General features: G+C 46.8%; 4 protein-coding genes across 4 annotated transcripts in view; 2 read left to right on the forward strand and 2 right to left on the reverse strand.

Annotated features, from left to right (window-relative positions):
* LOC130380530 (protein FAM222A) overlaps positions 1-6,656 on the reverse strand; it is an 8,089-nt gene extending 1,433 nt beyond the window's left edge. Inside the window, exons 1-3 of the mRNA XM_056587766.1 lie at positions 6,582-6,656; positions 5,135-5,147; positions 1-126 (exon numbers count right to left, since the gene is read on the reverse strand). The exon at positions 1-126 is cut by the window's left edge and continues 1,433 nt beyond it. Coding sequence (XP_056443741.1) covers positions 1-126; positions 5,135-5,147; positions 6,582-6,656 — 214 coding nt within the window. The remainder of the gene's footprint in view (positions 127-5,134; positions 5,148-6,581) is intronic.
* Positions 6,657-19,809: 13,153 nt separating this feature from the next.
* cplane1 (ciliogenesis and planar polarity effector 1) lies at positions 19,810-44,289 on the forward strand. Its single transcript, XM_056587773.1, is given in 50 exon segments — positions 19,810-20,063; positions 20,257-20,388; positions 20,498-20,633; positions 20,721-20,840; positions 21,006-21,238; positions 21,487-21,593; positions 21,699-21,855; positions 22,304-22,407; positions 22,580-22,762; positions 23,194-23,443; positions 23,929-24,123; positions 24,428-25,248; positions 25,542-25,732; positions 25,868-25,948; positions 26,244-26,408; positions 26,778-26,945; positions 27,359-27,584; positions 27,704-27,816; positions 28,020-28,249; positions 28,824-28,988; positions 29,323-29,470; positions 29,937-30,046; positions 30,386-30,535; positions 30,669-30,780; positions 30,986-31,343; positions 31,642-32,529; positions 32,927-33,235; positions 33,326-33,499; positions 34,346-34,631; positions 34,816-35,160; positions 35,272-35,967; positions 36,421-36,599; positions 36,685-36,763; positions 36,860-36,920; positions 37,320-37,448; positions 37,645-37,701; positions 37,964-38,016; positions 38,281-38,491; positions 38,841-39,106; positions 39,537-39,636; positions 39,970-40,140; positions 41,363-41,399; positions 41,555-41,681; positions 42,232-42,291; positions 42,293-42,355; positions 42,605-42,660; positions 42,758-42,928; positions 43,073-43,191; positions 43,291-43,610; positions 43,825-44,289. Coding segments are annotated over 49 exon segments (9,726 nt in total). The 5' UTR covers positions 19,810-20,063; positions 20,257-20,307; the 3' UTR covers positions 43,990-44,289.
* Positions 44,290-44,617: 328 nt separating this feature from the next.
* Positions 44,618-88,928, forward strand: LOC130381283 (WD repeat-containing protein 70). The gene is made up of 18 exons (XM_056588783.1): positions 44,618-44,693; positions 45,226-45,279; positions 45,382-45,465; positions 45,583-45,673; positions 45,838-46,048; positions 46,448-46,507; positions 46,613-46,746; positions 48,669-48,822; positions 51,352-51,428; positions 61,482-61,656; positions 70,472-70,571; positions 71,739-71,823; positions 72,408-72,546; positions 80,342-80,442; positions 80,943-81,022; positions 83,366-83,482; positions 85,629-85,791; positions 88,400-88,928. The coding sequence occupies exons 1-18, from the start codon at positions 44,669-44,671 to the stop codon at positions 88,485-88,487; spliced, it is 1,938 nt and encodes a 645-aa protein (XP_056444758.1). The 5' UTR covers positions 44,618-44,668; the 3' UTR covers positions 88,488-88,928.
* A 5,571-nt stretch (positions 88,929-94,499) lies between these two features.
* Positions 94,500-99,616, reverse strand: gdnfa (glial cell derived neurotrophic factor a). Its single transcript, XM_056589207.1, has 3 exons — positions 98,820-99,616; positions 97,641-97,886; positions 94,500-95,092 (listed from the first exon to the last, which is right to left on the reverse strand). The coding sequence occupies exons 2-3, from the start codon at positions 97,858-97,860 to the stop codon at positions 94,500-94,502; spliced, it is 813 nt and encodes a 270-aa protein (XP_056445182.1). The 5' UTR covers positions 97,861-97,886; positions 98,820-99,616.
* Between the last annotated feature and the right edge of the window lie 5,384 nt (positions 99,617-105,000).

Genomic DNA, 105,000 nt, shown 5'->3' on the forward strand with positions numbered 1-105,000 from the left:
TGTGCTGAGGCACCCGCACGTTGTTGGGGAAGATGGTGATGGACAGCGGGCTGCTGGCCGTCCTCTGGGCGAAGGCGTCAAGCTCGGCCGGGGTGGGGTAACGGGTCGCCGTGGAGACGGAGACCCCTGAAAGGGAAAGCGACAAAGAGGGGGGACGGAATAAGTGGTGAACAAAGATGAACAGAAGTATCAGCTATTGTGGTAATGCGACCCAAACGGAGGCCAACTTTTGGATACTGTCTACTTTGTGTTTCTCATCGTTTCTTTTCCAAATGCGTTAAAGGGAACAAGGGATGACAACTGCCCCTCTTTTAACTCATTTTGGAGGAGAAAGACACCGCGGGCTCGGTTTGATCAGTACTTGATTGAATTAATTCAGACTTATTTCGGTGCACAATCAGATTATCCAGGGAAATCACGGAGAGGAACAGAGGCAAGAGTAAGCGAGAGAGAGGGAGCGAGAGAGAGAGAGAGAGAAAAAAAAGAGGAGCTAATTTTACCACGGCTGATAAAATGGAAAGCGCTTGGTTACGAAACCTTTCGCAGGTAGATGTGACAACATGCGGTGCAAAATGTCAAAATAAAGTGCTAGCGATGGCAAGGGCGCAGCGTTACATATTAGCGTCTAAAAAAAGGATCCTAGGAGATCTTAATGTGGCACATCACCGGATTAAACACTTCAATTCGCCCTGTCTGTCCTACTGGAGTCCCATTCAATTCACCCCAGCTTCAACCCTTTTAAACCCAATATTACTTAATCACTTTATGAACCTAATTTGACACTAATTTAAAAGACCTAAAGCCCAAGTTGGGAAGGGAGAAAAAAAACAAGTTGAGGGAGGGAAGCAATCACCCAGAATACTGCGATTGAACGGTGTTAGGAAAGGTTGGAGAGACAAAGCCGGATTGGATTGAAGCGCCATTATTCATGCAATTTCATGGCTGCTTAGCTCTCGGTGACAAAGGAGAGGTGGTAGAGGTTCTCCATTTTAAACCCTATACATCACACCTGGTGGAGCTAACCACTACTGTTTAGAGAAACACCAGCCTGGTAGGGAATCTCCCCCCGAAAAAATTACTGAAAATAAACTAGATTACACTGTTATACTTGCAACTCCGGACCCAACCAGGGAAACAGGGCATTAATCGTTTGGTTTAGTGATAGAAAGGGAAGGAAACACGGCCGACAACAACACATTTAATTCCGCGTCCCCAATAGGGAAAACCCTATTCCAGCCGCGCAGGAAAGAGACCCCTCGCATGTTGTCCCCTTATTTGAAATTGATTTGGGAGTTTCATTTCATTCTAAGCTTCCCTCGACGACGAGCCACCAACTGTGAAGATGATTCAATCTAAAGCATCCATCTCATGAAGGAAATAAATTGGGTGTTTAAAATGGAACGGAAAGTGGCGGTGAGGTGAGAGTGCTTCCAATTTATCCAGAGATCCCCCCCCCCCCCCCCCCCCCTCCTCTTCCCCTGTGGAGAGTCAGTAGCGGGGGTGGTGGTGGAGGAGGGAGTGGGGAAGCACCGACCACTGGTCGAGTTACGAGCGGGGCTGGATGAGCTTTGTTAAGCATCACAACACCGGTCCAAAAGAAAAAGCCCACGTGAACGTCTATCACATGTCTCCCTGACCCTGTGAGGTAACCCCCCCCCCCCACACACACACACACACACACACACTGTTGTACAACACCAGATAGACCCACTGAAGGAGATGGAGGTCGTAGGTAGGAGAAAACATTGAGTAGCGATTTGTTGGAGATGTCTTATGCGAAAAACTGTTGGTGGATTTTAGACTGTATTTCCGTGCCCTGCCCCCATATTGGTACTTATCCTACTATTTATAGTATGATGTATAGTACTTATACTGGTACAAAAGTGAGGAGAATATATACCAAGAGGAAAAGTAAAGCCTGGTCACCTTATTTGACAAAAACAAGCACGGCAGTTTGCATACATCTTCAAATGGATGAGAGAATTTGTATTACATAATGCAATTTTATTGATTGAATAGGTACTTAACGGTGAATTAAGGGTCAAACATCTAAAGATGGCTCAAAGACATAGGCAGAAAAAAAAGGCATTTCTGGCCATAAAAACATTCATTGATCACAAAATAGAAGATGCACTAAAATAGGAGAAAATAGAGAATAGAGTCAATTTAGAGTTAAATTCTCAACCAGCTGTTACTAAACTACATGGTCTTATATGAAGAGGAGAAGTGGATGTTTGTGTGTCTACCCAATTATCACGTTAATAATAACACTGGAGCTCGAATTGACCTCTCTTTTTTTCCCCCTCGCCTTTAAATAGAGGCAGCTAAGTAGCGGCTGATGTGAAAGAGGCTGCAGACAAGACACCCTGCTGAGCGGCACCATGCAGGGATGAGAAACAGGTGTGCTTTCACACAAAACACCCTAATCCCTTTGCTCTGAGGAGAGACGACAGCCACGGATAGAGAGAGGAGAGACTGAGAGACTGAGAGACTGAGAGAGAGAGAGAGAGACAGAGAGAGAGAGAGAGACAGAGAGAGAGACAGACAGAGAGAGAGAGAGAGAGTGAGACAGAGGAGCAAGACAGATGGTGAAAGAGAGACAGAGAGAGGAGAGACAGAGAAAGGAGAGACAGATAGAGGAAGAGAGACAGAGAGGAGAGACAGACAGAGAGGAGAGACAGATAGACAGAGGAGCGAGACAGATGGTGAAAGAGAGACAGAGAGAGGAGAGACAGAGAAAGGAGAGACAGATAGAGGAAGAGAGACAGAGAGGAGAGACAGACAGAGAGGAGAGACAGACAGACAGAGGAGCGAGACAGAGAGAGGAGAGACAGATGGTGAAAGAGAGACAGAGAGAGGAGAGACAGATAGAGAGAGACAGAAAGAGAAGAGAAGGATAGAGATAGACAGACAGAGTGAGATAGGGAGAGAGAGAGACAGCGAAGGGAGAATGGCGGGTTATCTTACATTCTCAATTAAACGCTGTGGCTAATTAACCGCAAACGTGAAGGTGGCCTGATTAATCATATTCTGGAGTGTAGGCGGATCAAGTCATATCAGTTGATTTATGCGTGGTTGTGGGTCTTCGCCGGAATAAAGTAAAGTAAATCTGGGATGGAAACGCACAGCAGGAATAAGAACAAAAAACCCATCTCAGGTGTTAACCTTGTCACGATTTGAACGGGCTAAACCCTCGTTTGGCTCACATACACAGAACAACCCTACTCTCAAAAAAACACTTTAAAACTGGTTCATCTCGGTTTCGTTCCTGGGTCACGCTCAAAAGCATTTCAGTCTTGAACCAAGAGCCCGAGACCTCGTTGTTCGTGAGACGTTTGAGTTAATCACTGATTTACGGTTGGAGAACCAGGGCCCCAAGGCTCGGCTGGAGAGCAGGGTGCCGGCCTCGCACACTTGTTCTTTCTCTCTCTCGCTCTCTCTCCCTCTCTCTCCTTTTTCCTCTCCCTCTCTCCCTCCTCTTTCCTCTCCCTATCTTTATCCTTGCCTTCTAGTTCAACACATAAACACAGAGGCAGGAAAACCTGTCAAATAGACAAGATTAGATTAGAAACGTAAAAGTCGTTCTACAATTGACAGAAACCTGCCCTTGACAACATTCATTAACAAGGTTTTAATCATCCATATAGTATTCTGATATTATTGTATATTTAGGTTACACCAACGTTAATATGTAATAATGTGCTTCATTACAATGGAATGTATAAGACGAAACATTACTTGTCCGGCATGTAACATAAACACGGTACCACAATTAAATCGATATCTTCGAAATGTATTTCACCTTGAACATGAAACTTTACACAATTGTTTTTTAACACACCAAATTCCAAGTGCTTCAGCCGACCTTCACACACACACAGTGCAAATTAACCGCACATTAAAGAGCTTATTCTTCGTTGCCATGACAACACTCTCTACACACACACACACACACACACACACAGTTTGGCTTAATAGGCCCACTCATTACAAGCATGTAATTAATTGACCGCACCTCTATTCAGCTGGTGGAGCAGCTTTCTCTAAATGACTATTGTGCTGGTCAAGACCTGAGAGGGCAACAGACCGCACGTTGACGTATCTCCCCGATTTTAAGACAAGACCATCCTCACTACAACATAAAAATGTACTTTTAAATAATGTATCTCAATTAGGTCAATGTTCCTGCTCTGACAAAATTGTGGCACTATTCTACGACTAGTATTTAGTATATTACACAGTAGTAGTCTGCATTGTAGTATATCTACTACTGTGCCATAATGTGACTGTAATATATCAATATTAATGCACTATAGGAGCAAGCCTTTTTTATAAAACAAAGACTATACGAATCACACACATGCACACGGACAGGCACATGCGCGTGCACACACACACACACGCACGCACACGCGCGTGCACACACACACACACACACACACACACACACACACAACCCCCCCCCCATCTATAACCCACTCACAGTCAGCACTTCCTTTTTTTTTAGCTCAATCTCCTTCCGCAAACACGCACATACACAAACACAACAAGTCATTCACTCCAGTTTGTCGTCCTCTCCTCCATCTCCTCAACCTCCTCCTCCCTCCTCTCCTCCCCCTCCTCCTCCTCCTCTCCTCCCCCTCCTCCTCCTCCTCCTCCCTCCTCCTCCTCCTCCTCCCTCCTCCTCCTCCTCCTCCTCCTCCTCCTCCTCCTCCTCCTCCTCCTCTCCATTCCGGTAAAGTCTTGTCGAGGGCCCATTCAGTGAGCCACCGCGGGGTTGAGCACTTAGCGGTGTTTGCTGGGGAAGACTCTGAACACCAGTGTCACTCCACATTTGTTTCTGAGACGTTTGGCCCCGGCTTGCGGGCTATTGGGGGGGCTCGGGGGGGGGTGGTGGGTACGGGGTCGGAAAGTGCTCCGCTGAAAAAAAAGCCTCCTCTATACAACCACAGGCCAGCAGCGTGGGAAAAACAACGTTTCCAGACCCTTTATCCCCCGTCGAAGGGGACTCGCGGAGGGGCAAGGCATTAGCTCAATAAATCGTCTGCGCTCGCTTCGGCGCCGAAGACGTTTGACGAGAATTCAAATGTTCTGCGACGCGGTCACGTTCAGATGGCCTAAAATGAAGGCTGACGCTCTGAAATAGGCTCGCAACGACGTCAACAAACCAAGGCGGTTTGCCCTGGAACGTTTGAGTTGCATTGAACAGGATTCCCAAAATACTTTATTAGATGAAGCCGCATGCATGGCCATAGGCACACGGCTCGGATTGGACGAGAAGTTTGCTTCATCTGGTTGTGTTCTAAATGTCAGGCTAGCGCTCCGGGCTAACACAGGGAGGGGTGTGTGGGGTTGGGAGGGGGAGTTGGGGTTATTCAGTGAGAGTGTTAGCTGCTAGCAAAACAAGGGGGGGGGCGAGGAGGGGCAGGAGGGGGGGGGGGGGGGGGGGGGGTATGTCCTGCAGGTAAACAGTAGGAGGATGGCTGTGATGAGTTCTTGCCTGGGGCGATCCAGGCCCTTCTGTTCTGGCGTTTAGCAGACAGGTGCTCCACTGATTCGCAATTAATAGTTAATAACAGAGAGACAAAAGGGGCGTTTTTGACCCGAGGAGGTGGTGCGTTAGAGATGAGGAGACACGGGCAATGTGGGTCATGCAATACGTTGAGTTGAAAAGGTCTTTGCGTAACCATGTTTTTGACAAAAACTGCAATTAAAAAACGTTTCAGGACTATATCTATTAACACAATGGGCTCACAGGCAAGCCAGGCAGAATGGATTTACCTTTTGATGATTACCTATTATAATGAGCGCTGATCAGAGGCCAACATGGTCACTACATTTTCGATTTCCTTGTTTTTGAATTGCTTCATCTCGCAATCGCATAACTGTGTGTTTTACAATCTCATGAATGTTTTAGAAGCACTAGATGAGGATTTGTCAGTCCTGTTCGCTTCAGGAATATTGCCAGATAATTAACACAGGAAAGATCTACATGTTTATTTTTTCAAATCAATATTGTTCTTGTTCGGGGTTCGCGTCTCGCAAGAACCACACAAGATAATCGTAGTTAGATCATTTTGAAATCACTTTAAAAACGTGTTTCGAAAATATAACAACGGTTGTATATCTGCACTGAGTCATATCAACACACTGAGATTATTATATTCTGTATAATGTATGCACTGTCTGCACTGTTGTCTTTTTGCACTATTATGTTATTATGTTATATTGTATATGTTGTGGGGTAAATATTTTAATAGCACATTTGGAGTATGGGGAAAGGCAATTTCGGTCCACTTTGAAACTTCTTGCAGGGTCGGTCTGACAATAAAGTTCACTTTGACTTTGACATCAACACAGTCAATAGACATCCATAAGGAAATCCTTGTGACACAAGAGACCCACCAATTCTTTATTTGCTCTTCTATTTGTGGTGAAGATGTCATATAAACACAGGTGGTCCCGCTCAAAGCTCCCCTGATGTAGGTCAGGATGAGGCAGTGGCAGCAGAAGACTCGGTGGGACTCACCTTTGTGAGTGTAGGGCTGTGACGTTGGCATGGCGAGGGCCAGCGGGGGCACCACCTCCAGGACCCTGGTGGTGCATACCAGGTGCTGGGAGGAGAAGTTCTGGTGGCGGGGGATGCAGGCCAACATGGTGTCTCGCTGCGTCGGAGAACCTGCTGTGGATGGAGACGGAGATACATGACACATGAGTTGATACACGCTTGCAAGAAGGAAAAGGCGATTCAGCTTATTTCTGTGTTTATTTATACTTAGGTCGTATCGTGTTTTATGCGAATGTCAACAGAGCGATGTCTTTATGATGGTATAAATTCTACATCTGAACATTAGATTTAAAAATAAATAAAATAAACTGCAAGCTGGCGGAAAAGTGTTAGACCCCACAGGGCCCTCTCTATTCGCACATCAAAAGACGACATCCGCTCCCACTTGCACTTCAATAGCCTTCTTCAAACCGCGCTCACGCATGGGCACTGTGAACACGGTTACATCCACCCACCTACACCCCCACGACACGACCCGAGCAGAAACACACATCAACCACCGCCAAAATACTACAGATGTAAACCAGTACTTAGCGGTGGTGACTACACAGCCCTCCAACCCCTCACGCCTCCCCCCCCCCCCCCCCCCCCACGCACGCACACACCCACCCACACTCCGCCCCCCACCTCTCTCTCCACGTGCTCGTTATGATGTCTCTTTCCCCGTCGTCAACCTTGATCTGTCAGTCGCCAGCGCCAGATCATTTACAAAGGCAACTCTTAGCCCCCCTGCGGCGAGCCGCCTCTAATCTGTAACTGGCGTGTAGAACAGTGTTTCCTTTTTTTATTCCCTCTTCTTTTAAAATATAATTGCTGTATGAATTGAAGCCGATATTGATTTGCACGGGGAAGGTGGGGGGGGGACTCCGAAAGCGGCTATTTTCCTTTAGAACGCGTGTGCTATTTGCAGAGATAAGTATTGTCAGACGTAATGAGTGGCTGAGTGTTGGAGTAACTGCCTCTTCCCCCCCCCCCCCCCCGGCGCCGCTGATTGCAGCCATTTTTCCTGCACTGAAAACGAGGTATTATCTACACACACCCGAGCGCATAGATAAACGCGTCGGAAAATACTCCCTTTCTCTTTTATTTTTTCCCCATGCAGTCAGCAACTCTAAAGGCTGGAAGAGCCCACCGAAAGACGCACCTCGCCCCCCCTCCCCGAGGCCATCAGATATACGCTGAAACGAACATCCCTGGAGATAAACCAGTAGCCAAGCGTACACATTCTGCCATTTCCATTCGCACTATTTCAAACTGCTATCTCCTCTTGAAAAAAAAGAGGTGCTCGTAATGAGAACGCAATTAAATCTGAATACTTTTTTTTAAAGGCAAAACTACAACTAACTGGCAGGCGACTAGGAGCTCGCAACAAACACATCCTCCTCCACCCCCCCCCCCTACCCCCCGTCAGGCATCCTTGATCCTGACTGGCTCATTTCTCTTCTGCCGTTTCTTCTGGGCTGATTGTTTTCATTTCTCCCTGCAGCTCCAGAGGGCGGCTCAAGTGATCCAAACATAGGATGGAGTGTTCGCTGACTAGCTGCAGAAACATGATTACCTCCACCTTCCCCATAGGCAAGGGGGAACAGAGCGGCTTTCATTGTAGTCCCGGGGAGGCCTGAGGAGACCACGTCTACTCCACCTTCTTGATTCCCATCAGTGACAGGCCAACCCCCCACTGCTCAGAAAACAGTGGTTTGAATCGTCTCGGCACACACACGCGTATCTGAAGAGCTAAAAGCCTGGTTGCCCCGTGGTCAGGCTCCATTTTGAAAAACAATGGCAATTTTAAAAACAGCCTGGCCTTACCACACATTTCGAGATGGAGGGTTGTGGGGGGGTGGGGGTGGAAAGGAAGCGGCAAAGAAAAGAAAGATAGAGAGGTTTGCTGTTAACTACTTTACGACCACAAGAGAATGCAAGAACAAGAATTGATTCCATTACTAGGAGAACATGAAAAAGAACAAAGAATCGCAATCCTTTGAAATAACATTACAGTTCAAAGAGAGAGAGCGAGATGGAGAGAGAGAGAGGGGGGGGGGGGAGCGAGAGAGAGAGACAGAGAGAGGGCTTGATTATACTTAAGATAGTTCCCCAGACATCAGTAAGAGAGTGAAAGCATAATTGATGACTTTTTCTCTAATCTCAGTCACACAAAATGTGAAATCTGACATTTCTGTGAAAATTCAAAGCTCCAACCCGACATGGGATCCATTATTTAAGAGCCCGTGTGCTCCACGGACCAAACATCGGCGCCGCTGAGAGCGCCGCTATAATTCTTTCCCTTAAAAGTTGCCGACAAACCTTGACTCAATTCTGCGGTACATGATAGGCAATCCTGATAACAACAACAACCCATTTCTCCTACATAAACACGGATCGCCTCACGCTATGGAACGTATCGTAACCAAACCTATCTCCTATTCGCAACCATGTTGTCCTTCGAGCCCTTCCCTATCAAAGGTCTCCCTCGGACACATTGACGAGAAGGAGGGAGGACAAAGTTTGGGACAGTCAAGGACGTCGCCTCCTTGCGGGCTGTGGGCGTGACACCAGCCCGGTTGATAAGCGGCGTTATCGGAGGGGCCCCCCCCGATGCGGCCCCGCCGCCGAGGGCCTGCCAGAGAGATAAGCTCCCCCACGCTCAGCAGTCCATCTTTTGTCTTCCCAGGTTTTTTTTTGATAAGGGGCATTTTGGCAGACAAATTGGCCTGTTCCAGAGCTGCTGCTGCTGCTTCACTGCATTAGGAGGTGGTGGGGACGGAGGTGAAGGGAGGTGGTGGGGGGACGGAGGTGAAGGGAGGTGGTGGGGGGACGGAGGTGAAGGGAGGTGGTGGGGGGACGGAGGTGAAGGGAGGTGGTGGGGGGACGGAGGTGAAGGGAGGTGGTGCCGGCAGAGGCTACAGGCTAAGTCCAAAAAAACGGGCTGGCACATAAAATATCATATAAAAATGTCTCTCTTTTTTGTTGCGCTGTGTGTTCTTTTCCCTGGGATCCGGGAAGTAGATCTGACAAGACAATGAGGTCACCGCCACAGAGATGAGCCATCTCCCGCACCGTCACCACTTCATCATAAATGATGGCTCCGGTGTTCATCATCTGAAGGAGAAGTCGGCAGTGGCCGGATACCGTTTCGAACGCCAGCGTTTTGAAGATGGTGTTTTGAGTTGCGAGGAGGAGGAGGTAGGTGGGCGGGTGTGTGTGTGTGTGTGTGTGTGTGTGTGTGTGTGTGTGTGTGTGTGTGTGTGTGTGTGTGTGTGTGTGTGTGTGTGTGTGTGTGTGTGTGTGTGTGTGTGTGTGTGTGTGTGTGTGTGTGTGTGTGTGTGGGGGGGGGGGGGGGTTACAACAAGCATACTGTATAAGGTTACCCGACATCTTCTCTCGGCCCGGTAACCTTATACAGTAATCACACTGGACTACAAATCACATTTCACAGAGAGAACCACCACTGGCTGCCGACCAGAAACGGATCAAAAATTCATATAAAAAGGGGGGTTGGGGGACGGTGGGGTTGTGGGGCAAGCTGCCCGAAAAAATCGCAGCTAATGGATATTCTGATTGATGACGGAGAAGTGCTGCACATCAATATCTATCTGGGAGGGGGGGCGGGGGGGGGGGGGGGGGGTGGGGGGGGGTGGAGAGGAAGGTTGAGCGCCGAGTGAGTGACACCATCTGAAAGCCATAAATTACAGCAGTCAGCCTCGACAAGAGGGTCCTGTCTGACCTTCTGGGGGCTCACGGCTGAGGCTGAAGCACCTGCAGCCCGGGGGAGGAAAAGGCAAAGAGTGCCAAGACTCTGCCTTTCAGCCCGCAGATAAAGACCACTACAGATGCATACCAATTCACACACAAACACGCACACACACACACGCACATATACACACACACACAAACACACACGTGTATTAACATACACACACACTTTTTGTGCTTTGCACGCACATGCTCCGAAATATGTACACATGTACACACATCCGAACACACACACACACACACACACACACACACACACACACACACACATGCATGCCACACACTTAGACACACACACACACAACCTAAATTTGGATTAGCATATGAGTGCTATGCTAATAGTCTTCTTTTTTCTCTTTCCGCAGAGGAAATGGAAGAGCAGTTTTGATGATGGAGCAGAACGGGGAAAAGGGGGCACTAGCATGGAACAGTGGAGTACAAAACGGATGGCGGGGTTAATTTAAATATAAATAAATGATTAGCATGGAAGGCGGGCTAGACCGGCTCCAATATAGATGGAAAAAGCGTGGGAGAAGGCGTCGTGGACGTCATTTGAGCCACAACCTACAATAAAGTAATAGAAGTAATGTACCAATACATCACGTTGCATATATACATAATATCCATCCATCCATGCATCGATATATCTATTTATAGATACACGTGTGTTTGTATATATCAGTGTTAATATACAGTCTTGGCAATAGACCCGGCAGAAGTCAGCCTGACTGATGGCGACAGGACGAGCGATTTGACATCCGACACAGACAGACCTAGACAGCGAGCGGTTCTGCTGCAGCTGCCGAGCACACCGCGGTGCACTCCCCCGCACGAGTCCCCCCCCGCTTTACCCTCATACATTTTTAATAGAATCTATTACTCGCGGATTAGCCTATAAGAGGCTGGCCTGGTTAAATTCTCTCTTAATAGTTTGCATAATGGCCATGAGAGCAGCAAACACAGGAGACACACAGATTTCTCTCGTATGTGTTCTTTGCGATTAGAGGGAGATGGACAGAGAGAGAATACCAGGGAGACAGGGACAGAGAGAGAGAGAGAGAGAGAGAGAGAGAGAGAGAGACAAAGAGACAACCAGAGAGACATAGGGACAGACAGACAGAGAACCAGAGAGACATAGGGAGAGAGAGAGAGAGAGAGAGAGAGAGAGAGAGAGAGAGAGAGAGAGAGAGAGAGAGAGAGAGAGAGAGAGAGAGAGAGAGAGAGAGAGAGAGAGAGAGAGAGAGAGAGAGAGAGAGAGAGAGAGAGAGAGAGAGAGAGAGAGAGAGAGAGAGAGAGAGGGACATGGACACAAAAGGTTGAAAAACAGGACATCCAAGCAAGCTGGAGTGACTGGCTCTTCCTCATACAATAAGCACACTCTGGGGCCCCCGGCAGCTAACAATGACACTCATTCCCACTGAGATGAATGCTGGTAAGAAGAAGGAAAAGGTATTACAACGGTGTTAGCGAGAGGATTTCTGTACAATTCATGCACATGCTGAAAATACAATGCAATAAATTACAATATTACATACAATGGCAGTGTAGGTTGTAGCATCTCTAGTGAGGAAACTATGCAGTATTTATATTGGGCTGAAAGGGATGGTGTCTCACAAAAGTCATTGTACATCCAGTCTGGTACAGCTTTGGTGTATTGTTAAGACCTATTTCCTTCTTATTGCATTGGGAATGCAGGGTTTGATATAAGAAACCAGAGATGGGCATTACAATCTGTGATTTAATGGCCTACCATTTCTTCAAAGAAAATAAGTTACAACAAGTGTTAAACTCTACTCAAATCAGTTTGTGATTAGTGATCGTATTGGGGTATTATATAAAATAAATGTTGAATATAGGTCAGGATGGATGACTAAATTAGTTCATTATGAATGTAACCATGCAAATTAGCTTCCATTCCCAAAACATTTGTGACTAAGGTTTCCTTTCATCTTTTCACATCTCAATATTCATTGGTCTAATAATAAATGTGTGGTTGATGTAATAAACGATCTACAATACTTTATAGGCTTCATTTTAATTTGGGTCATCATGCTAACATGAATAAGACCGGTAACATAATATTGTATATAGGTCAATAAATATTCTCGTCGTTCGAGAGACGATTGAGAGCCAAACATGCAGGAGGAGGATGACCATGTAATAGAGAATGCTTTTCAGTAATATGAACAGGAAGGTGTAATATTGACCAACAAGGTCCAATGTGTTTCCACGACGTGAATGCCTTTCCTTATTTGCTCTAACTTAATCATGGCGAGAAGTAAAATTGCACGCTTGAATATATAATGGCCCTTACGGAATTGGAGCTGACATCTATCTCAATGGAATCACTTACATATATGACAGTTGATTCAAAACAATACGCCATCTGGCATGGCGGCACAAACAAACCAGTAAGCATTATTGAGAGGAAATACCGACTCAGCCGAAAGAATGTCATACTCTTCACAATCGGCGATGGAGTGATGGAGGCTTTTGATTGCAGCTTTGAGACTTTGGTAACAGCTAGATAGGTTTTATAGTTGGACAGTGAGGAGTAAATTTGTTCCAACGGAATTTGTGATGGAGATCTCCAAATATGCAGAGAGAGGGCTACTTCTAGCAAGGACACATAGTTAAGCGATCCACTCATATTTAAACAGTCTTTCAGTGCAAAACCACACTTTAGCTTTGGATGTAGGCCTATTCAACCTTGACTTCAAGCAATGAAATACTGACAAACCAATGTGTATCTATATACCTGTTTATAATCATGTACTAGTTCAACAGGCAACAAACATTTGCACACACACAAACACACACGCACGCACGCGCACACACACACACACACACACACACACACACACACACACACACACACACACACACACACACACACACACACACACACACACACACACACACACACACACACACACACACACACACACACACACACACACACAGCTCAAAAGGGGTTGGGTGGGGGGGTAATTAGGTGTTATCTTGGTGGAACAACCTTGGTAGGCAGCAGGAAGCCTTGGACATTCCCAGATCTGCTGTCGCACGCAGACAGTTGCCAAGGCAAGTAAGAGAGAGCCAGAGAGCCGAGAGAGGCTTGACCAATGCTAAGAAAGCATCAAATTATGGGGGAGGGTGAGAGCCTATCTTATCCTTATCTGCATATGTGCCCCACACACACACTACAACTCACTGAAGGACCCGAACACTAGTCGCTTTGAAAGTCACAGTTGTTCTGTTTGAATTGTTCTGTTTGTCTTTGAGTCGTCTTACCGATAGACATCCTCAGTTCATCTTGTTTTTCCAACTCATTATCCTTTGTTTTGTGTTCTACCTTTGTTGATTGTTAATTTTTTATTGTCCTGTCCTTTAGCTTAACCAAGTCCAGTAAGGGTCTTAGTATTGATTACCATTTTTGGTTTTACGTTAGACAGTTTTTCATCTTGCTTACTTTGTTCATCTTTTTGTTTAAACCTTGGTTTGAGTCGCCTTTGCAGTCAGGAACCTGATCAAAAAGAATAAAAATGAATAGTGAGTGAGTGAGCGGGACAGGGATTGTTAATGAAGATGTCCTGAGAATGCCACTGTACATTTTAAGTTAATATATTTCACATTTGCTTTTAAAGTGATATGAGACGACAGACAGCTCTGACAGCAGAAACAGGAAATTTCCACTGCAGGAGGGGGAAAAACCAAACTCTTGTGCCAATACGCAGAATGTATAATGTGACAGATTCCTTTATTAAGCTGTTTTGAAAGTATTATATTTTATGAAGCAGTGTGACTGTTGTGATTCATATAAAAAGTGCTTTGGAAAGCTCCTTTTATAGCAGAGCTTGATCAAAATTGTAGATGATCATATCTACTGTGCCACTGCCTACTATCAGAAACAGCTCAGCTTATTAAAGGGCTTCTGGCTTGAATAACACCTTGCCCCATAAAATCTATAACTAAAGTCAGATGTGGTTGCTTTCATTGGCACTTGCCCCAGTTTCTACAATAATACTTGAATGCATTTAACTATTGTGAGTAATTATCCCAATATAGTGTTTTTTTCTTGGGATGTTTTTATTGTATTCCTTAAAATCCCCATTCCCTGAGCTGATTCAATCCACACAGCAATACTGTAGTACAGCCAGCCCACAGAGCTGTCTCTACCATTCTCTCCATCTCCTCTCCTCTCTCCCGTCTTCCACCGCAGCTCATTACACTGACAACCGGGTCACTGATTCTTTCAAGTAATTAAAAATGAGATAAACCTGAGAACGCTAAAGAAAAAGGATTACATCTATATTTATATAACACACATATATATATTATATATATATGACTATATCTCTATAATATATATACACCCATATATATATATTTATATATATAATATATATAGATACACACACACACACATATATATGTATATAATATATATATACATTCATATATATAACTATATATATATAAATAACTATGTATCTATAATATATAAATATATTTATGCATCAAGAAAAAGATTATATATATATTATATATATTCCCACACATGGGCCATTGGGCCATATGGCCATGGCCTTTGAATTCGCACCACAAAGTGACCAAATTGAAAAATAAATAAAAGCAATATAGCCAAGAGGCTGATGGGATATGGACTGCCTCGGTTCCCTTCCCTCCCCCCACCACTGACCCTGAAGGCCTAGGCCATAACCCCACCACGCTGAACCCTGCCTCCCTCTAACCCTCTCATCCTATTAAAATGAAAAGACCAATTAGGCAGATTTCAAAAGATGGCAGGCTGTCTCTAATTGCACATGACGTCCTTTGGCAGATGGAGAAGAAGACAAAAAAAAGGTTATTTACCATGGACCCTGAAAGATATGCCTATAACATCCAAAGCGTGGAGCAGCACTGCATTATCCCTGATAGAGTAGCTCAGCCCTGTGTCCCTTCCAACGGAGGTCACTTTACATAATGTGTTCCCTGCACGGTGGACTTATTGCCAGCATTACATTCAGATCACGGCCCAGCCTGAAGCTACAGGCCTATAGGTTATGTGGGAGGAAAACACAACACATGTTCTCTGTCGGTCATGCTACTGCTTTCTATAATAACATTGCTAGCGCCAAAACAACGGGGTTGTTTCACCCTCAAAGGGAACAGCTTGTTTGAGTTTAACTTAATTTAAGTTCAGGTAAACCAGCTTAACTAAAGCTCAACCTATGGCCAGTAGGACAACTGGAGATAAACTGCTGATGGGGTGCACGTCGGCCGGTGTTAAAACTCCATATGTGCACACATGACAGAATTCATGGACAGAATACAAATTGCAACAGGTTTCTCTTGTTTTGGATTTTACCACCACATAAATGAAAGAGCCAAGGGCAATATCCTGGAAATGAGTAATCCATTGTCTGAATACTGTGATGTATTACCAAGGTACAGCTTGTCTGGCTTCTAATGAAATTAACATCCCTAGCCACCACTATACAAAACGTAGAGGCTATTAAATGAAAAAGTATGTTGAGGATAAGTGAAATGGATTGAACGTCAAAGCAAGATATATAAACAAAGCAATCATCTTGGTCGAGCAATGGCTTTACGTTTTCCGTTGCATCGATTACAATATGGTAACCAACCATGGAACCTATGTTTATCACATAATTGCTCAATTTGAACCGGAACCAGTGAACCTCTAAGTCGAATATATAACAGTGTTATAGTGGGGGAGAACAGGTTACAACCTAACACGGGGAGCAAACTAACGGGATCGTATCAATGTGCCCAGGGTCCTATGTTCCCAGGGTCCTGTGTTCCCAGGGTTCTCTCAGGGTCCGATATGTCTAGGGTCCAAGGGTTCCCCAGTTGGGAACCTATTGTGTTCGGGTCACACAATTTGAAGGGTTTTTATTTTATTTCTAAAATTGTTTTATTTCATGATGAAGGTCTCTAACAAATGCCACTGTTCTATTGTGACAATCTCACTGTATTGGTGTTTGGACATTTGGGCGAATGTCAAGAAAATCCACTATAGATGATCGGCGTAAGAAAACTAACTAACAAACTAGATACTTAAGTCATGTGTTGGGATGCTTGTGTGATGTGATGTTTTTATGTCAGTTAGAAGAAAGATGTGAAGTGTGAAATTTACATTAAAAAACATGTAGCTAGGCTATCGTTTTCACCGTAAATAAGCATTAAGCTATGATGTTTTGTGGTTCCATTACTCAAACCATTTGATAAGCCGTTGTCATAGTTGACCTGCGTTTTTTTCCACTGAAATTACATATATCAAACCAAATGTAATCAAAAATTGTATTGTGCTAATACATGACACAATTGTTTCCAAATAATGTATCGTATTTTTAAACTATCACAGGCAATGTTAGATCAATCCCTTCATGTGTAACACTTGGGGGTAGATGTAACGTTTCACTTAGGTAACTTATGCTCTGATTGTTACCTACGTGTATAAAACATGATTAGGCTAACTTGAAAAACATCTAAAGAAATCAATCCAAACACGAAATGTTTTTCTGTGCCCGGCTCTCTACAATCTTTAAAAATATGGATAAACATTCAAATAATTCGATTTTGATTTCTAGATATATTGATATTGTCTCAACCTTGGCCTTTCAATACATTATTGCTCCAATTGCTGAAAGGGGCAAATCCATTGCATAGGCTACCGTAACCTACTCTTTTGTGCACTTAATACTAATACGCCTGCAACACCCCGTCTCTCTGACCAATAGATGATCTGACACACGCACTAAAGCGTGCAAGATAGAATTTCACACCTGGTCTATAATCCATAAGACCCTCTGCTGGGGCCAACCTTCCACCTCGGCTGCCACGGGTGCAATGAGGTGCGATGATCCCACCTCCGGCTTAGACAATAGAATTGGAAACTAAGCTTTTCGGAGGTAGCTCTGCAGAACCAATAACATAGGCATACTTCAAAGGGTTTCCGGTAACCATTGAGATCCTGGCATGTAAAGACCTCTTTATTGGGAGAGAAAAGCACGGCGTAAGCAGTAGATATTGGCTCGACTTTGACTAATGAATACACTTCGCTTGTTTTAAAACAACCGAGAAACTATTCCAAGGACATCGAAGGAATGATTCAAGCTTATGCATATACCGTGCCAGGAAATGGTTCAATAAAAATAAATCATATAAATAGCCACATAGGCCCAATGCAGGATTCAAAGGGGTTTCAGTCTGCAATGATTTAAGTGCTCCCATGACATTGCCTATAACTCTTTAGTACTCCCCTGTACATTTGATATGCGACATGAGTCCAGCATTATTACTACTACCTTGATTCATTTATGAGAAATGTTTAGGGATGCGTTATCACAAGAGTAGCCCGAAGATGCATATTGGCTTGAAGGGCGATAACGGAGCAATTCATTAAGGCGAACTGAACATATAGGCTACCAATCACATGCATTGTTTGATAAAAGCAACAGCGTTAAACTCTTTGGTCGGTTGGCTACATAATAAAAGCACAAAATAATTTTCAATAAACTATTTCCTATAATATCAAAGTCAAGTGACTTTGCTCAAACAAAACAACGTTATAATTAGAATACTCGCACATTAAAAAAGCGCACATAGGTGTCCACCAAATTGTCAATGTAATGAGTTAGAAATGAACACAACAGTCACTTACAGTTTTATCTTATCATAAGGCTTGTTTATCTTTGGTTCGAAGCGACTGATTGGTTATTCTCTTGGTCGGAAGGCGTTTTTCCTCCGCAAAAGCAATCTCGCCACAAATATCCTGATACGTGAGGGAAAATTCAAGCGGAATATCCATTGGCGAGGTTAACTCCATGTAGATTGCTTCTATGTCATACCCAGGTATATGTTGCTTTTAACGACTAGGTTTTGTTTAAAATAGCTTCCATCTCCTTCCTTGCATCCAACTAAGCTAGGCGACCGTGATGTCGGAGTAGAAATGATGAGTCCACCGCACCGCACTGATGAAACCGGCTTCAGTCCAATCAATCAGGAGACATTTGAATATTCCCACGGTTCAGCCAATCGCTTAAAAGAGAAGGCGGTAGTTCGGTGACGATTATTGCGTCAGAGCAAGCGAGACGTTCTCTCGCGGTAAAGAGCACACTATTGTAGTAGGCCTATCCATGGTAGTACCCTACTTGCCTTCATTCACAATAATAGTAGTAATGATAGTACAATATAAGCAGTCATCATACAAAACAATGTAATACGCCATGTTTGTTTTTGTCAACAATTCAGCACAATGTAAATGGTTGGTATAAAACAAACGTGGTTATGTGTGTGTAGGCCTGTGGAACATCAACATCAGAAGCAATTCACTAAATGATCCTAAATGACCATTACCATGCTTTGTTATAACCTTTTTTGATTATAGGCTACTCCGTTGAAAGTCTGTCACGCTATGAGCCAACCAGCAAGTAAATCAACAAAGAAAACACTTTTGTATCCTTTAATATGCCATGGACACACAGAGCGAGCAAACCTAAAATAGACACAGTTGTTATGAGAGAACAATGTTTCTAATAGCATGTTAGATTAGTGGCCAAACTCTTTAAAAACTGATGTATTAAAGATCATATGATTAATGTATTAGTGTTTTGATTCCTCAAGGTGCACTAAGATGCTCATGAAAGAAAAGGGAAAACAGAGATAATATTGTGTGTTCAATAAATAGCCAAATGTGAGGAAATATGAAGTCTGAAAATAGCCTTATGTATAATGTAGGTCGAGTTATTATTGTGATACTGTGAGACCATCAAAACAACATTTCAAGGCTTTTCAAATTTATTCTGACAGTATAAAGGAGGAATGGAAATCAACTGTCAGGTTTATAAAATTGTGTTTGTGCATTGTTGAAAAGTTTAAGATTAAATTATGGCCAGTGTACGAAAAGTAGCAACTATGAATTTCGAAAACCCATTTTCTATTCAATAAGTCAAAGAAGCCAATATCCTGAGATAATAAAAATAAGAAGGCACTAATAAAATGCTGTTCATCACCCAATAGTTGTTGACAGGACCTAATGAAATGTGTGTGTGCCCGGATGACAAGTAAGGAAAGCATTTGACTATAGTCTGGGTGAACCTGGCACCGACAAAAGCACACCTGTGCCTGACAGGCACTGAAAAATAAATCAGTCAGGTTCTTGGTGACATCTTTCTAACATAAATACATATTATTGAACCACTCTGCCCCCTGTTGGCATAAATAAGTTACACATAGATCTAGTCACGTCGAATTCTTGACCTTTTATAAACGTACTCTTAAATTCAATAAATCACTGTGCTTAGTCGTGCATAAAAATTCAATGCATATTGATTCGTAGGTTATTAACTATGGACATTTGGGCACTTATTTCGCAGTTTGTAGTGAGATGTTTACGTTGTCAGCTGTTACCTGCAGCTCGGCGTGAGTCCGCCCTGGTTCCCAGGGAAACGCTTTTAGCTTCGCTCAGAGGGATCATGGGAATACATGTGGACGGAGGGAAATTCGAAATATTTCATAAAAACTGTACATTACCGTACCTATGTAGTTCATTTTACTCGTGCCCAGTTGTATGTATGTGTGTGTAACAAGACAGAGGACTGAGATGCGGTTTAGAGGCACATTACGGCGTTTGAATGGTGGAATTAACCTAGCTAGCTAACTTAAGCTAGCCAGTTATACTGGAACATAAACAAGAAGACAGCAGACAGCAGTTATGGTATGATAATAACTCAGTTTAGATAGTTGAATGCATGCGTGCATAAATGTTACCGTGCAATGTATTGTTAAATTACTATTCAATATAACCGTTTGATGGTGGTCAGGCAGGAAAAATAAGTTTGGAAATCTACATTGGGTTATTATCTTGCTAACTGACTGTTGTTAGCATCTTCTGCTTTCGTTTCCTTCAGCCTAGATGATTCCTCTATAATCAATTACGGGACATTTGCGTTTCCTCAAAAATGGAGTTGAAGTTGGAAGTTGTCCTGTCATCCAGCATCAAAAGAAAGAAACCATGGCCGCGATTCTGCTGGCTTGGTCAGGTAAATATACCTTGTTTGTGAGCAAGTGGTCACTGGCCTGGAACAATTCTGCCTGATTATAGCTATTGGTACATTTGAATCGTACGAATGTGTTCACTCCATCCACCAGGAGAAGGAGGCTGTCTTCCTGTTGGATGACAAGCGAATCAGTGAAATCAACATGGTGACTGGTCGCACTAAGAAAAAGACCCCTAAACTACATCCCTTGCTCAATACTGTGGTCACTATGGCAGCATCTCAGACAGGTAGGGTTCAATTCTACAATCAACGCAATGTTTAATTAGCATGGTATCATCATAACACTTCTAGTTACTACTCGTTTTTCCCGTCAGGTGCATGGCTTGCTGGACTGCTGGTATCAGGGGAGCTGTTTCTATGGAACAGGGATAAGGATTGGTTGAAAACTGCTTCAGCAGTGCCAGAAGTAGCACAACTGATTGCTTCTGTTAAAGGTAGATGCAGTTAGGTGTGCCCAAAAGGCCAAAGGAACCATGGAAAACCAAGTGTTGCCCTAAGGACAAGATTACATCTTGATTGTGCAAATTTTTTTCATCCATGTCGTTATCACAGTGCACCACTCTCAGTTGTCTGGATTCAACCTTTTTCTGTTTTTTCAGGGAATGCTCCCCGTTTAGCCCTCCATGTCTCAGGGGACGGGATGCGTGTGGTTCTTGCAGCAGTTACAGGGCACATATACCTGTGGGAGTGTGCTGACATCAGGGGTCTGAACGGGGTGCGAGATGGGGTCGTCAGGGGACGCTGGGCACACATACAGCCCGCTGAAGATGCTGCTCTGCCTTTGCTCAAAGATAAAGAAGCAAGTCAGCAAGGCATCTTTGTCAAGAATGAGGTTTCTTATTTTACTATTACTATTTTATTACAAATTGATTTTGCTGTTCTTGAGAATGGAACATTATTTTCCACAAGGAGAAATATGTTGTGCACAAGGTTGGCAAAAACATAAAAACTTGTCTGTACAAATCACAAAAAAACATATACATTTTTTTGACATAACGGGTAAATATACCTGATTATACCACAGATATGAATTGAAATAGACTATTTGCTTGCTGTAATTTGTGATTTTCTTCAAAACAGGCTGTTGGTGATATCTTCTTATCAGCATGGGTGTTCACATCTGGGGACAAGCTAACCATCACCTTCCTGAAAATCCGATGGGAGGAGGTGCTGGCGAGAGAAGTTTGGTATGTGAGAGAAATCGTATCCATCCATTGCATCGTTAAGGGTGAATCTGACGTCGTTGTAAATCGGCTGAAATCCCAGTGTTATAACGAGCCGTTTCTGTGTAGTGGTGTAGATTACAGCGTCAAGTGGGCCACCAAGACGTACCCCATGGCCAGTCTCACTCCGCCCTGTAAACCAGTGAAGTCCAGAGGGGCACTGGTGCCGGCCTTGTCCCCTGATGGTCGACTGCTCGCTGTAGCCTTAAACCAGAGAGACCCCAGGGTGAGTCCCAGCCCCAGTGTCTCTGTAGCCACAATTGTAATTGCCACTTTAACCAGGGCTGCATGATTAGGACCAAAATATAATGGTGATGAAATTGCCCGATATTGTGATTGCAATAATATATTAGGATGAACAGATTATCAATTCAATTAATATCCTGTGGTGCCTACTGTATATAAAACAATTAATAATAATAAAGCAATTGCTGAGTTGCAACGGTTTGTAATTTTAATTCGAGTGGGGGTAGAAAAGCTGATAAATTTATATTCTTCTAATTTATTTTGGAACAAATGTATGAATTAATTGCAAACTCTGGCAAAGGCCAAATTGCCATTTTTGATTAATTTGCAATCAATGATGCAGCCCTACTTTCAACGATTAGTTCTGTGTTTGTTTGTTTTGCATTTCTGCATTTGCTTACTGTTATGTTACATGTCTTGTGTTGCAGGCTACACAGGTTCTCTTTGTTAGCACACAGAACTTTGTGTCAATAGCCAGAGGATTAGGCGGATGTGGGAGCAAGAACTTGACTATCCCTTCTAAATATTTAAGGTATGGGTGGAAATGTGTAATTAAAGTTCAATTATTTCATATTGATTGTTTGTACCTTTGGAACAAAACTAATTAATCTTTGAATATCCTTAATAAAAAATAAGTAATTAGTAGCCTTTGTTGGATGGCATTTGTCTAATGAATGGAAATGTGGTCCTGTTATGGTTCTCAGATCCTACTGGGTGGGCAGTGTGAGCTGGTCTCCCACAGGGCTCTTCCTGGCTTGTGTTCTGAAGAGAGGGTCCCTTCTCATGCTGGCACGGCTCGGGGAGCTGCTCAGTCTGTCCAGCTCCGGCTGCAATGTCGACTTTGGGCCCGCCCACTTCCTACCACTGCACCCTCTGGTCACCTACAGGTAGCTCTCACTCACTCACTCACTCACTCACTCACTCACTCACTCACTCACTCACTCACTCACTCACTCACTCACTCACTCACTCACTCACTCACTCACTCTCTCACTCTCTCACTCTCACTCTCACTCTCACTCTCACTCTCACTCTCTCTTTCTCTTTCTCATTCACTCTCTCATCCACTGACTCTTGCTCTCTGCTGCTCTCTGTCTCAAACACACACGCATAAATATACATTTTTAAATAGGAAAATACATCTCAAATGATTAATATTTGTTACCTTCTATCTAAAGTTATGAGTGCAAAATGCAACTTTGTAGTGAGACATCAACACATTCCATTATTTAGCAGAACCCCCATCTCCATTTCCACCCTCTATTCATACACGGTCAAATTACATAATTCACCCAAAAACAACCTGTCCTTCACCCAGGCCGCCAGAGTCCTCCCGGGGAGCGGAGGCCTCTCTCTCCAGCTCCAGCGTGTCCTTCTGGGACGTCCTGAGGCAGCGCTTCTCCGTGACCTGGCACCCCCGGCTCTTCTACCTGGTGGTGTCCGACGGCTACATGGTCACGGTGCTGCGGCTGCTGGACCGGGCCACCCCGGCGCTGCTCATGACCGGCCTGCTGCAGGAGGCCAGCAGGGACATGGAGGGCACCGTCCAGAGGCTGGAGAAGACCCAGGTGAGAGACCCATGGCCTCTTGACATCGTTATTGCAAAGGTTTTTTCCAAAACTATTTTGAAGGTTGCATCACTTGTTAAGATTTTTAAATGATAATAATTGATTAGTATGGTGATCTGAACTAGTATAGTGATCCTAAAAACACTATACTAATCAAAAAGAGGAAAAATTGGAAAACTAAATTAAATTGTTAAGCTTCACCTTTTAACAAAGAGAGAGAGGTACGGGCTGGCCAGAATCTTTTATTTATCGAGTATAAGATTGGATGTGATTTTATTTATAGCATGAGTAAAATTTACATCCATCATTGACTCCCAGCTATCTTAAATGTTACACATTGATAATTTAATCCTTAAAACTAATTTTAATCCAAGCTGATTTAAATGGATTCAATGCATATATTATAACTTTACCATGCATTATTTTCTTTTTCATTGGTCTTCGAGCAATACTGTATCCCATTGAATTTCCTCTTCTGTTCCCAGACAAATATTAGGGCGTGGTTGGACTCTGTGTCATGCCTGGGCAGCCAGAAGGAGGAAATGGATCCCTCTGTTAAGTCTGGACCCAATACGCTCCACTCTAAGGCCCCTTCACCGGCCCATGCCAGCTCTCTACCTCTCTTCCTGCAGGACCAGGGAACCATGAGTGACACTCGCGAGCTTCTTCACAAAGCACAGGCATGTCTAGTGCATTTCATATACTTGTATACACGTTGGTGTTAAATCGCATGTTTTTATTGGAATCGAATGGATAGTCGTGATGGAATGTCTTTTCAGAATCTCCGCCAAAACGATATATACTGTTCTTTGGTTGATATCCAACTGAATACAAGTTATCTGTAGGTTGTTGTTAAGCAAGGCATCCCTAATGAGATGCATGGTCCCGAATACACTGTACAACGCTGTAGATAATGTAGGTCACTTATTGTATGTTGTCCATGCTCTTTTTGTTCCTAACCTAATATTAGCTAATTTGTTACAGGCTTTTTTCGAGGACGACTCCGATGTCGACGTGCGCGCGGCCGGTTCGCACCGGGAAGACGGCGGCGTATTAGAGTTCGCCTCCATGTTCGACACGCTCCACGCCAGGCCGCGCCCCCACTCGACCGGGTCCTTCGGGGGGCCCGCGGATCCGCAGGATGACCCACCGGCGACCCGGGACTCCTTCTCAGCCACCTGCCCAGAGAAGAAGACGTCTTGGTCTATGAGGACCCTGGGGGGGGTCAAGGTTCACCTGCTGACCGCCTGGGCTCTTGGGCTGTCTCTGGGAGGAGCGTCTGAGGAGCACCAGTACCTCCTGACCCACACCGTCGGCCTTGTGCTACGGCTGGCCGCCTTGCTTCGTTATACCGGCGCCAGCACCGCCTCCAGCACTGGCGTTTGCAGCAGCTCTCGCGTCTCACAGCTTTTCAGTGCCTTCCTGGTGTTCCTCTCCTGGGACGCGTTCCACCCCGGCGGTCAGAGTCGCCTGGCGTCGGTGGTGGAACTCACCCACAAGCTGGCACATCTGCTGCTGTCCCCGCTGCCCGATGCCTGGCCCAAGGGTCGCTCCGGCTCCCAGTTCTCGTCCCAGAGCATATCCAGCGCCCTGCGCGTTGTGCGGCAGGGGGCAGACAGTCTAGACCACGCCTACACTCTCCAGCAGAGACGGGTCTGGGCGTCTGCACCTCAGGGCTCCGGTAAGGACAGACCCACAGAGCTCTGGTCTTCTGATGTTTACCGTGTGCCTCTCCTACAAGACTTGAACGAAGGGGGGACTGAATTCAGTCAGTCGCTGCCCGTTCCTCAACGGCCGTCTAGCAGGTAGATAAAGTCTTGTTCACTCGTTGTTCACTATTCGGTTTATTCAAGAATTTAAAAAGAAACAGCAGAGACATTAATATACGTTCCCATTCCTCCCTCCCTTTCTCCCACTCTATCTATATTCCTATTTAAGCTTATTTATTACACTTTAAATACAATGCAACACCCCATCGTTAGCTTGAGTAGTCGTGCACGTAGTAATAGAAAAACTGATAATATTCTGGTCATCGGGCCAATATGTGAACGTGTGGTGACTTCTTTGTGTGTGTCATCCTGTGTGTGCGTGGGGGCAGGCTGCTGGGGGCGTGGCAGTGGCTCTACAGCATCACCCAGCGCTACATGGAGGAGCTGCAGGGCCTCGCGGGCTGCGACGGCTGGGCGGAGGAGCAGGGCCGGGCGTCCGTCGTGCTGTCCCAGATTCAGGAGGCTCTCCAGGGCACAGGGGCCAGGCTGGAGGACGGACGGGCCCTGCTCAGCTGTCAAGGTCCGTCTGACGGATTGCCGCTCTGCATCATGTGTGACACATAGAGTCGAGGGCTGTACCCTGGAACTTTCTTTTTATGCTTTTTTTTTTTAAGCAAGCGTCTTTATCATGTCTGTGTCCCTTTTTTCGATTTAGGAGAACGTCACTTCTTGTTTGGGTCGTACGCTGAGAGCGCAGACGCATGGAGGTCAGAGATGTGGACTGAGAGGAACATAAGTAAGAAACGGTTACTGCAGTCGGGGGGAATATAAGTAAGGAAGTAATGAATATAAGTGAGAAACGGTTACTGCAGTCATTTCGTTATCATCATCAATAACGATCAATAATGTTTACCCGTGTCAGGGTTAATGTTTACTGATGTACTGTGTGGTCTGCTTGTTCTACATTTCCCACCTGGGATTAATAATGTTAATCTTATTTAAGTAAATTATTATTATGAAAATATATTTGTGTGGGTTTTTTTAGGTTCAATCTTGTCTCATGGTTTTTGACGTGTGTCTCTGCGTGTCAGGTAGTGAACGCAGCGTGTTCCAGGAGACGCGGCTGTGCCTGGCCATGCTGTACGGACTGCTGTTCCAGTACCGTCTGAGGGAAGCCCAGGCCCTGGGGGACCGCATGGCCCGGCTGGTGATCGACCCTGCCCCCCCCCGCCCTCAGAGCACTGACCCCACAGAAGGTCTCCTAGATACAATGTTATTACATGTCTTATACCAAGCCGATGTTAGTTAGGTTAGGTTGAGTCAATGTCTAGCAAAAGCACGTTTTTGGTAATGGGGGCACGGATGGTGGTATGGTTAGAATGTTTGACGGAAGGTGGGGGGTTCCAATCCCAATTGCCTCAGTCTAACGGCCACCTTAAGGTACTGTAAACATCTAATCGGTTGAGTCAAACAACTATGGGTAAACCTGTCTCCTGTGTTTGAACCTCTGCCAAATGCCCTAAATGTAAATGATCAATCTCAGGTTTGATCAATCTCAAACTCAGGTTTGTAATAACAATCCACACACCGATCTTCCCTCGTGATGTCGTGTCCTCCTGGTGCAGGCGGGGCCCAGTGGGAGTCCTGGCTCCCGGCGGACCTCCACCGGGACGCGGCCCGCGCGGCGGTGCAGACCCTGGGGAGGTTCATGGCCTCCTACTTCACCAACCAGCCCCTCTGCATCCTGCCGCCGCACAGCGTGGAGCTGCTGCCTCCGCTCCACCTGCCTCACGGTGAGACGCCGCTCAGCATCACCTGACACGCAAGTGAGGCTGAGGACAATCAAGGCCTACAGGTCTGCATTACCAAGTATAAAAATACAACCATCTGGAGAGAGAGTATCTGTAGGGATCTCAAAGACCCCTTTTAATCGAGTGCATCAGAAAAGTTGGTTCAACATCCAATTAAATTAGGAGCTGAAAAACAACAATAATAATAAAAATACATCAAATTTATTTAGCGCTTTTCCCAATGCTCCAAGGCGCTTCATAATAACAGCTAAATCATACGAAACAAGCAATGTAGCATGAGTCAGTTTATGATATATTCTCTCGGATAGAGTTTGGCCTTTCTTTATGAAGGATACTGCAGTTTTCTTCCTGTATGTTTCCTGAATTATTTTGGTATTTTTGTATTTATATACCAGAGCCCTCCCTGGGTCGCCTGGTGCCCCTGTGCCAGGAGAGGGTCTCCCGGGCGGTGAGGGAGCAACACGTGTCTGACGTGTGGACGGTGGACTACGCCCAGGACCTGCTGCTCATCGGCGGGCTGCTTCCCGAGGCCGTGTGGCTGGCCGACCGCCTCGGAGACTGGAAGACCGCCGCCTCGCTCAGCCTGGCTTATACCAGCTACCGGGACGAGCACTCTCCCGGGTCAGTAGTACTCTGCTTGTAACCAAGAGGTTCTTCTCTAATACCCTTAGAGAAGAACCTACACTGTAGGTCGAGCTCTTATAGGTTTTGCGTATTAACAGGATCTTTTATTTTTGCAGGGTGTGGTTGAGAGAACTCCATTTCCCAGCAACCTTAGAGACAGGAAGTATTTTTCAGGATCAGCTGGATTTTCTTCTCAGTCGAAACGCAGACTCAAATGAGACCGAAGGAGGTAAAAACAACTTAAAAAATATCTCTACCCTTCTCTGTTATATAAACATTTGATATGACATAGGCTGAAGACAATTTTATTTTTTTGTGACATAAGCATACAAATATCAATTACTTTTTTTTGTTGTAATTTTTTTACTCATATTTATGCAATTTTATAATAAAACCGTTCATAATCTTTTACTCAATGACTCTTTTTTGAAGGCTGTTCCCCGGAGTGGTCGGAGGGCGAGGACTGGGACGTTGTGCAGGGCTCGGTGCAGGAGATTCTGAAGGCCTCTGTCATGGCCGGGGTGGACGTGGTCTCAGGGCTGCTGTCTGACCTCATGGAGTCGGCTAAGGCCCTGTCCTCCTGTCTGACTGCCCTGGTGCCCCAGGAACTCTACCTCCCTGCCCCTCCACTGTACTGCCCCCAGCCCGCCTCTAACACACAGGTGGGCCTCACGCGGAGAACAACCACATTATATTATACATCACTAGATTAACAAACGACAAGTAGGGAATGTAACAGTGAAAAAACATGGCGGGAGAATTTAAAGACACAATGATGCAGGTTGCATAAATCCGGAATAAATATTATTCATGGAACATAAAAATGGACAAGCAGTACTGAAAACAACAACATACAATGCATATTGAATATGTTAGCACACAATATTAACGTAACCTTTAAAAGTTAGATAGCTAAATGGAAATGTTAATGTAACATTTCTCCTGAAAATGATGTAAGAAAAAACACCATCTGTTATTTTTAACCTCTTTTGGTTTCATATGAGCCAGCATTTCGGCCAAGAAATTATGAATATTAGTGAACCCCAATCCCAATATAGATGTAACAGCTCGTGCTTTGTTTGAAAGTGTAAAATAGTGCAACATTTAGTGTAACTATATAAATGTAACATCAAAAGGAACGAGCAACGTAGACAATTTATAATGTATATTTCACAGTAATACAGTAATACAGCTATAACACGCTGTGACCGTGAGGTGTGTTATGTCCACTCCCAGGACCCTGCGGGGACGGGGGGCCGTCTCTCGGAGGTCCCCTCCCGTCACAGGGTCTCCGCCGTGCTCCAGAGGCTGCTGCTGCTGCTGAGGTCCGCTCGATGCTGCCGCCCCGCGGCCCAGTGGTACATCAGCCAGCTGCGACGCGCCAGGCACCTCCAGTACAAGGTAACGCCCCCCCACTGCCCGTCTCCCCCCCCTTCAGGGCAGGGGCTGTCTGGGGCTGTGTGGACTGTGGGAACATAGTCAACCCCACTACATTAACAGAAATGGATCTCTGCTAGCTTAAAGTACAAAAAAAAGATTCAATGACCATAACGTTCCTGTTTGCTGTATTCCGTATTATTTTCTGTATTATCTGTATTATTTCCGTTATTTACCAAGTCGTACATAGTGTTATTTCAGGATACTGCTCTTTTCTTGTACCTTGCATGTTGAGTTGCACTGTACAAGCCATGTCTTTGGTGGTATGTTTAAACACACGGATGCATTTTGTGACCAGATCAAGAAGAAGTACGGCCACCCGTGTGCTGCTGAAGAGGAGGGGGTGCTCCCAGAGGGGCTGGGGAACCTGGTGAACCGCGCTGGGTTCTTCAGGAAAGGCCCCCATAGAGACGGCCAGCTGGACCCCGTCACCATCCAGACTATAAGTAAGACACCGTCTAAATGACTAATGTATACTCGTCCACATGTTTAAGGTGCTGTAGGTAAGATTTAAGAGCTGAGAGCTAAGAGTGTAATTTATTAAGAAATGGAACAGCCATCTGTTGGCTATTAGTGAGTGTGAGAATGTCTGGTTTGAGTTGGCCATGCCTTTGTATGAGACCTTTTAGATTTGAGACGGCTCCCGGCTCATTTCTGACCAATCAGGGTCTCTCTTCCCTGATTGGTTTAAGGAATCCATCTTGCCTGTCAATCACAGGCACATGAAACGCAACACTTCTCAATGGTGGAGATTGATATAGAGCGAGTGACCCTAGAGGGAGGGGACGTTTTCTAGGACGCTTAGTTTAAAAATAAACTCAGCTCTCTCTCTTCAGAGCACTCAAATCGTACCTGCAGAACTGTCAAACTGTCACTCAGAAGTGTGTTGTGTTGTGGTTGCGTTGGTTTCAGGCTGCTTCAGGGACCTGTGTGGGCTCTGCTGGCTGCTTCACGTCAGGGACCAGCTGTCTATATCCTGTCGGAGGTATCAGGCAGCCAGGCACGCGCAGAGAGACTCACAGGTAGCCACTCTTTTACACATGTGTTTTATGATATTGACAATCAAACAGCAGGCATATTATTGAGGGTTAAACATGATTACTACTAAAAGCTTGGGATATGCGCCTGTGCTTTTTAGTCAGATGCCGTGTGTGTGAGAGAATGAACGAGAGACAGTGATTAAGGATGTTAGAGGCAGTATCTTAATTGACCCACCTTGATACCAGGGTGAGAGGCCTTTTGTATGTTCCTCACAGTATTTGGCTCGTCAATGACTTTGAGACCCAATGGCGATTTGTGATCTACAAATTCCCCTTGGAGCAATGAGTGATCAATCAGAGCTACTGTATTCGACCTTCTAGGAGTTTGACGACCCTGAGATGATCTCTTCCTGCGTGGAAGCGGTCCACTGGGCCTGCAGACTGCTGCCCTTCTCTCGCTTCCTCAACGCAGAGGAGATGCTGCAGGACGTCCTGCTCAGCCTTGTGTCCGAACTACCGCCCCTCTCTATGGTGAGTACATCCCCACCCTGCCCCCGGGATAACGCTACAGTGCACGACCCTCTCTCAGCCCACCGTCACCCACATGAGGATTATCTGATGTCCATTCAGGTTGACATGTCTGTTTGTCATCCATCCCTCTCAGGTGGCAGACACTCTGGTCCGGGCGTTCCCAGCAGAAGAGGAATCGGTGCGGGTTCCTCTGAGGGAGAAATACCACTCTCTGCTGGAGAGACTGAAGAACTGCACAGTGCTTGGTACTTGCATGACATCTGCATAATTAATATCTGAATGCTTAATATATCATCCTTATTGTTCACAGTGGATACAAATGGTTATAGAGGGGTAATAGATGATACAATAAAACGAAACATAAATCGATATGATTTACTCTTTGACCTTCCTCATTCATTCCCATCCTTACTTTAATCAAACGTGGCGCTCTGCGCTCTTATCTTGAAGGAGACCCCGGGGAGTCGAGCAGTGAGGTCATGATGGTCACGCTCCAAGTCAAGAGGAGGCAGAGGAGGAAGGACCTGCAGCGCCTGCAGAGACACCTGGCCCCGCCCCAGCTCTTCCTGTGGGAGAGGGAGGAGGAGGAGGACAACAGAGGTGGAGGAGGAGGAGGTGGAGGAGGAGGAGGAGGAGCAGGGGGAGGCGGCCGGGTTACGGCCCTCCCGGGGCACCTCTCCCTGGGGACCAGTCTGAGTGCCAGCCCCCTGACGGACCGGGGGCAGCCCATGGTGTACAGCGACGGAGACACGGCGGAGAACACATCAGAAGCTCTGTCTACGGACCTGCCGTCCACCACCACCGCCAGGTAGCTCAGACCTATTATATATTATTTATACATGTACATATATTATAGAGCAAGTTTTTGTATTTGTGAATTTATCTAAGAGATCATTGACCAGGCAAGTAAATTCAGACGAAATAATTTATAATGACCAAGGCGGCCAGTTAGTACACAACAAAACACATAAGAAAAACACGATAGATGTGGACAAACAGGGATTTAAATTACAATGCAGCACAGATATTATTCAAACTTCCACTGAAGTGAAAGCGAGATTAACTATAAAGTGGATTCATTCGTGCTTTTGCCCTTTTTTTAACAGCAAACAAGTACAAGACAGCGTCAAAGCAAAGAAAGCTCCCTCCAAGACGCACAAGGTCCTCCGAGCGGAGCGGGACAGGGTCCCGGGCCCCTCCAGACAACCCGAGGCCCCCCAGCCGGATCCTGACCGCCCCGCCTTACCCACGGTCGGCACCTGGGAGTTTGAGCTGGACGACGAGGAGTACCCGCGTTTCCTGGAGCTCTTCCTCAGCTACGTGCTGGAGAAGGACGGCTCCGGGGCCTCGGGGGGCGAGGACGTCTGCGAGCTCCCCCTGCTGCAGGGCTTCACCGCCCCGCTGCGGGAGCGCGAGCTGCACTCCCTCACCTTCGACGTGCTCTCCACGCTGCGCCGCCGCCAGCGGGACGGGGGCCACGCCGGCAGGAAGCCGCCCGGGACGGGCCCCGACGCACCCCGGCCCGTGTTCAGGGCGGGACACTGTTACAGAGCCGCCCCTGTTCACGAGGCCGCCCGATCGGAGCCGCCGTCCTCCGTGGCCTCCACCCAGCCGTCCGTGGGCGCTCTGCCCGGGCTGAGCCCTGGGAGGCAGCAGGGTCTGTTCGGCCTCCAGCAGCAGCATCGGAAGGCTACTCCGGCTCCAGGGTGGAGCACCATGGGGGGTAGCGTACGCTCGGCCCTGAGCCCCAGACAGAGCGACGTTCCCTGGGAGAACCTGTCCGAGAGCTGGGCCTTCGGCACGCCCGTTTCCACGGAGATACGGGCGGATCTGCAGCACGGCCTGGACTCCGAGTTGGAGGCCCAGTTCCCCGAGCTGGGCCGCCTCCTGGAGTGGATGGTCCGCTGGGCCAATAGGAGGACACCGCTCGGAAACCATGGCATGATGATGAGGAAGAAGAAGAAGAAGAAGAAGAGCGGACCAGAGGATGGAAGGTAGGGCTGGGCGATCGCTGAAACCATCTCCAAACTAACTCAAATAATCGGGGTGAAACTATATTTAATTATATATAGTTAACTATATTTTAACTATATTTAATTATATATATTTTATTTTTTATTTAATTCTTCATTACATGTTTTATAGAAATGGCAGAATTTAGAAAGAACAGCTGGATAACATATTGGTACATTATTTTCTTTTTGAACGATTTCTATTTGAACATTTTGTGTGTTTTTTTTCAAGGTGGAAATTCAACGTGTTTTTTTTTATGACAGAAACGCTGAATAAATGCGTCATGTTTTCAAACTCAAAAATAATCCTTTGAATAATCACGACTTCAATAATTGACCCAAACAACCGTTATACTGGTTTCTTTCCATAATGGAGCAGCCCTGACGGAGGGGCGTCCGACGGCGGGGTGGTGATCCGGGTCCAGGCGTCCGCCCCGGCCGTGCTCACGGCGCTCAGCCTGCTGGAGCGCAGGCGCTCCGCTGCCCTCCTCCCGCGCGCCGACCCCGCTCCCGGGCCCCCGCGGACCCCTGTGGCAGAGCCAAACGTCGGCTCGGCCCCGGCGCTGCTGCCCGAGGCGGGCTGGAAGCAGGAGGGAGAGGGCAGCGTGGACACGGGCTACCCTGGGTCGACCCACACCCCGGTCACAATCCCGGATGCCCGGCTGATGCCTGAAGAAGACCCATCGTTGTGAGTGTGACACACCCTTTCAGACGTTTAGACTTGGTTGTCTGTGTCTAGGTTGTTTTGTTTGACCTTTGATCTTGATTGTCACGGCAGCGCATCAGAAGAGGTGACGGAGACGGGGGCTTCTCGAAACACAACGGACCCCAGCGCCCAGGAAGCTGTAACCTATGACTCTGAGATGGGGACGATGACATCACAGCAGCCCTCACTGTGTGACCATGTTGTAGCTGAGGAAGAAGGTACGCTGTTATGCTGTATATTTGTGCCGTTATAGTGGTTCTCTTGTTAAAGATGCTTAGAGGTAAGTGCTATATTTGAGAGTCTTTTGTTGTTCAGGGATTCCACCTTGCATCTCATTCTCAAATGTGTAAATGCCTGGAAGAAGAGATGTAGAGACAGACCAGGGTTGTTTCTGGGTTGTTTGTTTGCAAAATCTTTTGAGAGTTGTTTGTTGTGCCTTTTTACAACTCTCCAATCTTTCCTACATGCAGCACCTCCATTGTAAACCACTCTCATGCCATCCTTTGTATATTTTTGTACATTTCTATAGAGCCCAGCAGTGCCAGTCAGGACACAAGCGCCCTGTCTGTTCTTTCTGTTGATAAGCTCTGTGGTAACACCCAATCACTTGATACAGTGAGTACCTCTTCATAGGATTCTTAATTACATTTTCTTCTGTTTGAATGTGCTTGTCATATATGACAAGCTTGTTATTCATATCAATGAATAACGGAGGAGCTTTGAACAGCTTGGGATATTTTTAACTAAGGGCTGTTCACATTGTTAGTAACTATCCTAGTTCCTCCAAATAATATGATGATAGAATTAAAATGTATTTATAATGTTTCAAATACTTGAAGTGCTTATCTTCCCCTTGATCAGGTTCTGAAACTGGAGGATCTTCGTTGTTCGGAGAGAGTCGGGGAAGCATCCGGTGCAACTTCACAGTAAGTTCTAATCCGCAGAGCAGGGGATCGATTTAAACCTTGTAACTAAAGGAAAAACGGGAATAGGGAACCAACGGGCCTGTTTCACAGCCCTGCTTTGAACCCCATTATTGATGTCCAAAGACGACAGATTTGAATCTCCGGTCTTTGACCGTATTTTACCCAGTGCTCCCAGCATCCCCGCCGGGCCAGAAGCGCCCAGTGAGCCAGAGCCTCCAGCCGTCCCCCCAGTGAAGGAAGCCCAGGGTGGGCCTGCACCACCTCGGCCCTCCGACCGGCCCACCCCGCTCACCGTCGATCCCCCAGCTGACCCTCCTCCTCACCCTCAGCCCTCGCAGTCCTGCAGAACCGCGGCTCCCCCCCCCGTCGCCATGGTGACCAACGACCCTCCAGCCCCTCAGGCTGAGCCTGTGAGACAGCTTGTGAACGATGAGCTCTTCAGGATGGTCCAGGTAGTACAAGAGGGTCAATAGAAGTTAAATAAAAAATTCAATAGAAGTCCTCCGGTTGTAATTATTCTTATTATATTGGTGAAAATGCCCTTGGACTGATTTATGTTCACACTGAGAATCGAGGTGCAAACTCAAAGGTGTGTGTGTGTGTGTGTGTGTGTGTGTGTGTTATATCGTCTTTCAGTTGCAGCAGATCAACTTCATGAGCCTCATGCACATGGTGGGCTCCACCTTCGCCAGCCTCCCCTACATGCAGCTGGCCCAGTCTAACGCACTCCTGTCGCAACCGTCAGCGGCTCAGCCCGCCCCCTTCCCACCCCCTCAGCCAAACACCTTCCTCCCTCCGGTCCGCACCGACGCCTACGAACAGCTTCAGACTCAAGCTGGCGTCCCACTGCGCTCTGGACGCAGCGATGTTCTGCCCAATCTGGCATCCACTCACAATGCTTCAGCTGGGCCGGAGCCAGACAGGCGGACGGACCATTCTTCCACTTCCAGGAATCATCCCGGCAACATCGACGGCGCAGAGGTAAATTCTTGGATTGTTGTTTGTTTGTGCGTTGTGGATGAGTGGTCGTACATGGATCTTGTGTGTTTGGATCTCGTCAACGCTATGACAACGAGATCTTTTGGTTTCCAGTCGATGCAGCCGTTGAGGGTACAGGCCGAGGCCCCAGGAAGTCCTCCGGGAGAGAGTCGGCGGTTGATCCAGACCTCCCAGGGGCCGCAGGCCACCCTCGACCGCGAAAAACCTCTTCCCTCCATCCCCATGCCTTCACCCTCTGACCTCGACACCACCAGCCACGGCACTCCCTCCCTCCTCCATCCGGGGCTTAAGCTGCTCCGTCTTCCCCCTCCGCCCGATTCCCCCGTCCGACAGGCCTGGGCGCCCGAGGCCCCAAACATCGGCCTTCCCCAACCCGACCGACGCGCATGCGATGAAGACAGGGCAGCCTCGTTCTGGGCAAACGAAGAAGAAGAAGAAGTAGACGAAGAGGAAGTGTTGTTTGCTCCACCAGCACGCCACAGTCAATCTTCAGCCATGGGCTCTGGACGTAGGAGAACCCGGGCGTCAGGGCCCTACTCCAGGACCTCCCAAAGGGCAGAGATGTCACCGCTTCCCCACCCTGACCTTCCAGCCCGCGGGGCCCCGCCGGTGGCAGGGCTCCGCCTGCTCAGCTGTCACTCCCCGACCGCCCCCACCCCAACCGCGTTCCCCCAAGTCGCCCGACCGTCCACCCACAGACCGGTCAGCACCCTCATCCCTGCTTTCAGCCAACCACCACCGCCACCACCCACTATCCAGCTGCTATACATCGACCCTGAACCAACAACGGTAGGAATTGCGGTTGAAAACATGATTAAATATGGTGTCGAATCTAGAGGCTAGGGGAACAGACGTGGAAATGGAAAATAATATTCATAAGAATGTTTTATTAAGTTCATAATCCCATGAAAATTACACCTAACCGAGCAATAGAGGCCATCGTAACTTATGCTTCCTTGGAAAGGGAGAGGTGAGGTGGGAGGGTGTTTAGTTGGGTGCAATCTGCGACTTTACCTTTAGATGGCGCTAAATCCTAAACACGGCACCTTTTAATGATGATAATACTTCATTGTTTCATCATGCAGCTTTTATCCTAGGGGACTCACACTGGCACTTTTTTTACAGGGCAGGTAGGGGTGAGGCAGATTGCAGTTAGAGGGAGTCAGAAACATCCAACTATCCCGTCCCCCTAGTACCTATATTTAAATCTCTTGACTGACTTGAGCTGACCTCTCGTTTCAGGTGTTTCCCCGCTCCACTCCTGCACCCGAAATCAACTATGTGGACCTTCTGCAGGACCTGAGGAGACTAGACCCTGAGGTCAGGACCCCGTCAGGCCTCCAGCTGATCTCAGCGAGCCCACCACCAGAGAACCGAAGCGCAGCAGCACTCCTTGACGTCTCGCTCTCTTCCCGCAAAACGTACGGCCTCAACGCTCTTCATATACGTTTCTATTGTTTTAGACGGCATGTACACAATTCGCTTACGGCTGTTTGTCTTTTAAAGTAGGAGTAGAAAGGACAGGGCGAAGACCGGAGAGAAAGTCACATTCAGACCGGAGGAGTCGATCATTCCCACCCAAGAGGTAGGTGATGATTACCTATACCTATTGATCTGTATGAATATGTATGCATATGACCAGCTCATCGATGTGACACTACAATGTTATTGTTGTTCTTAGCCAAACGATGGACGGGCCAATGATCAGTCTGCAGTTGGCAGAGACTTGGCTGTTCTCTTTGGTGAGTGTCTTCTCTGAACATTTATTTTCCTCTTAACAAGATGAATTTAGGGCTAGAATGTATTCTTTTTTTGGTTATGCCTGAAAGTGTGAACTTACTTTAAAAACACCGAGTATACTTACAAGCCGAATGGAAGGAAGTTAGAAACCAAGCCTACACTTTAAGTAGTGCAACCCTTTTCTGTCAGACAAACTAAAACATACCACAATCATGGGAATACAATGGAAGTGATAACAAAAACATAACACTTTTTGAAAGTATTTTTGTAGGCGAGGTGATAGGCGATAATAAATGCGATCAAGACAAAAAACATTCGCAGCAAGCACCCTTGAGGTCTCAGGATACAACTCGTTATTCTTCCATCTAATTCTTGGATTAAATCGGCCCTCGCTGGTCCAGATGATCCCCTGCTTGTGGGTCAGAGGTTAATGGACAAGGCCTACGCCACCTCAGCAGAGCTCCACGCCTTTGCCTCCACACACAAGAGCCCGCCAGAGAGCCATGACGCCTTCACCAACACGGAGCCCGGTGAGTAGCCGTGGAGCAACACTAGAACACCCTGAGATCGAGTTGGCAATACGTTTAGCAATACGCAACCAACATTTTTAGCAATATACCCAAAAAGGCTATCTTCTGTGAGTTGTCACACTGCCAGGTGTGAAAATATATTTTGTTAATATCCTTTGAATTTTGCTGTTAGTAATGTGATTTTGTGTGTGTTTAGCTGGGCAGGCTAAACTTGTGGATAAAGCTGTATCTGCAATTGCTTCAAACCCTGAATGTAAGTCATGTTTTATACCACCAGCAACATTATAATGCAGGTAGATTTCGTCATGGATAGACTAATAATGTGTGTGTGTGTGTGTGTGTGTGTGTGTGTGTGTGTGTGTGTGTGTGTGTGTGTGTGTGTGTGTGTGTGTGTGTGTGTGTGTGTGTGTGTGTGTGTGTGTGTGTGTGTGTGTGTGTGTGTGTTATCGATTCAGCACAACGGCCTTCATTGGTCTCACCACCAGAGGTGTTGATGAACCACTGGCTCCCCAGAGCGAGCCCTGTCCGGGACACAGAGGAGAGCCCGAAGAGACCCCAGCAGAACCAGGTGATTCCCCCACCATGTGAACTTCTTCTATTTCATCATTGTGTTGCATTATGATAATTGATGAATTTATTAGTATAAAATAAAGTTGAGCATTTCTTGCGAGGTGACTGAGTATTGGCTTTGAATTTGTCTTTTCAAATCAGCTTGTAATCAAAGTTTTGGAAAGCTGCAAATAAAAATACTATTGATGTTGCAATTGTTAGTATTGAAGTGTAACAGTCATAACGGTCCCCACCTTTCTTGTGTTTCCCGCCCGGCCGGCAGTTCCTGAACGTAGTGGACCTGGAGGAAGAGGAGGAGTCTCCGCTCAGAGGCCCCGCCCCCGGGTCCCGCCCCAGGTCCCAGCAGGACATACAGCACCCGGCTCCCTCTGCAGCCCAGCTCCACCTCATCGCAGCCGCCGTCGTGAGCAACGCCGGGGCGAGGACCTCAGACACACCCGCCGGGGAGATGGCTGAGACCGTACCTCCACCAGGTAGGGCTCTGGGTCCTGTGATGGGGCTGCTGGATCGTCTGATTCAACAGCCACACAAACACAGATGTCTGCAAACTACCTGTATGCATCCTGGTGCTGGATGCCCTACCCCCCTACCTGCTCATTAATGTCATGTATCAAAAGATATATATACAAAATCGAAAACATTATTCATAATATGACATTATATAACTACGATTATATAATAATAATAATTAATTAATTATTTTGTAAATTAAATAAACACTAAATTACTCAGTGGTAGATCAATTAACCGTAAATATTCAGTCGGATCATTTCCTTTCACATACAGTAAGATCATCCCTAATGTGTTTGATGTTCTCTGTAGACCTCCCAGACCCCCCTCTCGTCACGTCCACCGGCGATCGTGTGACGGACGCTCTACTCCAGGGCTGGCCGGGTCCCCCTCACACCGCTAGGGCCCCTGAACCACAGAGCCCCGGGCCCCTGGGGGCCTCGACCGGGCCCCTGGGGGCCTCGACCGGGCCCCAGGCGGCTCACTTCTCCAGCTGCCTGACGGAGATGGACGCCCAGCTGGCCGCGCTGCAGAGCATCGCCGACCACATGGAGACAGAGTTCGTCCACTCCAGGATGGTAGGGGTGCCGTTGTGTGTTGTGTGTTTGTTGTTTATTTGTTTTGCCAGGGTTGTATGGCCGTCCATTGGGCTGCTAGTAAACTCCTAGAGCAAGGAGGGTAAGTGGAATGTGGGTCGCCCTTTGAGACTGCATCTGTGATGAAGGGCGATACATAGACGTTTATCTTGACCCTGATCCTACAGTTAATCAGGTATGTTTAATATTTAAATGTGTTTCAGTGTTATTCAGTTATAAAAATGCACTGTTAATTGGCTGCTGCCTGCTGCCTGCCTTCACAGGGTATTGTTTGAAAAATAGGTTTTTAATTGACATAAAAGTTTAATAAATAAGAAAATCACAGAGCGACCGCTTAATGGTACATAGATGAAGGCCTGCTGTTCTTTGTTGTTACATTTTGCTTTACTTGAGGTTGCCTCTTTCTCTTCAGTTGGTGCCCACCATCGACACATTGACTCCGGTCTCGGCTCAGGGACTCGACAGCAAGATGACCCAGAGCAAAACAGTCAGCCTCTTCCTCCCAGACAAAGGTGAACCTCCACTGTCTTAACAGTATCTGTGTGTAACCAGATTTTTAAGAGCCTTGTAGTATCTTAAAACTTTCTTACATGACTTAAATAAAATGTTCTTCTCAAATGTATCTATTTTTTTATTTTTTATTTTTTTTACTGAATGTTTAATTTTAAACAGAAATCTTGTTTCTGTTGTTCCCCTTTTCAAGGACTTTCTATTGCTGTTTTTCCCCACAAAAAGTGTTTTACATACAAAGTTGGATGAATTGACGTTACACACAATGTGATGGAGAAGAGCCATCCATTAACCCTGCCTTATCCATTTGATCTCATGGCCCTTGTCTTCACCAGCGTGGCGGTCACCCTCTCGTGCTAACAAAGAGAATATGTCTGACGGAAGGCAGCGAGGACGCCGTGAAAGTCAGACCGACTCATCAGCTGCTAAGAGACAGTCTCTCTCTCTCTCACCCCTGTCTCCGAACACCCATAGAGGAGCTCCGTCCAGCCCTCGTACCCCTACAAGTAAACTCTTACTGACTTATTTAAACCTGCTCGCTGTGTACGGTTTCGCATTCGCAGCCTCTACTGGCTACGGTTATGGCTATTACATTTTTCAGAGTATAGGGTCTACTCCCCCATGGTGGGGAAGGGGTAGAAGTGGACCAGAATTAAAGTATTTATCGAGGTTAATTCACTGAACGGGTTGACTCTTGGATGGGCACACTTTATTCTTTATTTCCTTTTTTTAAATAAAAGAGAGGTTAAACAGTGCAGGTTTAAACACACTGACACGTGCACTTGGCTTCTCTGCATTGTGCACCAGAATGATGATACTTCTGCAGAGGCCTTTTAAACTCCAAGCATCCATCTTGGGAATCTTATAGGTCACACACTTGCAGAGTGGTTTTGTTGGAAAAATATGCAACGCTAGCACGACTGTGAGTTTCTCTTGGAAACCTACCTGTCTTTGGGATCAACTGCTATGTGCTTGTGTAAACATGACAACGGTAATGAATAACGTCTACGCCTATAAAATACTTTAAGCCGGCGTATCCAGTACCAGATGGATGGCAGATTTCAGAGACATCATAAGCCATGATACTAATTAGTTAAGTGGCGCCCTTAACTTCTGTCCACTATAAAGTAGCCTGCAGGTTTCAGTTACCGTAAACATTGATCTCAGCTCACGTTACGTGAGCACCAGAGCCCGCGTCTGGTCGTGTCGATACAACCACTAATCCATCGGCATTCACAGCCAGCCGACGCGGGGCGATGGTGGACTCTACGGTTTCTGTCCTAAGGTTGTCTCCTGGCAGATTGAGAGGATAGTATGTCTTGTGATCTGTGAGTCAGGGTCAGGGTAAGGGAGGGGGGGGGGGGGGAGAGTTATCCACCCACACCCCCCTGTCTCTCGAAGGCTCTCGTCACCCAACACTATGCAACCAACCCTCAGGCTGCTGTCAGTAGGTGCCAGGCCAGCAGAATGCCCTCAGCAGACACTGGGAGAGACACCAAGCAGCAGTAGTAGTTTAGATTGTACAACTCAAGGTTGAAATTCAAGGACAGATTAGGGCCGGGCTATTTTCTTTAATCAACTGTTTTCTTTAAAAGAAATCCTCCTAGACCATTAATTCGAATTACGATTCAAAATGTATTATTTACCCAGCTCTAGGACGGATACTGTTTTGAATCGCTACCTTTGCCGTTCTCTATTTTGTTAATAATAACTGTGTCGTATCAACAGGCATTAAAGACCACAAGTTCCCCGAGGCAACCAGGATGTAAGTTGGCGGATGTTCAGGGATTTATGCCTTTATTGATGTTCTTCATGTATTTTCCTACAACACACGATCCATTCACTATAACCCTCCCCCCCCGCACCCCACACCCCGCACCCCGCACAAGCCACCCCGCCCCCCACTGCTGTTCCCCTCAGGTCACGCGAAGTGGACAGCAGTCTGGGGCTCAGCGGGCTGAGTGACATGACTGATATCCTGGGGGAGCTGGTGAGGGAGGGGGCCCTCTCGCCGTCTGACCTGGAGGTGTCCCAAGCCCAAGCTGCCGTACTCTCCACGGGTTGCCAGTAACTACCCTGCTTGGATCCATGACCCCCAGACTACCTTAACGTTTAATCATTTAATTGATCATGTTATCCAAAGTGAAATGGGAGGTTGAGGATAATTATTAAACAAATAAAATAAAAATAAAAACGACCAGATTTTTTAAAATACAGCTAGAACGAACAAAAAATCTGAGTAGGTAAAAAGTTTCTAAAAATACAGCTAGACCGAGGCCAGTGTAGCTAGCTATAGTCATCCAAAAAACATCTTGGTAGAAATTAAATCGTTTTTTTTATGAGTGCTTCATAGTTACTTCGCAATGATAACACAACATCTCATAACCACAAAGTCAGTTATGAGACGGTACACAACTAGGTCACACAAAATCACAGACTGCTAAAGCCCCAGAAAGCATACGAGTGTCACCACGGAGCGATTCTGACAACCAACGTGTGATTGGGCTACCAGACTGCGAGCATTCAGCAGGCCGCTACAGCGAAGGGATGGTCACTGCGGAAGCCCGTTTGCGGTTTTCCGGTTTGATTCTCGGGAGAGCGGGAAGGAGCTGCGGACCTGGATGAAGAGGAAGCAGCGAGAGAGACAGGCCTCCTACCAGAAACCAGCGGGAGGAGATGAGGCAGCGGGAGCACCGGCCGTTTGCCAGCGCCAAACCACTGGTGAAAAGGCCTTTTATTTTTTTGATCAATGCATTTTATTGCTGCACTGCTTTGGGTTGGGTTTCTAGTTGTGCTATGTTCTTTTATTATCTGCAATTGCACAGAACTCAGATTTTATCGCTATTTCTCCTTCTTCTGACAAATGTACTTATTTATCGTAGGTATGTAGAGCGTCTGCTAAATGCCCTAAATGTAAATGTAATATTTTTTCGTCTTTCATTCATATATCCTGATTCCACCCTTCCACAGAATACCACTTTCACTTTCCAGGCTGCGGTCAAGAAAATCAAAGAAGATAAAGAGAAGTATGTTCCCAATGCTCAGCGTTTACACACAGTGGGGTGCGTGGTGTCCTTATGTTGGGGTTCATACTGAGAGCATTGCGTGGTACCTCTTTATCAGGGTGGTGCTTCTGGAGCAGTACAACCAGAGGACCAGGGAAGCCTGTCTGTTGGTCAGTGATCTGCCGCCAGCTACGTTGACCGTGCCCAGCGCCGCACGGACAGGAAGTGCTCTCTCCCCCTCTTTCATGCAACCCGCTGCAGCACACATTTCCGCAAGTTCAAGACCCAGGTAGTTCTCCGCCATTCAACCGATTGAGCTCCATCGTCGTCTACTTATTAGGTCTCTCAAGGGTTATGTTACCCTCTCATCTGGATAGGATTTTAAGAAACGCGGTTAACCAAAATGTTTGTGTGTGTTGTACTCAAATTCTAGACCCAAGGACCAGTCAAGACCATCACAGCCCCTCTTTTATCCCTGGGAACAGCCTGAACAGAAACAAAGATGGCGATCATCGTTGGAGAACCAGCAGAGATTTGGACTACATAGACCAGGTATCAGAACAAAAGTTTAACATTATCCATTACATGCTTCATGAAATAAACTATTAAATGATTTGGGGATCATTCGGTAACTGTGGTTTCTTGTATTAGTGAGCACCCTGCCGAAGGACCGTCTGTCTCAGGTGACCCGGCGCGGTATGATCAGTGAGGCGAGAGGCAGGGCCACGCCGCACGGGCCGGCCAATCAGGGCCGAGCACCGCACAGGGAAGGCCCAATCAAATCGGCGATGAACAGATCTCCTTCCAGAGCGCCCTCTGCTGGATGGAGAGAGAGGAGAGACGAGATGGAGAGAGAAGAGAGGGAGGAGATGGAGAGAGAAGAGATTGAGAGAGAGGAGAATGAGGCATCAAGCTCATGGGGCCCGCCCCTGGAGATCCCCAGACACCTGAATGTGAAGGAGCCTAAAACAGTAGGAAATGCCACCCTGTCAATCATTCATAGTTAAATACCAGAGGAATTAGGCTTGCAGATGTGACACTTTTTGAGGAATGTCTGCATTCTTTGGATTTTGTTAATTGGCCTCTAAATGTCTGTTTAGATATCTGTATTGAATTTTTTAAACAAATTCGTTTTGTTTTTTTAAAACAAAGCAATAAATGTCTGTGTTATTATGTGCTTCACAGGGTCTGGCTGGGCTGTCTGAAGATGAGGAGGAGGAGGAGGAGGCGGAGGAGGAAGGAGCCGAAGGGATGTCTTGGTTGGAGAGGCTCTCTGACACTGACACAAGTAACCTCAGCAAGATCGACTGGGCTGAGATTGAAAGACTGGTAGCCACAGAGGAAATTTGAAGAATACTTTCCAAAGTGCTTTCATGACTTATAATTGTCAAGCCTTAGTACACAGACTTTTTGTTATTTAAAAATATGTGCCTTTACACAAGCACCGCCTCAACACATTTTTGGAATTGCCTATTTATAAGGTCATTTAGGCTTGATAGATACAGCAAGATATGAGTTTGTTCTACTGCAATGCAGTATGTTATCATTTTATATCTGTCGGCTTATTTTAGGTCATTGTGTGACTATTATTTGTTTCAGTAAAGTGATTAGGAGAGAATATTTTGTATTTTTATAATTTATTTGTGAATAAAATGTTGTTGTACTAAAATCGTTTTTTTTTTATTCATTATCAATGAGAGTCCTTTGTCAGTTGAAGAAGATTCATACAGATATATTACACTTCACAAATGTGTGGTTATGGGTACACAGTAACAATTGGCATCTCAAATTATGCCTATGCTATACATAATTGAGAAAATATATATCCCCGTACATGTATTCTCATATATTAATTCTTAGTTTCGGAAGGAAAGGAACTGGTAAGCTTTTTCTGCGACCCCTATGCATACGAAAGTCCGTGCTTAGGAACCTTCCTACGTATCGAGTTTGTAGGACGGACATTAAAATTTGGGACACAGCCTCGATGTAGCATTACTTCCGGGCTGAAGGCTGCCTTGCAAACATCAACATGGACCCTAACAAAATAGAAGAAGGTACCGCGGTTTTACATTTCTTGGTTTAAATTAAGTCTTTTACGTATTATGAGACTCAGGTTTTGGGTTCTAAACGACCTGGACATCTTTACATAATCAACCATCTGGCTAAAATGTTAAAATGTCTCATCTTGCCTGTTATTAAGGTTCGCTGTGTTGCTGTTTTGTCTCCATGCAGGAATAGCAATACATATTAATTTACAATAAGTTGACATATACTCTACTAAATTATGCGTATTCAACCGATTATAGTTAAATAGTAACTTGACGACAATGTTTTAATATGAAAACAAGTGCTTGGCTACAGTTTTGCAGTCAACTAAGTGAATCTCATTTAATAACATATATTTCCAAGGACTATTCCACAGATGCATAGCATGCAAAACAGCCTCTGTCTGCTTGAAGGAAGCAAATTAACATCACCGTTTTTCTTGGCCTTTGTCTTTTGAACTAAGAATGTGTTGAATAAGAATATAGGATGATATGGACATTTGCCCTGAGAGACTTCATGGCAACTTATCTTTTCTTCTAGACACTATGGATAATGATGGAGAAATGGCCTCCGTCATGGGATTCTCGGGCTTCGGTATGTCGTGATTGATATTCTTTACACAAAATACCTATATATTATAATAATACATTTCAGACCGCACAAAAGAGTAAGACTAACTTACTGGTACTTCTTCAGGTAAGAAGGCTCGCACATTTGACCTGGATGCCATTTTCGAAACGACTCGAAGAACCGCCATTGAAAGGAGTCAGCATGTATTAGGTGAGTTACAATGTCAAGAAGAATATATCTACATACAGAATACACAAGTATACTACATACCTCTTAAATATACCTAAACTCTATGTCTCTCCCTCACCATCATCTTTTCCCTCATAGAAGGACGACAGAAAGATGACGGAGCGGCGAGCTCTCAGTCCAAGAAGCCTGTAGCCCATTTAAAGAAACCTGCAGGACCTGCAAAACCCAAGTAAACACTGATCAGATTTCATTCATTTTCATTGTAAGCGTAACTTTTTGTGGACCCTAGTGAAAGAGGCCTATGGACTGTGGTTCAACACATGAATTATGTGAGACTATTTCATAAGTGTTCATTTATGTTTACATTTTATTTGAACATCTTTTTCTGCCCAGGAAACTGCAAAGTAAGAGCAGCAGTGACAGTGATTCAGACAGCGACTCAGAGCTCATCGGACCCCCGGTTCCGCCCCCGCAGGAAGAGGACCAGGAGGATGACGAGGAGATGGTGGGGCCGCCGCTACCCCCAGGTTACACAGGGAGTACGGCTCAGGAGGACGAAGACGATGACGATGATGATGACGAGCCGGGAGAAGATGAGGATGATGTAAGTTATTTAGCGTGTCAGCAATGGCTCTCCCCTTTGATTTTGCATGAGATAGTTTACTTTCTTCAGTATATATTCAGTATATATTCAGTTCTAAACTTAAGGTAAAAACGTTTCTTTATATCAAGGTGGTAATAATAAGGAGTTTAACTCTGTCCACTAGATGGCGACAAAGGAAAATATGATCGCTGGTTTTACAGACAAATGATTACTGTCCATCCATTTTTTATGTACCTATGTTTTGTAAAACCCACTTTAGTGCCTTATACCCCATTTCTTTAACATTGCATTTTTCTCAACACCTGTGTAAGGCGGGACGGCTCGCATCTGGTTACATTATGCATTATTATGTTTGTGTTATTGGAGTCATGTATATATGTGTGTATGCTTATTTCATAGAATCCAGTGAAGAAGATTCCAGACACCCATGAAATCACCATGCAGCACGGCGCGAAAACGGTAAGCGTCGCAGTACATTTGCTGCATTCTTATTGCCCAGTATTTGAAACCTTCATGTATGCTCTCTAGTCTGTAGCCAGCCGAATGAGTGTGTTGTCCTCCCAGGTCTCAGCGCTGGCTTTGGACCCCTCCGGAGCCCGCCTGGTTACCGGGGGATTCGACTACGACGTACGCTTCTGGGACTTTGCGGGAATGGACCAGTCGTTGCAGGCTTTCAGATCCCTGCAGCCCTGTGAATGGTTAGTCCCATTCCGTCCGATCACATGATGCACCTTTTACACCAGATGTACAAATTGTAGTAGTTGCTCACTCTCTTTAAGTTCACTGAGCATTTTTGCCCTTTTTGAAAAATGGTTCCACTCTACATTCACACTACACACCCGCATGTAATGGGGTTGTCCACTAGGTAGCAGCCATGATATGTGGTAAATGTGATTGGCTATGGGACATTTCATGGAACCAAATACTCTCTAAGAACTCATCATTAGCACAGAAAATAAAGATACAATTACTTGAACCATGTTTGAAAGCGCTTTTTCAACAAAAGCAAATCCTGAATAGAAACTTGTAAGATGGACCTTCACAACAGCCAGACAGTCATCTTAATTGAGGGACATAATCATAACCAGTTCTTAATCATAAATGATCCAATACACAGTGCACATGCAGCCAAGGTAAAGTCTCAGAACACAAGCTAGTATTTAGCCGTACAACATGTTCCAGCGTATCAGGCAATGACGTGTAGAATCTGGTCAGCTCATTATGATGGATTACAATATATGAGGAAATTATGCTGTCTGGCTGAGCTGAGCTGTTGGCATCCACTTTCAGATGTGTCTATGGGCAGATACACACACACACACACACACACACACACACACACACACACACACACACACACACACACACACACACACACACACACACACACACACACACACACACACACACACGCTTCATTTAGCATTGTTGTGCAGAATCCTGGAAGAGCCTTTCTTTTTTCATTCAAACCAATCAAACGTGCTGGTGTGTTTGTATGCCTTGTTAATGTTTATCGTGCCGTCACGGAAGTCCTCATCAGAGACGGAGTTCTCCTGCTCGCGGTTTTGGCTGCCAATGGGCTGTGCCGGAGAGCCGTTCTCCCCCGTGTTTACAAAGCCGCATGGCACATTAAATGTGATTGCAGGGGCCAGTCCATTAGCCCGGTACGGTCACTGGCGTGCCGGGGCCGTGGTTACAAAGTCGTACTTTGGGGTTGCCTCCTTGTCTATTTTCCTTTTTCCACCTCAGTGACCACGAGGGGTCTGTCCTCCTCAGAGGAGGACATGTCAACTGAAACTATAAGGACCCCCTCGCCTTCAGCGATGCCCCCCAACCCCCCTCAAATATATACGAAATGGCACAAAAGGGCAGCGTCCTGATTGAATCCGAACAATGGATGTTTTGCTGCTCGACGTACAGAAACACGATTGCCCTGCCTACCTCCTGCTGTGTTAATGCAATTTTCCGTATTGACCTCATTTGCCAGCCATACTGTGGTAAAGTGGGCCCCATTCATGTCCATGACAACACACTTGACCATGACCCAAGTACTCAGAAGCTGCTGTGTGTTCTACCGAAGCTGTGTCGTCATCTGAAGCTATGTCGTTTATAATGGAAAGTCTCCAATGACCGGCTTCGTTTTCAGTAATTCATTCATTGATTCATGTATCTTGGTGTTCGTGAAATGGCTAATGAAGTGAATGGCTATGGTGGAGCATGAGCAATGATTATCTGTTTTTAAATTATAAAGTGTAAACACGTAGATCAGGCCATCGATCTGATAGGCCTCAGTTCAATGCATCGAAGGACATGCTTTCTATACGTTTCTTTTGTTTCGATACATGCAGGAAGTGACTGATGCACACGTTATTTCATCAGACATTATAGTACATTGATACATGCTGCCGAGGAATTAACTCTACAGCATACACAGCCTTCCAATAAACATATATATACATAAATCAAATCATCCTATCAACCAAACAGTTTGAGTAGCCCTGGTCCTTGCGCCCAACTCACTGTATCCAAGACGATAGCAGACAGGCGGCAGCAGTGGACCGTGAAAGCCTCCCTTCCTTTTATCCATGTCTCGTCTTCACCTCCTCTTCCTCCTCCACAGCCACTCGATCAAGACCCTGCAGTACAGCATCACAGGCGACATGCTGCTGGTGGTCTCTGGCAACGCCCAGGCCAAGATCCTTGACCGCGATGGCTTCAACGTGATGGAGTGCCCCAAAGGCGATCAGTACATCGTGGACATGGTCAACACCAAGGTACGCAATGGTAGCTTGTTCCCGCAGCACCATAGAAGGTATGAAACATGGATGTGGTGTCCGTGGCGTCAACCATTCCTCTCGCCTTGTGGGATGCTTCGGTCCCGAGCAATGAGAGCGTGTGGGCAGGTAGACGGAGAGATAGGCGAGCCAATCATTTTGTTTGGGCCGAAATGAAACTATTGGTCAGCTTGTCACAGGCCTGTGCCATTTCGTATATATTTGAGGGGGGTTGGGGGGCATCGCTGAAGGCGAGGGGGTCCTTATAGTTTCAGTTGACATGTCCTCCTCTGAGGAGGACAGACCCCTCGTGGTCACTGAGGTGGAAAAAGGAAAATAGACAAGGAGGCAACCCCAAAGTACGACTTTGTAACCACGGCCCCGGCACGCCAGTGACCGTACCGGGCTAATGGACTGGCCCCTGCAATCACATTTAATGTGCCATGCGGCTGCGTGAAGCGAATTTCAAAAAAATGTATTCAAATAAATTGCATGCCCCAGCTTTAAGGACCCCTGTGGGTCTTCCTCCTAAAGTGATGCCCAGCTGGCATTAGGTGGGGAACACCGGTCAGTGGAGCAGCACCTGCACCCAGCGCGGGGCTGTGTTTGGGGAAGCCACATTGGTGGTCAGTGACCGTCCTCTGGACGTGCAGTCAGGCTGTTCGCAGACTGTGACTGTGAGTTCCGCTCCCACATTCCTGTTCAAACATCCAGCAGATGTAGTGTGTTCAGTCTAAGGGAAACACAATGTTGCACGTACACCATTCGCTTGATTGCTTGCATCTTCCTTATATATAGTGGACAGATATTGCTACGCACCCCTGCACATCCGCAGCATAATACTGCATGGTGAATATGAATACCATATGCATTGTCCTCATTGTTTTTATTCAAACACTATTTTGGGGGATTTTCACAAATCAGAAGCATGACTGTACACGACTGGGTCTGCGAAAGTCTTTATCGCTAATATAAAACTTTCTTAACTGGAGAGGATTCTTGTTATTGCGACTGGGTGGCCCCTTTCCCTGTTGTTGCTGTACAATCTGGTTCCTTTTAGTCAATGGCAATTTGATCCGTTGGCCCTGAAAGAGAGTCAGATGCACCTTCATTAACCAATAGCTTTCATCACTGCGACTCAGTTCAACTTGTGTCTGTGCTTGTTGGCATCCACGCGGAGGTAATTCACTCATGGCACCGCTGTTTAAGTTTACAACGTGTGTCGCTTGTTGCCTTTACCGCGAAACAAACAAACAAACACCCCGACCGAGCGTCGACCTCGGGGATCAGGAGAGCGGCCCTCTCTGAAAGCACAACGCTGAAGAGCACCTGACCGATACGCCGTTACCGATCAATCCATTCCGATGTGATTTGGTCCGTTTCACGATCCGTGTCGGCCCCCCCCCGCTGTCAGCCAATAGCGTGTCATGTTCCTGGACGGCACGCTGTGTTCTCTCACCTCCTAAGGAGAGAGAAAAGCTCGCGTTCTGAGTGGATTCTCTGACAGTGATGAATCTCCCGTGGGTAATATTAGCGGATAGTCACATTCCTCCACGGTACATTGCCCTAATTATTCATTTTTTTACGATGAGGTTTTTATTTTTTGGACGCAGGCCCCAAGACCGGCACTTTCCTATTATTACCATGGACCCTCAACTCCTGTATCCTGCATGTGCTCTGGCGTACTATAGGGACTCATTTATTTATTATTTATTCATTCATGTGTTCGTTCACATTCGGAAATGTACATTTATATCTAATGATGGACAAGAGATTGATAGACGGAGACTATTTATTGATTGGACATATGTACATAGATAAGTGACAGACAGTACATGTGTTCACTCTTTGAGAGATCCGGTGCAGATTTCTAGGGCCAGCTGCTCAGTGCTTCACTGAGTCTACATTTGTATCCTTATTTATGTATTTTTCCTTATTATCTCGGTTGTGTTCTGTTCTCGTACTCCTACCTTGTATCTCCTCTGTGATTCATATCATTGCTGTTGCTGCTATGAAACCTGAATTTCCTTCCGGGAATTAATAAAGGTTTATCTTATCTATGAGATATAACATCTTGATCTGTCCAGATTCTCCCTTTGAAATATTATTCTGCACATATTATATTGCCATAACATTGTTTGATGAAATAACATGAAGGGGATCGATTATTTTCCATATTTTTATATATTTTGTATTTATTCAGCTATCATTGATTGCGGTTTCTCCGATAAACAAGTCTCTATTTTTTCCTCCTTTTTGTTTTGAGGGCATCTTTTGGGAGTGCAATGTACACCAAAAGAGTCAGGTTTGTATTAGTGTTAATATAGCTTGAATTTCTTCCTATTTTACGGCAGTGCGTCTTACCATTCCCCCACACAGGGTACCTTTAAGATTATGGCCCGGTATAAGTCTCGCCGTCTTCAACCCGTCCTATCGATGCATACAAAAAGTGCCCAAACGCCTGTCTTGATGAAAGGTTGTCAGCGGGTTCGACAGTCGCCTAACTTGGCTCACTTTTGTCTTCCCCAGGGTCACACCGCCATGTTGAATAGTGGCTGTTGGCACCCCAAGATCAAGGAGGAGTTCATGACCTGCTCCAATGATGGGTGAGTTTTTCTCTAGGTCCTTATCTTACTGCTGTCTAACAGGGGTGTCACACATCTGTCAAAGTGTTTCAAGTGAAACCGTTTTCCAAATGAAACCATTCATTTGGAATGCAATATTTCTCTAATAATATAAAGTATATTTACTATAATATTTGTTTCTTTTTGAATGCACAAAATATAAATAAGGAATTCACGAAATAAAAATAAATAAATAAATAATCTGTATAAAGCACTCGATATAAAAGTGCTAGAAAAAAAAAAATATATAGATATAAAACATGAAATACTAAAAACTTTAAAATACAAGATCCATCTGGAGATTGTATTGTATTTCACCTGTGGAAATCAAAGTGAGATCAGAGAGGCTGAGGATGCTAGCAGTAGCAGTGAGCGCTGAATTCCCCCCCCCTCCGCCCGGATTTATTCCTATATCATTTTACACAATATTTGGCGCATGCCATTTTCTTTAGTGATTCCCATAGATTGAATCTCGAGTTGCGGTCGTTCCCGTCCTTCAGCCCAAGCTTCTGTGTGGCTTGTCAGAGACTGAGTGTCGTTACTAACATCTCTTGCTCACAGTCGCCAGCAGGGAGTCCTCTGCACCAGTGTATTGCATCTGCAGAGCACCGCGTTTCTCAATCCAGCAGTGTACTGTGGACAGGAGATATGTAGACCTTTATCAAACTGTGAGACCTGGGTTTGAATTAATAGTGCATACATCTGGATCATCTTTGATATTTTTGGTTTTAGTATGTTTTGGTTGGCTTATACGTATGCTGGTTCTTCCGTGTGTATTTTATTTTTCACTTAATGAAAACTGAAATTAGATCTGGTAGTCAAATGCCTCAACCAGGGAAATCCACAGTATTGGATCCGATAATATTGAAGTGAAAGTACAAAATACTGGCAAGTATTATATACTGGCGTGTAATTAAAAACATTCTTTGTATGTTGTGTTTTACATTTATGTCCGTTTGAAGTTTGGCCGTTTAATCCCGTATGTTTGTGAACCAAAACACATCATGGTGATTACTAGAACCCGCCTCTGTTGGCCCCCGTAGTAGTGTCTTCTTCGGGCCTTTTACTGTTTCCAATTTGCTTTATTGTGTTTTCAGCCAATCAAAACAGTTCCTCAAAATGCAATAGCCAATGAAAATGTTGAGCAGGAAGCTCTCATCTATCAGCCCACCCCATCTGTCAAAACTAAATGATCTGAATGCAGAAAAAAAGCCATATAAATAGTGTCTCGGAGGAGACTTTGTTCCCTCTGTTAGATTCATCTGTGTTCATGTACGAATAGCAGCAGTAAACCTGTGAGTACTAATATTGATGTAACTTATCCAAGAGCGCGGCAATCACTGCCTTCGCTTTGTCTTGAGGCTCTCTTTCTATTCATTTTCCCATGGGTTTTTAAACAAAGAGCCCTACCTAAAAATATCCTTCTATAATTAAACCATCCCTGCATTCAACCACCCATCAAAATCTGCCGTGCATCCGGTAACACACTCCTTACTTTTGTGTTCCCATTCATGCAGCGCAAACAAACAGAAATCAAGGGCGTAGTTGTCAAAGTTGGACCGTGAGTTAGCATGTGGTAAGGCACTTCTTAGTGTTTATACACATGTGTGTGTATATTTGCTTTCACATGTGTGCCTGCTTACGCACATGTTGGCCTCCAACGTGTACGTTGAGACTCTCGGGGAGAAGCCCTGAATCCCGGGGCTATCAGCAGCTTGTATAAAGCCAAACCCCGAAGGGCCGGCCCCTCTCTCTCGTCCAGGGGGAGGGCGGCGGCGGCGCTGGGCTGTTTACCAGCAGAGCTCCGGCCCTCCCAGATGTGGAGGCTGGTTTATTTAGCTCCTACCCAGGCTCTGGAACTCTTCCCCTGGCACGTTAAGGCTGGACGTTCCCTCAAGGGCCGGCTCACAGCAGAGGAGGGGGGGGGGGATGTAGGAGAGAGGGAGAGAAAGGAGCTACACCAGAGTTGTTCCCGGGCGGGCGACAGCTGCATGTGGACAGTGTGTAGGCCGCTGACGGTGGGAGGCCAGGTAGTCTGGGGTGGAGGGGTGCCTAAGGATTTGGGAAACTGAGGTGATGACGGAGAGGTCTCGGTGTGCTGGCCATGAGTGCATCGCCGTTCAATTCCTCACTGGCTGGCTGTCGGATTCCTTGTGAGGCTTGTCCGGGAAATTCCTGGATGTATGTTGATGTTCCGAGGGGAAAGTGGAGGTCTTTCGGAGCGGTCGTAGTTTGATTCAAGGATACTGGTGGATATACACGTATTTTCCTGGTCGTGTAAGAGATTATATCAAAGGCCAGTGTGTTCATCTGATATTCTATCTTCTAGGTATTGTAGTCGATGGAAAAGCCGGCCGGGTGTAATATAAATACCTATTCCCCTTAACCGCTCTGTAACTATGAATCACCCTATAGAAAGCGGATAACCTGAATGAGCTAGTGGTGGGACACGGGGTTCCCCGTCTATGACACACCGGCAGTCGTGGATGGACAAACGAGGCTTTGATCCCTCCATGGCGAGCCGTCCGCTCATTGTAAAGGAGGTCTTTGAATCTCCTCCGTCCGCTCCACCCTCCTCCACACCACCCAAGACTCTCCCGGCCCCACCTGCGCCCTCGCTGTGTTTGTAATGACCCCGGCCCCGGCCTTGAGGCGCTGGTGCCCCCCCCCCCCCCCCCCCCCCCCCCCCACAATGCACCGGCGGTGCCGTGGGCCGCCCGGTACCGGTCTGATGTATCCAACGAAGAACAAGAGAGCCAGGTACTCCTTCTCCCGGGGAGTCCATTGAGCGAGGCCCCGCATTGTGTCGGGCTGAATGGCTTATTAAACGCGAGCAGTGAACCGCCATGCGTCCTTTTTATTCAGATCCATCAGTGCTCGCGTGGAATCTCATTCATCGGCGCGCTTCCACACACACTCGCCCTTTCAGCGTGGAGATCTCTCTCTCTCTCTCTCTCTCTCTCTCTCTCTCTCTCTCTCTCTCTCTCTCTCTCTCTCTCTCTCTCTCTCTCTCTCTCTCTCTCTCTCTCTCTCTCTCTCTCTCTCTCTCTCTCTCTCTCTCTCTCTCTCTCTCTCTCTCTCCCTCCTCTTGACGGTTTCCTGATAGAATGTGTTAATAGGGCCACAGTGGGATTCGTCCCTGAACTCTGGATGGAGGTCAGTGATTTATAGTGCGAAGGGGGTTCCGTCAAGGATGTTTTCGTCTTGACAACGTTGTTGAAACTTTTTCGTAACGCTTCATCTGGGACGAATAACCCCCCTGTGGGTCCGCGAGTCTCGACTGTGACATTATGGTTTCTGGTACGTTTACGTCCGTGACCGTGTTATTTACGCCTGTTCCCGTCGAGATCGGCTGAAGAGAGATATAAGAGGGGGAGCCACTCGGGGCAATTCCTCGCTGAAAGAATGAACACCTGTTTGAAGGATGAATTATGTCCCCAGGCTGCAAATTAAATTTCTCTCGGGGTGTCGGCAGTTTATCCTGGGCCCTGGCCCAGACCGAATATTCCCGGCCAAATCTAAGATGGGAGTAAACGTCATAAAAACAGAGGGCTTTTCTTTTTCCCTTATTTTCTTCAGCGGCTTGAATTAGAAAGCGCAGCAATTTGTAAACAAAACCGAAATAATATCGATATTTTTCCAGATGACTGGAAACAAACCAAGATCTTGAAAAATATATGCCTGCCTCGATCTGAAAGGCTGCTGGGAGAGCTGGGATTGATGGGGTGGCGTTCCCAGTGCTGAGGTTGACGTTCCCAAAGGGCATGTGGCGGCATTAGGAATGGCTCCACATGTCACTGTTCCTGACCCCCCTGGTTTTAACTCAACGGGGTGAAGACGTCCCAACACACACACACACACACACACACACACACACACACACACATTGTGAGGAATGTGTTCCAGGAGGCCTGGATGCCAGGGATTCCCTCTGTGTTGGCCTGATGTCAGGGCTGCAGCTGGGGCTAGCGCTGTAGCTGGAGCGCAGCTAGCACCCGGAGGCCCGCGTCAGGGCAGTCCTTCTGCTGCTCTGGAAACCCATTTTCACACTTTGAGGTTCAAAAGTGACTGTTTACCTTGGTCTAAGATAGGGACATGCAGCAAAGGACCGCGGGCAGGATTCGGACCCGGGTCACTGCCAACTGAGCCAATATGGTACAAACATTGAGCCTCACTCGTACTATTATTGTTAATATTCCATATGTCTTTCGAGCTGGAAACCGCGAAACTTCTCACTGTTTCTATTTAAAGTCGGCTTCTGCACAGTTATAACTCTACATAACGCCCTGAGGCTTTTCTACCTGGAGGTAAATGTACACAACTCCATGACCCCCCCCATCAAACATTTTGAGAACAAAAAGCAAAAAGTCCCCTAGGAATACAGGCACGGTCATCGGAAAGATACATTCTGTTCATTCTGGTCTTCATCCTCAATTCTGGTTTCGGATTTACAGCAGAAGCCAGTGTTCAGTGTCCCGCCGTCCTTGTAAATCAATCCCGTGTCTCCCGCCTTCTCGTTTATCTCTCCCGTCTCCCGTTTGATCTTTTATGGCACATTCATCTGTCAAAATAGTAACCCGATGCCCATACAAAAAACACAATCTTGGAACCTGAGCTTGCTGCTGCTGCTGCCCTCGTTTTCTTTTAAAAGAGGAGAGGAAAAACGCAAATCCCTGCTGAAGCGCCGCTCTGGTTGGGGATGATCTGAGGGATGATAAACTCGGAGATCACGCAGGCGAGGTGAACGACGTTCTCAGGGAACATGCCGAGGCGCCGTGTTCACGGATGGACACGTTGTCCGCGGTTCAGCCACAGTCCATAGAGTCTTTAGCAGCTCTCTCCCCCTTACAGGGCAGGCGGTCCGTGTCCATACCAAGAATGCACAGACCCTGATTGAAAGTGTAGGATTTGGCCTCTTATTCGTACCGTCTCCGGTGACACTAGATATGTTTAGTTTCAGAGCAGCCATTAGTAACCCGTGCAGTTCATTTTTGTTTTCAACACGTAGGGAATTTTTCCTGAGAGCCACTTGAGTCATTTGTCTTCGATGTGTGTCTCTATGGAGAGCATCCTTTTGAGGGAACTGCTAAAGCTGGTCTCTCAATAGGGGGCGCCACTTATGCGGTAATCTCTCATTTATATTAATACAATTTGTGTTTTTAACTTGACCTTCATTGTGTCATAGTGTCATTGACACTGTAATGGATTGCGATTTACGGAATGCTTTAGGGTCTATTCTAAACATTTGTATTACTTTTGAACAATTCTTTATGATTTGTGGTATCCCAAAAAGGGATCTAGCCTCTACTTTGGGGGCATCCGTGGTATACTGGTTAAGGAGTTGGACTGGTAACCGGAAGGTGGCCAGTTCGAATCCCGAACCTCCACGGATGAGGTGCCCTTGAGCAAGGCACCTGAAACCCCCCCTGCTCCCCGGGCGCTGCATCGCGGTGGCCCACTGCTCCGGGAGTGCCGGTGTGCCCCCATGTGTGTAACTGCATGTGTGTACCTGCGTGTGCACCTGTAATTGTGTACCCCACGTGTGTGGACCTCTGTATGTGTATGTGTTCACCGGCTACCCGGATGGGTCAAATGCAGAGGAAGAATTTCCCCCTAAAAAAGGGATGAATAAAGGACTTGTCCTTACTTACTTATACTATCTGTAGTTTACTGAAGCATGTGACCAATTCTCCCGTCATACTTAAGATCAAACAATTCAAATCGAAAACGTTTGGTCAATCAATCACATGAACATGTATTTACAATACATTTATATGCCTGTTGCTTAGGCAAATCAACCTAGCTTTTTACTTTTTTTATGAAACTCACAATTTATAACACACACCCATTTTTATTGGCTATAAAAAAAACAATCTTGTGTAAAATAAAATAGCTTTTAAGTTATATATGATCCATTATATTGGAATGTGAATGTATAACGCGACCAGTTTGGCAAAGTAGACTAACAAAGACCAACTAAATCAATGTGTTTGTGTACTTTTTCGCTCATGGATGGCCCTAAATGGAAAGTATGAATGTTGAAGTCATCTTTTGAATCCAGTAAGTCAACAAGGCACTCTGCCCTGCTCTCATTGGGATTGTCTGGGATAATGATGCTAGCAAAGTACATGGCACTGAATCCAGGAGTCTGGCAATTCGGTGTGGTCGTTTCATCGCCCAATGAAACAACCACTGGTAATAGTAGTAATCGTAAAATTAGTGTCCTGGCCTTGTTTTTTATAGCCAAGCGATATTACCGAGCTCTTTTTCAACATGTTTTCCGCTTTCGACTTGGTACCACAAATAACAACAATGTCTGTTTGTTAGTGTCTTAATACCTCAACATGCTTGGACTGCAGTGATTCTCTCTCTTTTGCTCGACGTCTTCCACTCCTCTCCTTTTTGACAGCTTTATCTCCTTTATCTCTCCCCTGCTACATCAGTTATCTTGCTGATAAGAGGCGTTATAAAACCCTTGTACAAAACCCCCAAACTCTTGATTATCCTCTTGTTTATTAGTGGTTTTCCCCCACCTTATCCCTCCATCTCAGGGGGTGGTCAAAGCCACCACCAGCACCACCAAAAACACCAGACCTATTGCCCTAGTGCGCTGATAGAATCTGTGTCAGAACGGGGGGCCCCTCTCCCCCCTTCCCTCGGTTTGATGTGTGAACGGCCCTGCTACCTCGTAAAAAGAGTGCATGGTCGACTAGGGCTGTATGGGCCTCGCCTTCTGCCACATTCCCACCTCGGGTTCTTAAGCATGTGCAGCGGAGGAGGAAAAGGGTGGTGCTGACGGAGGGGAAAACAAGAGGGACCAGGGGGGGGGAAAGAGGCTGAGTAAATAGTCCCCTGATTGGCCCAAATGTTTTGATTCGTCCCCGCGCTGTGTGTGAACGCCTTGTCACCCCGTAAGAATGGCGAATGACGGAGAAGGAATGCACGACTCTGGGGTTTTGTGTCACGTTTACAACTCGACCACCTCCTGTTGAATACCGCTTTGTTTTTTCCTTTTCGGGTTTGTTGGATACGAAATGAAATCACCAAGTTCGATTATCTGAAGGTTTTCGCAAGAAGGTCCCTTCTCCTCGTCCGGCGATCATTATTTCCGTACGCTGATTCGATTCCCCGGGTTCGATCCCAGGCAGGCTGATCAGTTTAACCAGCGGATGATCTTTCTCCTGCCCTTTCCCTGCGCCTGGCCCCTGACAGGTGAGGCGGCAGCACGAGTCTCTCTCTCTCTCTCTCTCTCTCTCTCTCTCTCTCTCTCTCTCTCTCTCTCTCTCTCTCTCTCTCTCTCTCTCTCTCTCTCTCTCTCTCTCTCTCTCTCTCTCTCTCTCTCTCTCTCTCTCTCTCTCTCTCTCTCTCTCTCTCTCTCTCTCTCTCTCTCTTTCCCCCCCCCCTGTCAGCCAGCAGTGCCATGTTTTGGAAAGAGATGGACGATAGATTGCATTCCGGGCGGCGGCGTGCGCGACGTGAAAGGGTTATGTTGTCTTATTGTCGTGACGGCCGCCCGCGCTCCTCTGTAAACACGCCAGAGAGAGTCTGCGGCGGGCAGCAGGTGGAGCCATCCGTCATGCCGCACGTGGAGGATGAAACCGACCTCTCCCCTCCGGCCCCCCCAACACCACCCACATCCACCCAACCCTTCCCGCTTCCCTGGTGGCAGACACACTCTGTCGGGCACCGTCACGTAAACACAGGCTGGTCTTTGCTTCTCCTGATGTAGCTCTGAGGGAAACAATGGCGGGTTTCGGCCTCGTAGCAACGCAGGTAGAAGCGGTCTGGGAGGACGACTGATTCGGTGGCACTGATGCGGGACAGTCGAGGGGATTAGTTCATTCTTTTTTTTAGTGAGACAGAGAGTAAGGTATGGTAGAGATAGAGGGGAGGACATGCAGCAAAAGACCACGGGCAAGATTCAAACCCGGGTCGCTGCCTGCAGGACTGAGCCTATATGATATGCGCTGTACCCGGTAAGCCAAGGGCAGTTCATTATTAAAGCTGTTTTTTTTTTAACAGCATCCTAGACCACCATTTCCACACCCTTGCCACACCGTTTTCGTTTTTTCAGCCTTTGAATCTATATTTAACTTAACCTAAGACCAAAATAAAGGAACACATCCAGCCAATACACTATTGGCATTCGTGTCGTTTTGTCGACTTATCCAAACAAAGGTCACGCCAGTGTTTCGGTCTGCTAGCGGGCAAGGGATGGAGAGAGGGGGGGGGGGGGGGGGGGGGGGGGGCAGTCCCTGGCTCCGTAGGAAGAGGAGTAACCCCCGCCCAGCCGTGAGCAGACCCTGGCTGTCTGTGTGTTTACGCTGCCGGAGCTGACCCCCCGCGACCCCGCGGGTCACGCTCACTCAAGCACCCAGCGGCTCATGCACACACTTGGACACACTCTTTCCTGTGTGTGTGTGTGTGTGTGTGCGTGTGCATGTCTGTGTATGTGTGCGTCTGTGTGTGCGTGCATGTTTACACGTGCCTCGTCTTCTTGTGTAAACCACTGGCGGCTGACCCCTGTGTGTTTTGACGAGGGCCCGGGACGTCCTGAGGAGCCCTGGCCGGCGGTATCGGGGGGCCGGTGGGGGGGGGGTCCTCGCTCTCTTACTCTTCCCCGCGCTTCCTCTCGTAACATTGTTTATCCCCGTCCCCCGTCTCCCCCCGCTCCTTCCACAACCCTCTTATCGATATTTTATCTCGTCTTCCTCACCCGTAGCCGAGGGCTCTCTCTGTGTTTTCAGTAGCGTGGAGACAGCCGGTGAAGGGCTGGATGGCTAGGTAAGTGTATTGACGAGTGATGTTAAAGGAGGCTGTAAGGATGCCCCCCCACTCTCCCCCCTCCTCCCCCTTCCTCCCCCTTCCTCTTCTCCTCCAGACAGGAAGTTGTGTTCAAAGGTTGCGTGTTCTTCCTTGTTTGATCTAAATCATCTCGCTGGCGTCTCGACACAAATTACTTGTGTATTAGGCTGTAAGACTCCTGTTGGCTGGGTTTGTTGTTGTTATTCTCCCAGAGACGTCCTTTTGTTTATTGTCTGTGACCAGGAATTCTAAGTGGGGATGACGGGCCAATTTATGACTTGGTTTTTCGGCTTTCGTTTCGTTTGATGCAAGACTTATAATTGAGCAGTGTTGATGGTTACCAGTGTTCAGTGTGTAGTAACGCTTCATGCTATTGTTCATATATTGAGAAAATATGTTATTGTTATTACTGTAACATCTGAATGTAAGTATTAACAATCTGTTAATGTTAAGTCAACGCACGGCCATCATAGCAATTTTTATATCTGCGCCAAATTACCGAGCATTTGCTTCAGCCACAAAAAAGAAAACATCCTATTGAAACCCTCTCACACATTTAAATGAGGAATGTTTTGGGTTTTAATTCCTTTTGCTTCCTGGTTGTATGGGTGGCTAATGTGTTGAGCAGATGTAGGGAAGAGAATCAGGATTTCCTGGGAGCTGCAGTCGTGGGCTTGCAGCCTGATCTGCTGTTCACTCAGTTTCGTGTGTGTGTGTGTGTGTGTGTGTGTGTGTGTGTGTGTGTGTGTGTGTGTGTGTGTGTGTGTGTGTGTGTGTGTGTGTGTGTGTGTGTGTGTGTGTGTGTGTGTGTGTGTGTGTGTGTGTGTGTGTGTGTGTTGTCCATCACATACTCCCCCTGCAGGGGCTCACTGTAAGCCCCGGTGGGATTTGTAAACTGCTCACGTTTTGTCAATGGGGCCGAGAATAGGCCGGGCGCGTCAGAAGAACTCGGCACATGCTGACAAATGTGGAGTTGTGCTGATGCCCTTTGTGCTTTCCATCAAAAAGAACAAAGAAACACGTGCTTTTCATGCCTCTTCATTCTTGTGAATTTGTCAATTTTTGCTCCATGTGGTAATTGTTCTCTCCCTCTGTTTCTCTCTCTCTATCTGTCTCCTTCTTTGTCGCTCTCTCTCTCCTTCCCTTTCTCTCCGTCTCTCTACTCTCGCTCTCTCTCTCTCTATCTCTGTCGGACTGTCTGTCGCTCTGTCTCTCGCTCTCTCTCTGCAGCACGGTGCGCACGTGGGACGTGAACAACGACAAGAAGCACAAGTCGGTGTTCAAGCCCCGCACCTTCCAGGGGAAGAAGGTCACGCCCACCTGCTGTGCCTACAGCCGCGACGGCAAGCTCATCGCCGCCGGCTGCCAGGACGGCAGCATCCAGATCTGGGACCGCAACCTCAGTGTGAGTACTTACCCCCCTCTCCCACCCCAACCCACCCCACCCCACCCACAGCTACACATATTAGAACCCAGCCAGGGGGGAGGGGGGAGAGTAGACAGGAGAAGACCAGGATGGGAACTTGGACTGTGGTGTTATGGCCCTGGGTGGGGTGTGAGGGGGAGAGAAGGGGGGGATCGGCAGAGACATGGGGTCAACTGGTCACAGGCCAGGGGGATCAAAGTTGAAAAGGTCACGACAACAGGACGAATGTTGTTAAATAAAGCCATGGGTGGGAGAGTGATGCTTGTGTTTGGGAAATGGCCCTAATTTAAACCATGCCCGTTCCCTGTTATCTGTTGTGTTATGGGTATAATGGAATGCAAACACGCTGCGTTGTAAAAGGGCAAATCGAGACGGCAGTCCCAAATGAAAATATTGAATCATTGAAATAGATGAATGCTATCACGCACAGTAGACCAGTCAGTCTGAAAACGAAAACTGGGATGCTTACCTCCTTACCAGTACTACAGTAGTACTGTGCCTTTTCTTCTGGAACTGCTGCCTGCTTTGTGGACGCCAATTAGTCTGTATGACTTGACTTCAACTTTTTTCCCAAAAGAGAACATTTTTCTGTTGGAACACTTTTCAAGCATGAAATATTTCGGGGAAAAAAAACTGAAATTCCAGTCCTAAAATGGTGGTTCAGCTGCACATAGGCCATATGTTGATATTTTTCGTATCCATAAATCCCCTTGATCAACGATAAGTCGAATGGAAAGTATTACCAGCCAGGATATTTACCCCATGTGACCTATATAAACATATTTCGATTTCAAACTGGGAACATCCAGGAAAATGTCTGCAGCTTTCTACATACATGATCCGGTTCAAAACGGTTAACGCCTTAAGCTACGTCAATGCTGATTTACCTTAGGCTGGACTCCAGAAGCACCAGGTTAACGAGGGCCAATGTCTGCACTTCCTTGCTCTAAATCCCCACCCCTTCCTGTTGTGGAGTCCATTGGATTGGCTGACAAATATAAGTGTGGTTTCCCAACCACATCGAGAGTGCCAAACTCCCCCCGTCATTGTCTCATACATCTGCATACATCTGTGGTGTAAGCCTGGTCCCCTTGAGACCTGTGCTGTTGTAGTGTAGTGGTGATGTTTGATGTTGGATTGGACATCCATGGAGGTCTAATCACCATCTTTGTACTTTCTTCCTTTTATTCGTCTCCACTCTTCTTTAATTATTCAATTAAGCGATCAAAGTGGGCGCATTCCATTTCTCTTCATTCCCGGTGGTTGAGGTTAATAGTGTGTTTTGGCTTTTGGGGCGCATTCCTCTCGCAGATCGCTGCTGTTTACACAAGAGATAGATGACTAAGCCTCACTGCGGTTTATAAAAAATGACTGAAGAGAAAGAGAGCGTATCTCTGTTTGACGAGAGCCTCTAATGAATAAGTAGTCTGATTTCCCCCTTTCCCGTAAATTTGGGCTTCTCCGAAAGACCTCTTCGCTCTTGTCTTCTCCCAGCTCTGGCTGGCTCCCGCTCGCATTAGATACTCCATCGGAAAAAAAAAAAAAAATCTCCCTTTTCCTCGAGGGGTTTCCAAGGCGACACGCTTCTGGGCCGTGTCGAGGAAGCACCGAGAAACCCCTGGCGCTCCACTGCCGTCGGAGGGATCAAGAAGAAAGTGGCTTTGGGCTGCCTGTGGCTCACTCGGTTGCTTAGTACTGTCACAACTCATGAACTCACATCGGCTAGAGAGCTATGGGGAGGAGGGTGAGAGAGAGTTTTGCAGGGCGTTTGAGTGGTTTGAACTGGGAACGTCTTGCCAGACTGCTCACCATGGAGGTTTTGTCCGTTTGACCACACCGCTCCACATGTCAATCAAATCTGCGCATTCTTCTCATTATGCTAATATCTTCCCAACTGTATTTACACATCACACACACATTCCTTCCCTAATACACTCTTAGAAGAGTGAGAGAGTTTTTCAGGGTGTTTGAGTGGTTTGAACTGGAAACGTCTTGCCAGACTGCCCACCACTGAGGATTTGTCGGTTTGCCACACCGCTCAAGTTGTCAATCAAATCTGCGCATTCTTCTCATTATGCTAATATCTCCCTAACTGTATTTACACATCACACTCGCATTCCTTTCCTAATACGCTCATAAAGGATTTATTGTTGTAGAAGTGCTATTATTGTTCACTCTTATTGTGTACATCTGTCCTTTTTTAATCCTTTTGTAATTCTTCGTCCTCCGATACCACCTCTTCCTCAATTCGATGAGGTTGAGCGATTCTGTTATTTGAGGGCGATGACATTGACAATCAAGCCGTACCCGGCGAGTCGGAACAGCGTGATTATGCACACTGAGGGGGGTCCAGATTATTCAAATGGGGAAGTAGGCTGCATGGTTATTACACAAAACAATCAGCGGCGGGGGGTGGGGTGGGGGGGGGGGGGGGGGGGGCACGCACTGTCGCGTTTGACTGAGGAATTTGTTTCTTTTCTCCCTCGCTAACTAACTCACTCAGCGTGGAAGCGTCCGTTTGTGCTTTGAGTCATGTCCCCCCCCCCCCCCCCCACACACACACTGTCAGTACACACTCACACGCACGTCGCACGCACATACCCAAGTTCACACACAGCGCAAACCTTTTAGCCCCCGCCCACCCACGCTCTGCCCTTTCCCACCCACCCTAAAACTGAACGGGGCTTTCTATAGCCGCTGACTGCACCTTATTAAAAGTGCTCTTAATTTATTACCTCTGCTTCGCTAATGCTAAATATTTACCCTGCTCCCACTGGCAGCTTACATTAACAGTGTGTGATCCCTGATTCACAGATTCCCAAGCCTATCAGGCTTTGAATGCAGAGGTCAAGACTGCCCTCCGGTCCTCCTTGTCTTCCACACTTGAATGGGACACAAAGTCCTGAGAGGCAGATAAACAAAAGAGATAACAACTTACCATATAGGTCTTTGAATCACCGGTCCAACGTTTTACATTCAAATTATGAGCCCTAAAAAGGAGTTGTCCTATATGTGCTCCTCTCTCTGTCTGTCTCTCTCTCTCTATCTCGGTCTCGCTGTCTCTCTCTCTCCGTCTCTCTCTCTCTCTCTCTCTCTCTCTCTCTCTCTCTCTCTCTCTCTCTCTCTCTCTCTCTCTCTCTCTCTCTCTCTCTCTCTCTCTCTCTCTCTCTCTCTCTCTCTCTCTCTCTCTCTCTCTCTCTCTCTCTCTCTCTCTCTCTCTTGGTCTAGATAAGTGAGACCTTACTCACTGCTGTATCACCACCAATTACTCATGGACCGAGTATGCACCCCGACGAGATCAATCCCACTCCTGACCTTGATCTGTGGCTCAGCCTGCGGGCCATCTATTGGGGCTGACACATCTCACTCCTGAACTCTGGCACGGGCTGATTGATCCAGTGATAGGAGTCAGGAAGGTCTCCTCCGCCGGCCTGCCCCCGAGACGGTGATTGCGTGCTCGTGCTTAGAGCCTCAGAGGTCCAGGCCAAAATTGCCAGGGTTCATCTGCATGGTTGCCAGGTGAAGTGCAGTCTGCCGTGCCCCGGGCAACGGGCTCTGGGTGGAAGGTGCTGGCCTCGGCTCCAGAGCATCACCGAGGAGATCAGTGGAATGCGGTGAGGTCGTTGCTCTCGGAGGAGCTTTCATTGCTCAAGGGAAATCCGTGATCACTTCTGACAATCTTTTAATTTGTTTTTTTGTTCAACAAATGAGACGTCCCCTTGTATAACCCGGCTCTACCTCTTGCTCCTTGCCACTGACGCAACAATGCCTCGATCCCGGCTTTAGTTTGGTTGGGTTGCTTAACAAGATTCCCAGTCTGCCCTGTTCCAATCCAGTCAAACGTATTTACTATTTTCCGCATGAATCGGCCGCCGGTGCCGACAGGCCCCGTACGTTAGGAGTCAGCAGAGTTAACAGGACCCTCAGCTCAGCATTATGACTCTGCGCAGCGTCACGGCGAACCAGTAAATCCTCCCTGGGTCGTAAAAGATAAGACCCGGCATAAGAGACACCCAGGAGCCTGGAGAGCCAGGAGTCCTACCAAGGGGGGGCGAAATGTAGAGCAGAGGATTCGGACGCATGGTTTCCCCATTAGTTGAGCATCGCATGAACACCGCCCGGAATTAGGGTATCGGAGCCACCGATGCTAGCAATGTGTTGCGCTGCATTCGCGTGCTTTGGATAAGTATCACCCGAATGGCATATATTTTATTTAAATATATGTATATCTCTATGTATGGTTTAAAACAAAAGATTGCCTGTACTACAGCTACCAATATACCGCATTCCAATGACCTTTCTATAAGATACTCTTATTCTGCTCCTGGTTGTGTTCGGGATAGGTGTGGGTGGGTGGGTGGGTGGGGATAGGGGTGTGTAGGTGGGGGGGGGGGGGGGGGGGCTCGGGCTGACATGCCTCACTTTATCGGTACATTGTGTAGCTGAGAAGTACACCAAAGAACACACAAGTATTCCCACTCACAGAAGGCACGTCAGGATCGCGGCCGCGCACACTCGTGTGAGAGATCAAATATGAACACACACACGCAGGGCACACTCTCTCTCTGTTTCACACACACACACACACACGCACACACGCAGTGTTACTACCCGCCACTTGTTGATTTCCATGACAGACCAGAGCAGCTGTTCTGGGCTGTGGTTTGGCCACTTGATCCTTGAAGCGTAGAGGGGTCGGCGAGATCCCAGATCTGGCGACCCACAGGCCATCATAAAGTGTCTCAGGTGTGTGTGTCGTCGCGGGGTAGGGGGGGGGGAGACTGGTGGCGGTGGTGGTGGGCAATATTTATATAACATCACTTGGATGGCATCGACAGGAATAGTTTCTGCCTGTGGTGGATCATCATCCTCATCATCATCATCATCACCGTCCTCTCAGGGTTGAAACCCAACGCCAACCCCCCCCCCCCCTCCCCGCCGCAGTTGTGGATTTGTGCAGAGTGTCTCGCAAAGCTGTGTGTGTGTGGGGTTGCGCGTTTGCTAAAGCATCTTGCATGCTACAGCCGTGCATGCTGCAATGCCATCCTCGCTGCAGGACTTTGGTGCTTGATCCGACCGCACGCTGGTAATACTGCAACGCTTCCCTCCATTGTGCTGCAGCGGATCACCTCTCTACACGTAGAAATGCATTGCAAAAATACAGTTGGGTCCCAAACGATTGCCCTGCAAATGAAAGGTTTGCTGCGTGACATGAAGACTTTGGGTCTTGGGATATCTCTTACTGCGTTCTTTTGAACGTGAAGTCACCTGCTGGCAAGATGGGTGATAGTATTGGTATTTGACTGGTATTGGTAGCTGCTATTCCCGTCTACTCATCCTGTGTGAATTTTTGGTTGGCAATACAATACGTGATGTGGAAATAGAATGTGGAAGATGCTTCTTTGATATAATGGGAACTTGTGTTGACACCTTCTCCCAGCATGCACTAGGAGATGGCAAAGTGAAAGAACTGTAAAAAAAAATGTTGGAAAAGTACAACAAAAAATGGAAATGATGAAGTGGTTTTGGGTGTTTTAACATTCATAATTTAGCGGAGGTTGCACTTTGAGGCACACACTTGCTTAGGTCATTTCAGCCCAACACTGATCCGATTGAAACTTGTGAGGTGTGAAGAAGCTTCAAGCGACTCATGTTTCACAGGCCGGCCGCATAGATTATCACAGGAAGGGAGTATCACCTGCCAGCCCCCCACCGGCATTAGGACAACAAACACCAACAAGACTCCCTCATAACCGCTAAAGGTTCATAGGAATAGGAGAAGGAATATCATTATATGTAAACCATGGATCCAATATATGCCACGTTTGTCTGCATCTCTAATGAATGGTCGGTTCTTCGAGATATGAAATATTTGGAAGACAATTACTGGAGTGATTGCTATGTTCATATATTTGTCTTGCCTTGACCTCAAAAATTCTTTGGTTTGACTTTGTCTACACACTCTTTTGCAGACACGTTCTTACCTCTCTCTGTGAACTCTGATAACGGGCGTAGACGCTGAATATTTAATGTTGAAAGTTGTCCCAAAAAATGTTCCCCCCTGAAGCAACGCTGCTTATCTTGTATCTGGAGTTCAGCGCAGGGAGAAACGGTGACCCAGCCAGCCAGCCCTGCTGGGGGAAAGAAAAGTTCTTATCCCTTTTGAAACACTGACATTTGCATCATTTATTACTTAGTTTTGTTTGTTTTATTAAAAACATTCGAAGTGGAGTTAAGATTCCCTCGAAGCATAGAGAACCCTCTCTTTGGTTTCAAATCGTAATGAGTTCCAAGCAATAGTCATACCCCCTGCGAGGAATAGATTGAACGTTGAATGACATCACAAGTAAGAGAAGAGCTTGCATGAGTGAAAATAAAAGTACATGCAACATGATTTCTTTTCTTAAAAAAAGTGAACAAAAAAGCACCAGAAAATTACCATTTTAGGAAGGGGCGCCAGCAGAGCAAGGTGAGCCAGCGCTCGGTAGGCAGTGCATAAGAAAGGGAACGCCGTATCTGCAGCACAGGATAGCGGCGTTATCTCTATCCCCCAGGTTAATAACTTCCCTTCCATTTACTGGGATTCCAGTGCTTATGACCGTGTTTCCTCTTCTTGTATCTATCTTAAGGGCGCCATAACTCATTTCCTCCCTGGCTCTCCTCCACTGCTCGCTATAGCCCCTTGTCCTTCTCTTTTATAGCCAGCATTTCTCTTATCGGCCCCTCAACGTTCTTGCACACGTTTTCTGTAATCCCCTCTTTCAATGCAGCTTTTGATGCATAATTCCTGTCACAAAATGTCCTTCTGAGTTACCTGTGGTGCTTTCAGTGCTCAGCGACCTTCGGAGCCATAACTGGCCCTGGCTTCGTGGCCGTAAGCCCGGGTTAAACTAAAGCTACACTTTGGCACAGCTCTACATCCAGGATATCAGATATCCACCATATAGTGCTAGGCAAAGCCCTTTTTTAACTATGGGATCCATCTCCTATATTTTGCGTGCCTTTCTCTTTTAATGCCTATTCTTTGTATTCTCTGGGGTGTGAGATTAAACGAGGGGGTGAATGGTATTGCCTCCCTCCTACAGCGACCTTGCCGTGGCCCAGTTTATACTGTGCACCGCCTGCGCTCCAGTTGTAAAGCACTCAGAATAAGCACCGAGGTAACACGGTATGGCCCACCATCTTGGAGACACCTGTTGGCCGGACCTGAGTTTAACGGCGTCTATCTGCCCAGGGAGCGAGGGGGGGGGGGGGGGGGGGGGGTTAGACCACATTGTGGACGCCTGTTGGAATGAGGTTTTCAGGGATTCTTGGAACTAAATATGCTTTTAAAATGGCTCAGCGACGATACACTGTGCCCCACCCACCCTCCCAAAATGTAGAGGCTGGTGGGTGTTTAGATGCCATTGTTCCATTTTCCTGCCTTTTTTGAAAGGTCATTAAAAATAATGATGGAATTAACTGTTCCCCATTCAGAACTCTTTGTCCTTATTGGGATAATCCAATTTTATAATGCAATTTAGGGATATTTGTCTTCAGAACTCTCTCAGTTCTACATGCCAACGCACTCGTAGAGATATAGAGATTTGCAGACTTAACTATTCACACCTTTAGCTGCAAATCCGGGTATAATCTAATTTATTTCCTTTAATTTATAGCAGCTGGAGTTTAATGTCCTTAAAGGTCATAATAGTTTTTTCGTAAACCAAAGAATTCAAACGTACACGTTGCTAAAAAAAACATTTTAACTTTAAACTCATGAGTTGTACTCGTTACCCAAAGTAAGACATTATGACATCAGGTGCTTGATTTAAACGTTGTTTATCGGGGATATGTATGCATACAGTATTATGACCTCCCTTTGACCCGTGTCAAGACTGTATCAAGAAAGCATCCCAAGTCAAGCTCTCGAAAAGCTTGAAAGTCTTAACGGGCCACCGGCGAAGATCTTGCATTTTATAAAACATTGGCCTTTATGGTGAGGGTGTAAACCATGCCACCGTGATGCTGCACTAGATATTGATTAAAAAAAACAACCAAACAGCAGCTGTTGGACAGCCACTGGAGCTCGCCAGGCTACATTTTCGGATGCTTTAGCATGTGGATAATGTTCCGGGCTGCTAGGTTTTCATAGGTGGTGGTTGACTCTCGCTTGAGTCCAATAGTGTACCGTGTCCCGGGAGGAAATGGGAACCGCATGTTGTTTTTGAACAGCGGGAGCATGAAAAGGTCTTTATGTTACTGCAGTGGCAGAGTTCAACATGCATGGAGGAAAAAAACATTTTCAAAGGGGTTTCCATGTCAGAAAAAAAAAAGAAACTTTATTCTTTCATTTTCTTCCTGACCCTTTTCTGAGGGCTGTCACGCTAGTCCATGCCAGTAATATTACGCACCATTTCAAACTCACAAATTGTTGCCAGAATTGAATTTTACAGGTAATTTAGATGAGTAGTCCTGAATGCAGTAGTCTTTTTTCATTAGTCGGGCTTTGAATGCTTACCACCCGTAGGGAACAAAAGCAAGGGCACGGTAATAAGTACTTGCGTAAACTGCAGTTTGGATATTGTAAGATAAGTATAGATAAGTGTGTAATCCAAGTAGTGGTTCAAAGCATAGTTTCAATTTGTTATCCAACGAGCCATCGCCTCTTCCCACACACTGCTATCGTAACGGTCATACGGGATTAAAGGAGGTAAAGTGAGTAGCCTTGGTGATACATAGAAATGGCTCATTTTAAACTGGCTTATCTCAATGTAAGCCCATTCAATTAACTCCATTTTCCTTTCACCTCCAGGTCCACACAAAGTTCCACTGCAAGCAGGCCCACACCCCGGGCTCCGACCCGTCCTGCCTCGCCTTCTCCTACGATGGCACCACTCTGGCCTCTCGCGGAGGTAACAACGGCATACTGACCTACTTACTGTTTAAACGAGGGTCATACCATAATGTACCACCTGTCCCCTTGAAAACGACTGCCAGTCCTTACAGTATTCTTAAGCACTACTGCCAGCCCTTACCTTATCCTTAAGCACTACTGCCAGCCCTTACCTTATCCTTAAGAACTACTGCCAGCCCTTACCTTATCCTTAAGAACTACTGCCAGCCCTTACCTTATCCTTAAGAACTATTGCCAGCCCTTACCACAGCCAGCCCTTGCCTTACCCTCAAAAAACGAATGGCAGCCCTTACTGTACTATAAAACTACTTCCAGCCCTTACCACACCCTGAGAACTACTGGCAGCCCTAACCGCACCTTTACAATGTGTCATATAACGGTATAATTCAGGAGCCTGAGAAATTACCTTTTGCTGCCTCCAATTTTAGGGATTTTATGGTGCTATTGTTTAGTTTGGCAGATGCCAAACAAAATTGGCCTCTGCAGCCAGAAAACAGCTAATCACAAATCAAAAGGAGAAATTTGACTCAATCAACAAAATAAACATCAGCCACTCGTACACATACGTGGAAAGTTCCACTGTTTACTCTGAGCTCTTAGTTGATTAGCTTCTCTCTTGGGTAGCACTTTCGAACACTGGCTAAACCATAGAAACAACCAATAAACAGGCTGTTAGCAGTCATCGCTTACTTTTATTAAACAAATGGTTATTGAATGAACATTTGGTCCTGCTTTACTGTCCATTGCAGTCTCATTTTAAACAACATTAGGAGAGACCAGATGCAGTCATGTCAATCAAGTCGAGTTGGTTGTATTTGTATAGCCCTTAATCACAGTAACTGTCTCAAAGGCCTTCACAGGCTCCACATTATACGACCCCCCCCCCCCCCAACCCTAAGCACCCTATAGGACAAGGAAGAACTCCCATAATCATGAATGAAGGAACAAAGAAGAGGGATCCCTCCTTCCAATGAAGCTTAGGGGGTCCTTGGGTGCCCAACATGTGTCCATTAAATAAAACAGAGCTCAAGACAAAGGAAACTGTTTCAATGAGAAAATGAGTAACAAGTCCACGCGGTGGTGTTGAGGTGGCAGCTGGTGCGTGACCCGATCTCTGTCTGACTTCTGACCCCTCTCCACGACTCCTACTGTCCTCCTCTCCCAGGTGACGACACCCTGAAGACCTGGGACATACGTAACTTCAAGAAGCCTCTGAATGTGGCCACCGGGCTCACCACCTACTTCACCATGTGAGTCACCCATCTCTCAGTAACCGCCCTCTCATCTACGTTCAGACGAGTGACCCTTTCCGCAAGCAAATCGATGCCCATTACCAGTCCTGGGAGGCCATCCTGATTTTGTTCTGTTCCCCTCTGCACACCAGTCTTGCCTCGAGCCCTTTAGAAACAAAATGACATGAGGAGTCCACCCTCGAGGTAGGGAGGGAGGGAGGTTCATGAGCAGCGGGGAGCGTCGCGGTCCGCAGCTTTCTCTAAAACAATGGTGGCGCCGAAAGGAGAGTGTTGCAATAGACGGAGCAATAAAACCTTCTTGATTAACGGTATTAAAAGATGATGTGAAATAGTCATGGAAGGACTTTCTCTGAGGAGACTGTGTTTTTTTGCTTGACTTCCAACCAAATTGAGACGGAGCATGCAGAGCAAGAGCGTGACTGAAGTTATTATTTAATACACTTTGCAGTAGTTTTCGCAAACCCGTAAAGGCCGTGCCCATTTGTGGAAATCCATCACCAGAACCCAAAAAAATATCCATTGCGAAATAAAACCGTGTGGAATGGTAGCTCACCGACGGTGTGTTGTGATTTCCCTACCAGGACAGACTGCTGTTTCAGCCCCGACGACAAGCTGGTGCTGACGGGCACGTCAGTGAAGAAGAACGAAGGCAACGGGAAGCTGGTGTTCTTCGACAGAGCCACCTTCCAGAAGGTCTACGAGGTGGAAGTGACCAACGCAGTGAGTAATGCCTCAACGACCACTATGATTGATAGATATAGATGTGTGCTTTATTGATCCCCAGGGGAAATTCAAAGCCCAAGTAGCTTGAAGACAATGGTCTTGGAGTTGGAAGGGGATGTATTGCGTATATTTGTAAGTTGAAGATAGACATTTAATTAATGATATTATAATGTTTAATGGGAAATGTATTAATTTGGCATTTTTTATTGAGATTGAGTGCAAATATTTACAAACAAGATATTGAACTGCAAAGAAAATGCAGTTTTGAATTGTTTTATTCACAGCCTCCCTAATACCATATGCTTAATATTAGACATTGTTTCTATCCAACTAAACTGGGCCCAGAGATAAAATGACTATGTAGGAAAACGAGTAAATAATGATTCACGCTTCAGCAACAATGAGCTGAACCAGCTCTGCATCGGTTATCCTCTGCTTTCGTCTTTAACTGTCTTACAGACGGCAAAGATTTAAACGGGACAACAGAAAACGAGCCAGGAAATGGTGAATTAAACGACTTGCAGTTTCTGTCTTGTAAAATATAACACTTAATGGAAACCATGCGCGTCTATGCATTCCCAGTAAGTGTCAGTCTCCCTGAGAAGAGCATAAAAAACAATGGAGTCCGTCGGACTGCAGGAGCGAGTGTCCCAACCAATGAGTGTTATTCTCTGTGTTCCCCTCAAGCGGAGACGTGAGGGGGCCATTTTGTCAGCCCTGCCACAAATTTATTTGGTTGGATCACCGTTTTGGGATAAAATTGAGAAGAATGCTAGGGGAGGTTTAGTGGAGGGAGGAATGTCACGAGGTCTGCTTTTTTTACTGCCAAACTACGAGAAAGTTGGGAAACGGGACCTTTTTTCGTTTTTTTGCGTCACCGCAAACTTTTGGACGGAGATCTGCCGGTTGCTTTAAGAGCTATTGCATTGGTTGATTTGATTTCACATCCAATTCAAGCGCAAGGCTTGGGAGGGTGCTGTCTCTTTAACAAACTAAAGATCAGATAACAAAAGATGCAATAAAATATTTTAACCACTCCATGCCACTATAGAAACTCATGCCTCCCAAATCCATCTGGGGGAGACACCCCGACGAAGGTGCTAAAAGGAAGGCGTAGGGAAACTGTCTCCATGTCACTTTTTTCTTTGGCTTTTTTTGGTGCGACTCCCTTTATTCTTCCCTGCGTTCCCGCGGCCCCTTTTGGGCAGATTTACCACTGTGTACGTTTAATCATAACAGTGGGGTCTGAGGTAGGCTAATGGCCTCCAACTCTGTCTCTCTCTCGCCTCAGACAGTCACTTTCTCATTGGGATTGACTCGACAACTTTTAAGAGAGAGAGAGAGAAAGGAGAACAAAGAGAAACTAGGTGTGTGTGTGTGTGTGTGTGTGTGTGTGTGTGTGTGTGTGTGTGTGTGTGTGTGTGTGTGTGTGTGTGTGTGTGTGTGTGTGTGTGTGTGTGTGTGTGTGTGTGTGTGTGTGTGTGTGTGTGTGTGTACGTACGAGTGTAAATGAGCACACGCAGTATCAAAGTGTAGACAGGACTATGGTGCTGTTATTAATAGAAGGGAGGAAGTAAGGAAATCTACTAGAGCCATAGATCTGCCATGTATAGATAAGACTCTCCTACATGGGCCTCTCCTATGCCCATGTAGGTCAGCGATTGTAAAGCTGAATTCAAATTCATTGAATAGACAAAGCAAGAAGGTGATTTGTCTTCAGCATGATTCTGCATGAATCAGAACTCCTTTATAGCTGTATAATTGGTATGCTTCTAAAGGGGTTAAGAAGGGACGATAAGCACCAAATTACCTTCGCTCCAATGAGTAAGGTGTGGATGAAATTGTGAAGGAAATTATCATTTAGAACGCTCAACAATAACTGGGCTCTAAGTGTCGGGCTGGCGTTAGCATAACGTTTCTGTAATTTGGCCAACGAGGCTACATTTATCTTCAGTTTTTCAAAAGAACAATGCAGAAAACTTGAAATTGAAGTTTTGAAAGAGATCAAAAAAAATTGAAAGAGATCCTAGTCAACCACATCGACTCTTGATCTTCATCTGACCCCCCATATCTTCCATAACTCCCAGTCCACACACCCAACCCCCCAAGCCCTCACCCCTCATCCGACAGGGCCAGCCGCAGAAGGTGGCAAAGGTTTGTTTTTGCAGCGGAATCCGTTATTTCTGGGTGACATCTACTCAGAGGTGGCGGTGGGGGGAAGCTTGATGAATGAGCTATTTACTATGTTTACATCCACGGTCTGCCTCTCGGATGGCCGGGGGGGAATCTAAGTGCAGTCTTTATGAAGTGGTGCAGCAGGCATCCGAGTGAAAGGATGGGCCACCAATCATCTCTACCTAAACAGTCTGTATAACCCCAGACCCGGGTTCTCGGGGCCTGGGGAGGTACACTCTCTGGGAGTGGAGGCTGTTTTATGCTCTCCTGATACATACCTACAGTGGGGTCTGTTTCTCTGCTTATCTCACCTCCCCTCCTTCCTGTCATGTCACATGGGGCAGGGCCCAGGTGAGACTCATGCTGACCTAAGCAGGATGTCCGCTTGTGCATTTGAAATGGATCGTTGTCGTTTCTCTGTATTGAGTTAGTAAATGAATTCCCAGAGGCTTGTCGTAACCCCCGAAGGTATTCCTTTGCTTTGTTTTCTCACTTCGGGCCAATGTTTTGATTCTGTCTCTGGTTGGCTCATATTTATTAGATTTCCTGCCTGCTCTGGCTGCTGCTGCTGGAGGTTCTAAAACCCTCCTATCCCTGCTTTCTGAGAGATAAGGGAATGAATCGGTCTGTCACATTGAGCCAGAAAATCCTCCTTTCTATCATCATGGGTGCCTATTGCAAACGTTTACCACCGTCACTGGTTGTCATGGTGTTCACTGACAATTAATGAATGAAAAGAATGCAACACAGAATATAACTTCCTTGGGAGTCTATGATATATATATTTTATATTTATTAATGAGGCGTGTGTGCACAGGTGCGTTCCAACTATATCTGTGTCATCAGTTCTTTGTTTAGCGTTGGCTAACGATATTGACAAATCTTTTTGTTGTGTCGAGTGCGCCATGATGTGTTTGGCAGATGAAACCACTTGTGTCAGCTCTCGTTGAACCTAGATGTTCACACTAACACGTTAAACGTCCCCGCTTCGTGGCATTCAGACAGCCATTCCTGGCAATCCCTTTTTTTTTTTCTGTAAGTCAGTTATGTCTCTCACTGGAACGGTGGGTCTTTTCAACCACACCGAGCACTGACGCTGTGGGAATCTGTCAGGGATCCCTTCCCCTCTTTGTGGCTGCTGATGCTAAGCTCCTCCTGTTTTAAGGGGAATCTTGCCATCGCCTCCTAGCTCCTCGCTCAATAAGAAAAAACAACACTTTCACAGGAGTTGGTTTGTATTAATTACCCACCGTATAATGGATGTTTCGCCCAGGACAGCCTGTAGCTAAGGTGCTACAGACTAGCATTCTTTCTCTCCTACTGCATCTACTTGGCCTGCGTAGCCTCGCTGTCAACACAAAACACATTAGTCCAAACTCACTAGTGGCTACCCAAGGAACACAGCTGTGAGAGAGAGAGAGGGAGAGAGGGAGAGAGGGAGAGAGGGAGAGAGGGAGAGAGAGAGAGAGAGAGAGAGAGAGAGAGAGAGAGAGAGAGAGAGAGAGAGAGAGAGAGAGAGAGAGAGAGAGAGAGAGAGAGAGAGAGAGAGAGAGAGAGAGAGAGAGAGAGAGAGAGAGAGAGAGAGAGAGAGAGAGAGAGAGAGAGAGCGCGCGCCTTGCCGAACGCTGCATAACTCACAACCCCAGTTTCATAACCAGCGTACATATTAGGACAATCGGTGTTGAGAACTGCCTTTTATTTACTCTCTTCTTGTTTTGTGTGGTATTTCAACCAGCCGCCGGCGTTGAGCGATGCTAGGAGGTCAACGGGGGGCGACTACCGAATGCGCAGACTAATCAACTCTCTCTCTCTCTCTGTCTCTCTCTCCCTTCGAGCCGTGATGTGCTGTTATTTTGCGGAGTGGAAACTTAAACAGGGCTTTTGTTAAGTGTAAACACGGTACTCTGAATATCTGGTTGGCAGGCCCCTGGCCCCGGACTGGGCCCCGGGGCCGTGTGCTGCGTAGCGCCCTGGGGACCCAGATGGGGGTGGAATCCTGTCTCCCGCTCTCTGTTCCAGAACCACTTCCCCAGCCCAATCCCACCCTCCTCTACCCCCCATTCTGCTGCAACCTTGTCAGCCTGTTGACCAGCTCGTTTTGTTAGTTTTGTCGTTTTCTTTTTTGTGCGTCTGAATTGAATTGCCAATCAAGATCAGTTTGATCTTGATTTTGGCGGTTTTTCCGCTGGCGCTGTGTCGGGTCTCTCTCGATCTTGCCAAGGGGTTTCCTATGCACTAGAGCAGGGACACAGTTACGGTACAGTGAGTCCACCGGGCTTTTGATTGAGTGCGCTCTCTCTCCGGAGAATAGGATTCCTGGTTGTCGCTCCTGCCTGTTCCCTGCACCGTGATGAAAGGTGATGTGTAACTTTGGGAACGCTGACAGACTGTTTATTACACCTTACCCATTCACTGTCAGTGGTGCCACTCAGCAACAGGTTCAATAGAAAGTGGTCTAAAACACGCATAGGCAGGCAGGCAGGCACAGCCAGAAAAACACACTCTCACTCGCACACAAACGCACAGGTGCTTGGTTCTTGGTTAGAATAGTTAAAGCATTAGTATTCTTACTAGATCAATACTTTACACATTTTTTTATAAATATTTCACAGGCTATAAACTTCTGGCTAAGGCAACTGCATCTGTAATGCTACGATCTACCCTGGTGTAGTATGTTTTTATTACCGCGAAAGCGACTTCTTTGTGACTTTTAAAGAATACAGCAACGCATTTTTGGTTGAAGGACTTCATAGTGTCATATAAATATTTGGTGGGATTAGCTAAAATAAGCCATGCTGTTTATATCAGTTTCTGGATCTTGCTAAATCATCAATTAAGACTGCCACGTGATGTGTAGGACAGATTAACCCTCATCTGTCTAGTCCTGTGTGTGTGTGTGTGTGTGTGTGTGTGTGTGTGTGTGTGTGTGTGTGTGTGTGTGTGTGTGTGTGTGTGTGTGTGTGTGTGTGTGTGTGTGTGTGTGTGTGTGTGTGTGTGTGTGTGTGTGTAGACAGTGTGTGTGTGTGTGTGTGTGCAGACAGTGTGTGTGTGTGTGCAGACAGTGTGTGTGTGTGTGTGTGTGTGCAGACAGTGTGTGTGTGTGTGTGTGTGTGAACCTGCATACGAATGACGCATATGCATGTCTGTGTTGCCTGTGTGTGCGTACGTACAGTGTGTGCGTGTGTTATACACAGTGAGTGATGGAGGCTCCTTACACTGGGAACTGGATGGGAAGCTGGACAGCTGGGCGTTAAGCAGCTTTAGACGCAGGCCCTGTCACAGAATCTGGACGTCCCGGTCGTGGTCTTAACCACCCACATCCCCATACCCTGCCCCCGCCACCTCATGCATGGCCTGATTTTCTCTCTCTCTCTCGCTCTCTCTCGCTCTCTCGCTCTCTCGCTCTCTCTGTCTCGCTCTCTTTCTCTATCCCTCTGTCTCTCTCTCTCTCTATATTTCTCTATATTTCTGTCTCTCACTCACGCACTCACTTGTTCACTTCCTCTGTCTCTCTACCTCTCTGTTTCTCTCCCTCCCTGTCTCTCACGCACTCACTTGCTTTCTCTCCTTCTCTCTGTCTCTATATATTTCTCTGTCACTCACTCGATCACTTGCTCTGTCTCTCTCCCTCTCCGTCTCTCTCTCACTCACTCACTCACTTGTTCTCTCTCTGTCTCTATATATTTCTCTGTCACTCCCTCGATCACTTGCTCTGTCTCTCTCTCTGTTTCTCTCCCTCTCTATGTCTCTCACTCACTCACTTGTTCTCTCTCTGTCTCTCTATATTTCTCTGTCACTCCCTCGATCACTTGCTCTGTCCCTCTCAATCACTCACTCCCCCTCTCTCAGTCTCACGGAAGGGCGGCGTGCCACACACTCCCATGTGTGTGCGGGGAGAGCCCGCGCCTGGCCGCTCCTCTCACTCCCCTCTCTTTGTCGTGCAGAGAAAGGTCTACAGTGAGCCCTGAGAGCGATCGGGAAGCAGATGTCTACATTTAGACTGTATGGACGCATGCCACGCAAGCCTACCTCTGTTCCACACAGGCCTGAGTCACAACACAAGCTTTCCCAGGCCTATGTACCGTGTCCTTCTGCATTCCATGTGAACCGATCGACTACAGTAAGCCCCTGTATGGCTGGCAGCAACACCGTTCTACATTGTACTACATTGTTGTTTTATTGCCGCGGAAACCTCTGCTCAGGGCTGTTTGTCCCGGGGCATGTCAGAGTCCGTGTAGAGGCATTCCTGCTGGACATGTTGTGGAAGGCATGTCGTGAGCAGGAGGCCTACAGTAAGCCTGTATGTCGGCTGTCGGAGGAACATGGCTGTTGTACATTCCGGAATGCACATGGAAACATGTGAGGTGCAGCTGGGGCTGTATCGTAGGGATCAGCGCAACTACAGGAGGTTTTCATCACAGTAGAGTGGGATGGGGGGGGGGGGGGGGGGGGGGGGGGGTACCCTATGCTTTTACTCACTGCATGCACACGTGCACTCAGGCACACGCACACACACACACACACACACACACACTCAGGGACACAGGGATCTGACTCTGGATGAATATGGTCGCTGTCGCCTTTTGGCGGTGGGCCATCATCTCACACACACACACACACACACACACACACACACACACACACACACACACACACACACACACACACACACCCTCTCCCACCAGACAAAGACAGACAGACAGGGGATCCAGTCCACATCTTAAACCACCAAATATAGTCAACTGGGGCAGGCGGTGAAGCAACACACGCGTACACACACACCAGTGATCTCCAGGCGGTACCTCATCCACCTGGGTCACGCGCCTAAAGCGCTGCCGGTGCGTTGGACCTGCACGGGCTATTAAGTCACCTATTAAACACAGCCTTCAATGGCTGTTAGGCACACATCGTTTAGTTACCACTGTCCTTCAAGAGCGCTGTGTTTGGGAAAAGGGCTGAAACGGTGCCAGGATGGACCCAAGCTAAATTACCCACATCTGCAGACCGTGATCTGGGGACTACCTCGGCTGAAGGCTTCTTGGTAGACTACCTAGTGGGCTACCTAGTCACATAAAGGTTCTTAATCTAATGTCTGATAGCTGACCAGCTCTAATCTGGGTACTGGGCGTTTCAAACCTTATCGCTTCCGATTAGTTTTGACCAGTCGTGTCGCTGTAGACGGGGATTTGTAAGCGTGTCATTGGCCAACGGGGAACACACAAACTCTAAGCCAACCGGTGGGAAGACGAGCTAAACCATCCGGTTTGGACACCAAGGTTCTGATAAAAAGTGTCTGCAAAGGTTTCAAATCCACACACCGTGTAGACTGGCCACTGTAGATAAACACATTCAAGTCCCCTTCTGAAAGCTCATTCAAATGAGCTTCTCTTGGGTAGACTACCCGCAACAAAACGGTTAACAAAGCGTGAATCGGCCCCCTCTGAGTGGGTTGGTTTCCCGGCCCAGGCTCAGCTCCCCCCCTCTCCTGGGGTTCTGCTGTACCATGGTACGACAGCTGGATCGCAGATGAGCCCCGTCCAGACGGCGAGGATGCGTGATGTCTCGGAACTCCAACCAACTGTGCTTCGCATGTGATTCCCCCCCCCCCGCTCCACAGAGTGTAGTCCGCTGCCTGTGGCATCCTAAGCTGAACCAGATCATGGTGGGCACCGCCAACGGACTGGCCAAGGTGTACTACGACCCGCTCAAGAGCCACAGGTAGGTCCCGCCCCCATCCCAGATGGGATGTCTGTCAATGTCACCTCTACTTGATGTCATGGTCATCTCTTGTTGTGTCAATGTCACCGTCACCTCTCGTTGTGTCCATGTCATGGTCACCTGTTGTTGTGTCAATGTCACGGTCACCTGTTGTTGTGTCAATGTCACGGTCACCTGTTGTTGTGTCAATGTCACAGTCACCTGTTGTTGTATCAATGTCGTGGTCATCTCCTGTGTTTTAATGTCACCTCTTGTTGTGTCAATGTCACGGTCACCTCTTGTTGTGTCAATGTCGCAGTCACCTGTTGTTGTGTCAATGTCACAGTCACCTGTTGTTGTATCAATGTCGTGGTCATCTCCTGTGTTTTAATGTCACCTCTTGTTGTGTCAATGTCACGGTCACCTCTTGTTGTGTCAATGTCACAGTCACCTCTTCAGTGTTTTTCCATGTACGGGTCACATGCACAGGGGGATGTTTAAATGGATGGTTTCCTTTACAGGGGCGCTAAGCTGTGCGTGGTGAAGAGCCAGCGGAAGGAGAGACATGCAGAAACACTCACGCAGGATTACATCATCACACGTAGGTTTCCGTTCGCTCGTACTTACACACACGCACGCACGCACGCGCGTGCACTCATACATAAACAAACAACCGCACACACAATCAAACACACACACACACACACACACACCCATCCACGTCACACACACACCCATCCACGTCTCACACACACACACACCCATCCACGTCAAACTGCGAGCCCCTAGCACAACAGTAGTGATGGTTCATGTTGCCGTTAGCTTCTCTCCCCACCTACGAGATCAGCATCTTACCCCCCCCCCTCCGCCTGCTGTGTGTGAGGGGCTCCGCTTACACCCGTCGCCCGTTTAAGGCTGTAGATAATTACAGGAGCGATTTAGGATAAGTGCCTTCCTCCTTCAAGGACGGCCGCGGCACTGGGGTCCGCTGTTAGCCGCGCGCCCGCCTGATGGCGAACGGCGCCCTCGCCCTAACTCCCAGCGTTTCAAATCAAGAGAACACGGGGATTTGTGGTGTGCCGTAGTGCCCGATCACATCACCTCTCTGACTCGCATCACATCTCTCTCTTTAGTTCTGGCTTTCTCTTTAGCTCTCGCTCACGCTCTCTCCATGTGGCTCTCGCTCTCGCTCTCTCTTTAGCTCTCGCTCAGTGTTTAGCTCTCGTTCTCGCTCTCTCCTTCCATCCTTCTGTCTCTCTCTGTCTCTGGGTGTGTCTCTCTATCTCTGAATCGGTCTCTTTCTCTCTGTTTCTGTTTGTCTTCTCCATGATCTCCCTGTAACTCATGCAATCCCTCCTCCTTCACACAATTATTCACTCACTCCCACACACACACACACGCACCCACAACAGTTATTCATATATATTATGCACACACACACGCACACTTTCATGTCTCCCTCATCTGTGGCGGTTCGAAAGGCAGGACTCGGGGCCATTAGCTGATGGTGTGTGGGGGGTGGGTGGGTGGGTGGTTGGGTGGGTTGGGGCCACGGGGTCAGGTGGGGTAATGGGTGGACCGAACGGACAGCCTTAAGGGCATCATGTGACCACCACGAGCTGACCACACAACGGACATCCACCTGTCCTTCTGCTCCTCACGTGGACACACACACACACACACACACACACACACACACACACACACACACACACACACACACACACACACACACACACACACACACACCTCTGAGGCCTAGGTAATGGACCTATAGTAACTGAACAGCTGCCAGTAGCACTTGGCTCCTGATTGGAGGTTAGTCCCATCCACCGCGGGGGGGGGGAGGGGGAGAGTGAGAGGATGTGCACGTACCTGTCCGTACGCGGCCTTTTGATAGCATCTCCAGCACGCCAGCGAGGTGTGGAGTGTGACGCACTCGGTGCCCCGGCGCTGGAAAATCGGCGAAGGGGGACAGGAAGTGAGTGGCGGCCCGCTGAGAGACGCGAGGGAATCTGTTAGCGGTCGCCCGTTTGCTTAATGTAGCGCGGCGGAGCGGGGAATTAGCAGGCCGGCGCGCTGGATGGAAAACCACTCCATCCAGAGACCCCTCTCGCTGGAGTGTCTCTCTGTAACCCCGCGAGCGGGGAGCACGTGCACCTCGGCATAGACACCAGAACACACACATGCACGTACGGTACGCACAAATGCACGTACGCACGCACAGATGAGCGCAAACACACACACACAGATGGATGTACACGCAGACACACGCCGATGGACACACACACACACACACACACACACACACACACACACACACACACACACACACACACACACACACACACACTCTCTCAGATGGACGCACACACACACAGATGGAGACACGCACACACACACACACACACACACACACACACACACACACACACACACACACACACACGCACACAAATGTGTCTATTCTCTCCTCTTACACACACACACACAGATGGACACACATTTTAGGGCACTCATTGTCATGCCCTCATTCACTCACTTACTCAAGCCGGGGGCTTTTATTGTGGTGGTGCTCAGCAAAGTGTAAAGAGTAGCGGCGTAAAGTGTGTGACTCTATCAGCCAGGGATTTGTAATGAGCCCGCTTGGTGTCCACTACAGCAGAACAACGCTAAGTACACACACTCGGGCGGGAGATCATGCGGGCCATGCGTGCACCTCATGCTCACACTGCATGCTTGTCCGTGTTGTGATTTTGCCTGCGCCCGACGATTTCGGCTTTAGCTCCACGCGAAGGACACGGTGGAACGCAACCTAGAGGTCCCCTCGCATGGCCATCTGGGTGGCTCATGTTATGTAAGCCTGTGTGTTAGCTGGGGTTTTTCGTGTGAATATTGGTATCTAAATGTGTGTGTGTGTGTGTGTGTGTCTCTCTCACTCCAGCCCACGCCCTGCCCATGTTCCGCGAGGCCCGGCAGCGCAGCACCAGAAAGCAGCTGGAGAAGGACCGCCTGGACCCCATGAAGTCCAACAAGCCCGAGCCCCCGGTGTCCGGACCAGGTAACCCCCCCCCGTCCCGTCCCGTCCCGTCCCACTAAGAGCCCCCCCGCGCCTTATTAACCGCTGTCACCGGAGGGTCATTTTACACACGGCCAGGTCTTTAGGGTTCTTTAGTCGTCCGAGTGAGACCAGCTGCCCAAAGGCGGTCCATCTGTTAGCCTGTCTGATAGCATGTCTGTTAGCATTAGCCGTATGAATGGTATGCGGATAGTAGGGTTTTCTGTGGGGAGGGGTTTGAATATCACTGATGGATTATTGCACATATACAACAGCGTTGTTGAACACTCGATTCTGATATGTCAGTAGCGTTCCAAAAGTGTGTATTTTTCTTAAGGATGGGAGGCATCTTTAACAGTTCGAGCACCATAAATCCGACATGAAATCAACGCTCAAATTAAAATAATCACCCAGATGTGTCCATGACAAGGCTCCACTGAAGACTGTTGTGATTTCAGCTGACCACGTCGAAAAAAAACCATGATTATAGATGAAAGGAACTAATATTTAATCACTGTTGGTAACTGTGGTGTAAGTCAGTTGGTAACTGTGGTGTAGGTCAGTTGGTAACTGTGGTGTAAGTCAGTTGGTAACTGTGGTGTAGGTCAGTTGGTAACTGTGGTGTAAGTCAGTTGGTAACTGTGGTTTAAGTCAGTTGGTAACTGGTGTAAGTCAGTTGGTAACTGGTGTAAGTCAGTTGGTAGCTGTGGTGTAAGTCAGTTGGTAACTGGTACAAGTCAGTTGGTAACTGGTGTAAGTCAGTTGGTAACTGGTATAAGTCAGTTGGTAACTCGTGTAAGTCAGTTGGTAACTCGTGTAAGTCAGTTGGTAACTGGTGTAAGTCAGTTGGTAACTGGTGTAAGTCAGTTGGTAACTGGGGTGTACGTCAGTTTGTAACTGTGGTAAAAGTCAGTTGGTATCTGTGGTAAAAGTCAGTTGGTATCTGTGGTAAAAGTCAGTTGGCAAGGGGGTATAAGCGGCACAAATCATGACAGGCTGTCCCGTTATTGGAAAATCCTGTACCTTATTGGTACATTACTACCTGTACTCCTATGCACACAGGCACACACGCACTCATACATCCACACACACACACACACACACACACACACACACACACACACACACACACACACACACACACACACACACACACACACACACACACACACACACACACACACACACACACACACACACACACACACACACACACAGACACAACATTGGTCAAGGTCAGCATTAAACTGAGATACCAGAAGGATGGAACATCCCATCTGGCTGGCTGAGGTTTTTTTGGGGTAAATATGCCATATGTATAAAGATGTTGCAGTCGTACAAATGCAAGGAAATTATTTTCTAAATCTTATGATCATCTAGATATTAGATGTATATATTCAATCATTACATATAACAGGCACATGTTTGCATACTTGCGCCACAATGCATGCGAAAGTCCGGAAATGCTTATTAGCAAATAAAATGTACACTTTTGACTATGCTGATATACATATATTTTCCTGGGTTCACAAAATATCAGTATACATGTACAGAATTGCATTGAAGTTCCATGTCCTTACATTTAACTATACCAATAACCAAGAAGTATGTATAAGATGTTCAAAGCTCTCTGCAACATTAACAACATTGTATGTGACACACTAGTATATGAATTGAAACTATGTTCCCGTCACACCCTGCTAAGAATGACACAAGGCACATGGGTCTTTGGGCAATCAAACAGGTTCATAACAACCTGCGGCCTCACAGATATCATATGTCATACATGTATATCCTGGGTTTCCTACGTGTTTACCCAAACGTCTCCTCATGTCTGACTTTCGTTGACTTTGCTAAGTTTTTGTTTACGTGTGTGTGCGTGTGCGTGCACCTCGATACATGTGTTTGCTTTGTGTGTTCCTGACTGTGTGATTGTATGTATGTGTGCATTGATACGTTAGCTTAGAGTGTGTGTGTGTGTGTGTGTGTGTGTGTGTGTGTGTGTGTGTGTGTGTGTGTGTGTGTGTGTGTGTGTGTGTGTGTGTGTGTGTGTGTGTGTGTGTGTGTGTGTGTGTGTGTGTGTGTGTGCGCGTGCGTGCGCCCTGCCACCCCGGTGCCTGGCTCTAACCCTGGTGGTCCTCTCTCTCAGGTCGCGGTGGTCGCGTGGCGGCTCACGGGGGCACCCTGTCCTCCTTCATCGTGAAGAACATCGCCCTGGACAAGACGGACGACAGCAACCCAAGAGAGGCCATCCTCAGACACGCCAAGGAGGCCTCAGAGAACCCCTATTGGGTGGCCCCCGCCTACTCAAAGTAGGGATCCCCTCAATCTGCTACACTAATGCCAACGCTGTTGTCTTAGTCCTTTAACTGAGGCTTCATCCAGAGTGACTCGGAAGGAGCCCAGATAGGCGCCATAAAGGAAGCAATTTAGGGGTCTTTCGCAAGGGTACTTGCGGGGCACAGACTGCTGACATGATGGATCGAATGCTAATGCTAACACTAATGCTATTGCTGTTGCTGTTGTCTTGGTCCTTTAACTGAGGCCTCATTCATATCGACTTGCAGTGTGGTCGGATAGGTTCCATCAAGGAAGCAGTTAGGGGTTGTGCCCAAGAGTGCTAGCGGCGTACAGACTGCTGACATGGGGGATTGAATGCTAATGCTAAGGCTAATGCTAATGCTGTTGTCTTGGTCATTTAGCTTAGGCTTCATCCATAGTGACTCACAGGGAGCTCCGGTAGGTTCCATTGAGGAACATTCAGGGTTCTTGCTCTAGAATACTATCGGGGTACAGACTGCTGACATGAGGAATCAAACCCAGTACCTTTGCAGCGGTCGTATAGGTGCAGCTTAGGCGGGTTAGTGGTGCAGGGATAAGCGTAGAGGATTAGTCTGGGCGGGTCTGGGGAATTGAACCCCAGGCCCTTGTGTACAGGGAATCGAACAATCAAACCATGAGACGACTTTCATTCTGCGCCTCATCTTCAACATCGTCAGCGCCTACAGTGGGTGTACATGTGTTATCCCGGTCGAGTGCTTGTGTGTTGTCAACTATGTACTGTACACGCATTTGGAAGAGATTCAGTGGTGCATTCTAAGAGTGGTGCATCAAAAATCCCAACCTCTGGCGGTTCGAGTGTGAACGCAGCTCCAAAACAGGAGCGTTCCTCGTACAATAGGGCTGCGCCTGTTGCCCGAGGCAACCTCTTTCATCTGCAGGTGTGGCGGCGTCTCGCCATGTACAGACCTGACCCGAAATAAAAAGGTCACATTTTTTCTGAGGTGGATGTATCTGCTACTGTGGAGCTGTTTACACCTGGGATGCCCTGGTTTATGATCCCACCAGGCCCTAAAGCCAGAACAATCAGCCGATGTAGATACAGGCCGTAGTTTAGACACCAGCAACTGCAAATATTCAAATCAAAGAGGGGTTTTTTCTTTCCTTTTTCTCGGTTGAGGTATCTCAACATAAACATATGTTTTCCCTTTGAGGCGGTTTTTGAATATGTTTTGCTGTGGCTTTAGTTTGTGCTGTTCGGTACTTCTGAGTAGAAAAGAGGAATGACGTTTTGATCCTTTAAATGAAAACAATGTTCTTATTGTGTCTGGCAGAGCGGGTTTATGTTCGATAACTCAGACACCCGTAGACTCCATAAACATATCTTGATAACGATTGCTGTGGTGTAAAACTCCACATGATACAGCACATCCTTCTTCACACGTCGCCCAGCCCCAACCACAAGCCTTTTATCAGAGAACAATTCAACAAACTATTGTCCATCACTTAAGAGGTCCCAACAAGAAAAAGACCACCAATAGGGTCCACCACTGTACGGTGGGCAGTGGACCTACTCTCCATGGAGACCAAGCCCCCTCCCCTGTCTCCGGACATTCCGCTCGGATTCCAGGAGCCAGGATTCATTCTGGGTACCCATGTTAAGCGTGTAGACCTGGGTGCTCTGGCTCCAAGCGGCCTGAAGCCGGTCATTAGCAGCACTAATGGGTCCGTTGACGCTAATGGCGGCCGCTGTGGTGTTCAGCGCTGGCCAGCACGCCCGCTCAGCCCTCCCTGCCTGCTCGGGGGGGGGGGCTTTTTTTTTTTTTTCGTCTCTCCGGGTTAATTGGTTTTCCCCTGGCGCGCGACCTAACTGGTCGCCGTGTACATGTACACGCACACATAATGCACATGCACACATATTCACACGCACACATATTCACACAACTATACCTATACGCATGCACATATACACGCACGCCTATCACACACACACCTATCACACACAGCCATTCCAATATACATGCACACACCTATATACAGGCACGCACACACATCCTATCACACACTCGTACACATGCACACCTATAACACGCACACACACCTATCACACACACACACGCCTATCACACACACCCACTCCATTATACACGCACCCACACACACCTATCCCACATATACATGCACACATATACATGCACACATATACACACGCGCAACAACGTTTGTCGTGCGTTGTATATATCGTTTATGGATATTTTTAAACGATCAGCGATGCGCTCGAGGCAGAGCATCGCGTGCTGCTTTCCCAGGTCCACCCATCGACTGTTCCATCCATAACTCTCCCATGAATAAGTGGTAGGTTCTACTCTCTGCTTAACATTCGATTCCCCCCCACCCCTGGCTATTATTGGTTTCCATCCAAGGGAAAAACAAGCAGAGCCTGGTTTCCCCTTTGTGTCTCTCATGGTCTGTCCCCCCCCCCCCTCTCCCTTACCCCCACCCCCGCCTGTCTCCATATATTATGTTCCGCTGATCCGGAGTGAACCCGTACATACTCGCCGCCATGTATATTGCACAACAGCCAAGTTCAAACAAACAGATCATAAAGCATGACCGTGTGTTCAAATGTGCCCTGTTTAGGACCCAGCCAGAGACCCTGTTCCACGAGGACTCGGAGGAGGACGAGGAGGCCGACAAGGAGCCCGAGTGGAAGAAACGCAAGATCTGAACACAGGCGGACACACGTCGGCCATCTTTATCTGTGTTTTTATACGCCTGAGGCTCCATCTCTACGGCTCGGGCTCCGTTAATTGAACGCAAAAGCATTTTCCGTCGGGCGTTTTTGGTGGATCCCATGCGTCGAGTAGAAGATATTGTTTTGATGTAATTTTTGTTACTGGAATATTGTCCTATTTTTTTATTGTCTCTGCCCCCCCCCCCCCCCCCCCCCCCCCTCCCGGATTTGCTGATGCCTGTTTAATGGAGGCCAGATTTTGTGGTCTGTGAGCATTCGACTTTTATGAGCAATTTATGGGCAGTATGGGATACTTCTCAACGTGTTTGCAAATTGAATGTTAGACTTGATATAAAGAGGCCCCAATGTTTTTACCGCGTTGAATAGCAGGTGGGTCATTTGTTTCACATTAAAATCATCTTTTTATAAATATATTTGTTTCTTAATTTGTAGATAATCGATTCAAAATTTGAATCGATATTTGATTCAAATATCGATTAAAAAAAAAACAACGTCATAAATAAGACAAAGTTCAGTTATTAATACGACTTCAGTCGTCAAAACCCTCTTGTGAAAAATCACATTATTTCCGTGGTCCTACTTTCTTCAACATTTGTCATATGACATTGCAGTAACCTTGAAATTTGGCATATCATTTATATTCTTTGAATATATGTGTCAGGTTCTATATGTGACGTATGAAGTCATTTCTGCATTGGTTTTGGGTTTCCTTTGAATACTTTGGACTAGAATATCCACGGTTATTTCCATGGACAGACAGCCAAAACATACAGATCCCATAACACAAACAGTTTGTGTTCATTGTAAATGCTGGTGGAATCCATCCTCTAGCCATACCAACATAACATAACGTGACACAACAACATATACATATACAACAACGCCTTGTTAAACTTGAGGTCTGCTCTGCAATAACACAACAGGACAACGTGTTTGTCAGCTGGCATCCGTCTCGTGCATCGCCCTTCATGGTCACTTGTTAATAGTATTTGGATTTTCTAGAATACCAGGAACAGAGAACGTAGAATGGTAAGAGTATCACAGCGATGGTGGCAATGTGTTTATGAGAGCAGGAGAGAGATGGAGGGGGGAAGGCCTGAAAAAGCCGAGGGGTTACGCCTAGGGTCGAAGAAGAAGAAAGGGTCAAAGGGTAGAGCCAGAATACATGCACATGCGATATAACAGAGGATTATATCATCATTCCAGGCCTGAGAAGAGGATCTCATTTTAAGGGTTCAATGGCCAGTTGATGTGGAAATAAAAAAGGGAGATTGTTAGAGATTACCACACTTAATTAAACACAAAATCATAAATTTCTGCTTTATAACATCAATATTAAAATAAGTCATACATTTCAAAAGAAGTACCCTTGTCACTGAAGTGTGTCCACCCAGATGCATGATGGATCATATTATCAGGCATCATCCAGGTGGACTGAACCAACTGGTGGGCACCTGTGATGTCACAAGTGCACAGATTTCAAAGTATCTCGCAATTGACTTTGTATTGAGTCATCTAGTAATGAGTGTATTTATAGATATGGACCAAATATCCTACAAATATTTGTTCTATTTTGGTACCACAATCAACAGGCCGGTCGGTCTCCTTAGTTCTTGACACGGACGAGCCAAATTGGACTAAAGGTCACCCCAGTTGTTTACCGGCTGACTCATCTCCGTAGGTATTGCACGTTTACACAAATCCCCGGTTGTTTCTTGAACATCTCAACAAGTGGTGTTCCTGTCTCTTCAAAATGTCCAGATACTGAGTGTTTTAGGGCAAAGCTTTTCGGGAGCTGCTCAGATTCTCTGCCCTGAGGACAGTTTGCTTTAGAAAGGGAAAGAAATCGCCCGCAGCACCCTTAAAAACAGTGTTGTGATTTCACACAGGGTTTAGTACTCTGTCGTCTAATGCTGCATCTGCATCTTCCCGTCATGGTGCCTGGGGGTGGAGGTAGTGGGTATGGAGGAGGAGGTGGTGGTGGCGGTGATGTCGGCAGCTATAGTCACCCCGTTTGTCCGTGCCAACCATAGAATGCTGGAATGATGTGATTAGGCGATGTCAGTCGACGCAGAACCTGTTATCCCACACCTGGTGAGTGAAAGCGAAAGGGTGTGTTCGGTTGTTTGTAGTGCCACAGCGATACTCCTCACCTAAGCCAGCTTGATCTGGCAAATTCTATAATAAGTTTTGATCCCATTGTTTTGGGTTTTTTAATTCAGATCACTTTCCACCTTTTGAAGTATCTGTTTCGTATCATTGTTGAGTCTGTGGATGATTGGTGTGTGTATGTGTGTGGCCGTGTTGTTTAAATCTGAGAGCAACACTAATAGATCTGTCATTTGTGTGACAGGCTGTGGGGAAGAGGCAGGCCTGTCTCAGGGAACATAAACTAGGGCTTGTAGACACACACTGACAGCATTATGTCAAGAAGCCCCGCTCACTGACTCGTCCGGTTCTCGTTGCCGTTTTTTCTTAACAGCCATTTAAACGTTGGCCCCGGGCGCTTCGCTTTACAGCTCAGCATCGCTTTACGGCTGTCGTTTGTTTACTGTACGACCCTGAGCCCGGGCCCCGGGATCCTCACAGAGCCCCACCGCATTTAGCAACATGTATTGGAACCATTCTTGCAGTTCTTTTAATTCACCTCAATTCACATTGTGTTTGCTTTTTTTCTGAACATGCAAGGTTGAGTTTTGGTAGACATCTCTGCCGAGTTGGAAAGGGACTCACCTCAGAGATCTAGTTAGACCGCTGGTGATGAGGCCAGTAAACCCAGAAAGAGAGAGAGACACACACACTCGCGTTTAATATAAACAAGTTTAATTCTGTAAAAAGTTATAAAATGAATATAGTACAAAAATAAAGTTTGTTGAGCTTTGGTTCAGTAACACAAAACATAGTCCGACATAATGACAGTTCTGCCGCTGAGGTGCTAAAGACAAAACAAGAGTGAAAACGTTGCATTCCCATTTAATTTTCCCTCCTCCTCTAATGTTTACGCTAAAGACTCTCGTCTCTGCTCCAGTCAGGGCGTGTTTACCTTCGCAATCAAACCCAACAACAAAATGGAGGCGCAATCAACACACGGGAGGATGAGAAACGCAGTGAAGCGAATGACAGACAGAGAGAGAGAGAGAGGGACAGTGGTCACAAATAGTTCACACACACACACACACACACACACACACACACACACACACACACACACACACACACACACACACACACACACACACACACACACACACAGGGACACACACACACACAGGGACACACACACATTTTTTTAAGGATGGTATAAGGGTTCCAGAGGGCTGCTAGGGAAATCTCCTAAATGCACATTGTCATCTGGAAAGGCTTAAGCACAAATCAGTTGTTACAGGGGGACGAGATGATCCAATTGATGAAGTATGCTGTGATAAAAGCAAGAATCCTTTTTTTTAGTGGCGGCAATTCTTTTGTATGTTGGTTTCTGTGTAGTGTTTGGCCTACATTCCGCCTGATATGGTGGATTTGTTCTGTGTATGTGATTGTGTGTGTGTGGGTGGTGGGGGTCGGGGATTACAGCGTAAAGCTGGCCTGGTTGCTATTGGGTGAACTGAAACCCGGGTCCTTAATCCACACCAACATGGAAGACCTGCCCAAGGGTTCACACTTTTGACTCTGTGTCTTTTTCTCCCTCTTATCCTGAATGTACTTGTTGTTGTTTTCAATCAAAGGGGATTATTTGACGATGGTTGTGAGGGGATCATGGCCCTCTAGATTCACCCCACTAGGAACAAAAGTACAAACAATGGTTACAGTTAACCTCAAGAGGGGCCATGGGCTAGATCTTCCTTAAATGGTCCTAGAATCTCTTACGGTGGCCATCGCCAGTGGGAGTAAAGTTTGTTAATCCTCATGCTGGAGGATCGCTTTCAAACCCCCACCCACCCAACACCCACCCACCCACCACAGTGCCCCACCCACGTCAGGAAGAAAACAAGTGTCTGTCAGAGCGACACACTGGAAACAGGCAATCCAGGGGAAAAAAGCGAAACAACAGGAAACAACCGGTAACCACTACAAAGCCTTGGACTGAGACCTGGCACAGAGCCCGAGTCTGGAGGGTTGAGGGGAAATGTGTTCAGGAGTCTGACACTAGCAGCGAGCTTCTGCTCTGCTCCTGGCTCATCAGAGGACAATGGAGCACTGGAGGTACTCTCTCTCTCTCTCTCTCTCTCTCTCTCTCTCTCTCTCTCTCTCTCTCTCTCTCTCTCTCTTGACATTGTCGCAAAACTATCAGGTGTCACACTAAAGGATAACTGTGAAGCCTGTCTACTGTCAAGGTTTTATGTTGATGTTGTTACAGTGGATAAAACCTTGGTACTGATGACCACGGATCAGACTATGGTATAAATATAATAAAGGCTTTTTTAAGTTAGACTAGTGTTATTGTGGAGTTGTTTTCTAACCGAGCCCAGAGGGGGGTATGGCTGTATTTATGTGTTGGTTTGTAAACAGATGAATCTGACATGCGACTGTTTGGCGAGGTGGTTCTGGCTGTAAGCCGTAAGCGCGTGACTCATCGCTCCCAGCCTGCGACGGCTCGCTCTCTGGAGTCTGGTATTCTGGTCCCAGTCAGGGACGACAAGGTGAACCGTCAAAAAATAAGACTCACGACATCTGCCATCCCTCTGCAACACGGTGTAAAAAAGCGAGAACTAAGATAGTCTATTTGAAAAAAAAAGGTAATATTGGTCCATTGCTTTCGATGTCTCTCTCTCTGTCCTTCGCTCCTCCTCCTCTCTCTCTCTAACTCTGAATAATTCCACAATGTTCTTGGAATCGGCAAACGGATGTGTATTATTTAGGATATTGCGGAATTGTGTGAACTTGGGTTGGAACAGTGTGCGTTACTGTGGCGTTTGAGTTTGATGAGCTGTGGCTGTACCTATGTGCTGCTTCCTCTCTGCCGGACGCCCCCCCCTCCCTTAAACATACGCTTCACTTTGGCACTATCAAGGACAGAACAAAAGCCGTTTTAAATAAATAAGAAAACTGAACAAAACAAAAAAACATTTCTTTCATACAATGGATTTGCAATAAATATCAATAAGTTAATTTCGTATTAATAAATACATCACTTACATATATTCCATTTATGTGTTTTTTTTCGGATTTTACATAGACGTGTTTTTGCACCAAGAAAAAAATAATGTCTTCGCTTGAAATGTGTGGAAATACTCGTCCCTTGGTCCTGGGGTTGTATAAGGGTCTACATCCAGGTTTTTGCAGTGGAAAGGGAATTGGACTGCAGTTAAACTTCTTTCTGTCCATCTCAGGGTCACTCTCCGTGCCTCCAGAGAGTACGGAGCCCAAGACATGAAAAATCGATGTTCCTGGGAAAAAACGAATGTTCCCAAAGCAAATACTGGCATCGCTGGCCAACTTTCTCACAGTAGAGCCTCTGCTTCAGTCTTGCCTTCAGTTAAGAAAGTACAGTCTGTATATATAATAGCGACATATCTGCAAACGGATGTGCCCGGCCTGTGTCGGTTTTCCGTTTGAAACAAAGAAACAAATATTATTTTTTTAGTTAGGTCACCTTCACGAAATTCTCATCGCTGCTCTGAAGGAAACACTAAAATCCCCTTCTCTTTGCAGGCTTGCTACGTCATCGTTCAAAATGAAGCATGTGATGTCATTCGTCGGGTATACGCTTACCCACGACATACCCAAGATTCTCTTCTTGAGCCGACCTGCCAGAGCGATCCACAGAGAAAGCCAGACACCTCTCTCGTCGGCTCGCATATCGATCGTGTATCGCCATGTGGGCGAAGGTTCTTTTTGGATATAGCAGCTGTTTGGTGGCGTCTCGTGACTTTTGACATCAGCCATGGCTCGTGATGTGACTCTCTCGCGATGTGACTCTCTCGCGATGTCAGTCTCTCGCGATGTGAGTCTCTCGCCGCACGCCCCCCCCCCCCCCCCCCCCCCCTTTCAGACGCAGGCGCACCTCCTCGCCGAGTGCTTCTTGAGCGTGTGATACACCACGTCGTCGTCCAGGAAGGACAGGTCGTCGTCGAAGGCGACGGGGCGGCAGCAGGTCCGCGACGGCGCCTCCTTGTCCAGCTTCCTGTTGTGCGTGAGGTTGTTGAGGATCTTATCGTAGTTGGTCTCCGCCTCCACGCACGGCCCGCTGCAGTAGCGGAAGATGAGCTCCTCTTTGGTGCGGTAGCCCAGCCCCAGGTCCGTGACGTTGAGGTGCACCTCCTTCAGCAGGCAGCCGCGCGTCGTCACGGCGATGCTGTCCTTGGGCTTCTCCGAGCGGCCGCCCTTACCGCCGCGACCCCCGTTCCGCCCGCGACCTTTCCTCTTGTCCCTGTGTCCTCCTCCTCCTCCTCTTTCTCCTCCATAGCCATCTCCTCCTCTTTCTCCTCCTGTGTTTGCTGCTCCCCTCTGTCTCGCCTGCTGCTCCCTCCTTCCCCGCATCTCCGCGCCCGTCTCGGAAGACCGCCGGAGTCGGCCGATGGTGGCTTCGATAAAATCCATTACGTCATCGAACTGCTCCGGGTAAGGGTCAGCGATGTCATCTGGAAGAGGGAAGAGGAAGAGGAGAGAGATTGAGCAACAATGACACACTTCGTAACATGACGTGATTATTATGCAAATCCTGAAAGGGAGCCAATACTAATAGTATGAGCGTACGGTGAGTCGCAGAAGCCAAAACTCGTGGAGCATTTACACTCTCGCCAGATCCGTTAGTCAAAGGGGTGAGTCAGCCACGGCCGTCGTTCATATACCTCAACGGGGTCTTAAATAGTTGTTTCCTTTTATGATCCCAACTGGATTGATCGTACAAAAGACATCGGGGAACGAAGAGCATTGAAAACATTGAGGAGTCGCTCTGCTCTCCAGACTGAGAGCCCTGAACCTGAGCGCTCTGTCCTCTGGTGTGGTGGGAACGTTAAGGACCCACTGGTGTCTTTGATCCTCCTGCATTACACTCTGATTCAATTACTGCCTAATTCCCCTCCTGGTCCGTCGTTTTGAACACCGAACGGACGGCCTGGCACCAATCAGCCATCGCTGCAAGCGTCACAAAGTACTAATGAAAAATGACTGAAAGGAAAACAGTCATTAGGTAACCAAAGGGCACCCGAGCCCGTGGGTTTTTGTGTGTGGCATGCGCTGTGTGTGTGCGCTCGCATGCGATGCCTCATGCACACATGCAATGCAATCTCACGTGCAAATCAATGGCCCGTGATCCATTTTTTATGTGTGCGTGTACATTCGAATGCCTGCGTGTGTGTTACCGTATTGATGCATCTAGTCCTTTCAAAAGTGTGTCAAGTAGTTTAGGTGGTGGTGTCTGGTAGGTGTAGGTATCTGTAACCCTGCTCCTCGCTCGCTCTCTCTCTCTCTCTCTCTCCCTAGCTCTCTCTCGCCCTCCTTCTGGCAGTGTCACCTGTATATTGATACTAGTGTATCAAATGAACCTGGGCTAATCTGTGTAGACAACACTGCCCCCCCCATTCCCTTTGATTTAGACTGCTCCCGTTCTCTCCTGTCAGATGAATGGCTGTTGTACGATGGCTTTAGTTGATATAGCTGCTCACAGTAATCCAGCTATCCTACTCTGTTTAAGGAGAACTTCTGGGGGTAGATAGCACATTTATAACGGCAACTTCTTCTTGCCAAGTGTCTGTTGATTGCTAAAGTGTTTGGATGAATATATAAAGCTAGATATAAGCTAGTCTGTCATCATAATTCAGATGTTGATTTGGACTTTCATACTTTAGATATTAATCTAAAGTATGACTACTCACACAGTAACCAGATTGTTCTAATGACAGGACACTTTCATACAATCTTTTTGTAAACAATATCAATGTCCCTTTCGTCCGTCACTCACATTCTCCATAGTTTTGTAACAATATTGATAACCAGCAAGCCAAAAAACCGAAGAAAAAAAAACAATCCTCGTCTTTCCATTTTAGTGGTAATATATTCCTGTTCACTGCACGTTCTTCCCCGCCTTGGCCCCTGAGAAACTCTAGCCGGCGGATAGTTTATAACTGAAGAACAGGCTCTGTATCTTTCCGTTGACACGCCGCGCAACACAAGGAAAAAACACACACACCAACGGAGCCATTGAGCGGCAGTGTTGTTTACACCGCGGTGCATAGTTAATGGTCTAAGGTTACAGGAACAGTAAGGGATGGGGACTGGGGGAGGTGGGGAGGGGGGGGGGGGGGGGGGGGGGGGGGGGGGCGAGGACACCACGGTCGAGCGGTGTATGAGGCCGGGGGGGAACACAGTTGTTTCAACCGTTGTCCCGTTGCTTATCTGTCCCGCTGAGCGCGGTGGCTCGCCGACACGGCGTCACGCCAGAGTCCAACAAAGAGGAGGATTCCTCGCGCCTGCCGCGGTTCAAACTGAACATAAACACACTCGGAGATTCCAGTCATCTGGTTCAGATTGACTCATCTAATTTCTAACTTGGTTAGAATTTCACCCCCTTTACCCCCCCCCCCCCCACCAATTCTACTCCCCCCATCCCCCCCACCCTACCCAGACGCTTATTCATCCATCTGGAGCACGGAGGAGAGGCACGAGTGAATCCTGGGTCTCCAACGGCAACGGAGGCCGAGGGGAGCTAACATAAACAATGCGACGGGAGCTCTTCATCGCAGACAGGAGGTGCCGCTCTCTCTCTCTCTCTCTCCCCTCCTCTCCCTCTCCCGCTCTCTCCCCCCTCTCTCTCCCCCTCTGTCTCAAGGCTCCTGAAACACAACTGAGAGCCTCGTGCCCTCTGGCACTGTGGTGCTCAGCGCTCGATAAGGGCCCCGTCTTGAATGAGGGGCCCTTATCGCTGACCCCCGGTGGACCCATCAATGCAATAAAGAGCTCATCTTCATAACGCAACGTGAAAAGCTTCCAAGAAAGCCACGACACTCAAACAGTCACGATGAGCGTTTTTATCAAACAATGAGGAACCTCAATACCCTCTGATCTGCTTCACTTGTATTTGACACAATTGAAACCGGCCTCCCCCCCCCCCCCCTCCCCCTCTCTCTCTAGCACGCCATGCAGGGGAACACAAAGCCAATGTCTACAAGACCCTGACGGCAGCCTTACACTGCTCCTCCACGGACATCCCCTGGAGGCGACGGTCTTTGGGGGGGAATTCCGGTTTGTCCTCCTCCTCGTCCTCCTGCTCCAGGGAAGGGGCCAGGGAGTCGCTGTGGCTACTGGGGAAATAGGGCTTCTTGGCTGGGTGAAGGTTTCGGTAGAGGGGCCTCGCGGAGACTGAGCTCAGGAGCAACAAACACATTGCCAACGCGTCCCATAACTTCATCTTAGACTCGGTTCCTAAAAAGGAATCTGCAAGAAAGAGGGGAAGAGGGGCAGGATGAGTGATGGGTCAGTTTGAGAGGGAGATAAACAAGACAATAGAATAAGGGGTGGGGGGTAATAAAATGCAGAAACACACACGATGGAGACATCTTCAAGTGGTTTTAGAAGAAAGAGAAAGAAGATTAAACTAATTGGATTGCGTAATGTAAACAATGCAAATTGAACATTATAGTCTCCAGCCGGCTTGGCAGACGATGTATTACAACAACACGCAGTGGTTTGGGACAGTCTGTTATTAGGTGAAGCGCTAACTTTGCATCATTCTTTTCTGGCATGTTGCGGTTGGGATTTCGGTTTAGAGCTGAACTATTCAATAAATGCCAACAAGCAAGGACGCAACCTATGCGTAACGCGGTTGTTTATGGGAACATGTTTAAACAAAACAAAAAAAATGTTGCCCTTTTTGTAAATCTATTTAGATAACTAATGCGTCTCGTTGTAGTTAAGTATCACACGTTGTATGTGTTTGAGGAGCTTTTGAGGAGTTGTGCTACAGCAAGGAGAAACGGCGGTTTCAGGGTGCGCCTTGACGCGGAGCATTCGTTGGAAAAAGAGAGCACCAAAGTGCACTGGCAACAATAGACTAAATACAAGTGAGTTGGCCAGATGGTAATTCCCAATGCTTACGTGACTATACTTAATGCCATGTTGAGTCTGCAGCAAAGCCAAACATTCCCGCATGCATAACTACTGGAATTAAACATTGTTTAACCGCCTTCATGCAAAGTGGAGTTATTGAAACTAACTTCCCAATGTAAAAAAATAATTGTAATTAAAACAAGATAAGCCTTCCTTAATATAATATCAGGTTGACACTTAAGTCCATCGCAAATAAATGCGAATATACTACAATGTGTTATGTCTTAATACACCAACATTGCGAATGCCTTTCGTACTAACCTTAAATAGGGTCCATGCAGACCTGCAAACACTTTGCGGCTTTTCGTCAAATCCAAATGGAAGTATAGCCACATTTAACGTCCCAAGCTTAGTCCACTATACCAATGGTACCAATTGTTGTTGTTGTTGTTGTTGTTGACAGTTGATAGTTCTTCAAACAGTCATGCCCGATGATATTATTTGGAATTCACTTCACAAAATCATGAATCGTTTCCAGAAACGCATAGAAAACCACGTCTAGGAGGAAGGTAGCGCACCACGCGTCCTCTGCGCACCGTGGAGTCCAAAGGTGGCCGAGACGCTCTGGGGGAACGGGTCGCAGTCGCCGATGAATTGGATGCTACGTTTCCACGCTGGAAACCCGAGGAAGCTCCACCATCTCCAACGCAGACGACAAGTCAAATGAAGACATCAGTGTGTCCTCCACCGCACACGCAGCGATGCGCAAAAAAGAAAACCCCCAAAAACGGCGACAGAAACGGAACGACTCTTTCAGGGGGGGGGGGGGGGCGGCTGTGATCTACTTGCGTGTCGTCTCTTTAACTTTAACAAAAAAGGTCCGTTATATCCACAGCGGGGAGGGGGCCACTGACTGGACTCAACGTCAACTGCGCCGCGCGTAAATGTTCATAATCGCCAAAATTTCACATAACCTGGATATCGTAACCAAAACAACCGTAGGTTTTTATTCTCCATTTTCTTCCGTTACCAAAATGTGACCCCCCCCAAAAAAAGTATGATAGTAGTTTCCACGTGAGCGGGTCCTTATACTTTGGACAGCTTTGCAGATGTTCCACTGTGCTCTGCGCGTAACACCATAGCGCGGGCAGGAGGCGGCCGGACGGCATTTATAGTCAAGTGCGCGCTGACGTCTCGGAGCCCCGCCCCCTCTTTCTCGACCCTGCAAAAAAACAAAACACTCAAGTGGGCCTTACACACACACACACACACACACACACACACACACACACACACACACACACACACACACACACACACACACACACACACACACACACACACACACACACACACACACACACACACACACACAAACTGAGTCCCTCTAAAGCACCCTTGGCGCCCCGTTTGGAAGGGGTTGCAGTTTGGAGATGTCTTGAGGATTATGTCACACTTCTGATGTCCTCGGATTAGGTGTCAGTATGCGGAAGGCGACTTTGGGAGATGATCTGTTGTGAAGCATGTTTTCTAGCGCACCCATCCCTCGCGTAAGGCGCGGGAGGGGTGAGGGTGGGAGCGTGCGCGTACAGCACGGGAGGGAGTTGTGGAGGGGAGGGGGGTGTCGGGTTCCGTCTGGTGGTTACACACCCGTCTCAAATTAGGACGCGCGCGAGCCGCATCTTTATTTACTTCACAACACATTTTCTTACGGGAGTAGCCTACAACGTGCCAAGGCACGGCACGCGGCGTTCGCGGGGTTTGCAGTGGGGTGGGGGGGATGTATCGACCCTCTGTCATTGGGCCCCTTCACAAAATAACCAGCCAATAACCAGCCTGCATGGACCACCAAACCCTTCTGGGATGTGATTGACATGCCCAATCTCCCGTGGGGGGAGGAAGGGGTCCACCTGGGCCGTCTTGATTGTTTCAAGGATTCCAATCGCGTGCGCTCATAAACAACACGCGACGTCCTCCCCATGATCGGAGCGTCTCGCTCCAGTAAGGCAAAGAAAAAAGGAATTCAGTTTATTTTTTTTACTTTTTTTACCTCCTTCTGCAGAACTGTTGAAAAGCAGGACGAGCGTGACACCTTTAATCCTCACGGGTTTATCTCCATTATTCATTGGCATCGGGGCTCGAATGAACTGCGCTTCCACGAATGAAGCTTCGTGTTAAAACAAGTGTTCATACTTCTGTGGGCCCTACCCCTATGAGAGCTTCCGCCTGGTGTAGCCTCCACCTTGTGTTTTGGCGAGACAGGTTTTACTAGCGCGTCTGCAGAGTATTGTGTAAGTTGTGTTGTTTTTTCACATATCTCCGTAGTATCAAAAGGTCAGGGTTACTACGAGGATTGGACTCTCCTGAGTGACGTGTTCACCGTCATCTGTTTTGGGGATGTCACCGAAATCCTTCTTTCTCCTTGGATGCATTTGTATCTTCGAAAAAATAACCGTTTTATTAATGTTATTTCCGTTTATGCAAATTCATTCTTCAGATTCCTCAATCATTTTTTTATTTGATTAATGCATCAGGGATGTCATCGTTATTTTTAATTGTCATGTTAAGGATGACACAATCACACAATATTGAAATGCTTAGTAGCTCAGGTTTTTCTGGGGAGGGATCGGATAGCGTGGGAACATATAAAGTGATATCACATTAAACAGAAACACTGTCATGTGTTTTGGTGCACAACCCCATCACCGCATCAATGGAAAGGGTTCTGACGGCAGAGGGGCTTCTGGGAGTGTGAGTCTTTATATTCAGGCAGTTAGTCATGACCTTTAACCATAAATGAAGAGACAGTGAGTGCGATTCTGTCCGTTATTAGTCATGCACTCTTTATCTGCTTGTGGTTATGTTTGATCTGTTATTTTCCACTTTTTAAAATAGACACTGCTTCATTCAGTTTCTATTTCCATATCTAACTTTTTAATCTTTATTTCCCACATGACAGTTCTATGGAATGGACAATGTCCCTACAATGAGGCGTTAATCCATCATCATATTATTCATTCATTAACCTTCAATAAACATGTATTATCTTGTTGCTGATCCTTCTGCGATCATGCGTGACATTACTTAACTACATTTGTTTTGGAAAGGAATCAAGGTATTGTCAGACTAAGTAGACACATTCTACACACGTACTCACACATGCACGCAAACACAACCACACACACACACACACACACACACACACACACACACACACACACACACACACACACACACACACACACACACACACACACACATACACACACTCAAACCGTGAACTATGGCAATTCATGGTTTGAAATAAACACGGTCCATCAGCCTCACGCATATAACCTCACTGAAATAGTGACACATTTTCTTTTTCCACTTTATTGTATCTGATGGTGTGACGCTCAGAGGCTCATTAACCCTCCACTCTATAAGACACAAGATGTCTTTGTCCACCACGGGACCACCACTCTGTGGTGACACCATCCTCTCTCTCTCTGCGACTGCTGTAGGTCGGAGGTCATATTGCTCACCGAAGTAAGCTCCAATTTAGTGTGAGAAAGGGACTCCACACATGCATGCACACGTGTGCACGCATTAACTCACACACACACACACACACACACACAGACATATATGCGTTCATTAAAGTACACAAAACCAAAAAAGAATGACTCAACACACACACACACACATATACACACGCACACACACACACACACACACACACACACACACACACACACACACACACACACACACACACACACACACACACACACACACACACACACACACACACACACACACACACACACTGTTTGAGTCACCCTACATCACACCTGAACTCAGTGGCCTACTACTATAGTGTCTTAACATGAAATATTAATTGGTTTGGTGCGGTGTAACGTGAGTAAGATGAATGAATCACCAGCAGCAGCAGCGGCGGTGTCACACGTTAGGGGAAAAGACGAGTCACTCCGTTAATTACCCCAGCGCTAATGAAGAGACAGCCGCCATCGTTGGGGAAGGGCCCCTCTCTCTTTGACGCTCAAATGCGCTGTTCTGCTTAATGACTATTTTTAAATGCCAAATTCTAAAAAATAATATCGTTATTTTATTGACAGTGTATATTCCAGGTACATAGTCAAATACTTACTTTTGGAGATATGTTCTTTACGTCTATTATTAGTTCATTGACAGTATATATATATATAAGTATATAGTAAAATACAGTGCCTATAAACGTGCATTCCTAGTGTCTGTCTACTGTCTTTCTAGTCTATGTCTTGGGTTTTTATAAACCACCATGAAAGTATTTTTGTATAGCTTTATTATGATGATTAATGAATGCCTCTCTTGAGAAGTTTGTGCTATGTTTATAGTGAATAGATTAAGAGATACAGATAAAATAAGACTGGAAACTAGGAAAAAAACGAACATGCAATACGATGACTACAGGACGAATTGCTTCAATGTAAACGTGTTGTCAGATTGAATCAGTCATAAAATAGATGTAATAAAACCACATCCATGGAATGCCACTTTGACACTATTTCAAAAAAGTTGCATAACTCAACTCCAGATCTTATTATTATAACTTTTTAAAATCTGTCATACCAATAAGACAATCCTTAAAATGTATAGAAATTGCCCTCAAGCAAGGGACAAGAGGGACTCACACTGTTTAAAGACATTGTAGTTTTTCATGTATTTTTGATACGTTGTTAGTACAAACAGACATATTGTGTAATCCCTAGACCATCATTCCTCGCTACATTTGTTCGAACAAATTTGAACAAAATCATCAATGAATAAAGTTATATTTAAACTTCAACAGCCTGTTATTTTGAAGGTACTGCAGTTGTTTAGATTTCTGTGTTTTTCCACAGCGTCCAAACGGCACTGCCCTGTGTCCACCTCGGCACGCTGGTGGGGGCTCGCCGGGACTGCGGGCAGCAGTCAGCACAAACAGGGCCGCGCTCGGCACAGCACAGCTCTCATCCGATCCATTAGGACATGCTAGAGTTCAGAGGTGGCGGCGTGCCAGGCGCTGGGGCTGCGCGGCGTCCAGGGCAGAGGCTCCGTGTGACCGCTCCAACGCTCGCATGCCACAGGAGGATTTGTTGGCCCGCGTGGTCGCAGAGATTCTCGCCTGTTTGTACGCATAGGTGTGTGTGTGTGCGTGTGTATGTGTGTGTGTGTGTGTGCGCATTTGTGTGCACGTGTGTGTATGTGTGTGTGTATGTGTGTGTGTGTGTGTCTGTGTGTATGTGTGTGTACACAGATGTGTGTGTGTGTGTGTGTGTGTGTGTGTGTGTGTGTGTGTGTGTGTGTGTGTGTGTGTGTGTGTGTGTGTGTGTGTGTGTGTGTGTGTGCATGTGCGCATTTGTGTGCACGTGTGTGTGTATGTGTTTGTGTTTTGGGTGTGGGTGTGTGTGAGTGTGTGTGTTGAGTGTGTTCACATGGTTGTGTGTGTAAATGGGCACACACAGTATCAGAGTGCAGGCCGGACTATGACACTGTTATTAATAGAAGGGCGGAAGCTAGGAAGGTTAAATCTGCTAAACATAGAGCCGCAATGTATTGATGGGACGCCATTTCCTGACCCGGATCTACATTAATGTCTTCTATCTCAGAATGCTTTCCTGTCATTACTAATGTTTCATTTCTCAAAATAATGCGTGTGAAATTCAGATTCCTTTGCAGCCCATGCCTCAGTTACAACCACATTTAGCTAGCAATGCATTTTTTTGTGTTGTATATGTGGTATTTGTTAAAATTAAATAACAAATAGAAAATGTGTAGAAAGCATCAGCTGATGTTGGCTGACTGGCTCTCCTTCAGTGACCTGAAAGCATCTGTTGCTAGGTCGTTTCTAAGGCCCGTCCTACTGGATTGAGTAGACGGTACCGTTTTTGTTTTAATCAACAGACATTATTCGGTATAAGTCAGACCCCATCTGAGTTATATCAGGTGGCCTGGAATACAAATAACAAAAAATGATTTATTTGTGAATTGCCTAACAATACGATTACATCTTGATTTTATATTTTGAATTGTCGGTAATCGTGATATAATCGCGGCATAATAATCACACTTAGACTGTAGTGACTCTTGCTTGTGGGGCTCATTCCTTAAATCATCACTGCTGTGCCAACAATGATGGTAAAGCACACCCCCGGTTGTAACCGGCCTGTGGCGGAAGTCCGACACAGTAGCCGGGCTGTACCTGTTGGCAATCTGTAGGGGAATTCGAACGGCGAGGTGTGATCGTGTTATCGATAAAGATCAAATGTAAAACAACTCCCCTCTTTTTCCCTTCTCACGCTCCCTGCTACTTATAGAGCAGGCTTTTATTCTGAAGTCTCCGGGGTCGACCACAGTGTGGGAGAACAGAACCGAACAGGTTATTGCTCAAGGGTAAATTATCACCCCTGCGGATCCAAACTAGAACCACTGATCTCTCTCTCTCTCTCTCTCTCTCTCTCTCTCTCTCTCTCTCTCTCTC

Source organism: Gadus chalcogrammus, chromosome 4 (assembly GCF_026213295.1).
Source record: "Gadus chalcogrammus isolate NIFS_2021 chromosome 4, NIFS_Gcha_1.0, whole genome shotgun sequence".
Classification (NCBI taxonomy): Eukaryota; Metazoa; Chordata; class Actinopteri; order Gadiformes; family Gadidae; genus Gadus; species Gadus chalcogrammus.

Bases quoted from the DNA above. Each gene is read 5' to 3' on its own strand.
- LOC130381283 (XM_056588783.1), top strand. From the start codon at position 44,669: ATGGACCCTAACAAAATAGAAGAAG. The intron at 46,747-48,668 runs GTTAGTCCCATT...CCTCCTCCACAG, and splicing joins TCCCTGCAGCCCTGTGAATG to CCACTCGATCAAGACCCTGC. The intron at 71,824-72,407 runs GTGAGTCACCCA...TTTCCCTACCAG, and splicing joins CTCACCACCTACTTCACCAT to GACAGACTGCTGTTTCAGCC.
- gdnfa (XM_056589207.1), bottom strand. From the start codon at position 97,860: ATGAAGTTATGGGACGCGTTGGCAATGTGTTTGTTGCTCCTGAGCTCA. The intron at 95,093-97,640 runs GTAAGGCTGCCG...TCCCTCTTCCAG, and splicing joins GATGTCCGTGGAGGAGCAGT to ATGACATCGCTGACCCTTAC.